Here is a 144,179-nt window from a genome sequence, read left to right as displayed (position 1 = left end):
CACAATTTTCACTCCAAGGTGTTCAGAGAATGAGATTATCACATTTTTTTTATTACTGATTAATGTTTTGAAAAGTATGAAATCTCTAGTTTTGCTTTATTTTCCATTCTCAGTTCCACTTCAGAAAATGAGTGATGTAAAATTACACTGTTTGTCTATCTAAGCTATTTTTATTTCATTCACCCTCAACTTTCATGGAATGATAGGTAACTGCCATTGTGGCTGCTGAGATCTTCAGGGTGGGCATGAGCATAGTGTGGAAGCCACCTATCCACATACAAGTTTATACAGGGAATTTCCTAAAGTAAACAGAGAAAGTAGTCCAGTGCTGAATGCCTCTAGACTAAATGTATCCCTAGAATATAGTCATAAAAAGGACAGAAAGCCAAGCAATACCTACAGCAAGTAAGTTCCTTCATTGCGTACACATTCAGCAGCTCTCATGGAAAATCTCCTAGCAGCGCATACAGAGTCAATACTCAAAATGTGTTGTTTCCTAGGATAATATTTAGTCTTTAGATTTGTGTCAGAGATGCAGTTAGAACCTGATTTCCATTAATAGAATTCAACAGATCCTTGCTAATGTATTGTTCATTTTTATTTCTAATTATTGCCCAGAATTGAACCTGTCGAGTACTTGCACGGAATTTAAAAACAGGTATTGAATGGTCAGTGTCACTTGGGTGGACAGCACCTGCACAAAGACAAAATTATTAGTAAAGCCCATTTTCATTGTCATCTGCTCAACAATGAAATGAAATATCCAATCTATGAGTATCCAAGGACACACAGCTTGTGCTGAGAAAAGTCCTTTAATTTGTTAAAAAAGCTTAACTGTAGAATTTTTGAAATGTAGTTCTCATGGGGTCTCATAGGCTGACTTTGCACTTCCCCACTGAGAAACTCTGTCCATAATCATAAACCAATGTAGGCTTTCTAATCTTAGTTTACTATTAAAAATGGTTTGTCTCCACACTGGCTATTGTGAAAGGTTTATCAGTAAATAAGAGCTGGCCATCTGGCAGCAATCTGACTGTCTGGAATTTCTCTGATTTGGTGTAATTAAGACATAATGTCAATGAGGATAGAAAGATATTACAGGATATTGTTTCCCTTCCTGATAGACAAAGAACAAAGCAAGCCTAGGCATTTAGAGAGAATAAACTCTGAACTGCAGCTGAGATGTTTATTCCACTAGCAAAGATGTTTATCCTGCATCTACAAGGTTTATTACAAAGATATCATGACTGTTTTACCAATCTGTACAACATGATTGTCGTACCATTGCTGTGAGCAATGCAAATGTAATCACTTTGCCCCATGGATATAGGGCTATCAGCATCTCATAAACCAGCAGTAAACTGCCTGTTCTAACTATCGAGTTCTCTATCAGCAAAGGTGATATTTTCAAGAGAGATGTAAAAAAACTACAAATCCCCCTATTTCTCTGGGGATAAAGTGAATGAATAGTGAATTCTATTTGTATGTATATTAAGCTGATAATTGTACATTTCTGCACAGAAGCACAAAAGATGGCAGTTGCAGTTCAGATGATGAGAGCATATTATATTGATGGATAAAATGACCACGGCTTGCTTTTGCAACAAGAATTTCTGTTACAAAAGCTTTAAAATGTAAAATTTTCATTTTGTTGTTCTTGTCCTGTGAAGACTCCAAGACCCATTGAAGTCACTGTGAAAAAAGACTGTGAAGCAATAGTTTCCAGTTGCTAGCAAATAAGCAAGTTTTTAGGGTTCTCCATTCTATCAGTACTGGATAACTGCTCTCTCACCTTCAGTAATGCAATATAGTCATCAACATCCAAAACCCTTTCACTAGAAACATCACATTTGCTGTCAGTCCTGGAAAGCTGATCTGAATGAACACAAAGAAACCCAGACAAAAATAACTACAAGGGCTTTTTAAATATAGAAATAATATAGGTTTAATATAGGTTTGCTTTTTCTGCATTTCCATCCATTTTAATTTGTTCTTTGTAAACTTGAAATATTTTCATCAGATTAAGCCTATAGTAAATGAAAGTTTCATGGGATCTCATGAAAATATATACTAAGACACTAGATTCTCTGTGTCTTTTCTAGAAATATAAAATTATAGATTCTGTACTAGAAATTTTTATTTCATGTGAATTGAGTAAGAATATGCAGTTCTGGAGACCACAATATTCACTGTTTTGGAATAAATTTGCCGTTCTCATGACAGGCAGTTTGTGGTCATCTCAAGCTCTTAGCAATATTCATTTACTATAACTATCAAAATTTTCCGGATGCTGAAATAGACTAGCCAAACACAAAGTTAATTGGGAACAATTGAATAAATCCCAAATGTGAGGGGAAGAAAGTGGCATCTTATCAAATAAACAGTTCATCATGTATTACCAAAGCCTTTATTCTAGTCCTGGTCCTGCAAAAGCAGAAACATACCTCAGGGCTCATGCAATCAGCTGGCTTCTGTGAAGCTGGTGTGGTGAAGGACTGACACTGACAAGGAAGCAGAGTGGCTAATGCTCTAGCAACAGAAAAGTCACATCACTTAATTCTATTTGCAGCTAAAACATTCCACAAATTCTTATTTTAGAGTTGTTTTTGTTGGAGCAGCACTGTTACATGCTCTGTCTTCCTTCTACATAACAAAGTATCTCCTTTTGACTTATGAAATTATGGATACTTTAAAAGACGCTAAAACTGATCATATTTCTCTACTGAATTTCCAGGGATCAGGTTTTGCATATTGTGCCAGAAACATTTCAGCAAGTCCAGCATCTTCAGCTTCTTTGCAGTACCTTAATGGTAAGTAAAAATAACTACACGTGCCAAACAGAGTGGGGGCTTTGGCTATAAACCAGATATGCATGTAGCTCAGGACAGGAATGAAGGTTAAAGAAAACTGGAAAAAGCTTTATCTAACTTTTTTTTAGTTGTAGTGTAGTGTGGAATTGCCCTTCTGCTACCTGAAGGAGTTTATGTGAAGAAGTTAGTTTCTTTGCATGGGTCTGTGAAAGTGCTGCTCCTTACCAGTGGTGCTTGAGCCAATAAAAGAAACAAAGCCTGTGCTGTGTGCTCTGTGAACAGATGACTGGAGAGTTATGGGGACAATTTGAAGGAAAATGTCTTTCATTTGTTGATATGCAACTACTCCATTGTAGCTGGATTTGTGGAAGCCCCGGCTACCTGAAGGCATCAGGGCTGGAGAAGAGCTGCACGTAAGAGTCCCAGCCCCTCTGGTGCAGGAGGTGAAAGACAGTTTAGATCAGCATATGATCTCTTACAGGTACAATCTCTAATACCTTGATGGGGAAGGCTATCTCTAACAATCTCCCTTGCTATCACAAAAGGACCAAGCCCTGTTTGATGAACAGTCAGCAAGTACTGGCAATAGAACTCAACCTTTGCTCCGAAAGCCTCCAATCTCCCTTGACCAGCCAAATGTACAGATGCTGTATAAACCTTTAAAAGGACATTCTCCTCTGCCCTATTTATTTACCTTCCACCCATCTGGACTGTGAATTTGAAACTGAAACCTGAGATAGCCCAATCTGTCTTGTTTCCTGCTGTGGCATTCTTAGTGGTCACTGAGAGGATGGCACTTGGATGTGTGACTCTGTTTTTAGTCTAAACTCGAGAGGCCAAACTTGGTATAACCACTACTTATTGGAGCATGCTTTGCTCTTGGAAAGCATGGGTATTTGAATGCAGGGTCCTCTCTCTTGCGGAGAGCCCAAAGGTTTAATTGGTATCACTGCAGGGAAGCAGTCTCTAGCTCTCCTTTTCCCTTCCCCATCTCTTGTTGCTCCTCTGGTTTGGAAAAGAGACCTTTCAAAGTGAATATTCAGCCACTTATAAAGCTTCATTTTTCTACCCCTATCCCCTTCATCAGGCTGGCACCATCCAGCCAAAAGAGACATCCCAGCTTAGGACAAGGATCCCAGTGGCTGGTGTCCACTGTGCACATGACTGGGAGCCACAACCTGCAAATGTCCCATGATGCTTTATCACACCTACCCAACCTCATCTTCCCTAATTTACAATCAGAAATCATAATCCAGATACAAAGAGTGTTTATAAAGGCAAATGGGATTAGATAAGATCTATTCTTCTCACAGTCCTGTTCCCATTTGGAACTGATTTTTTAAGGTAATCAGTAGCTAATTTAATTTAGCTGTATTTAATATAAACAATCCTGTAGTCATTCAGGGCTGATGACAAATGGTCTGTGGACATACACTGACATTTACCAATCAAAGATGAGTTTAAGGAGGATTGATGTCACTTCAAAGCTGTTTTGAGTTAAAGCTGATCTTGACATTCTGCATCTTGCCTGACAAGTTCCTTTAGTAAGTGTGATGCCCTGACAACCAGAGATGAAGAGATATGAGGCTGGAGCCAGAACAAATTATCTAGCATGAGGTTTAGATGTTCAGTACTTAGACAATGTTCCGGAAGATATTTAACCTCTTATTTATGTCAAGACTCCTTATTTTCTAATGGTTGCAACTGATTCTAGTGGAAATTTAAAGCTTAAACTGAAATTAGCAGCTTAACTGTGTTTTCCCTTGGCCAGAACTGTATCTACCTTACATAGGGTTCTACAGACAGAGATGAGTAATTATTAGTAAAGACGAAAATTTTTGCTTTGTATTGCAAAGAGGCTGAGATGAGTAAAACAATAATAGAGTCAAAGTTCCTATAACAGATTCAAAGTAGGAACCACCCTTTAGAATGCAGCTGACGTGCAGGGAAGGTAACATGACAGTTGGGTATACAATGATAGAGACATAAATGACAAATTATAATAAGGACATCAATATTCCAACTGTGTCAGGCTCTGTGGTTTCAATTCTCGAGAGCACTGATAAGGTATTTTATGTGTGTGGTTTCAGTTCATGCGAATTTTCACTGCCTGAATTTTAGTTTGAAGTTTAGATGTGAATAAACATCAAAGCTCAGAGTGAAAGTCAGCTGTAACTACTCTTAAAAGTTTCCTATGCGCAGTTTCCAGAAATGCCAGTCAGTGCCAGTGTCAGCAGAAAAGCCTGTTAGCAGTTCCAGCATTTGAGATCAACAGTGTTTGAGCTACCTTGGCAATTGTCTTATCGCAAGCATTTACAATGAGCGCAGATTTGCAGCCATTATAAGGGGCTGATTGCAGTGAGATAGAACAGCCTCTGATCCAAAGTCCACTGAAGCCAAGGAGGAGGTTTTATTGATTCCCTGGATCATGGAATCATGTCTGTGTTATACTAGTTCCTGAGCTATTTTTGTAGCAAAAAAAGCAAAAAGAGCTATTTGACAGAAATAAGGGCTTTGTTCTGATTTTTGCAAATTGCAATGAATATTTCTGTGAAATCTCTGCAAATTGAAAATTTCTCAATAAAATACAATGAATCCCTAATATTAAATTTATCTCTTTCCCCTCCTTTTCCCAAAAGGTGGTATTTTCAGAGTTGTGCTCAAAAATAGAAGTGGTGAAGAAAAAAAAATCTTGAAATATTTTTCCTTGGTAGAAAATTGACAACTTTAAAAGAAGTCTGGTAAAAATTATTACTTTATTGTTAAAATCCTGTAAAACCTCAGTACTTTGAACTTTGTCTTACATGAAAGTAACCATAATGACGATGGTGATCATTTTGCCAGGCAATTAACTACAGAAGAGGTTAAATCCTTGCATTTGCTGATGTAAGCAATGTACCCACCATGGCAGTTCTGCAGCAACTGTTCGGGATTGTTTTCTATCTTCCCTTTCCCCTTCCTTCAGAGTCCTGATACCTGATGTGCAGAAACTTGTGGATCAGAGCATGCCAAGGGAGAGGAGCAGCCACAGACAGGTCTCAGGAGGTTATGTCTACACCGATTACCATCCAATGGAAGAGGTAAAGAAGAACCTAAGTCTGCTTGTGTTCTTTGTTGTTTTCTGTTCTGTAAATGCCACAGCAGCTAACTCTGATTGCAGAAAGCTCAGCTGAAGTCAGTGGACCTCATTTTGGCTTTCTTCTTTGAAGAATCAGTCCTTACTCTTCACTAGAATCCTAGCCTGATTGAATTGAATATGCATTTACCATTGATTTTTATTAAATCCTCAATTCTCACTTACCAAAACATAAATGCTCTGTGTGAAGAAGCCATGTTGTTTTGCAGATAATATTCTGTGGTTCAGTTGATTGGTTTGCCACCTTTCTACCCTGTCATTCTTTATCTCTAGTATTTATTCATTCTTAAGCTCCAGGTGCTGAGCTAAATGCAACGTGCAATGACTATTGTGGTGTCTGCAATCCCAGTGAAGAAGAAGAGGTGAACAGTGGGAGATCTGTAGAAAAAAGCAATTTAAGGGCAGATTTTTGACACTTTAGGAGAAAATAATGTCATAGGGGTGGGCAGTGACAACTTCTTAGTGTCATGTTTCATGGACCAGTTGGCAAACGTGGACAAAACAGAGCATGGTAGTAATTCTTTCTCTTACCTGCATAATAAAAGTGAGAGAACAGAGTTAACCCCCATGTATGTTTTGGTTGAGCTACCCATTGAGGATGACTGCTGCTGACTCAGAAGTGGAAAATCAGGGCTGATAGGGAAGAGACTGCAATACTGTTTTGAAGATTTGATGGTGTGGCTTTGTGTCTGGTGGACTCAATAGGAAGACACCCAGTAGGATGGGCATGTTAAATGAGATCCAGAATGGAGTATCCGTGTTGTATTGCAGTGATGTTTTCTTTTAACACCCAGTGAGACATGACCATGCCTTTGCACAGAGGCATGTGAAACACCTTCCATGACTGTGACATCACAGACTTTAATAAACTCTGAGGAAAATGTTGCTTGTCTAAACAAAAAATGCTTCAATCTGGAAATGGAGGTGGGAAAAAGAAGGAAATTCCCACTTCGGACCAAGAATTCTTTGCAACTATTTCAGATTTATCAATGGATGACTGAGATCCAGAAGAACAACAGTGAGCTGGTGACTCAGCACATCCTGGGGAAGACATTTGAGAATCGAACAATGTATTACCTACAGGTAGGGGAGGAACTTTCCCTTAATAATAAAACATATCTTAATGAAAAAAGTAAAGTACTCGGGGGAAGACAGGGTTCAGATGTTTCCTAAGATAGCGTTCATCCCAATTCACTGAAATAACAGGAGATGGTTTTACTCCTCTGCAGTACAGTAAGATTTGCCAACTTGCATGTACACTATCATCATGAGCTTGCTATTGCTATTATGTAGTGGAAACTACAAGTTTAACTGAAGTCTTATTTAGAAATTAAAATCAAGCTGAAACTAGCTTGGCAACAGCTCTGTGTGAGGATAAAGGCTTTTGTTATTTTTAGTACTTTTTACAGCAGATAGCCCTTCTGCTAGCAGTATTCTAGGACATTTTTTTATTGAACACACTAGTAAAATCCATAGTTTTAATATTTGGGTTAGTTATTGCCTAATCTGTTCCTATCACTGAGTAGTATTAGATTCCCTGCCTTTTTGTGATTCCCCTCCAAAAAAAAAAAAAATTACAAAATCTTCAACTAGGAACAACTACTGCCATGAATGACTAATACAAATCAAAAAGGAAAAAAATTAACTGTTCTATTAACTGTTCTGTTGACACTCCTGCTCAAGAGACATTTTAAAGCTCATGCCTTGTGATACAACGGAGATGGGGCTTTTAGGAAAAAGAGCTTGTCATAAAGATATCTGTAATAATAATAACAATAATAATAATCTCAGATGGCTCAATGGTGTACCAAGGTACATCCTTTACTTTCAGTATTCCATTAAGCTATTTTATTGTAATGTAACAGTTTTTAAATTATTTACATTCTCTCAGATCAGTCAACCATCAAATAAACCCAAAAAGATAATTTGGATGGACTGTGGGATTCATGCTAGAGAATGGATCTCTCCAGCCTTCTGTCAGTGGTTTGTGAAAGAAGTAAGTCCTTACTCTTCCATTTAGATAATAAGAAAACTATAACGCTTAGGACACTTCAGTTCCCTTCCCTATTGTGAGACCAAGAATTATGCTTTTTTGTTAAAATGTGATTTGCAAAATTAGCATATAGTACAGATATCTGTGGAGACCAAAGTGCAAATCACAGTTTGAGATATGGGACAATACTAGGTCATGTGCCAGTTCCTCCACCTGAAGTGTTTCCAAAGCCTTCCAAAATTTGGTATCAACCTCTCCTTTTCCCACAGTGGCTGTTAGATCAAGCCTCTCTGAATCAAAATGTCACAGTCCTCCTGAAATAAAGAAACCCTAAGCTATGATATAGCAATGTTCCATGTGCACAGAATGTACCTGGCACATTGGGGATCAAGTAGATGTTGGACACCATGGTGATATCCAGGAGTGAGTGATCACCTGATGATAGTTCTAAACTTGCTGTTTGCAGTGATTACCACTAAATTCCCTGCTCAGTGCTCTGTAATTTTTCTTTTCAGATTCTTCAAAATTACAAATCTGACCCAAAGATAAGCAGATTTCTGCAGAATTTGGACCTTTATGTCTTGCCAGTCCTCAATATTGATGGCTACATCTATTCCTGGGAAAAAGTAAGTAGTGAAAATCCAGGAACTAGACTGAAAGTCAGATGTGCCCAGCACATTTTGCTCCTTTTAGACAGAGTCACAGCAATTAAACAGAAAACAGTGACAATACTCACATAAATCCTCTCGTGGCAGAGACATTTTGTTTCTTCTGGCAAAGCAGTGGTCCCTTGAGGTTGAAGAGCTAAATATTCTTGGAAAATGTTATGAGCCTTGGGAAGACAAAACCATAAGATCAATTGCTTTTGGGTTTCTGGGGATGGGCTTACTTCTCAAGGCCTGGTTGATGGAGTTAAGCATGTCTAGAAGAGTCATTCATTATTCACAAAAGATCTCACTTAAGTAGCCAGTGGGTCTTAGCTGCTTTCATGGGACAGGAGGAGAATTGGTCAAATATTGGGCTATTTGGTTTTGAAATAGGTGTGCCCTCCCAAATAATCTTCCTTTTCTGATATGGAGCATAATGCAAAATGTTGGTCTTCAGCCACTCTCACCATGCTTCCAGATGTCTGAGCCCAGATGAAGCCTCTTTTAAAGCAGGAAGTTGGGATGGCCCAAGAGGCTCAGCCTAGCACCACGTGGATCAAGCTGTCTCCCAGCTTGCTCCCCAGCAAGTTTGGGGCAGACCATACACTGCACTTGGATGCACAGGTAGTTCAGCTGGGAAGCTCATACAGGCAGTGCAGTGAGGTCTGCACAGAACCAAGTACAGCTGTGAGTATACCAGGGAACCAAGGAGCAGTAGCAAGATTAGCTGAGGAAAAAAGGGATTAATCTTGAATCAGAAACACTATCATCTCTTACCCCTCACAATGCCAAGTCTTCCTTAGGAGTACAACACTGCACAGAAGCAGTTGGGTACTACAGAAAAAGCATACTTTAAAAAAAAAAAAAAAGCTCAGGAGGCTTATTTCAGGGTGCATGCAGGTTTGTGGCAGATGACAGCCTGGCTGTAGTAGATGAATTGTTCTGCCCCTAAGCTTTATCCCCCTTTCATGCAGAGTTGCACTCTTACAATACCTGGATTAGTTAGAATGCAGAGGTCTAAAATAAAGGACTCTTTACACCATATAATCACTGGGCCATATGCATCATTGAGGTTTTTTGATGTAACTGAAATTACTTTTCTTTAGGAACGTTTGTGGAGAAAAAATCGTTCTCCATATAATAATGGCACCTGCTATGGCACAGATCTGAACCGAAACTTCAATTCATCCTGGGGCAGTAAGTCTGAAGTATTTCAGATCATGAACACAAATGTAAAGCAAGAGTAATAACTAGTTTCTGATGAATATAGTTCTATAAGAAAGGAATATTCACCTTGTTGTCATCAAGGCATATGTGAAAATAAAATCCTGGTTTGTCAAAACATTAACTCATTGACTTTCAACCCATATTTATTTTTGTGAGCAGAAAATTGCTCTAATGTAACTATACGTCTAATTCACTGCAGGAGCAAGCATCAGCTCTAGGTAGGAATGTTAGGAGTTAGTCACTTAACAGCCAATATTTACATTTGCCATGAATTTCAAGGAGCCTTCAAAGCTTCCCTGGCATGTGGTACACTGTGGTGGTGTCAGAGTGTTTTTGTTGCAGACATCCTGTAAACGTGCAATAAATATTCCAATCTTGTAGCAAATTTTAGTTGCTACCAACTGAGTGTAATGCTAAAGTCCCACTGAGCTGTCTAGTCCCCTGCCCACATAAACAATGCCTTAACACTCCAAGGTAAATTTCCCAGTTCCCTCTGAACTGGTGTTTCATATTTCTCCTTTGATGTAGTGTTTGTATTCCTTCCCAGGTGTTGGTATATCTTTTAACTGCAGCAGTGAAGTCTTCTGTGGATCTGGACCAGAATCAGAGCCTGAGACAAGAGCTGTGGCTCAGTTTGTCAGAAGCAAGAAGAGTGACATTGTGTGCTATTTAACAATGCATTCCTATGGGCAGCTCATCCTCACTCCATATGGTTCCACAACTGAACCTGCAAGTAACAGTGAAGAACTGGTATGGCCAAACTTTCATCTTCAACATTCACAGAGAGCAAGTACAGGCAGTAGCATGTGGTACAACTTTACTTGCCCTCTTGCCTTCCTTCAGAGGAGCTGGGCTTGTTCAGGGACTTGGCTCCTAGAGTTACTGCTTCTCTGTTCCACATCAGTAAGGTTTATTTGTCCCAGAAATCCTAATTCTTCATCTTAAATCAGGAAAATTGAACTACTACAGATAGGGTTAATGCAATGCAAGGTAAATGGAGAAGAGCACCAACTTCTGCTGCATACAAGAATGAATTTGCACTTTAGGATGCCAGCACATTATACATATATGGTTATCATGATTGTGTCCAGAAAGGGCATTCCAAACATGCTCTTGGAAAAATGGGAGCAAAGTATCACCTATTTCTTGGTTACTTCTTCCCTCAGTTTCTGCATGTTCTGATTCACTCATGTGTGTATTTATGAAGATTCCAATAGTTGAAGGACTAGTCAAGAGCATGAGGGATTTGGGTTTGGACTTCATATTAGTAATCTGAGAATTCATTTATTTAGTCTGTGGCTCAGTTTCTAAAGATGGTGGGATACAGATTCTATAGCAATAAAACGAGTAAGAGATCAATCACTGCTGTAGTCATTACCAGTGTGTTATACAGCATAGACTCTTAATGCACCAAAATACTGACTCTAGCTTTACAGTAAAGCAAATAGCATCTCTACCTAGTAGCAGAGTAATTTTTATAATTTTAATAAAAATTGCATTAAAAATCAATAACGATTTGTCCAAATGTTTCTAATGGGTTCCTCTAAAGACCTGAAGTAACATCAAAACTTAAAGCTGATCATATGTAAATGTAAAGCTGAAAGAGATGAAAATTTTGGTCCACCCAAAATACTTGCCAAAGGTACTGCCACTGTTGACAATGCTGTTCCTATTTTGAATTTCCAGATGCAAGTTGCAAAGGAAGCAGCTGCTGCATTGACAGGAAAGTATGGGACCATCTATAGAGTAGGATCAACTGCTTCAATTTTGTGTAAGTTTTTTTATGTCTCTCTTTGATTGCTCTGTTTTTCAAAGAATTCTTGTGTCACAGGCATCAGCAAGTACTGTTTTGCTGAGTTTCTACTTTGAGTAATATTTAAAGGGCTGGATTGGTGGAACATGCAAGCAGCAGTCATTTGAATACAAGATAACTCTGTAAGTTATAAAGCTGACTGTAGGAACGAATGAAGCATTGATCAGAAGTTAGTTCCTACATGCATTCCTCACAGATACATCACAGAGGACAGAAGGAGATTGGTGATAAATCATCCTGACCCTGCTGAAGTCAGCAGCAAAACTCCTATTTGTCTTCACTGGAATCACGCAAAAATTAAAATCCCAATCAGGTCTACAGTTACTCCATCAGACCTTATCACATGGCAGCTGCTTGCAATTTTGTGTGAAATATATCGGTTTCAGCCCTGTGTCTAATAGACTGTATGGCCACATCACGAACACATCACAGCTAATATGAGTTGACAGCCTTTACAAAGAGGATTGAGGGCCCTAGAGACTGCCTAGTAAACCCAATATTTTCCCAGTAAGCAATAAGTCATGCTAGTCAGTGAGAACAGTAAGTAGTTGGCTCCAGAACCCATATGTTTTGCATATTCCAGTGGCTGTCTCTGCCAGTCCCCGAGTGCCAGTCCCTGAGTCACACACTGCATGAGCAATGCAGTGTAATGTGCCTAGGACTGCATTTTGCCAGGGTTTGTACTGAATAGGTAAGAAAAATGATCCATGAGGAAGATGAACAGAGATACAGGGAAGCAGCCAGAAATTTTTCAGATTTGACCAAAATTATGCTTAAAAATAAATATAAAGAGAAATTCTAGTCAGTGTCAATGTAGGAAATTAAGTACAAGCACAGAAAAATGTCAAATCCATCTTGTACCCCACACTAATAACAGTAAAATGGGAAAAAGACAGAATCCCTGAAACTCATCTTCTGTTACTGTACAATACCCTTTTATGAATAACTGTGTCATTTAGGAAACTCCATGGAAGACTTTTACTATAGTTAAGAATTACAGCACCTAGAAACTCTGTTTTCTGTGTCACAGTGATATATGGTTACTGCTTGGTTCAGGGATTCTGGTATAAACTTGCATTGACTGTAGCAAGAAGTATTTTCAAAGAACCATGCTTAATACAGATATCTCCTCTCTATTTTGAAATTCACAGACAGTAACTCAGGCTCCTCACGGGACTGGGTCCACACAATTGGCATTCCTCTCTCCTACACGTTTGAACTGCGAGACACGGGTACTCATGGTTTTGTTCTCCCTGCTGACCAAATCCAGCCCACGTGTGAGGAGACTATGCTGGCTGTGACAACTATCATAGACTATGTTGATAAGAAGTACTTCCCAGGTGGGGCTGTGATGCTGACCTCCAGCAGCCTGGGCCTGAGCCTTTGCCTGAGTATTGTAATTACATGGATGGTTTCTTAAAAACGGCTTAGAGAACGCAGCAAGAAAGTCACATGCAAAATACAAAGTCTCCTCAAAAATAAAAAATTACATAAGCAAAGGAACTAAATGTCAAGTATTTTATTAAAGGCTCATCCCATAAAATAAAAGCACTTGTGGTTTTAATAGCTATGCTTTTGGGAAGAAGGAAAAGATGAAGAGCTGTGGCAATTTCCCAAGGTTCACTTGCTGGCTTTGCTTATACTTTAAGCGACTTTCAAACACTAATTCCTGACAAGTACTCATGGGCACAGAGCACCATTACTCCCTGGTTCTCTGGAGCCTGTTTTCATGGGCTAACCTAAGCCTATGCAGCCCTTCTGTCAGCTATAGTCCTGCTCTGTCACCATTTTCCCTACTGCCTGAACCGGCTGACTTCTGTGTGTTGCTGGCCTTAGCAGGATGCCTGTGAGACTTAAAAGTCCTCAAATCCCACTACAGAAATTTGGATAGCCTCATTGACATTCACTTGCCTTCCCTAAACTGTCACATTGGGATTTGCTAGAAAATACAGGGCCTCAAAAGCTGGTGAAAAGCCATAAATCAGGAAGCCATGACCTGCAGCCTGAAACAAGCTGAAGAGTTGAATTGGTTTAAGTGTATGGGGACAGAGAAGAGGTGTGGTCCTGTCACTTCGATGCCATCAGAATAGTGAAGATGGAAGGTGCCCAAATCCTCCAAAAATTTAAAAGGGAAAGGGAAAAGAAAGATAAGGATGGGGTGCTATTCCTACAGAGCAGACCAGAGAATGATTTCTTTGCATCTTCAACTTCCAAAACTGTGACTGGTGGTGACATTTGTCCTCCTTAAGCCAGGCTCTTAAGGGATTTCATGATAGATTGTACATAAAGAAACTCTATTTACAGAGGAGTTCCTTTCTTACCAACCATCTTAATCCTTTGGGGCTGAGTTTACAGAAGGACTGCAGCCCAGCTGTCTGCTCTCCATCACTTGGGAGAGCCTGCAACCTTCAGGGATCTTCCTGGGATGTTAATGCAAAGCTGGAAGCTCAGTGGAGTGCCAGAGGAAAGGAAACATTTCAGCTTGTGGAGCAGGAGCTCTCCAATTGAGCCACTCGACAGGGAATGCCAAGGTAAGAGCTTTTGTGATGTTACAGCCAACACCAGAGGGTGCAGGACATTCACTGAAATAAGGAAGGGTTATTTTAACCTGTACTCTGCTTTTGAATCCAGGAGTCCCACATCCCAGAAATATATTCACCAGGCTAGGCTACTACAAATAACAGATGGGGCTTTTTGTCTTTATAGAAAATGAAGAACCTATGGAATGGGGGGGCAGGGGGGGGTGGAAATGAAATGTCTGATTTTCTTTGCAAATGTCAAATTGTGCTTGAAAATTGGAAGTGTTTTAACCAGAGGTTTTTCCACGAAGTATTTCCAGCTTTGGGGAAGAGAATGCTGTCCAATTCTCTTTCAACGTTGCCAAGAGAAGGATGTGTATGATTTCATCATGGTACTGTTAAAAAAAAAAAAAAAAAGGACACAACCTTGCAGTCATTTTTCCAAAGCATATCCTGTTATCAACTGGACAAATCTCACCTTCTGTGTTCCTTGTCCACAGATTATTACCAACTGGTGTAACTAAATCTGCCTAAGTTCTGCAGGTTCCCCAGAGCACTGTCTTCCCAGACCAACCACTCATCTACAGTAAGACCCGTCTGTTGCTGGGCGCTGGAGCAGGTGTCACTAATTAGCACCTCTCCCCACAGAAGCTTTGCTCCCTAAACTTGTGTTTAGTTTAGGATGTGACTTGTAAGTCTTTTTATTTGTATTTGTATATTCTGTCTTTGGAACTGCAAGAAACAAGACAAGTCCATCTGGCCCATGACTGTGAGCTGTGTTTAAGCAAGTGGAGTTTGACCACAAGTGCTCTGTAGCCATTTGCTGGCAAACTGCAGTGAAGCTCTCCGGTGCCACCAGCAGCAGATGGCAGTGCCCTCTGGGAACCAGTGCCCACACACTGACCTTGCCAAAGCCAGCCCAAGCCTGGGCTGCCACCAAATGCTTTCCAAACCTAACCCATGACTACACTGGTAGAAAAATGCCAACAGTCAAGGCTTCTTTACTGGATTCAAAGACGTTGCACAGTTTCTATGCCTAAAGCCAAAGATGAGGGGAGTTGGTTTGGCTGTCAGTATCTTTTGATACAAAGGTTTATCTCTACAAGATACTGCCAGGTGTGTCCTAAAGTTAATTACCAAGCTTCTGTGGAATGGCTCAGTCCCTCATTAGCTCTTCTTGTTGTAATAACATCCATCATGCATGGGAAGATACCCCTGCACATGGCACTGAGGCAAGAGGATACAGGGGGATTTCACCTCCAGAATTGCCAGCATTTAAGCATCACAGAAGAGGAGAGGAAGCCTTTGCCAGAAAATAAATAAATAAATATATATATATATATATTTGGCAATAATCATTACCTAGAAGAATGTCTGCTGCTGTCAGCACACTGATTATGCCTGGGTGTACAGCTCCTTGGATCTGTTAGCAATGGCTCACCCACTTTGCACAGGGAAACCATAAATGAATGTTGTGTGGAAGCAGAACCTTGCCCCCACTGCCAGTGCAGAACAGACCTCCTGCAAGGAGTGCTTACAGTCCCTCTTAGGAACTATCATTGCACAAGCAAACCACAACCACTAAAAGGCCCAAGCTGCAGCACATTGATCTTTAGAAATTTTACATGGGTTCTATTATTTCACATACCCTCCCAGTTTGCTGACATCTGGGTGTATCTTTTGAGCTTGTAAAAGAGTAACTGACAAAAATCACTGCAGAGAGGGTGTATTTTACCAACCATGATTTGCAAAGGAAAGTTTTAAAGAAAAATGTAGTGCGGATGTCTCTGCTGAAACTCCCCTTACTTCACAAGTCTCGGCTTTCCCTCTCCTGCATTTCTTTGTTGCTTTCTCTGGCCCTTGACAGTTTTGCTTCATTATGAAGTATGGAAAGAGCTGCATTCTGGTCTCTTGCATGTTAGTGGAAGCACAGCATTATCCTACTGAAACTATAACATGACTTTCAATTCACTCATGTAAACACATGCAAAACAAAAAGTTATCATGAAAAACTAGAAGATTCTTCTATTCATTGCCATTTCTCACCAATAATTTTACCAAGAACCATGCTCCTTCCCTTTCTTTCTCACACTTAAACACCTGTATTGTGCTTGTTTTATTATATAATCAGTGCTGTGAAGGTTTAATTACTTTTGCTTATTCAGGTTACTGAAAAAACCAAGGGCATCCCAGTTCTGAGTAATAGTGTTCTATATTATCCTTGTTAACATTTTATCTGTAGTACAAAAATAAAGATTGACAAAAGGATCATCAGTGATCTCGTTCCATTCCACACAAGGAGCTCCTCTCTGTTAATTTTTCCTCCATGCTATGTTAATTTGATACAGTCCTCAGGCTCCTAACAAGTTAGCAACACTGCCCTCATTAAGGAAAGTGAACATATCACAAGGGACTGTAATATTAAATGAACGTGTGTAGCCTCATTTCTTAGAGCATCACATGATAGAAGAGCAAAAATCTACAGTTTTGAAGGGACTGTAGAAAACACCTCTGGCAGATCACCTTCTGGGGAAGCATTTGCAATTCAAGTTGTTACTGCCTGATAAGCTGCCTATGCTCCAAATATCATTCTTTTGTGCCGATTCTATTCCAAGCAAAAAACTCTCAGACTTGAATATCTTACACTGTGTATGAAAACTGGGAGGAGTCTTAACCAGGACAAACCTGCTCAGAAACACAGAAGAATGTTCTCAGTGTGTTCCAGACAATTTTCCAAATGTAGTCTAGAGGCCTACTTTAGACAGAAAGGTCAGGCTCTGAATGAAAATCAAAGTATCCTGAGCTGGTTTTGAGCTCGCTTTAGTCAACAAGCTGTAGGTCTGCATGGTCTTGATAAGCTTTATCTCATTCCCCATATCTCCTTTTAGCTTCATCTAGAGCTGGGTTTCCTTGACTAGCTAGGATGTCCAGTGGTATCATACACAAAAATCACAGCAGAACCCACTGCTTTTTTGACACATGCTGTTCTAACAATTTCCTTCCTCACAAATGGCTGGCCAAGGCTGCTTTCTTTTCATTACCACTAAGCTGACAGGGGACAAATAGTAAGACAAAATTACATGGGGTTATGATTGGCCATTAGGATTAGTAAACTTGGGTACTCTTCATGAAGATCTTGTCTAGAAAGCATTTTATATTTCTTGTATCTGTCTTCCAACAAATCTGTATGATCTTTGCTGGTATAAAATATAAAGGAATAATTTGATAACAACCTGTCATCACTTGCTCCTGTCTGCCAAATTTCACAGGGTCTGTTTATGTGCATGGCAGGCATTCATAAAACCCACTTCTTTTCTGCAAGCTGGCAAATAATATCAATGCACTTATTCAGAAGTGGCAAGCAGAAAGAGCAAATGCCATGTCATCATCACACCTTTTAACTCACCTCAGTACTCTGACCTAAAGCGCATCCCATCACAGCTACACTCTGTTGTGTGGGAGTGCCTCTAATGAAGGCAATGTAATTTAGGGAGAGGTGGTTTGGATTGCATAGTATCAACTGCAGTGGAAAATCCCTAGAGGAGGGATAGCATTTGCAAAAATGTTGGAGATTTATTGTGCTGACAAAGATGTAAGTACACTGGCTTTAGCAGTGGGAAAGAGGAAATGGATAGGTCACAGATGGACTAATCATGCCATTTTCCTAGGTTTAGCTTCTTTGGCATGAGTGTCTAGAAAAGACAGCCCTTGTTTTTAAAATACAAACTCTTTCTGTTCTCAAATATCCACACAGCTTTACCTGGGAGAGTTCTGAGGAGAAAAAGGATTACTGATGTATGTTACTTAGCTCTGATTAGTGAGGCACAGGGTGGAAAAAGGATAAAATTAATGAGGGAGATACTGAGCACAAGCAATAACCAGAAAGCAAGGAACACACAAGTAGGCAACACACTCTGTGATAATTAGGTGTAAAAGTCTATTTGCCACAGACACATAGTGGAAGTTCCCATCCTAAGATTGCAGAGCAGACCTTTATGTCATTTACCGCTTGTGCCAGGGCAGGTCAATCAACCGACTGCAGCAAGTATTCCCCATTCACTGCCATTGTCTAACACACAAAAAATATAAGTTTTGTTTTATGTCTGTGTTCCTAGTCTCAAAAACACAAAAGAAAAGAGAAACACATGAATCTTTGAAAAAGGACTCTTTGCTCCAAATTCTATCTTCTCACTTCAGTCACTGTTTCTGCAAACTTTAGATTTGCCTCTTGGGACTTTTTTCCCCCAAACTTCCCAGTTAAAAACAAATGAAGTAGATTTCTTTACTCAGGTTTTGTGGGGGCTTATGCTTTAGCTTCCACTTGAAAAATGAGTCTTTATTTTGGGTTAGCAATGTCCCTTGTGGTTGATCACTTGTCATGCTGGAATTGTTTGTGAATTCGTTGGTGTTTGCTTCACCAGTTACCTGCGACATTGGTCTGAATCAATCACAGTATGATTGTGAAAACACTTAAAAGGATCATTATTTAGATGTAGAAACCTGGGAAAGCCAGCTGGGTGTCAAACTCTTGACTAGGAAATATTATAAAAGGGTCATACACAGGGATAACAAACCATTACACACCAGGAGAACATAATTCTATTGGGGAAATGATTCCACAAGACTGCACAGCCAAAATGCATTACTTGGCATTGCTCCCATCTCAGAGGCAGGTATTAAGCTACTTGTGCATGGACAAATCTATCCTGCTGTATTTTGTCTGCTACCCAGAAAATCCCATTCATTTCAGAAACTTGAGTGCCTTAAATCCCCAAAATATTATGCAAGGATATTCTTCGCATCCAAGCAACTGGGAATCAATAACAGTCTTGGGAAAGTGCAAGATGAAGAATAAAGTTTAATAGCAATTATTCATGGAAAGCAATCTTAACCTTTTTTTAATATAATTTGGAAAGCCAAATTTAAAGGATTCTTGAATGCTAAGGCCATCTCCATCACGATAATCCTGTGTCTTAGGTGAAGATCTTTTTAAAGGATCTATGCTGATGTAAAAGTGACCAGAAAAGAACCAGTAATTTGTTTTCTGAATAGGCTAACATGGCACTTTCCCATGCTGTAAACTCTTAGGGATAGACACCATTTACTTTACCTTCCTGTACATCAAATACAACAACACCTACTGCAAAATTAATTTTAGGTTCTATTTGAACAGCAAAAATAATTTTTTATGTGACTTCAGTAGCTCCAGTGGGACAAACACAGTGAAGCCCACATGGGTGCTGAAAGTCTTACTAGAAGTGAGACTACTCAAAAAAGCACATGTGAACTGAAGGGAAAGAGGATCCACTTACATAAGGTACGTAGCAAGATGAACTACCATCACAGCAAGATCACAGAATGGGCTCTACTCACAGCCCTGTATTCAAACTGAGACACAGAGCTTTAAAATGAAAGAAGGTTTCAAAGGAAAAGAAATTGTTTCCAGGCACAGGTGTACTCTAAAAATCCATAGCATCCTTGAGCTAATCAATATTTTTTGCCTATCACATTTCTTCCACATAGTATTTTTAGTAATGTAGTGTAAATTTCTCATTCTGCTTTTCTAAAGAAAAAACATTAAAAGCATTTGATAGTATGTTTAACAGGTATTCTTATGAAACACACCCTGCCTAAAGGTCACTGGGTTTTTTTGAGAGTCCTTAGATTTCTACATGAAGTGCAGCAGGTTTTACTTAGAAGACTAAACCCAACCCAAACATTGACATGGTACCATGCTATTCTTTGCAATTAATGACTCCATCTCTTTCTCAGCTTCAAAACACACAGATACTTTAGAGAAACCCACCAGGAGCACTAATATGATGCTGTGTCAGGAGGAGGCTGCAGTGAGCGGGTAAGGAGTTTTGACCTCACAGAAAGCCAGAGTGTCTCAGAGGACTCTTTGGTAAGGAACAACAGCATTTTCCAAACCCAAGAGTGGGAATAGAAACTGCTTAAGGGGAAATCATCCTCCTTGTTGAGTAGTCATTTTTTCTAGATGAAAAGGGAGAGAATTTGTAAAATTCAATGTACGTCCAAGATGTAAATACTGTAAATAAGTATTATATGCTTAAGGAGAAAAGATAGCTGACTGTAATTTAAAAGGCAATGTTAAACTTGCTGTACCAACATTCCAAATTTAAGCTTGAAATTAGTCCAGCACACCAGCAGGGTCTCACAATCTGAATTTCTAAGGTTTCTGTCACCATGGTAGCTAAGTGGCAATGGGCTTAATCCTGCACTCATTGAGTCCATAGTCAGACTTCTCCTGGCCTTAGCAATGCTGGATCTGACCCTGTAAATCCTAACATGCTTGAGTCCACAGCTTGATTTCTAAAACCATTTTACCCACTTTCCCACGGCAAATTGGGTTGTGAATTCTGTGGAAACCATTCACTTGAAAGATGTCCGGGGGAGATTTCTTTCATTCAGCAACAAATCCCTGACTGATTAAAAGAACTATGTTGACAGCCCTACAGGAAGCCATGCCATCCACTCCTTGGGCAGCAGGCACTTTTGGCAACACGTGCCAATTTAGAAGACAGGGAAGAGTAAGGGAGGGGAATCAGGAGTCAGACAAGGTCCCTGGAAACTTCCAAGCTATTTTAAAAAGAAGGGAATTGTTGCCTTGGTTAAATGCAATTCCCAGATTCTCACAGCCAGCTAGACAAATGAACCATTATACTAAAACATTTATATTGTCCTCAGTGGATGATGATAAAATGTAATGATTAGATAATATGCTGGAGTACACATAACTCTTCAACAAAATCACCAGCTCTGTGGGATAAAGATGCCTCTAAAAGCCCAGGCCCACAGACATAAACACTTGGGCTCTAATCACCTTCTGTTTTTATCCTCTTTTCCTCAAGAAATAAGGCCTGAGAGATCATGCTATCTCTCAGCCTCTCCTTAATAACTTGTGAACCAGCTGGCTGCCTTCAGCCAAACTGGCAATGTGAAAGAGGTCAGAAAAGCAAGAAGTTCCTGCAAGCTCCGTAGGAAAAGGAGGCTGCATGGAGTACAAACCCCATGTTTGTGCCTTTAAAAGGGAAAGGGTGCACATTAAGGTCAGTAATTAGGACTTGTTTGAAAAGAGCTGGGGGGGCCTCTCCAAGAGAAGAGCAGGGGAAATTGCAGGTGCCTTTAGGCACACTTACGATGGAAATTGAAGAGAAGTGGGTTACAGACTGTGTGTGGGCGGGGACACAATTTCTGAGAAAACTTCATTAATTCTGCTGCTTGGGTGTATTATTGTTTTCTGTAAAAATGATGAGGATTATTAGACATAGCTGGTAATTGCATTACTGACATGAAAAGGCCTTAACAAAACCACAAGGGGATGACAAGAAAAGAAGCTCCATTACTGAGAAACCATGCAAAATGTGATACAGAAGGAGAGCCAAGATCAACATATAACTTACACTGCATATTGACTAAAGTAATCTTTCTAAGTCTGGTCATCATCATTTCCTCTCTTCCTCTTACATTTTTATCCTCCCTACTCATCTTTCATTTTATAGAAGGTGTAACTGCAGCCAAGAAATCTGGTCCACAATAAGAGATGCTGAAAATTCCTGGATTCTGGTCCAGTCAGCTAATGGATGACTATCACTCTGAAGAGGAACCAGAGTAAAATGCTATATAACACTGGTAGAAAATTAATGCGTGGCAGAAAATTAATCCTGCATTACAAGCACCGTCTTTTGTTATTTTCTGGCTTTTCAAAAGGACAAAATATATAATATCTTGATAATGGGTTGAAGCTCTTTAGATTTCAAATCTGTTGAAATTTCTGGTTCTTATTTTAGGATCCCAGCTACAGGTTTAAGAAATTAACGTCAAGCTCCTGTTCTTGACATGCTGAAAGTGTGGGTTTCTGGCACATGCATTAAAAAAAGGATGTGTTATAAATTGGCTTCCTAGGGCCTGAGGACTTTGGAAAAAGACTTATTAAAAGTTATGCAGCATTAGGAAGCAGAACACGTTCAAAACCTTCTGCTGTACAAAATGACTCATAAGGTTATACCACCGATTTTGCTAGTAACACCGGAGGAAAATTATGTCCTAGATCAAAAACACTCAGATGTTGCGATCTTGTTCCTGGGGAAGACATATGACACATTTTACCAGGATTATTTCCTCAGCTGAATGAAGTGACTGAGAAAGTAGATAATATCAGCATATTCAATGCAAGTGGCGGGCAATGAGCGGATAAGTTCTTATGTCTTGATCTTGCTCTTATTTGTAGATGCTGACACATCTCCCTTGGACTTTAGGAAAGTAGGACCAACACTAATATAGCTGTTCTTCATTTCCTGCTTTCTTTTCCAATGCATTCTTCCTATCTGTAGCTCCCTGTGACTGGTCTTTTTAGATTCTCTCCCAGGAAGCTTGTTCATGTCTTCTTATCTGTTTGCCTAAGCCAGTGGAAGAGAATATGTAGCTCTTTGCCTTTGTATAACATTTGCTTATGATCCAGTGGTATCTTTGGAAGAGCTAGCACTTTCAATGATCTATCTGAAGCATGCTCAAAATAAGACTGTTAATGCCCTTTCAGAATTACTGTCCTCCCACTGGCAGGGGCAAGGACATAGATGGGTTGTATGCAAACCAAAATATATGATCAAGAAAGAACAAAGAGACAAAAGCACTTTCACAAAAGAAGAAAGTAGATGAGGTTACATTCAAAATATGTGTTCCACTGTGGAGTGACAATCTGTGGTTGAAGACTCACAGGGTCATGACCAGCTCACCCTTCCTTTATTGTTAAATTGGGAGAATTTATGTATTAATTTCTATTTATGTAGCTTTTAAGACCAATACTAAGAGGGCAGGGCCATCCTGTAAAAGGTATGGTGACATTTACAACAAAGGCAGTTCCTCTTCCACATAGATAGCACATACCTTGCAACCTACACAGTATGCAGCACAAGGAGAGTGAGACATTTCAAATGGGAGATGAATGGGGGGCAAAGCAAGAGCCAAGCCAGGGACACTAGAGCAGGCTTGTTGTTCAGTCACAGGCAGAGGCAAACATCCTGATTTATGTCTGCTGCAAGCTAACTGGGTTGTGTTGGCTGAGGGTGTGAAGCAGATTTCATTTTCACTGCCATCCTGCTTTGCTACAGACAGCAAGAATAGCACAATGTGAGTTCAGGAGCCCACAGATAACTGCCTGGAACCAACAGTACAATCCCCTTGCCTCCATGAGAGGGAGGGAATTTTCCTCAAGTATGGCTGCTTTAATTCCCCCCTCATTTTAACATGAGCAAAAACAGCTGAGTCACATTTGAAAGTCAGGTTTTGAGGCTCCAGCTCCTGGACTTTGAGTTATCATCTGTCTGTTACCTCCTTCAGCTGGGAATTGCTCAGCTCAGCTGGGGACATTTCACATCCATTTTCTCTGCTGACTTCCTTTGTTAACCTGTTGTGTCTCACCTCTTTAGATAATAAGCTCTACAGTATCCTCATTGTAGTCTATATGTACAGTGCCAAGCATGACATGGCACCAGATCCCTTCTTGGAGTATCCATAATTTACTAAAATCCAAACAGAGCTACAGGAAAGGCGGAAAGAAAAACAACTCCAAGAGTTTATAGGGAGCACAAAAAGGAACAAATTTGTCAGTGTTCTATTACCTTCTGCCCTAAGGAGAGGGGCAACAGCTGTGGCAGCAGCTACCAGGAATGTCCTTAGTGAGGGCAGGGGAGATGGTGGTTCTGGTTGGTGGTAAACAACAGGCACCTGTGTATGTCACAGCAACACGCCTTTTTTATTCATTTTAGCATCTCTTTTGACAGCTTCTGGATTTTTTCCCCTTTATTTTAACCAAATAGAAACAGTTGGAAGTGGGGCCACTTCTGAATGCCCAGTGCTTTGTTTTGGCAAGCTAGGGAAATACAGTGACACTTCCATCTTGTCTGAAAGGGATAAAAGACATCTCAGACCTTACATAGGCTAATGCTTCCTTGTGGGTTTTTATTGCAGGGTTAAGCCCTGTTTTGAAAAGGTAGGAAAACTTACATGGAAAATGCCCAGGGGCTTTTGAATTGGTTTATAAAAATAGCTGCCTGAAGAAGAAAAAGAAAAGGAAACATGAGAAACAGACTCAGCACCAAATAGTTTCTAGTGTATCCATCTATTGCAACTAGTGTGATATTAATAGAAAGCACACCAGCAGGGAGTGGGAAAATAAACATATTTTCACTCACATAAAGGGACTGCCTAAATGACTCACATATGCAAAAATAAATAAATGGCTCCCCATGATAATCTGAAACTATATTTTATCCACATAAACAACTCAGATTCTTAACTGTAACCTAACATGTTAAATTCACTTGGTTTTATTTGAGGGCATGGACAGATTGAGTGATCAATCTCTATTACACTGAGCTTTTTTTTTATCCCATCCTTACAGTGCCATTTTTCTTCCCACTAGACATTTTAGTTCATTTCCCTGAGCCTTCTTCAGCTTAATAGCTGCATTTCAGACTTACAGAAAAAAAAAAAGCTATCAAACTTCCAGAGAGGAGTGAGTAAGTAAGTGAATGTTGTGCATGAGAGCAGGAAATATAGCAAATAAAAACAGAGCAAAAGGGCAATTGTTAGCATTGCATGTACTGCACTTAGAGGATAACAGTTACATATTCCAGTTTCATAATGGAGATGTTCAAGGTCAACCAGGTGCTGGCTTCAGATGCTGTAAAATCAAGAGGCAGAGGGTTTTTTGTCTTGTAGAACTGGCAAACAGGTATTCCCCTAGGGAAATGGAATGAGGACACAGCAATTAACTCTCCCGTTTCTGCATTCGGAGTGCTAATCACATCCTTAGCAACTGCATGGTCACTATGCTACCGACAACATCTTTTGCTCAAATCCTTTCTGACTCATTCTCCTGGTAACTTTGGTGATGGTCAGAGCAGAGGTGACGTACACTCGCTGACACTGTGCTGACTGGTTCCATCAATCTCCATTCTGCAATTTTGGATGCTATTGCAAACGAAAATGAGCTCCAAGGATAGAGAGGAAGCCAGTAAGTGTCTGGAGAATCTGTGCTGTTTGCTTCTCAGAAACGCTGTGCAAATGACAAACATGATGCCTCACCACAGCCTCTCTGCTCTAATAGTCTTAAATGTGAGGCTAATGAACTTTAGCTTTCAACTCTATTGAACCTCATTATACTGTAAATACCCTTTGTGTAACATCTTCTTGTGACTCAGATACCAAAAACAATAATGAAGCTATCAGAAGGACAGGAAAAAGCTACAATCTTAAAAAAAAAAAAAGCCAATTGGGTTCATCTTTCCACAGCAAATAGTTGTCCTGGGAGAGGCAGTGAAAAATTATAAAGGTTGTAATGAAAAAATGCTTGATATTGACACATTTATGGATGCTAACAGAATCAGAAAATAGCACACAGGAAACAGACTAACAATCTGTCCTTGATGGAGTTGCTTAGAGTGGTTGCTGAATCTCTCCCGTAAGAGGTACTATCCCATGCATTGCAGACACAAACAACTGGAACCAGCTGTCATTCAGTGAACATGCAGAGTTCACATCACTTATCTGTAACTGCTTCAAGAGCTCCAGTGACACACAAAAAAACTGGAAGCCTAGTCCTCCTTGTGTGGAGAGGACTGCTGACTCCCTTGCCTCCCCAGCAGTACAGTGAAGGAGTGAAGTGGTGAAGGAGAATTTACTCAAGACTCCAGCCCTTTATTTTCAAATCTCAGTGTTTTGGTACACAGGAAGGTCAATCTTACTATCAGTCAAGCAGAGAGAAGGAAACAAGTGTTTTCAGGGAAAAGATAGATGTCATGTAATCAAAGTATATGAAGTCTGTATCAGGACACCATGCAGTTAATAGGAAGATGAGGAAACATTCCCTGTCAGCATTTTTTTCAATATCTCCCTAGATGCAGGATTATGTCCTTTGATAAAGCTGGCGCTGATCAGTTTTGGAGGTAGAACAGGTGGATGCTTTGTGGACCTAGGGTGACAAACATCTGTTTTCACATGTGGGAGATAACAAAATGGAAGGTACGGGTACTGGGAGGTAGTCAACTGGAGTAGGAGTTTCAATTAGTACTGACTGAGAATCAGATAAATGCATAACTTAAGAAGGATTCACAGAGTGGACATCTTCAATGTCAGCATTTATTATATATTCATAACTGGAGGACCTCAGTTCTCCATTTTCCTAATAGATACCTGCAGCAAAGATGTCCTGAATGCTGTATACCACTCATTGATTGCAGGGCAAACATTATTGGAGTGCCAATATTTGCTTTTTTTCCAGAGTTGTCATTGTTTGAGAGGGTATAAGTCATTTTGGACAAAGCTCTACTAGTGATGTATTAACTAAGTCACAGAAGAAAAACATCTTGCATGCCTACTCTGGGCTATTTTCACTTTGTGTTTTACTTTGCAGTGAAAACAACTGCTAAACATGATAAATCCAGAACATGAGCAATAATTAGTGATAGTGGAATTGGAGATACACCCATAAATGCAAGTTTGGTCAGCTTACCCAAAGCCTTCACCACAAATTTTATTAAAAACCCTGCTCACTATTTGCATGAAGTTGCAGTACCAGAGTATGGTAATTTGACAGGTTGACTGAGCTGTAGACTGTGCAGAAATACTTCAGTTCATCCTATTGGTCCACTGGTCATTCAATATATAGGCTATATATATATTCAATATATATAGGTCATTCAATATATCATATAACCATCTCCCAAGGGAGATGGAAGATCACTATGATTTTTGGTAATAAAATGCCTGGGGAGTCTCCTGCTGCACTTGGAAAGAAGACAGAAGAAAAGTGGATTGCAAAATCTAAATACAATGGTCTTGGCTCCCTGACATAAGTCAAGAGTATGTTATTTGGAAGTTGAACACGTATTTCAAATCCAGAAATCCACAGCACGGAACTAGAAGTTTTGAAAGGACAGCTTTGTTACCCGTGGTTGTTTTGCTCACTTCAATGTTTTTCCTCCACCCTGCTCTATAATCAGCATACAGTTTGACCTTGTATATAAATATGTGCCTTTCAGTGGGCATTTAAATGAATTATTATTCTTATGCAAGCCAGTTGGAAAGGTGTTTAAATACATGATACGTCTTTTTACGCGAGCAGAAATTTGGTTTCATGAACAGGAACCTCAAGCATCTGAAGTAGACAAAAATTTATGCAAAGGATCTGACATGAAATTTTTGCCTGTTCTATGCCAGAGCTTACATTTACATGAAACATTACCAAGAGTCTGTTAAATAGGAATTTATCTTGTCATTAAACTGTTTGGTAACTGCTGGTCAGCGTAAGCCATGTTTCTCTTTGTGTGTAGTCTGAAGGGAGCAAGAGCCTCTCACAGCTCCAGTTGCATAGGATAGTTCAAATATAAAAGCCTGTGTGTTCAGCTCACTGTGCATGCTTGGGACATTTCCCAAAGGATTGGATATTTCACTAACACCACAAGTTCCTTGCTTCCTCGTTTTTCACTTCTGATGAAACTTCCTCTATCAAAGACCAGAGTTAATGATCCAGATTTAATCAACAAAAGTATTTACATTTCAAAATAATGAGACCCACTCAGCTGGTAACTTGTTAATTAGTTCCCAAGCTTTCTCCTTTTATTCTCTTGTGCTGCAGTGGTGCAGCTGACAATCCTTCCAATATTAAGGGAAGTCATTTGAGCAAGTGTTATCTCAATCCTATCTTGCTCCAGGATCAATTTACAACAATGTGTTGTTTACAGGAGAACTACTCCTGATTTACCTAGAGGTAAATTTCTTTATGTATCACACTCTCTTACCCTTCCTAACAAGTTTTTGCCTTGTATTTTTGCATGCTGAATGTCTGCAAAGCAATTTGGTACCTGAATTTAAGCCTCTCTGCCCTGTTATCTTTTAAAAATATTATTCTTTCATTCTGGAGCTCCCAATACTTGAGGTCAGATTCACATTTATAGAAAAGCTATTTGTACCACTTTATAATTCTGTGCCATTTTTTTTCCTTAATTCTACATAAAGGCCCTTCTACCCAGCCATACAAAGGTATCAGAATGTAAATAAGAATCTTTCCATAAATATTTTTCTAGCATCCCAACATTTGCAAGTGTGGATGGACGTAAAGAATGAGGATCTGTTCCCAATTTCTGTCCCAGTAGTAATATAGTCTGAAATACATGTGCTGGGTTTCATAGTCTTCTTCAGCAGCTCCCTTAGCAACTAGAAAGCTCCATCAATTAGTCCTCAGTGCAGGATATGCTTCAGCTGACCTGCTGGTAATCAGTTGCTCCAGAGCCTAGATTGATTTTGCCCTGTGATTATCAATTCTCCAGTCAGACAGAATACATAAGACCTTAAAAACAAAAAGACATTTCAAGAAATAAGATCAGGATATTTTACTCAGCACACAATTTCCTCCTATAATCCAATTTTTCAGTGTGTGCTTAACTTCAAGCACAATTAATCACCTCTTTAGGAATAGGAAATTTTTCTGGAACTGGAGACAATGTCTTCTCTTCTACAGTTCCATAGTTGTGTAGTTGTGCACCTTCTTTTTCCTTTCTTTTTTTTTTCCCCCCCACATTTCCCCTTTTCTTTTTTCCCTGTCACATATAATGCAACCGTGCAAAGTTCTTTTCTTTTCTAAAAATGGTGGGTGGGCAAGGAGACAATTAATTAAATTATAAGGTCGGGAAATGAGTTATTAAAATAGCAGCACATTCCCAACTTTTTAACAAGAATTTGTATTTCTGAAACATTTAAAATTCTCTGGAGGCCTGAGGACAAAGTACACATAAGAATGAACCTGGCTTTTTAACTGATTGTTTATCTTCTATAAATTACTTACATAACTAAGTGTCTGAAAAACACAAATTAGCACCAAGATGCTGCACAAATAGCAAGTAAAACAAAACAAAAGAAGAAATAAAACCGCAATGCAAAACTTTATCCTTCCCAAGTCTCTGGGACATCTTTTGAATACCCATCTAATTTTAAATGGTTGTGACCATGGCAAAAAATGCTCCAACATATCAAAAATGTGGAAAAATATTGCCAATATTTTAAAAATATTTGAACAGGAAAATCCCATATTTTAATCAGACATTTAGAGCCTGCATTTCTTGCCTGTAAGCCAATGCAATGATTCTGATATTCACAGAAACATGATCCAGCCCTAGCACTGGCAGAAGCTGTGATTTTTGGATCTGAGCTCCAGAGAACAAAATTCTAGAAATGTAATTCATGAACTGGAGGATTTGGGTTGGATGTATTTCACTTGCAATACTTGAAAGGAATCTAGTCACTTCCTTAAAGATAATCTCATGTTTTCATAAGGGTTACTCATGAAGGGTTACTCATCAACAAGGTTTCCAGATTGTTTGTCCATAGGAGGAATAAATCTTGAAGAATATCAAGATTTTATAGCCAAATTTGTGACAAGCAGTGAACTAAGTGCCTATACATGCAAAAACTACTCACCTGATGAAACGTCCCTGATTAAATAGATGGTTCACCAGAACAAAGAGAAGGAGTAAAAACTAGGGAAGGGGCGTAATTAATCAAGTATTTTTTCAAGCTACTACTATTCTTTTCTTCCTCCTTTTCCTGTACTTTAAAAAAACTTCATCCTCCTAGAATAGTCTATCAATAGCATAAACATTCACAACAGATTGGCCTAGAGTGGACTCTGATCCACTTTCACTATTAAGACAAACCTTCCATTGACCAGTGAGTTTGACCCTGAAATACACTCTTCTCATTGACTGGTCAGAGCTCAGCTTTGCTGCCCACTTCATGTGATGCACATCATGCACCTATTTATTTAGGATCCAGAATGAGAAGTGAGAGTTACTGAAAATCTGTTCTGAACTACTTTAGTTTAATTCAGAAATTTGTGGGATTCAGTGGAGAGCCAGCAAGACTAACCTAGTTGTGGAATCAGAATGTTAGCCATTGTCCATCAGGCCCTGGCCACATTATTTTTCAAATACAAATAATCTTTGTTGTGACTATGAATAAACAGGGTAGGGGTTCGGTTTGCCTTTTTTTTTTTTTTTTTAACTTTTACATGACATTTGGACATCTGTTGCTACAAAGAACTGTTCCAATATTTGACCTTAATCTTGTGGAGTACTTTCCTACACCTCCCAAATTTAATACCTTAATTTCAGCATGTGCAAGGTGTAAGATTAAGCAACTCAAGGATGCTTTGAGGCAATCTGGTCTATCATCTGCAGAGTGGTGTGTGAGTCTTCTGCCAATATCCACAGCAACAAGAAAAGAGCTGGATTATTGTCATAATGATTTTGTGTAAGGAAGATATAAAGAGGAATAGCAGAAAGAACAGTATCTTCAAAAATATTTCTGTGTAAAGTTAGGGTATGGCATAGGAAGGTAGAGAAGCAGTCATTAGATAATCTAGAGTTTAAAACCTACTCTATGTTATTTGTGACCACTATAAGTTACTCAGAAAAAACTTCGTTGCTCAGCCTAAGGCTTTGAATATCCTTACTCACAGTTCTGTAGCTTGTTCACTAGCTTCTTGATTTGATTTTGTACTTTTTATTAGAAAATTCTTCCTTTATGAATTTGAATATTGGCAAGCTACCCTTTGGCATGCTTCTTACCCAGGGGAGGTTGCTCAGTTATGCTGTGGTCCCTTTTATTGACTCCTAACTTACAGTTGCTTCTTGTCAGCCATTAATAGATAAATATTTTACTATCTGGTTTTTTTCATCTATTAAAATCTTACCTATACAGAAGGGTCTGGCAGCTGCAGAGTCCTCTTTGTACCCTTCACTCCATGACCTAACATGTCCTGGCTCTAGAGATTACAGTAAGTGTTACAATATCCCATTTAATGTTAACACTGCCTCATTTTTCAGGAATACCTATTATATCAAGTTCTCCTTCCATGGTCAAACACTCTGCTTTCACTTGTAATTATTTTTAAGCTCGTGGTATGCAGACATTGATATTACTTATTTTTTGCTATATACCTATTTTTAAACAATTCCTCTGCTTAGTTCCCTACTTCAGAATATACCAATGTGATTTCAGTTTAGTTATCCTCAATGTAATCCATCATCCCTCTTCCCATCATTTAGAAATGGATACAGAATTAAGATGCTGATGGGGAGAAAAGAAGATATGTGGAAATGCAGGCATTCTTTTACCCAAAGACATGACTACTTACATGCTACCCAGTGCTACCTACTACCCATGCTACCTACTTCATGCCACCCAGTGCAGGCAACTCCCTGCCTGATCCTGCAGGGAGTGATGAGGTTAGAGCTGTGTGGCCACAAACCCCTTTCCATAATTAGATCAGAGCTGCATTCTCCCTTGGAAATGCTCACTCCTTACCATCAAGACATGACATGTCAAAGCTCACTTTTCTTTATTTTTTTCTTTCTTTTTTTTTTTTTAAGCAATGGGACAGCTGATTTTTCCTAGCATTTTTTTCCCTGTCAGGAAAATGATAATGAAAAACAATTTCTACTTTGAATTTTTTTTAGGTATTCCATTACTGAGCCTTCCATTGGCTCACTGGAAACTGTGAGAGAGGGTTTGATTCTTTTCTGTGGAAAGAACATGGAAAAACCTTACTAGGCTTTTTGTAGCAAAAGAACAATTTTTCTTTTATCCAGGATTTTGCTTCAATTTTGTATAACATTTCTTTCAAAATACATGTCCCAGTTTCCTTTTAAACTTCTTTATTCTGTTCTGCTGCTGAAAAGCCTGCAAATGGAAGGGGAGAACTAGGAACTCCCCACGTCAATCAGCTCTATTCATTCAATGGCTATATTTATTAGTTTCATTAAAAACATATTGAGCAGCCCTGGTTCCTCAGTTCTGCACTCCTACACAATCCTGACTGCCTTGCCATCCCCGTGTCAGTAAGGGCTCTATCCTGAGGCCTCCCTCTGCTTGAGATTCCACATGAAGCATGAATCCAAGAGGATATCACATGCTCTTGGGCCTTGCTGGAAAGATTTCACAGAGCTTGATGAGTGTGGAGGGGGTTGGGGACAGTTAGATGAGGAAAAAATAAGTACCAAGATTAATTGATAGTTCTTTTTTTAAAAAAAGGAATGGAATGAAAAAATCTGTGTAAAGCTTGGAAAATGTCTCCATTGCTACTGCCATTCATTCACTGACATGAATGTACATGTAACATCTCACAAGCACATTGCTCACAAGCTACGGTTTTGTAGGAAATAGAACACTCTGGGCTGCCATCCGACAAAGGAGCAGTTCTTGGAGAAGGCTGTTAATTTGCTACATTTGTAATGCTGAAGCATGGACTAGTCCCCTTCAGAAAATGTTATGTTCTCTACATAACTCTTCCTGTTCTTATTAAAATCAAAACTATGTGGACAAGCAGAACCGCAGCAGGAGCCTGCTGCTTATGGGGCAAAAAGAATGGGTGCCAACAATAGTATTATAACTATATTGACTGTCTTTTAGCACTTTTGTTGGTGTCTTTAAAAAAAAAAAACTTTTTTATTGTATGGCAACATACAAAAAGCTTTGTATGAATCAAAAAATCTCCATACTCAGGACTGAGAATTAAAGTTGCAATTTAAGCACTACTTAAGTTGAACACCTTCCTAGTAGCTTTAGTGGTCTTTAGCTCAGACATCAGGCTAGAGACAACTTTTCAGAAAATGAAATTTCTTTCTGTATTCAGGCCTGAAGAGTGATCCATAAAAATCTATCTGCTCAAACACATTTGAACTAAACATCTTCCTCTCTTTGGAAATGATCTCTCTTTCTATAAACATCAGATTGAATAACTGCTACCTAAATACCCTAATTTCCTTCCCTATATATATATATCTGGACCACAAACTTTAACATCTACACCCTACAAGTCTTCAAGACAGGAAGAGACTGGAGTATGCACTGATACACTTAAGCTCTCCCAAGGATATATCACATACAATCTCTTCCATACATACCCTCTTTTGTTTTTTCTTAAGTGGGTCATAATGTATTAGCCCACAGTATCTTACATAACCATGGTATTTTTTGTCTTTTATGGCAATCGAGATTCAAGGATACAGCAAAAAAGATCTGGTTTCTACAAAACAAAAAAAAATCTTAGTATTACTTGCCCTGTCCTCAAAATGTTCTCAGACTTGAGTTGAGGTTTTCTTCGAATGTTTTGTCTTCATTGTCCTCTTGCTCCCTTTCTCTTCTGTAAAACAAAAAATCAGTAAGGCATTTAAATCTGAGTGTACGTTTCTCTATGAAATTGACACAAACATGCAAGCAATTTTCTCAGAGTTGTTGACTACTTTTCATCTGTTTAAGCAGCTTCCAAGCAAGTCCTTCCCTACACGGAAATAGGGCACTTCTGAAAAATGAAGTATAATTGGCCAAAACCCTTTTGACACAGTGATTCACTGACAGTGATTTCTGATTAATTAGGGACACATTCTCCTCTTGATATATATATAATGTAACTCCCACTAACGTCAAAGAGAAAGCTGCCCTTCTTAAGTTTGTCAGGCAGCAACTACCCAGGGGCTGGTCTGTTGTTCAGGGGCTGAACAGAATTGCTCAGCCTCTGGATGTTGTTTTCACCTGCCCACCACAGAGGGTCAACATCCTTCTGGTCCATGTGCCTCTTGCTGCCTGTAACACCAAGTACAGGCAGCGCAGGGGAAGGAGGAGGCCTGCCCAGCCTGGCGGCTGTCCTTGGCACAGCTGACATCTGGAAGCACAGTGTTGGACATCTGAGGAGCCAAGCTGAAATGGCCCAGCTGCCAGCAGCTGTTCAGAAAGCAGAACAGCTACTTCTCCTACTGCAGATCAATTAATTTTGGTCAATAGCTGGTCACAGTGACACAGTTGCTGTGATGCCGTGGTGCTCCCCTCACGGCCAGCTGCGGTCATCGGGAGAGCCCGAGAGCAGCTGCTGGAGGGAATGGCGCTGTGTGGGAGAATTGGCAGTGCTCATATTGACACAGAAAGGCACCTGGAGCCTCCAGGGGCTGCCTGCTCAGCATGGCTTGCATCACACTACTGAATTCTCTTATTTTCCCCACACAGTCTCCCAAAACACCACCCGTGTCTGTCCCTTCGGGCACCTGCTGGCCCTGGGCCCCACCCAGGCAGGGCTGCGGGGGTGTCTGATAGGGCCATACCAACAATTTAACAATTTAAGGGACAACTGGACCATCGCCCTGTGTTGAGTTTACTAATGAAAATGTGACCTGTGGATGCCTAGGTTGCTGGGTTTAATCCATAGCGTGGCTCAGGAGAGTGGGGACACAGCATGAGGAATGCTGACAGAAAAGCAGGCAATAGCAGGGTAATAGCAATGCCCACCACAAAGAACATGGCAGCAGTTTATACTTCTTTGGTTACATTTCATAATTCTTTGGTGAAAATAAAAACCCTCCTGGCTCTGCAGAAAGCCTGGACAGCTTTGCAGTGGGGGACCCCAAAGCAGTGAGGTAGGGGGTGGGGGAAGAGGGGTGACAGAATGACTGTACAGGGAGAGGGCAGCATGGCTTCCATGTACCTGGAAAGGACCCACCTGATGGGAGAACAAGTCATCCTGGGCTTCCCTTCCACCTTAATGCTGGAAGGGAAGCTGCTGAGGCCCTGAGCAGGGCTGGCTCCTGCAGTCCATGCCAAACGGTGCCTGCTGGGACAGGCCGCCTGTGCCAGGGCACCTGAGGGGAGAAAGGCACCATTCGGAGGCTCACCTGAGGGCTTTGGCCGTGAGGGGCCTGAGGAGCTCTGCTGAGGGCCTTGCTCTCCACAGGGCTAAGAACAGAAACTCACCTGGCAGCATGAAAACCTGGAAACAGAGAGAAAGGAGGAGTGGGCTGAGATCATTTGGGGAAATGCTTGCAAGATGAGCACCAGAAAACAAAGCAGAATGGAAACAGTTAAGGTTTATTAACAACCATTATTTGGGATTGCAGGGTGCTTGAGGTGATGCCTTGGTGCTCCCCACATGACTTTACCTGGAGACAAAGATCTGTAGCTGAGTCCTTCCGTTCTGTGCCACACCTCAGGAACTGTATTTAGCTTACACGCTGGCAGCTCACATTGTTTCCCAGAGCATCAGGTGTTGTTCTTTGATCATGAGGGCTGTGCCCCTCTTCCTATTCCAAATTATCTTCTTTCTAGCAGCTCTTTCTGCACCATAAGCCAGCCACACTATTTCAGGGTCACATGAAAGAGGTGGAAAGAAACATGTATTTTTAGGACCAAAATATTCACCTGAGAAGGCCAATGTTCTCTTTGCTGAATTTTAGGTACTTGAATTTATTCTGCAGCTGTCAAAAGCTGTGAGGGGAAAAAAAAAGACAGAAGAGAAAAAAAAAAGTAAGAAGCTTTTGTTGAAGGTCAGGAAAGTTCCCATTTCTTGAAGATCCTTCCTGAATATCCAAAATGCTTTTAAAATGGTATTATCACTCACCTATACTTCTCTTTGCCTGAGGGATTAGTACTGGTCCTAGGTTTCATGACATCAGCTAGACTGAATCCTGAGGGGGAAAGTGCCCCCTCAGGTCCCCTAATTTATGTCAGTAAATTAGAAATACTAGATAAGATCCTCAAACCAGAAGGCAAACATTTGCCTGGAATTGGACTCTGGTTTCCAGTTCCCACACTATGTGGCTTGGGGATCTCAAGTTGAACTGCTGTTCTACTTGTTTATGATACTTTTGTTCAGTCTGCACCCCCAAAAAGCCCAGCAGAAATTCAGCAGATAAAGGTAAATTTGACTGAGTTTGGAAGAGTATTCAAATTCCTGAAGAATTTTAACCTCAGTACTAATTAGTTATAGCATCTTCATCTTGTTCAGTTTTATTGCCTCTCCATCAGTTGACGTTAAACTGACAGAACAGAAGCAGACAATGAGTAAGAAACCATGCACAGGGGTACATGAGGAATGGTCAGTGAAAATAGGGTGTGGCTGTTATGATTTCAGACAAGAGATCTCCAGAAAACTGAAGTCAATGGACAAACTATGGACCCAGAAGGCCCCTGGAAGTAATTTTTCCAATAATCCTCTTTTGCTCTCACAGTACCACAGAGGTACACAATGAGGCACATGAACTCTCAGCCAGAAAACTGGGCTTGTGACTGGGTCCTTGGAAAGATTTCCAGCCAGGTGGTCAGAAACCGTTCATGAAAAACTGTTCATTTCATATCAAAACTGACAATTAAACCCAGAAATATTACAAATATTTGTAGAAAGCAATAAAATAACGTAATTCTGGTGGCAAACCTTTGCTTTCATTCACTTTTAATGCTACTCTCCTTATTTAATCTCATTAGAAAAAGGTGAGTAAAGCAAAAAATAAAAATCACAATTAAAAAAAAAAATTAAAAAGAGGCAGAAAAACCTGAGAGCTGGGATTGTTCAGCATGGAAAAGAGAAGGCTTTGGAGGAACCTCAATGTAGCCTTTTAGTGCCTTAAGGGGGCTCATAAAAAGCATGGTGAGAATTTTCATATGAGCAGATCATGACAGGAAAAGTGGTAATGGTTTTAAACTAAAATTGGGAAGGCTTAGATTAGGCATTAGGAAAAAAGTTCTTTACTCAGAGGGTGGTGAAGCACTGGATCAGGTTGCCCAGGGAGGTTTGGATGTCCCATCCCTGGCAGTGCTCAAGACCAGGTTGGATGGCACCCTGAGCAACCAGATCTAGCAGGTGACATCCCTTCCTGTGGCAGGGGGATTGGAACCAGATGATCTTTAAGGTCCCTTTCAACCCAACCTATTCTATGATTCTATGACTCTATGTCTGAAAAGTCATGCAAAGTCTGCACATGATGAGTTTGCATCAGATGAGCTCAACAGAAGCCTCATATATAGTTTAACCCTGGAAGTGAATGGATTTTTCTTTCCTCAGAAAACTCTGCACCCAACAGTGGGAGTTGCTCAACATGTGTGACTGTGTGGTACTGAACAATTTCAGACAAGAGGAGTTCACTCACTTTATGGCCTTTCCCTGGCCTCCAGCCCAGGGAAGTTTCTGAGAGCTATTCCTGCAGACTAATAACTACTTGCTTCTAAGAGAAAGTGTTTGATAGCAAAACATTGTATTTTCTGAAAGTTCCTGGAAAACAAACTGTTTACATGCTTACCTGTAATTGATAATCATCCCTCCAATTGGGTTTCAGGCTGTGCTGCCCCTCAAAAGATTCTTCCAGAAGCCTCTGGAAGTCCCTCTCACAGGAGAGCAAAGTACTAATTTACACTAGAAATATCTTTGTCTAGACATACAGACACGTAATACAAACTATCAGAAAGATCAAGGTAGGTGAGCTGCTAAAAGCTTCCAGAGGTTTTCAAGGAAAAGAAAAAGCGAAGGAACCTAGACCTTGTCTTTAGAAGAAAAAAAGCTATAATGTCAAAATTCTATTTGCAGAAATAATTCTGTGTCAAACATAACTCCATTCATACCAACATCATACAAATACTTTGATCCACAACAGAGACCATTTTTTTCAGCTATGACAACTCACTATCTGAATCACTCCTATTTTGTGACACCAGGATACCACTGTCACACTGAAGCAGTAAGAGCATGGTCCAGTTTTGACCATTTGGAACACAAGCCCAAAATTTGGACCTGTGCTGAGCCCTTTTTCAGTGCTCAAGAGCTGTTTGTTAACATACACCCAAACACTACAAATTATGTCCATCATTAAACATCTGGTACAATCTGAGTAATCAAAGCAGCCATGGGCATCACTTCTTCATTGTCTTCCAACTTGACCATATGGTTTTCCAGAAATGCTCACCAACATCCCAGTTCCTTTTGCCTTCAACTCATCCCTGGAGTGAGTTTCCTCTGGATATGTCTCTCTTCATTAGCTACAGAGGGAGTACAAGTGGGCAGGCTAGAGTGATCACCTGACTTCCAGATGCAGATGTCAGAGGAGGGGAATCCTACCCTCTGTCTGTCTGACATAAACAATCCTAGCAGGTTTCCCAACAGGGCAAGTGAGGCATGTTGTCCCAGAAATGAAACCCAGCCAGCTGGCACCAGATGAGCCCTACAGAATGTCCTGCTGCAATGCCCACTGAGGTTGCAGCAGTGCGTGAACACAAGGCAGCAAAAACCTAAAGGGATGTTGGCTTGACTTGAAAAAGTAATTTCATTTTATGTCATGACACTGCAAAGTAATTGTGCTCAAAATAACTGTTTTTACTGCCTAAATATGTTTTTAGTACTTGAGCATCCAGGTGGATTCAATTGTGCTTGCAATTTTGCAGACATTAACGAGGGAGACTAAATGACTGAGGCGGGGAAAGAGAACAATGCTGCACTCCTGTGAGACAGCCTGACACGCAGACTAGAGCACAGCACTAGCTCTCAGGAGCCTCAAAGTCTAGTCCTGTTTTGACCACTCACTGACAAATGTTGTAGAGCTAAGCATGGAAAATGAAATACAACTGTTCTCTGTGTCTTTTACAAAATAATACTGGCTGAAATCTTCAACAAGTGTAAGCTATCAAATAGCAGAAATCACTGACTCCAAAAGAAGCAGGATTACAAGCCAAATTCAGTCAGTTTATAAGAATAAGAGCTTCCTTCTTGAGCATCTTTTCCAAACGCAACATGTGGCACAGCATGAATATAAGCAACACTTGAACTGTCATGAAATACATTAAAAATAAAATAAATTATTTAAATCCAGAAATATCATTCTGAAAGGTTAAGCACATTTAGAAGTTGTAATTTTTATGTCAATAACTATTTACAGAACCATAGCCTTAACTGATACTCCAAGAGCCATTTCACTCTTCACCAAAGTTTTCATAAAAGAAATAATATACAAGGCACACTAAACACTGTCGGGCCAAACACATTCTACTGTTTATTACACATATTACATTCTTAAATAAAAATGCGTCACATAACATTTTTGCATAGATATCTTACAATATACCAATTTAAAAAAGAATTATGAAACAGACCAGTAACAAAAATAAATTTTTTCTTCATTAATAATTTTGTAACATTAACATACCACCATCATATAATACAAATAATATTTTTAAATCTTAAGACTTTTTGTACAGCAAAAAAACTGACAAAGTAATATATTTATATATATATATATATAAAAAGCTTAAAAAAAATAAAATGTCAAAAAAAGGCAGAACTGAGGGCTACAAGATTGGGTACTTCTGTGATATATTAGAAATACCAGAGTAGGCCTGAGAGAACGCGACCGAGGGCATCTCCGAAATGCACTTGTCAGACACATCTGGTAAAAGAAAAATTATAGTGCAAAATGAAAGTCCTTCAAGCAACGTTGTTTTTTTGTTTTTGTTTTTTTTTCTTTTTTCTTTTTTTCATAGGGAGCATTCATACTTTTCTTGTTGTTGTTTTTGCTAAAGAAAAATTCCCCAAACAAAAATCTAACGTGTGGTAGAGAGCAAGAAAAGTTTCAAAGAACAAGAGGGACACCAGGTCACTTTGCAAAGTGAAAAAAAAAAAAAAATCTCAGCCTGCATTATTATTTTTTCAACTAGATGAGCAGACATGCCAACCTAAGGCCTTGTTTCTAAGAGAAAAGCTGTTACAGTTTATATGCAGTGATTTAAAAACCAGGTACTTAAATTGGTGCAAGAACCTTCCTGTAGAGGTATCTTAATTAGTTGAAGCATTTCTTACACTTCAGCTTAACTGCATAGGATGCCAATGCAAACACAACCCAGGCAATCTGGTAACAGGTGCAGCTACAAAGTGATTTTAACTACACTGATATTTTAATGTAGGGCAGCTTCCCTAGTAGAGACATGGCCTTGGTAACAAAGTAGTGTTTAAACCAGTGTTTTGATCTACTTCCAGAATCTGACAGGTCTGGGGATTTAAACACAGAGTGATGGGTAAAATGTATGTTGCAAAACATAAAGATCAGCCCTTCAGCCATCAGGCCTTCCAGGGACTGCATGTTAGTTTTTCATTTCCCCGAGAGCCCAACAATAAAGGCTAAAATTGCCATGTTTCTGTCCATTCTAGTTCCCTTTTAGTGTGTACATGCGAAGCCCTCATTCCCCTCCCTTCCCACCTCCCCTCCCAATCCCCAAATTTGCAGCCTACTCATTCACAGTACACAGCAACATGTATTTCCCAGTGCTGTTGAAAACTTTCCTACAAAAGCTGACATGATTCCTAAAATGCAGTGGCAACAGCAAGTGCCCTCCCTAAACGAAAGCAATAGGCACGGTTGGCTACTACAAACTGTAAGTCAGTAGCTCAGTTTGCTCTTCTGTGTAGGTATATACAGTATACTGTTGTACATCCGCACCCAGACAGAGACAGGGTGGAGAACCTGTTATCTGGCAGTACATAGAAGTTAGGACCAAAGCACTTAGAAAAAAAATCATCAAAGCTTTCATTTTGAAAATCGCAGAGTTCCAACTTCAATTATTACACCAAAAATGCCATCAACAAGCATTAAGGAAAACTATAAAACCCTGTTTGAAAAATGATGCCTGCATTTGAAAGTTTTCAGGTAGGGAAACTCATTCTTGAGGTGATAAACACAGTCTACTCCCCATCTCCACATTTTTATGTATATAATTTATATATACAACTGTATCATTATATATATAATTTATATAGCACAAGTATTCTCAAGAGTTCTTCCTCTAAGGGAGAAGGAAATTCTCAGCTTTACAACACAGACCTTAGTACCTGGCAGGCCAGATCCTACAGTCCTTACAATGCTAAATCTTGCCACTGAAGCCTGTGCAGAGCTGTGGAGGAGAAAGACTGCAGTAGCCATCCCTAGACTATTAATAAAAAGAGACACAAGTGTGACAAAAGGAAGAAGAATATCCAAGTCTAATCTGGTAAAGATCATTCATGAAGGTGTAGTTTAAATGCTAATGAAAGACAGGCAAGGCTTGTCAATGAACAGTTGGAGTATCTTGGGAGAAAAGTATTTCCATTTCTTCAAGACAGAGTTAAATAGTTATTGTCAAGCATTGGGTTTTTTCTTGGTATGCAGATATCTTTACAAGTGCAATTCTATCTGAAATCAGCAAAGAGTACTTTAGGAGCTCTGGGTTAGAGCATTGCCCAGGATATAAAAGCTCAAAAACAGTCTTACTGGATGGAATGACAGAATGTGCCAAGTCCTGAATGAAATCAAGAGTAAAAGCCCTTGATCCACTGAGTGCTGGCCTAGTAACATTAAATTATTTACAAAATTTTCATCTTTTAAATTTTTTTTAAATTTAAAGATTTTGACATACATTAGGAGGCGAGGAAGGGAAACATTTAAGGAAGTTGAATTTCATCAGCTTTGTCAAAAGTACCAATTACCCTGTCTTTTGTAAACAGACAAATAAAGTGTGGTAAATAGGCAGAGCAACCTTTATTTTAGATACAAACCCCAGATTGTCTAGGGTCAGATAAAAATGAGGGACAAAGCCTGATTCTGTAGATATCAGAAAGGTCACAGCTAAGATATACGCAATCACTGCAATGATCATATTGATCAACTCCGTTTTAGCTATACACCCCAGTGATTAGTTATTTTTTTATGCCTGAAGTTAAAACAATTCCAAAAGCAAGGATTGGAGGGATCCTCTTGCATTCAGGTTCTTCTTGCCCATCTTGTTTGGTCAGTCCTTCCCATGCATTAAGTGAAAATATGCTACCCCCAAATAATAGCAATTCCAAAAAGTCTGAGGAAAATAAGAATGAATGGAAAAAAAAAAATTCACCTTTGGAGAAATATGTTAGCTTAGATCTCAGGTCTTGGAAACCACTTCTGAGACACCACATGGATCTTCCAGGCTAACAAACTTGTTTCTGGAATATCTGGCTGGTCCCTGCAGCTGTGACACATCTCAAGGTATGCTATGGCTTCAAACTGGTTTGCTAAGTGTTTGGGGTTTTTTTAAGATTTCTTCCTCTCTAGGTCTCCTCATGAAGAAACCTTATAAAATTTAACAAGGATGAAACTCTCAGAATAGGAGAAAAAAACCTATAGACCTGCCCTACAGTCTGTTCCATCAGCACAAGACTATGAAGAAATAGAACCAGTACACATTTAATCAGTGAGAGCTGTGAAATGAATCATAGAAACACAGAAAAATTAATATTGGAAGGTACTTCTGGAGTATCTTCCAATGTTAGGAGGTCACCTAATCCAACATTCAACCCTTTGTTTAAAGAAAGATTAGTTAGATCACAATGCTACTGCTCAGGGCCTTGTCCAAGACATTGAAAGAATCTAGAATTTCACTTCAGTTGCCAGTTTAGCCAGGTAATGCAATTGTCTAGACTGAGTGCTAGTTATTGAAAAAGAACAACATAGAGATAATAAAAAATGCTCTGGATTCTGCAATCTGCTTTTCTGTTAGACCAATTTTGATAAAATATATGTGATGTTTTATGTTGATCTTTATCTCCTAAGGGGAAAACCAAAGAGAACAAAGATGTACTGAAGTGTTGTTTTAGTATAAAAAGTGACTAAAATACAACATCACGTGTCTTCATATTTGATATAGTACAAATGAAAAAATAATTTTTTTAGTTTCAAGTAAACCATCAATCATTATGTTGAGAAAAACAGAATTTTGCTTGCCAGGCCTCAAGCTGGCAGTATAGAACTATATTTCTATAAGCATATTTTTATGCACAGATTCAGCAAATTTGATTAGAAAACCATTTATACTGGTGCTTTCTGAATTATTTTTTATTAGTCAGTTTTCAAAACAGAATCTTGTCTTCGAGTATAAGTTGTCTCAATTAGATAATAAGAAAATCCAGAACAAATAAATTATATCAACACTTGATATGATATGAAGCACATCTTGACCTGGAATATTCTGTCTTGGTCTCCCTATTACGAGACAATGATTGACATATTGGAGCAAGTCTAGCAGAGAGTCACCATGAAGGTTGTGGAACACATGATGGATGAAGAGAGGCTGAGGGACATGATTCAGCCTTAGGAAGAGAAGGGTGAGTGTAGATCTTATTGCTATCTCCAAACACCTAACCAAGACTGTAGAGAAGAAGCCAGACCCTTCTTGGAGGTGCACAGTGGAAGAGTCACTGGGAACAGGTTTGAACATGGAAAATTTCAACTTGACACACAGATTTTTGATTTTTTTTTTTAACCATGAAAGTGGTTAAATATTGGAACAGCTTGCACAGAGAGGTTGCAGAATTTCCATTCTTGGGGATATTTAAAACTCAGCTGGATATGGCTGTGAGCAACCAGCTCTAGTTGAAGGTTGGCTAAGATGGCCTCTGGAGGCCCCTTTCTACATACATGATTCTATGATTGACTGCTCTGCTCCAAAATATTATTTAGCTAATCACAAAAACTCACACTTGTTTTAGTTGCTTCCTCTGTATACACTATTTTGTGAGAGTTTTAGCTCAACTTGTTTTCATCCTATAGTTCCACGGCCTTGGAAACCACAATCTGACTTTCTTATAATGGCTTCTGTTTTGCAAATAGGCATAAATCTAGCATTGAAGGAAACAAGGGTAAAGCTTCTCCTTTCTACAGCTGGATAACTCAGTCCTCAACTGTCATCAAATAATCTATTTATGGGCTTGCTTTCACCAAGCCTTACACAGAGCCTTTCCTCTTTAGTCTGATTCTACTTATAATCTACAGAGAGAGGACAACTGTACAACTTTAGCAAGGAGACACAGGCCCAAAAAGGAACTAACTATAACAGACTACACAAGTTTGAAGTGTACAGCTTAAAATATCTGCAAAGAAACAAAACTTGTCATTGTAAAAAACCAGTCCTGGAATGTGTCATTAATTATGCCTTTCCAAAATGGAGACTCTTTCTATAAAATGCCAAAGTTACGGTTCAAAATTTTAGTAATGACTAAGACACTTGCATATGAGCACCCAAAAACTGAAGTCAAGAGATTGACTGAGTACACCATATATACAGCTGAAAAATATCTCCCTTTTCAAACACAAGAGGTGGTTCCAAAGCTCAAATTTTGGCTTCAGAGTTCAAGACCTGCTACAAAGCCTGAGAAATTTGAAATCAGCCTTTTACCTCCCTTCTTTCTATGCTTTTTACGCTATTTGGATCCGTGATTTAGATGTAGGCCTGCCTTTAGAACAAAGTAAACAGATATTTCAGCTTTTTTTTTTTCCACCCAGCTTTTTTCTTGTTCTGGCATATTTAAATCAGATGCCAATGAGACCATAAATGACAACTGGAACTAAAAAACAGTCTTGCCTGACTTCTTCCAATTTAAATAGAGTCTGGTGCTTAAACCATCACTTAATAATTAAGGTTGGTGGACTAGTGATAGTACATCTAAAGGCAGGTGTGTTCAGAGGACAAAGGAGGATATTTATGCAGGTTCACAGCCAATGAAGATCATAGTGGACAATTTGAGAGCATAAATTGTAGGACACTACAGTAAGGGAATTCTAGGATTCTCTTATACTTTTTCTAATCTAATGCACTCCCTGGATGCTCTACAGTTTCACACAGCTGAGGTTTCAGTTCCCATTAGACATTTTCCTGAGGGGCAGCAGAGAGGCAGCAGCAATCTCTGCTCTCTGGTGACCAGTGACAGAATCCAAGGGAATGGGATGGAGCTATGTCAGGGGAGGTTCAGGCTGGACATTAGGGAAAAGGTCTTCACCTAGAGGGTGGCTGGGCACTGGAACAGCTCCCCAGGGAAGGGGTCACAGCCACAAGCCTGCCAGAGCTCAAGGAGCGTTTGGACAATGCTCTCAGGCACATGATGGGATTCTTGGGGTGTCCTGTGCAGGGCCAGAAGCTGGACTTGATGATCCTTGTGGGTACCTTCCAACTCAGGATACTCTGTGATTCTGTGATCAGGCAGGATGCACTATATACTCCAATGCAAACTGGATTCTAGGGCCCTCAGTCCCAGTGGAACAGCTGGGTGGAATGGCCATAAAAAGTATGCAAATACAGAAGTAGAGAAATACGAGATTGTCAGCAAGCAGTGCTCTGCAATTTTTAAATGTATACATATATATATATAAAAGCATATATATATACACATATAGAGTACAGTTAGTTTTAAATCTTTGGAATAAATTCAATTTTTGTTCTCTCTCTCTTTCTTTCTGACTTTCACTCTCTCTCATGCTCTAATCACGAATATTACATCATTGTCCCTAAAAGATGGTTAGATTTTGGTCCATATTTCATGCCATATGGGCCAGACATCGTATTTCCCCCCTGTCCTCAAAGTGTTCAGTTGACAGTCACAGTGTTTTGTGAAAACTGTGAGGAAAACCAGCATCTTTTGAATAAATTCAATCTCTCACTGGAACCAAAGGTTGCAAAATGCTGAGAATTCAAGTGCCAAGGATCCTGGTGACAGCTCTTAAATATCTACTGAGTTTCTTGTTTGCTCTTTTTCCCCCTAAGAGTAAAATTTTACCTCCCAAAAAATAAATTAAGGGAAATATTTAACAGTCAGTAAGTCAAAACAGTCAAAGAAGGGCAGTTGGCTAACACATTATAAAAGAGCAGCAACCATTTGTGGACCACACGCTATTTTGTTTCATTTCTAGACACCTCTTGTAGGGATGGTCCCAGAATATACAAAATATACAACCTAATGACCACCTGCCTGCTTGCATAGGCCATTTTTATGGTCCTAAATGCAGTCTTTGGAGTCAGGGCCAGTGCCAAATATGTTCAAATACAAGTTATGGCAATACATTTTTTAGGGTTTTTTTCCTTTTGTAATGAAGACTTTAATCCACTTTGAGGCAAAGAAATCGAATTATCAATAGGACGGAAGGGTGAGCATGAGACTTCCACTTCTTGATGATTCACACCGTAGGCCAAAATGGACCTCTAGGTTAGTAATACTTTAGACCAATCATTTGGAAATGCCTCACTGCTGTATGTAAAATCCCTCCCTTCAACGCTCACATGATTACATTTTTTCATATAGGAGTGGGCTACAGCATCAACTTGATGAATGGAAAAGCAGGACTTTGATAATTTCTTTAAAGGCCTAATGCTGAATGAAGCCATTGTACTTGGAAGAGGTTCTTGATTTCCTACTCAGAGACTGGAGTAGGATTTTTGGCTTGGGGGGAGTTTTTTGTGTAAGATGCTGAACAAACATTAGATTTAAATTAAAACATCTGCAGGTGCTCTTTACACAAACAGAAGTCTAATGTTTTAAATTGGTTAATAGAAGAACTGCAAGAAAAAGCAACATAATTCACCACTAAATCACCGTGGGCTGTGGCTAACATGCTCACATGATGTGGAAGGAATCCTGTAGTCATGCCTGTGTGGCCAGTCCCAGACTGATATCCAGGTGAAGACAAGGAGTTCTGAAGATCACTTGTTTGTGGAGAAAGGAGAAAAAAGGTTTAAGCTTCCAAACAAGCTTTTAAAGTTTTTTGTTCAAAAAATAAACAAGAAGTCCTAGCTATGGCAATAAGGTGAGGCTTACAGAGATATTAGGTGCTGTATCTCAGGGGTTTATTCCTTGGCTACTTAGCCATCGTGGCAGCAGCTTCCAGAGTCCCTAGTGCATATGTTGTGCAATAGCCAAAAAAAAAAAAAATTAAAATTAAATCAACCAACAAAAATATAATCCTCCGTGAAGTCTACATAAACTCAGGCCAAAAAGAGGATATTTGTGTCACAAGTGTCACTCCACAGTCTGCTGCCATTAAGGCCACTGGTATTGACTTAAAAGGATCTCAACAGCTCAGTTCTAGGAAGAAGAACCAAAACCAAGACAGGTCAAAGTGTCTGTGAGGAGTCTGATGCACTGAACATTAAGAATTCTCAGACAAAGAACAAAAAAAGAAGAGGTTAATTTTGGCTACCAAACTGGGATTTGGTTTTCTAGGTCATTTTTCCCCCCATCTATTTAAAAAGAAAGTTAGTGCTACAAATATGCAACTTCAAGACGACATATTCTTCTACTGAGTTGCACTGAGAAGCAAGTTAGATAAGCCCCTCCTACTGCCGTCCTCCTGCAAGGAAGCCTCCTCTGTTTTCTTTGATTTCCACTGGCAAACGCAGGAAGCAAATCCAAGAGGGATGAAGTACTGTAAGCAATTGTTCTTTTTCACTGACTTCACCTCTATACCATTTCCTTGCCTGCATCTTCTCCCATCCAGCTGGGGCAAGGCATTAAAGAACTGATGTACGTATTGAAGTGTAACTGGGTGCATGACAGTGTGAGCATGTGGTCCTTGTACAGAGGATTACAAGGGATCAAGTTCTCTTCTCCTGTAAGGTAGCACGTTGTAACTTGAGTTCCACTTTCATCTCACAACACTTAGCCCAGATGACATCCACGCCAAGCTGGCTGATATTTAGATATGTCTCTTCATGTGGAGGGCAAGGTGATCCGACCTGGAAAAACACCTGCAACATAAAGCAAGCAGGAAATTGAATAAGTATAGGCTTTGGAAAACAGGGTTTCTGCTCCTTCCTTGTGATGTGAAGGATAAAATATATATCTAAGTTTAAAGACATTCCTTGGGTCATCCATGGATCACCACCAAACTCTGTGTGACTGACCTCTGTAACCACTGCCCTGGCTCTTCAGCAGCTAAAGAGACTACTTTTCTCCTTCCTCTGTTCCTCTCCCTCCTGCCTCTTTCATTGAGTCAAACATCAGGGAAGAGTGCTCATCTATGCACCTGTACTATAAAACCAAATATTTAGGATGTGTGTGTTTGCATATTAAAAAAAAATCAGTTTTATTCAAGTACTCAACAACATCATTGTTAAAAATACCAGCTTTCTCAAGTGCCCACTACTTGCAACAAGCACTGAAGAATGATGTTAGTTTTGAAAGCTGAATTCTCATTTCTAACTCCAAATTGGAAGGAAAACTGGTTCAGAGTTTGAAGAGTGACAATCCTTCAGGCTTCATATCTCTCCCTTCCTCTCTGCTGGGAATCTGGGAGCTAATATGTGGATTCTGATGAACATTATCTCCCTGAAGGATGTTGATAGAAGATACTATGCCTGTTTTGTAAGAGTGACAATTGAGACAGAGAAGGCGAGCAAGTTGTAAATCACACAGGTGTAGTAACACCAGTTGGGGTGGGGGGGGGCGGAGAAAGCCAGGACCTGAGCTTTCAACTTCTGTTCTTTATTCACAAAGATTTTTTTTTCCATCTCATTAGAAAACATAATGTTTTGTCATTCTGAACATGTAGCTGGATCCTGATGAGATAGAGTGGCAACCCTAAAGAACTAGCTGAGTTTTGGGGCTGGTCTAAACATGTAGTTAATCGGGAATAAGGTAGAGCATAAATTTGAAATGAAGCATCTATCCTTTATTAACTCCCTCGCTAAAGGCTTATGACTGCCTTCTTCTGAAATCCACTGCCTTTTTCTACTTGATCCACTCAGGAGGTAGGTTAAGATACTCAGAAAAAAACACACTTAATCCATGAGGAGAGCAACCCCACAAAGAGTTAATCAAAAATTCATATTCTAGAAGAGCTGCCTTGTAATACACAAGCTGCAGGGCACTCACAGCAGCAGAACAGTAGCCCAAATTCAGGAACTTCACAGCACCAAGATCTTGTCAGAGTGATCAAGGGAATAAGTTCTCAGAAGGACAAGTGCTTTTCTTACCTTTCAATATATGCTTTATTCTATCAAGTAAGCAAAAATACTTTTTTGACTCCACACCCATTAGACATGGGATTGAAAGTGCCAATTCATTTCTCACCCACCGTCACAGTGTCATTTAAGATACATACGGCACCGCAAAGCAAACCACAGGACAAGCAGGCAGTGGTTCTGGCTGCCTACCCCACAGCCCTAAAATGGAGCCTGTCTGTCACAGTGGCAGGACTCAGACACACTCAGAAATTAAACTTCTACTAGAAACTTCAGTTCAGCATTAAAAACCAGAAGGTTTTCAAGTTTCCTGCAAATCCTGGCTTGCCTTCTTTCCACCTTAAGCCACAAGGCGCTGGCTTATTTATTTTAAAAACATTTACTACAAATATCATACCAACCCCCACACATCTGTGGCTTCTGAGTGAACTGGTTTTGTAGGCTCCAAGAGCACCAGGAACATACAGAACTGACATGCCTGGCATGTCTTTTCATTGCTCCACAGAATCAAACTACAAAACAGCCACCAATAATGGGCTGAAGACTATCCAAATGGCTTATTGTGAGAATCAAGATAGCTCATACATGGGCACCAAGTGTATTTGTACAAAAGCAGTAGCTGAGTATTTTGTACTTTTCAGAAAGAAGCAGATGAACAAATTGAACAACCTAGAAAAAAAAACAAAAAACAACACTGATAGATAAAAAAAAGACAGTCAATCTAAAGGCAAATAGTACCCAAAAAATACCCAAAGGAAAAACACCCTAAGTAGAGAAAGTCTGAGAAAGAGAAGAACGATAAAAATAAAGCTATTTTAAATAGCTGGGGGGCCTTTTCTGTCCTGCTGGAGTATTCCACTGCACATGTAATTGATCTGCATCTCCACACAGAGATGAGTGATCAACAGGTACATTTTTAGAACAAAGACACCTTGCAACAAGGCACCTTCCGTAAGCAAAGTCATATAATAATTTTCTATGAATGAGCATAACTCTGCTCAAGTCAGCCCTTCTCTACTTGCAGGGCTTACAAGGGAGTTAATACCTTCAGAATGGCAAAAATGAAAGACTTCAAAATAGGATGGAGGCTGCATTCCTCCAAGTTCCTACATGAGGCACAGCAAGACAGACATGAATATGACAATGGACCCTGGGCTTTCAACACAGCAGGCTCTGCACAGCTAGAATTTTCTAGCCCTAGGGTGCCAAAATACACCCTTGGACCAACGTCTCTCTCATCAGTCTAAACTGAGAAAGCAGCATGCTCTGGCTACAAGGGCTGCCAAAACAAAACAACAGCTTGAGTGGCTGCCAAAAAGACATGCACCAGCTGGCACTTCAGTCTAGGACTAGTCATAAGACCACCACCCAAGCACAGCTTTTCCTCTCCAATTGTCTCTTTTATAGATGGAACCCAGGAAAGTGTATGCTGAGTCACGCCATAGCAAGATGTGTTAAACATATAGATCCAATACATTGTTTCACGTCAATAACCCCTGCATTAGCATCTATAGTATTTTAATAGCTAATAAAATGGTGCCATATTTGCTAGTTTATAGCTAATAAAATGGTACAATACTAATTCTTCATATTCTCCTGCTGACTAATTTTGTTCCTTGTATCTCTTGGTAAGGCTGGTGGATGTGGATATTTATTTTCAACAGTAAAACAGTCCATACAAAGTTTTTGCAGCTAAATCATGCAGTCAAAAAGCCTACTGATTACTGGACACACTTTTTTCTTTCTGGGACTAGAGGTAGCAGTGGAAGAGGCTCCACAGGATAAGCTGTCAAAGGAAACTACTCTCTTCAAAAATTAAGAAACAGGAGCTTGCTGGTGTCTAGTCCTGTCATGACACAAGACTTTTGCTCTGTATCTCTGGCTCTACACCTCTTTCAGTTCCAGACCAGCTCTGCACATCATACGTGGGCCCATCACAGCCTTCTTCATCATCCCTCCCCCAGTCTAGCTCTTCCTAGAAAGGACAGTTTATGCTAGAATAAGACATTCTAATTATAAAAGTCATAGTGATGTGTGATACATAAATTCCCTGCTCCCAAATATGATTCCTTCCTTTCTCTTTTTGCTGTATCTCCTTAGCAACACAATACTGCTTGGCACGGAAGCCTCTGGAGGAGAAAAAGGGAAGGTAAGTACAATGAGAGAGAATATATTGCTCAGCCATTTTTATTACCAGCTGTGGATTTTCCACAGTGGGATGTGTTCATTCCAGCTAAGTGCACTCCAAGCTTGCTATCAACAAGGAAACCATGTTCACATGTGCACACACGCAGAGAGGAATATGCACCCCAACAGTCTGGCACTAAGTGGCTGTCTCCTAAATACATATTTACGTAGAATAAGCAAGTGTCACCACCCTGTCAAACTCTTCCCCTTGAAGTGCTGAGGGTTTGCACTGTGTGCGGAACAACCCTAGCCTGTGTTTCTGAAGGACAAAATTCCTGGGGAATGCTAATAACCAGCATAACCCTGATGTCTGGAAGGCACTAAGGACTTTCCTGTGGTGCTTTCTCCACCACTTTAGCTGATTGTCCTTTCTCTCCTGTTGCCACAAAGCCACACGCCATTTGCAGTACATATGATATTACTCAAACCAGCAGTAGTTTGCCAGCTATGACTAACACTGTGATCTGTGGGCTGCGTGGTGTTGGGATAGGGCTGGGAAAGCAGAAGAGAATCTCATCCTCTTATCTCTTTTGTTATAAAATTGACTTGTACACAGAGGACATTAATACCCTTTTGATGTTGGTCAGAAGGTGAGAGACACAAGCACATCTAAAAGCAGCCTTGGAAGGGAACTAGAGCCAGACTGTGTGAACAACATTCCCTTCTCCTATCTGAATCACCCCTTCCATGCTCTGTTTGCCAAGAGACAGCCTTCAGCTCTGAGCAACATGCATAGGATTTGTGCTACACCAGTGTTGTTAAAACAGCTCCAATCAGCTCCTTAAAATCCAGCAAGCCAGCATGTCTGAGAGAATGGCCACAGCTCCTGTCAGTAATGGCTAGTGTAGCAGTATAACGGGTAGCAGTTCAAATACAGAGAAACTGTGTTCCAGCTGGAACCCTGGCTCAGGAAGGCACATCTTTAAAAGTCTGCCTAAATAACTAAAGGCAGTTTCAGGCTCATGTTTCAGTGCTTGCTCGAGGTGACCTCTGCAATAGGTGGTAGCAGAGAGGCCTGGGAATGAGAAAAGAATGAAAAACAGTAGTATGGCAGAGTGGGGCAAAAGAACAGGCACTGTCACTCTAAAAGCTTGCAACAATTAACTGGGGGAATAAGGATCAATCTGCCTCCTATCATCCCACACAGATGGTATGGGCATAGAGTTTAACAGCACACAGTCCCCAGCACTCTTAACTTTATTAATAATGTTTTCCCTTCATCTACAGATTCAGCAGAAGAGCAGAAAATGCATTAGGTGATTACAGGAATATATCTTTTGACTGCAGTGACTGAGTTTGCTGCCAAAGAGGAAAGCTAGGTAGGAAGGGATAATATGTAGAGGGAGAATAATGAACACTTAACAAAGGGCTGAAAGAGACCTAGGAGTTGAAAATACTGGCTATATTTCTTTAGATCTCTGCTAAAAATATTGTTTGTCCTGACACAGAAACCCTGGGGCTGTGTGTGTATGTGTATGTGTGTTTGTGCGGCCGCTCAGAGGAAAGAAAAGAGAAAGGCAATGCCTTACATTTAAAACAACGAACATAATTGTTCTCATTCACAGAAGTGCTTAAACAAAAGCAGAACTGCAGAGGTCCCTACTTGGCTTATCCTGTCCCTCATTCTGAGCAAACAAAAGATAATCCAGGGATAAAACAAAAGATAATCCAAGAGGAAGCCCTCCATGGAGGAAGGGGGACGGTAAGAGGGGAGACAAGGGCAGAAGAGCACTTAAGGAGATGAAGCTCTTGGAAAGGCAGGATGTGAAAATGATCAAATTTCCTTCCCATAAACGGATGGGGTCCCTTGTTTATGTCCCACACATCCTCTCTCCACGCATATTCTCTGTTGGTCTGGTGTACCCAGAGGCTTCCTAGAGCCTTTATTGTATTACAAAACGTTTCCTTATCACAGTCAAGAACCTTAGTGCTGCATTAAAAAGATGGGTAATTTTCTTAAGCCTCTTTTAAAAATATATATAAATAGGATTAGCTGGATAACATGTTCAGATGCAAGCACATTATTTGATTACTCAGTAGTGGATCCAGGTTTCACCCAGGGCACTGCCAATCTTCAGCTGGGGGGGTGAATGGGGGAGAAGTGCCCATTGTTCGATCCTGTCAGTGCTGTCAAGAGTCATTACAGGGGTAATTGCTTTTGCTCCACCCTGCTTTCTTATCAATTTGGACTGGGGATGTGGAGAAGGGTGTCCTTTGGTTTTGTTTCTAAATTCAAAGAACCCAGCTTTCAAAAACACTCCGCACCAAGCAAGGATGACCAGATTTTTTAGAGAAGCTCAGTATTTATTGGAGCAGCAGCAGCAGCAGCAAGGACTGTAAAACCAATCGCATGAGCGGCCCTAGGGGAGGCTCTCCGGGGGAGCTGCTGGGTGCTCAGCTCACACCTCATTTCTGAGTGCCCAGAGCACTGCTTCCTGACAGGCTCCTCAGGAACCTCGGCTCTGCACACCTGACAGGCTTTGAAATCTGGACACTCACGGAATTAAGGTGCAGAGTATTTCCCACTTCAAACAGATGTCAAGGGTGAGATTTAAAACTGAAGAAAAATATTCACTAATTAGCAGAAATGTGCAGAGATCACTGATCCTACACAAAACAACCCCATGAACTTGAACTGTAAGGTATGTTTAAATCACTCTTGGGCTTTTGAAAATGGTGCCCTTTGTTATCTTTTCTTTATGTTCTTCTGCTACATCCAGGGAAGTCTGGGGCCCCTAGACTCAGTGGTAAGAGAAGACAACGATCATACAGAAATAAATGCTTTTTTCCTAGAGGTTTCCTATAGATTTGGGGCACTTGCAGCGCAACAGCCACACACACTCCCCATCCCTCCTGCCATACACCCATGTTTTTCTGAGGCCCATCCTGCCAAAATGTGAGTAGCCAGCAGTGGTGCTTAGGGTAGTCCTTGAAGCAGAGCAAATAGAAGGAGTTCTACCTTTGTGAGCACAGCAGGCTTACAGGATCAGGAGACAGAAAGCTGGGGAGATGTTATTTTGAGAGGTCCATCAATGAAATGGTCTAAGGTCGTCTGGATGTACTCTCTGCTTTAAGAGTATTAACAAGAGCTGCCCTATGAACTGAATCCTGTGCCCACAACACACACCAGCAGGGTTCAGTCAGACCTACATTTGGTCCCACATTTCTCTCTGTGCTGTGGGATAGAAACAGCTTAGACTGCTTAGGAAGTATTCACCATCTGCCAGACTGCCTGGCCACCGAGGCAGAGAGGACAGGGGCAGAGCAGAGGGTCCCTCCATGGTCCAGGGATCGAGGCAGGGGTACAGAAGAGGCCTCTCTGCTGGGAGCCATGTCTCTTGTCTGTGGGAGCTGGCGGCTCCAAGCCAGTCACAAAAGTCCACATGTTTCTTGAACACCATGTTAGGAGCTGCATTACCTGTCACAATGGTTGCATTTAAAGGGCTTTGCACCCGTGTGCTTTCTGTAATGCCTCGTGAGCTCGTCACTCCGTGCAAAACGCCACTCGCACCCTTCCCACGAGCATTTGTAAGGCTTCTCACCTGCAGAGGGGAGGAGAGAACAGTCAGCGTGGCAGCAGCATTACTGAGCACTCAACTTGATAGCCCTGTGTCCTCCCACCCTGCCTCTAACCCATTCAAGTAAGTTAGCCCATCACACAATTCATGGTCAGTGTGGGATAGAAATAACTTTGGGCTTATGATGCATTGTACTGGGGATAGTTCCAGTCCAGATTTTATCACTGTTAAAATGCTCACACAACTTTACCTCCTGTTTCTACAAAACCAGCCAATTGGCCTTTGAAGAAGCCCCAAGTATGTCCTCAAATGTGTATGCAGCTGTGTGGTTGAAGCTTCATTTTCAAACAGCTTTGCAGTTCACCCTAACCTTGTCAGATGCATTACTGTGGTACCTGAGTGACCGTGCTAACACCTGAACACTGTACAGGTGTGCACAACTCCAGAGTGACCACCACTACTGCATCACATGCCTTACTCTGATTTTATTTACCCTTTGCATGGCCAGACTCATGTCTGTTCCCCTAAACCATTCACACCTGTGGCTAGCACAGGTTTTTCCCATGAGAAGTTTTCTTGTGTTTTGTAAATAAAGATAAAGTTTGGATGTTGTTGGAACAGTGTCCCAGAACTTGGGCAGTGCAGGCCTGGCCAATCAGGCCTGGGAGAAGGCTTCTGACTGACCAATCTGGGTGACTTTTGAGAACTCTATATATGTGATGAAATCAAAACAATAAAGGTCATTCCTTCTTGCCACTGAGAACTGGTGCCTTCATTACTCTGCTAGCTGCTCAACAGCGACACACACCAGCTGCCCCAAGGACTGCATCTTTTTTACTTGCTTCTGGCAACAAAATCTACTCCTTGGATCAAGAAACTATGCATCAGGGTGTCAAGTGTGAGAGAATACATTTTTACTTCTTTGAATCAGCTGGTTCTGCCCCAAAATATTAACAACACCACTGAAGGCAGTGAGTGCGCCGGGTAAAACAGGGGAGATTCTAGTCTGCTGGTAGGAGTTGGACTCAATGATCCTTGTGGGTCACTTCAAATTCAGGATATTCTATGTTTCTGTGTTCATATCTAGCTATCTTCTAATGCACATCAGTCTCTGCAGATCAAAGTCTGTCATAGTGTAACATCTGTGGAGTCATTAAAACCTTCTGATGAAGAATTCCAAGGTCTCATGACTCCCTTTTCCTTATTCAGTGCACATGCACTGGTGTGCATCCAAATTTAACATCTCCCCCCACAACAAATGCTCCAATGAATCTCCTCCTATATAAACTCTATGTCACTCTTCCCCATGCAGTCAGTTGAGATAAAATACAGACAAGAAATCACTTTCACTACCAAGCTATTAAGTGGATTATTACTTATTTATTTGTTCTTAAAATTGCTAAGAATGTAATCTTAAAAAACCCACCACAGGCCACATTGAGGTTGCAGTCTGTGTGACCCCTCTAGGCCAGTCACATGAAACAATCACTTGACCACAGCAGACAGTGCAGAGACACAGATTGCTGTATTTAGTGCATCTATTCAGCAAGTAGAAGAGCAAGATCTGATTATCGGAGACCTATGTATATCATGATGATGAACTGGAGAAGCCAGAAAGAGCAAGAAAAGGGAAAGGGAATTGCACTAAAATACATGAAAAAGATGCTGCTCTCTGGTGAGTGAGTTTCTGCAGACATCTTGTAGCACAGGCAGCTGTGCTGCACAGTGGTCATCTGCCCCAGACAGAGCAGCAGAATGGGCTGAGACCTTAACTGCAGTTGAGCCATTTTACTGGCGTCCGAGAAGTTTCTTTGGCTCAGTAGTTCAATTAAAGAATTCATTGGGATGAAGGTGTGAAGAGGGGGCAGCAGCTGGCAAGACTACACCAAAATATCCACTTATCCCACGGTTCCTGAAAGAAGAAAGGCCAGCCTGGATGTGCCTGTTGTGAGTCACAGTCCTCCATGGGAAAATGTCCAAAAGAGCAATGGACTGAGCCAACAATAACACTACCCTCTTAGACTGTGCCTGCTTGGTCGTCTCTGCAGACTTACCTCTTGGATTTTTATTCTTTGAACATGATTTCTTCAGGAAAATAAAAAGTTAGAAACTTCTTGTTAATGAGCAAGGTGCTGTTGTCTTGTTTCCGGGCTGGTTGCTCAACTGTACCTCAAACACTGTCACCAGTGCTGGCCCCAAGCACTGGAGCTGCAGTTGCAGCACTCTCCTCCTGGGCCCTTTGCACCCTATATAGCAAACTGCATCCGCTCTCCTCAGAGAAAAGGAATTTCCCAGGCCTGGTCCCATGCCCATGATGGCACACTGGTTTTGTCTGAACAGCTCATGAATTGTTTTAAAAAGTTGTCAGTAAACAAGTCTCAATGATAATGCAGTTCCTTGGTTCTCTGACGCTCTCTAGTGCCTATGTTAGAGTGGAGACAGCAAGGCAGAGAAACTGCCTTGCAGCACGTTTGCCACGCATGCTGCAAAGCAAATGCAGAAAACGACTTCTCAGCCAAATCTGGCAGGTACAGCCAGTCTCAAGGATACAGTCATCTACCGAGCAAAAGGGTGAAGGAAAAGCATCCTGGGCTTTCTGTGAAACTATATAGGCTATTAGGACTGAAGTGGAGTTTGGCTTGTTAAAATTTGTCAAGAGCTTTGAAAATATACAGTGCTATATATAGGTTATGAGAGACAGAAATGCCAAGCACTGTTACTGGTAAACCCACAGAATGCCACATATCTCTGTTACTTGCTGCAGGGGCTCCTCTCCCAAGTGTTCCAGCTCTGGCATTGCACAGCCCTGAGCTGAGTTTTGCTTTCAGATGCTTATTCCTTTGTAACCCAAGCCCTGTTCTGCAAAATGTCAGACAGTACCTCTTAGTGCTCCAGCCTGCGTGCTGGCATACCGTGTTCCCAGTGGCACAAGGTAAATGCAAAGGAGCACAATGACCTTTAAAGCCATGTCAGACGGCTCCTTGACCCAGAGAACTCAAAGAGGTTAGATTTCCTGCCCTCCTGAAGCTGCTCAAAAACACAGGAGGGAAGGAGGAGAGAGACCTGCTTGTCTCTGCATGTAAAGACTAAGAACAAACTGCTCCTTTAATGGCTGCTTTCACCTTACATGAAGATGAAATGGAAGTGTATCTTGTCAAGGTGCTGATATGTAGAAAGCATGGGAATGAAGGAGAGGGGAGGGTCCTCCTACCTCAGTGCTGGCAATAGCAGGGAGAAGAAATGGGAAGGATCCTTTCCATGTGTTAGGGTGTTCTCTTGTTCAGAGGCTTAGTGAGAATAAAAAGATAGATGATGAAATCTGCCTCTGCTGAAGGCAATGGCAAAACTCCTACTCACTTCTACAGGGCCAGGATCTCCCCTTTTTAAGAAATTAATTATGAGCTTCAAAATCCAATTAAAAATAGGAACATCACGGGGCTGTGCCACATTGAATTTTTTCCTAATTTCTCAAATTAAAAACCACTCTTAAAACTTAAGGCTCTATGCCTTAAGTCGCCTTTATTCAACACAAGGATCTGTGCAGTCCTTAAACAAATCCATAAATCCACATTTATACAAATGGAGGAGCCAGTCCTTATCCAAAAATAAGCTGATACCTAGATATGCAGCTATTAAATACTAAGTTCTTTCAGTTCAGAACTTACTCCACACCATGGAGCTGGTTCAGATTCCACACATCCATAAATGCACCTGGGAAGGGCAGGCAGCCAGCAGTGCAGACATATTCAAGCAGTGAATTATGCAATTTTCTTAGATGAGCACTAGTGTTAAAAAAATGTATCATTTGCTTATGGAAAATCTATAACCAACCCAGAACACTGGCTTTCAGCTGTTTCTACTTCACCCCCTGGGAGTCAGAGACACTATCTAGTGATTTCAAACTTACTGACTTGTAGTTTCCATGGGCAGCATGCGCATCAGAGAGCAGTGCAGCACAGAGGAGAGCTGCAGAGATGGTGGGTACCCAGGACCCAACATCCACACTGTGTGCATTTGAGAGGTCCCAGACATATTTCTCTTGTCCAAGGAGTAAGGCAGTGTTTGCTAAGACATCTCACAGAAGCTGTTTCAGCAAAGAGTGATTAGTAGAAACATTAGGTTACAGGACACAGAGGTACCTAACCAAGATCAGCTGAGGACATGATCACAATACTACAGCACACAATTGGCATATTATACTTCTTAAAGCTGCATTATTTATTGCCAATCCCAAGGGTTAGAAAGTCATGAGTCCACTCTTCCACAGAAATAATGAGATTTTAAAGAAGAAAACAATAATATTCAGACATTACTTGCTTTCTGCTTTGTAGATAACCTAGGGCCACGATTTTAAACTTCTCTTTGCAGCCCTGCAGGCTAGGAACATTTATTTTGAAATACAGAGGAAGAAATTTGCTCTCTATCCCTCGAATTTCAACAGCAGGGACTTTAAGAAGAAAACCCTCCAGATTTTGGGATGAGCACAATAAGATCACAGACTTCCAACGCTATGGGGTGAAACCCTGGGTCCATCCAAGTCATAGGAAAAATGTTTATTAGGCTCAAGTTTTACCCTGTATCTTTACAGAATTGAAAGCAAACAAAGATATTATGATATATTATGATCCATTCATATCTATTTCCTTACCCCTCCCCTGCACTCTCTTGTAGGGCACTTAGTAAAACAATCAAGTAGTTTAAGCCCCCAGTCTTGCAGTGAACTTGAGAGGAGAATCACAGTCAAAATCCTTGCTGATACTTCTCTGTGCTAAAATGTGGTAGGGACTCCTTTTGTCCCTCGACACTCCTTTTTGATTTAGCCAAAGATGTTTAAAGAAACTGAGGGGAAACCCCCAAATCCTGTATGCATATTTTGAAAGCCTTTCAAAGAAGATATTCATTGCATTATGTTTGAAGAGCTCCTTAAGAAGATATTGCATAGCTACACAAAGCTAGCATGCAAAAGTGTGTTTAAGAAAACAACAGAAAAAAATCAGCATGTGTTCTAATACACTGTGAATTATTTAAATATATATAACTTCCGAATCAAAAAAGAGTTGTCGGAACGAAACACAAATATTTCCTTCCTTTTTAAAATCTGTAATTTAAGAACCATTTAAAATGAAACAAGTTCTAAAAGTCTCAATGCCTAAGAATAGGTATTGAAAGACAGCTTCAGCTACACTTGTTTCAAGAATGATGTTCCTGGAGAACTGAACAAACTGTAAAATTACAACTGAGAAAAGGAATTAAATGCAAAATTTCTTGCTTGTATTTTTCCTAAAAGGAAGCTCTGGGGGTCTGAGCTGTGTGAAGAAATGTGTGAAGAATCAAGTAGTGCTACTGGCTTTTTAAGAGTGTTTTAATAACTTTCCTTGCTACCCTAAGAGTGTTTTCATAACTTTTCTTGCTACCCTTTCTGAGAAATCCTTTTGGGACCTACTGTTCCTGGGCTGGTGAGTGGGACCATGCCATTGCAGCAAGCAGCAGTGTCCCTGCAGGATGAACCCAGGCATCCTTCAGAGGCTGGTGCCCATGGGGATGCTGCTGCTGCAGACACAAGCCACTCAGAAGTGCCAGAAGCTGGTGTGGCTTGAGAGGAGAAACAGCCCCCAGATCACCTCGCAGAGAAATGCCAGGCAGGCATTCCTAGTGCTCTACAGTTTATTGTGAAAGTCTGCCTCAGCACAATGAGACGCCTAATATGGAGCATCACATTACCAATATTTTATATTTATGTAGCACTCTTCATCTCCAAGGGTCCCTGAGAGCTTCACAAGCTACATATGTGGCATACCAATGAAGCCAAGCCATAATTCTTTTAATTAGCTGAACATCAGCACACAGCACATGGCACAACAGAAAATGTTACTGGTCACTCCTCTCTTCCCATGTGAAGAGCTACATGAGATTTAATAGAAACTTGTCTCAGAAGGACATTTGGGTTTAAGAAGCCCTGAAAAATGAAATCTAACCAGATAGGTCTCCTTAACACCAGTGCCTGTCCTCCCTCATTACACATATACACTTTGTCAAATACGAGACACAGAAGAGGAGTTACCCCAGATCTGCTTCTTGTTAAATATCCCCACTTACACACCAGATTCAGCATGTTACCATCACATGGCTCAGGCAGCTGCTTTGCTGGTGAGGTTACAGAAAAGCTAGTGAGCAGCTGCAGTCCAGCTCACAACAATATCACCCTCTTTTTAAGATTAATAAGTTCATTTCTTTAGCAAAAAGGAAGAGCAGGCTATTTAATACACATATCCTCTGGAGATCAATGCTAATATCTAAGCGTATGTGCGTGCAACCCATCAACCAGTAAAACTAATTACAAAAATCAATTTCAGATACTTTTCTGGGCCTTTCATTCCTCAATATACTCCTAATTGATTTTTGTTGGAGAATAGAAAGCCTAATTAATACTTTTATTATTAAAAAGGAATGCAAAGGAGGGGGCAATGGTCAGTGCTTAACTGGCCCACCAATGTTTTCTACCCAAAAAAAGAGAAAAAAATTGTTAAATTGGCATTTTATTCAAAGTTTTGCCACCTGCTGGAGAAATGGAAAAGGCTTTGAAAGGGTGACAAAGCACAAGAGAAAAGCTGGCAGAAGACCGTATGGGGCAGAAGAGGAATGTGACAGGATTGTGAAATATACAATGTGAGAAGGTTGTACCTATTTTTAGAAGGGCAGGGATGATCAAGTGTAAAAGCAGTACATTTCCATGAATGATGTACAGTTCCTTTCATCCAAAAAGGTCAACAGTGCCCTTATAGAGAGGTGACTCTGATCATATCTATATTAGAGATGGGGGAAAAGAGGTTAAGAAGCAGACCCGAAGTCCAATCAGTCTTTCTATAAACTTCAAAGCTCCGAGTTAGTTCCTAAGGGCCTTGCCAAAGCTTGTCTACTGAGCCAGCAGTCTTCAGCATGTAGCCATTCAGGATACAAAAGGAAACCAATTTTTGCAGCATTATGCCTTACACACACACAAGCACCTAACACACATCCACAAAGCCCACTTGCCTAGCTGAAAAGCAGAGAAAAGCAAAGCATGTAGCAACATTCAAAGAACTGAAAATGTTCCATTTTCTACTCAAGAGGATGCATTTAACAAGGGCACGTTGCCATCCATGCCGAGCCCTGAAGGAGGGGAGGAATGCCTGGCTTTATCTCTCTGAGTCTGTGCAAGACTCCCATTGAGAGTGACAAAGCCTTTGCAATGTGCTCCCCATTCAAACCCCCCTCCACAGCTCCTCTCTGAAGGAAGCTTTGGGATGGTGAGGAGCAGCACTGGGGGACAGCTGCTGGTGCCAGCCCGAGCACACAGCCCAAGCTTCTGCCCCATTAATTGCCGGCACATCCTCCCTGGGCCAGGCCCTGGGGACAGCAGCAGAGCAGCAGGGACAGGCAAGCACCCGGCAGCAACACCAGGAGCAAAACTACCCAATTAAGCCTCCAGAATAAGTGGTGTGGAGGGGGGAGGAAAAGGAAGAAAAGAAAAAAAAAAAAGAGGAGAGAGGAGAGGGGAGAGGGAGGGAGGGAGAGGGGGCAGGGGGAGGGGGAGGGAGGGAGGGAGGGAAAAGGGAAAAAGGAAAAAGGAAGAAAAGGAAGGGAAGGGAAGGGAAGGGAAGGGAAGGGAAGGGAAGGGAAGGGAAGGGAAGGGAAGGGAAGGGAAGGGAAGGGAAGGGAAGGAAGGAAGGGAAGGGAAGGGAAGGGAAGGGAAGGGAAGGAAAGGAAAGGAAAGGAAAGGAAGGGAAGGGAAGGGAAGGGAAGGGAAGGGAAGGGAAGGGAAGGGAAGGGAAGGGAAAAAGAAAAGAAAAGAAAAGAAAAGAAAAGAAAAGAAAAGAAAAGAAAAGAAAAGAAAAGAAAAGAAAAGAAAAGAAAAGAAAAGAAAAGAAAAGAGAAAAATGGAGTTGCTTGGCAACGGGCAGGCAGAAGCAGCTGTGCAGCAGGTCGGGCTGGTACCCAGGCGGCAGGGCCGGCCCATTAGCACCCCGCATCTCATGCATTTCGTGCCGGGGTCTCCTAGTAACAGCCTGTGCACGCCAGGCTGTTGCGCTTCCCCTCCTCTCCTGTTTCTCCCGATCACGCGAGGCATCGCTGTTTGCCCTAATTACACATTCTCCACTGCTTCAAGCTGCCATTACTTCGGTCCCCAGAGGAGCAGCAAGAAATTTTTAAAAATGTCCTCTAATAAAGGCTTCTAGTTTCAGATTCTGTGGAGCTCTGTGTGCTCAAAGATGCAAGGCAAGGTAGCAGCGGCAGAAGGAACAGATGAAAAAGGAAAAAATTCAGCAGCTCACTGGGTCAGATTCTTTCAGCACCCTGAAACATGTTCTCTTCCCTTTGTTTTTTGTAAGGTATCTTAGAGGGTGGGCAGTGAGACAGCCTTTAAGGGACATGGTGCGTATTTACATAATTTGGAGCAGTGTATCAAAGACATGCTCCTTGGAAACCTATGTTTCAGGTCAAGAGTTTCTGAGAAATTCAAGACTATATATAAAGGCAAATAGGCCAGGAAAAACATGAGACACACATGTATCACGGACTGTACTCAGAAATGACAAAAGAAAATCAAGAGGAACAAGACTCCCCTTTTCCAGATGCTAACATTTTAAATGGTTTTGTTTCATATTTTTGCTAATGAATGTAGGTTTTGCTTAGTCAAACTATTGCAGTGCTGATGTTATTTAGCATTTACCATCTACTCCCTTTAGCCACCAGAAAATCAGAGAAAAGATGACCAAAATAATGATGCAGACTGACAGAGACAGCACAGGAATAAAACACAAGGGGAAAAGAATATATATACCTTTTGATTCCCCAATTTTGTCAACAACAAAAATGGAAAAATACTCAGGATCTCCATCATTCATGCATTGAATTCGATTTGGGGGTGGATGCAAAAGGGAAATCATGTGCTTGGGCTTAAAGCAAACACTGGCAAGTTCTTCCAGTAAAGGCTGCCCTGATGCCCAGGCAGAGCTACCTACACAGTGGCAGGCACGTGATGTTTGAAGGAGATCCCATCCTTCCTGGTGCTTGCTCTGTCCTTGGGCAGAGCTGGCAGGCTGCACCCAACAGCACACGAGCTCCTTGCTTCTCCACACTCAGCAGGGCTCAGTAAAAAGGTCTTGGCAATGCTGCTGGGCAACCCTTGGTGAACCAAGCAGACTAATCTCAAGAGCACAAGGCAGCAAGAAAAGGTAATTAATTTTACCAGCTAGGAAGTTTCCCCATCTGGATTTTGGAAAAGGCACAAATGACTACCTCTGCTTGGCTCTAAGGGGGGTACGTGCAACCAGTTGGAAACCACCCAGGTCATTCATGCTGCCTGGTGAGTGTAACCAAAGGAGAACGCACATGTATTATGACATTCCAATGCTGGGTGACCCTGTGTCTTCACGGAGGAAAATTAAAAAATAAAGAGGTTTTCTGCATGAAACGTGTTTCCTAACACACATTCAAAGCCAAACAAAGCCCAAGAAAAAAATCACCTTTGGGGTTCTATGGGTCTTGTAAAGATTAATGATAAAATATCACTCATATGGAAGTCCGTTTACAACGGATCATAGCTTAATCCATTCAAGCTAATTTTTACCCAGATATTCACAGATAGAAGTCTTCTATTGTTTTCAACTACACAGGCCAAGTTTTTAGCTAAACTTGTTACACTGTGCACAGTTCTTTTCTCTCTGCCTCTTTCCAACACACATGCTCCAATTTCTAAAATAACAAACAACAACCAGGCTGGAAAAAACCCCAAATGCGGAAAATTTCACTCTGAAGAAGGAAAGGCTTTGCAAACTTTACAGGTGACCAAGGTGTACAAATGGATGTTTATACTAACTAATGTATTAAGACCTCTCTGTGTGTGGTGAGAGTCCAGATGTACAGAAGGAAGGAATAAATCCCCACTAAGCCTCTGAATGTGCACTGCTGTACCGTTGAGTATACCTTTCTTTCGGAACTCAGCTGGGCATCAGCTTTTATCTTGAAACTCATGTTTGTCTTCATTAGCTTAGCTAGCATGCCTGCAAATGTTTTTTCAGCATTCAGTTTTTACAGCCACAGTTTTCAGTCCTGAGTTTTGAAGGCCAGACATCTTCAGGACAAATCTGCCGAACACATTTGTGTGTGTATCTGCAAATGGGGACTGGGATTGCAAATTGGCCTGCAGTGTTTTAAAGGCTTTGATTCTTATTGAGCCTTCTTATCACGTCTAAAGCCGAGCAGTGGAAAGATTTTAGTTTTGCAGTTGTTGTCCTGACATTCTTTCACCCAATGTGCAAGTTGATCCACACACAGAGCTGAGGTATTTAGAGCTCTGTGCAAAAAGGAGTCCTGAGTGGCAAATCCACAAAGGTAAGCACAGATGCATCACCTATTGCTCTAGTGAGAATCTGAATCACTGCATGTGTTATGAAGGGAGTAAGCCCCTTTGAAGCCCCTTTATATGGCAGACTGCATCCAATTGCCATTGTGGTGATAAAGGGTGATCAAACACATGTTGAAAGGTAATGGTATGTTGAGAACAATCTTACTAATCCTCCTACAGGTCAGTTTGTCCAATCTCCTGCTCAAGAGGGGTCAAGATATTTTGTCAAAATGTATTAATTTTTGGCTTTCCTCTTAACATGGATTGCTGCTTTGCCCTCAAGAGGATTCTGTGTGGAAACACATCATGGCTGTCCTGCACAGCACGAAATGCAGCTTGGATGGAGTCTGGGCACAGTTCAGAGTGTAGGTCCTGTGGGACACAATGCCACTCCATTGCTGGGCTTAGTGCCTGCCAGCAACCATGGGAGTAGCAGGCTTCAAAATCCACCTATCCAAGTCCTTCCCAGCTCCATTTTGGCCTTCATCACTCACTGGCTAGGCAGAAAACACCTTGTGACCTCACAGAACCCTATGCAACAGCAGCCCATGATGTCACCTTGCCAACACATGCAAGCACACAGAGACTGGGCAGCCACTCAGCCCAGGACATCACAGCCTGAACTCTGGCCAACATGGCAGGCCGAGGCAGCTCACGTGTCAAGATGGCATCCTTGCAAAAGACCAGAATGAGGCTCGTCCTGGTGGTCTTCCTGACCATGGTGCTCCACAGGCTGTCTCTGTCATTTGTTGCTGTCAAGTGTATGGCCGAAGAATGGGCCAGCAGCACTGACCCTTGCAATCCTCAGGACCGGGTCAGGTTCAGGACGGACATCAGTGCTGAGGGTGCAATGAAACTGACTGCTGTCACTGAGAGCATGACTGCTGCAAGGACCAGCACCACCTGCCTTTGCACTTCTCAGGACAGGGACTGGGACAGGGTCAGGGTCAGGACAGACATCACTCCTGAGTGACTGAAGCAATCGCCCATTATCTCAGAGAGTGCAGCCTCTAACCTGCCCTACCCTTTGTGCCAGTTTTGGAACTACCTTGCCCCTTGTACAGACCTGGTTGCTCTGTACAGCCTGGCAACCTGTGGGGCTGCTCAGTATGGCTTGTATTGCCTTCTATATCTGGAGAAATGTGACAGAACCTCAGGGACAGGGAAGGTGATGGATGTCCTCATCTTCAGTAGAGACAGACTGCTGGGAAAAGAGCACCTTCAGGTGGTCCAAATTGTTCTACACGGTGGAGGCCAAAACCAGTCTGCCATGTAGGGCCATGAGGCTTTCTACTGCATCCACATGAAAGAGCTCTCCTGAGCCAAGGAACCAAAGATAATTGACAAAACAATCAAGATAAAACCAGATTACAGGGAAAAAACAATGACAACTCATCAAACTAGGGAAAGGGTAATTTTGGAAGAGAGAGATTATGACCATCGACTCATGGCGTGCTGATTCAAGAACTCAAAGAAGAAGACGACTGAGCAAAAGGAGCAAATAATTTAATCAAAAAAAGATTAAATAATAATTAATGGACTAATAATATTAACTATGACTTATAGCCAAGGAATATTAATGCCTCTGTTTCCATCAAATGATCTGTGGGAGGAGCTAGACCAACTGGCAGCACAGTGGCAAACCCATGCGGGCTGCTGAATTGTGGCAAGACATTGCTGCCCAGGTAGAGAAGCTGGTTTTAAATGTACACCATGTAGATGCCCACATACCCAAGAGTCAGGCTACTGAAAAACATTGCAACAATGAACAGGTGGATTGGGCCGCCAAGATGAAAGTGTCTCAGGTGGATCTGGACTGGCAACATAAAGGTGAATTATTTCTGGCTCGGTGGGTCCATGATGGCTCAGGTCATCAGCGAAGAGATGCAAGATATGGATAGGCTCGTGATCAAGGGGCAGACTTTACCACAGACAATATCTTCCAGGTCATACATAACTGTGAAACATGTGCTGCAATCAAACAGGCCAAGAGTAAAGCCTATCACCACCTGATAGAGGTGACGATGGTTGAAATATAAGTATGGGGAGGCCTGGCGGATCAATTACATCACACTTCCACAAACCCACGAAGCCATGAGCTGACAACGGTAGAGACAACCACTGGATGGCTGGAGATGTACCCCGTGCCTCATGCCACTGCCTAGAACACCATCCTGGGCATTGAAAAGCAAGTCCTGTGGTGACATGGAACCTGAGTCAGACATTGGGACTAATTTCAAAAATAGCCTCACAGACACCTGGGCCAGAAAGCATGGGACTGAACGGGTGTCTCGTATTCCCTATCCCTATCAAGTCGGTCTCCCTACCTGCAGCTGGGTTGTGCTATAAGGTGGGCACCACCTATGCCATTGTCCCCATGGTTTTATTCGGGACCCCACCACTGTTGGCAAAAGCATAGACACCTCCACTTGTTTAGGTCAACTTCCATGAAGCCTTATAGTTCATCTGCTCCTGCTTTCTAGTTGCTGCTGCTGGTATGTAGGTGTGTGGGACTGTGTCCACATGGGGTGTGAAAGACAGGCTCTGGATTCGGAGAGGTCTGTCCAGGCTGCTGGCTACCTGCCCAGATATGACCCAGACTCAAACACCCACCCTGTGCTTAGAAAAAGCCTCTAATCCAGCACCTGCTTTTAAGACGAGAGGTAGCACACTTGGCTTTTCCTGCCCAGAGCACGTCAGGTCCCCCAGTTATGCCCACCTCAGCCTAAAACAGCATTTCTGAGCACACATCTCCAATTCATGCCTGGCATGACCTCAAATACTTTGGAAATGACAGTGCTTTTGGACAAATGGACTAGAAAATCATAGCTTCTCATTGTTAACTTGCCAATTCTATCCAGCGTGGGACAGCAGCAACGCAAAGGGAAAATGGCAGAAGACAAATCTGTAGGTTTTCCTTGAGTCTCTTTCTGTGACCTTGATCATTTGCACACTGGCTGTGTGCTTCACAGGGGCTCAGGAGTGGATGGATGGGTATAAAGAAAACACTAAATTAAAAACTCAAGAAGGCTCCTCTGTGCCTTACCAAGGCAGACTGCCATAACACTTGGAGGCACCTGCACTTGCCCTCCTGCAGATGCTGAACAGACAGCAAACATCAATTTCTTGGTCTACCTTGCACCAGAAATCTTCTCACATGGCAAACAAACAAACAAAAAATACCTATGTATATTTCCAACCCAAACAATAAGATTGTCCTGTGCTATTGCTCTGGCAAATGATGGAGCAGAAACACAAGACTCAGAATTCAGGTATTGACAACTAAGCAATGGATGAACACCACTGGTGCTTTAAATGGCAAGGGCTGCTTTTGGCAGGGGCCATGCTCCTGCTGCCTGGGTGGTTCTCAAAGGTCATTTCCTAAGTCTAAGCTCTTGCTTTAATAATGCAGTGAAGCTCTGACCCTTCACAATGAAATCACAACACTCCCCTCCAAACTTGCCAAATGGCTAAAAGGCTTTAAGATCAGAAAGTTTTAAGGAGCTCAAGATCAAGTTGCGCTTATTTTAATCAGCTTTGATAAAGACCTGTTACATTTTTATACAAAAAAACTTTTTAAAAGTCCAACATCACAAAAAAACCACATCTTTCCAAATGGGCTAAGCAACTGTACCTCTCCAAAAAATCCAGCCCTGAATGAAGGTCTTTCACACACCCTTCTTCTCTCAATGCCCTGGCTCTCATTTCCAGCAGCATATTCACCCCTTGCTTCAGCTGCTGGCATTGAAGCTTCAGGATCCTCCATGTCCCTCCATGTCCCCTTGGCAGGTTTCAGCCCTCCACACAGAGCTGTGGACTCACCACAAAGCTACGGGTCTCTGAACAGCAAAACATCTTAGGTTTTGGCTTTAATTTCTCCTATGCCACCAATACTGTTCTCCCAAATGCTTTTCCCTAAGTCATTATTTAAAACCTGGCATCCTGCAGAATTGGTGCTGTGCTTGGCTACTTGCTTTTTCCTTCTCTTCATTGGCTTTCTGTTCACAGATGCTACCACACTAACACAATACAGCAATGCAGCTTCCCATTCATGTGCTATCACTGACACAGAGTTCTTTATTTTCCCTATTTTTCCTTTACTTTGTATTAATCTTCTTTATCTATCATCCAGCCTACTCTCCTCAACTTTGTCTCCTCCAACAATTTCCAAATTCCAGATACTTCCACTTTTATCGCCAACACTTGGGGAATGTTCTTCTCTATTGTTTTATATACCATCTCAAAAACCTTCCTGTTAGTTAATGCTCTGTCTAATCTCTTGTGTGTCTCATCTTTTCTTGCAAATGTAGTAATTTGTTTTCCTGCAGAGTAGATTTGTTTGTTTTAGTTACTCTCACCCAGCATTTTGGATCAAAGAACTATATAATTTAAAATAAGATGTCCTGACAATGTGAAACAAACCCCACTTGAAGAAGTGCTATCTTAAGATCGCATTTAGTCTGGTAACATCTATTTACATGGGTATTTCCCACTGGTTTAGCCCTTAGAAACTTAAATACAGATGTGAGATGCCCAACTGTTGCTTCTCAGACTTGAGCTTCAGTTGTATCAAATCCTGGTTTTGTATCGCTAAAGGAAAAAAAAAAAGCAAACCTTCTGACACTCACAAAATGCAAATCCTAGCAGAAGCCTATAAGGATATTTTTTTTTATCACTGTTCCAATCTTAAGGATTTCCTGATCAGTTTTTATGTGATGCATCATCCCCGGTCAGAAAGTATCCATGCCATCTTATACCTTCCCCTGCACATTACTGCAAGGAATACTGATAGGAATGGTTTTGTCAGGAGATAGAAATCTCCAGAAGTCTTTGATCTGGGAGACACAGTCACATCCCATGACTAATCTTTCCATAGGTCACAGGCCAGCTCACCCTTAGACTTATTTGCATTCAGACACTCTCCAGCAATATCCTGTTTTCTAATTTAGGAAGTACTGATGATTATACATGGGTTTTGGCTCATTCGAATTCCTTCCCTCTGCACTCTCCATTACATTGACAATTCATCTCCATGCATGTGTAAAGACAGGATGAAAATTTTCCTCTCTCAAAAGAGAGAAAATCCCATTGTTTGCACTGATGTATGCTCCATGAATAACTGTGAGAGAATGTGCTAGGGTTGAATTACCATGCCAGTCCTGGTTGCTCCTTCTTCAGATGATTTTACCTCACCCTCACACTGGCAGTGTGGTTTTTCCAAAACTACAGCTCACATTTTCCTCCTGTTTACAGGCCCAGCTGCTATTTCTTCCCTGAGGGGCTTCTTTGCTGTGCTCTGACAGTCAGTCCCACCACTACTCTTAGCTCCTTTACACACCCTTAACTTTAGATGCCCCAGCTTGCTTTGAGTTCAGTCAAATATTTTCATTTCCCTTTCCATACAGACAATGTTTTTCCCTTTCCCTTCCAGATTAAATTCTCTCCCACACAGATGATTGTTTTTCCCTCTCCAAAGGTCATCCAGAAAGTGGTTTCATAACCAGTTCGACCACTGATAGGCCTTATAGTGCTGTCCTGATTCTCTAGCAGATGAGATGTGAGAGAGTAATGTGGAAGATGCACCAAGTGTAATGTGGGGTCTGATTGTCTCTGAGCTTCCCAGCAAAGTAAAACCCCAAGAAAGGATTGTTCCAAATCTAGCAAGCTGCTATCAGCCTGCATTGCCTGCAGCCCAGCGTGGCTCATCACGCAGCAGCAAGGAACACCAGCCAGCATCTGTCTGGTCAGCCTTACATATGAACGAAAGGAATGCAGCCTCCTTCCGCTGCCTTCCACCCCCCACCCGCTCCTGGCCCATGGTTTCTTGTTTTCATGCACTGCAGTAAATCCCTTTGATCCAGCAAGTGGACTTTGCACGTGCAAGCTGAGTGACCAGCCCACATCTGCCTCCCTGCCTGTGAACCCCACACTGGGAGCTCTTTGTTGGGGCACTCACACCCTACACAGAGCCCACACTGGCAGACTGCTCTCTCGCATGACACACTAACAAACCACCAGCCAAAGGAAAATATCTCACAATCATTTCAGACCCTCTGGCTCAGCCACTGACTAAGCCAAGTGGCTACTAGCCATTGGCACTGCTGGGTGCATTCGCAACCCACAGTACACTCAGTTCAGGCATGAAAAAACACAAAGCACCCATGGAGAAAAGGGTTCCTTGTCCCATGCCCTGAAGGCTGCATGGGAAAGGAGACAGCCCTGACATTTATAATTCAGTCCCAAATTTCCATAGCTTTTCCTCTCTGTCCCACTCTTTTACCAGAGAAAGGATGTCCCTGTGGGGAAACCCCACTGAAGAGGCCAGTGTGATCACATTTAATATCTTGATTGTACCAGCTCTCATTTAAGGCATCCAACATTCAGTGTGTTTTAAGGGAACAGAGCATGTAAGCAGTATGAAGGGGTCTGAATGACTTTGTGCTCCAGACTCAGATAAGCTGTTTAGATAAACCTATCACACCCTTTCTCTCAATTTACTCAAATTGCTCCTAAGATCTAAATGTTCACAGGTATTTAGACAACCTGCAACCACAGACAAAAATGAGAGACAGGTTCTCTGCTCCCAGGTTCTGCATCAAAGATGTGTTTTAACAACAAGGCTGCATTCAGTCCTCATCATCAAGGGAAACTATGCTTTCTACAAAGCTGTGCATAGTTAGGACATGGTCAGGGGCAGGGTGGTTTTACAGCTGCTAAGAAAGGAGAGATCATCGTCCATTTGTATTCCCTCTTGGTTTTTGCCTTCATGCTTTCCCAACAACCTATGCTATCTGCTCAGGACATGGTGAATGGAAAAAGAAATACTCCCAAAATTAGGGGCTGTTTAAACCACTGATGGTTTAACTGGCAAGATCAGAGGAGTAGCTGATCCCACCAGGTGAGGTGCTGGGAATGGGAGGTCTGGGCTCTGCACCCAGGCAGCTGCAGTCTCATCATCTGATAAAGGTCTGCACCATCTGCCAGCAGAGGCAGATGTGACTTTCTCACCATGTCAAACACTGCTGTGGATGGGGAGGCTCAGCACATCATGGCACCACTTACAGTCCAAGGCTATTCAACAGAAAGATCACAGGGCCATTGAGAAACATTGCTCATCATGGATTAATTGTAAAACATAAGATTTCACATGGTGACGTTAGAGGGGAAAGGTTTTGACCTCATAAAATTCAACCAGACCTAAAGCTTGGTACAAAAGTATGCAAACTCTTACAAGATTTTGACACTAAAGGATAAAAGTGTTGAGAGATTAGTCGTTTTCGCAAGTGCTCCTCATGACTTCTTGTCCATATCTCCATCTGGGTGACAAAACCAGGAAAACTTCACAGGTTCACCCTTTCCAGGCTATTGTGTCATATCCCTGACTGACTTCAGGAAAATCTGTGGAAGACCCATCACTTCCAGCTCAAGGAGGAACATGGGGGTCACATCTGAACAGACAAGATCACTGTGTCAACAGCTCTCACACTCTTCATTTGTGCTTTCATGGAAGCTCCATGGTCTGCTGGAAGGCCTTGGCTGGGACATCCCACTGGCCAGCCCCAGCAGGGAAAAGCCCTCACAGCAGCATTGGCACTACAAGGAACCAACATTTTGACCATGTTGATGCTGATTTTAAAATGATTGTACTGCTTTCACTGGTTTTCAAATCACCGAAACACAGGTGAGGTCACTCCTGGCAAGGTGGCTATCCCCAGTAAAAGCACTAGAAAGCCCATATTAAAGGATCAATGTCTTTTATGTCTTACTATGATTTATACTTAAGACCATGTAGCTTTTACAGTGCTGCCTAGTATGTGATGGATGCAGCTCTCTTAACAACCCACATATTTGTCTGATTTACTGCATTGGTCTAACATGTTATTTTCTACCTTGCAAGAACAACCTTGCTTCTAGGAATCTGCCTGCATGATAAGATCGTGAACTAAACGTGCAGTCATTGTAAGAGACCACACATTTTACAGTAAAATTGAGAAAACTGATTATAGCAATCCCTCTGGAAACAAGAATAATCACATGATAAGACAGTGCTAATGGGAATTTATCATCTCTCATCACGTGTGAAGCGTAGAACAAAGCAGCAACGTGTGTGAACTGCATAGCTATTAATGCCAATGACTATCAGCTGAAAAGCTACTAGGGACTATGAAGAAATGAGAGGAGGGAACCTGAACAACCAACCTAAACCGATTCAGTAACAAGCTTACACACACACACACACATACATATATATAACATTTGTAAATGTTACCCAAAATACCAGCCTCACATCTATCCATACATCCTATTCCCTCTCTACCTACACTGTTCATTCAAACTCCATGTCATTCTTTTATTTGCTCTCTCTATATTTTAGCACTGGAGAAGTCCAAGATCACGAGTATCTGAAGGGTATGTGCCTCTGTGTGCCTACACATCTGCATCTACACATGCTGCCTCATGCACAGATTATTCCTAAACCACATATCTAAGATCTGAAGCACATTTCTCTTTCTCCCATACAAAAGGCACTAAAAACCTACCCACGCTGTTTTCTATTTGAAGAAAATAACACTTGACTAAACTTAACATTTTTTAAGTTGTCTTGGGGAAGTGAGTGCCAAAAGCCCAAAGTGACATGCACATAGTTTTCATATGATACATCTACATCCCTCAGGCATCCTAAAATTACTCTGCATCAAGCCCCATAAGACATATGAAACCCCAACAGGCTACTGGTAGATGGTGAACTCCTGTGTTCTATGGAATAATGGGTACATTTGCTGGCCTACCATATTTTCCACTGCCCTGTTTCATAAACAGAAGCTCGGACTTTCAGAAGAGATTTTTTTTCTTTTCTAAATGAGAATAAAAGGAGATGGTTACAGGTAGGTGGCAGGAGGACAAGATGAGAGAAGCATCCTACATAAGTACCTGTATGAGTCCTCTGGTGAGCCTTTAAGTGGGAGCTCTTTGTATAAACTTTCCGGCACCCATTAAACTGACAGCGATGAACCCTCTTCTTGTTTTCTGGGGATGCTTCTGCCCCTGTACCTCCTTGCTCACTGTCACTTTGCCCGGTTTTTATTGTCCCCGCAGTCGCTGTTGCTACACCCACTTTCACAGAGCTGAGTGAAGTTTTCTTGGCTACCAATTTCAATGTCACTGTGCCATCCACCGCTGAGAGAGTCTGTGGGGTTTTTACGAGGTGGCGGCTGAGCTCCGGAGAGGAAGGGGGGGTTAATGAGGTCACTGCATTGAGCTGGGCCTGGTTGACGGCTGTGTAGCCTTCTGTGGAAGAGCTGGTGGACTGCGAGCTGAGGCACGTCTCAGACAGCAGTTTGTCACGGGAGAGGATAATGTCTATGTTGGCGCTTTTGTCACATGGACTCGTCTCCACTGGTAAAAGGATGGGGTCCAGCCGTCGGATACTGTCCTCTGCATCTGGGGCTGAGGAGGCGTGAAGGAAGCAGTCCAAATCTTCACCAAAGGTCTCAGAGATCTTCCGCGGCTCAGTCTGAAGGTATCGCTCCAACTCCAGGCATGTCTGCAGAAGGGAAAGGGAGAGGGGAGGGAGAGAAACCGCTTTTAGAGAGAGATTATAGCATAGCTCCCACTGAGGGCAGGAGAACAACATGGTCCAGAGGCATTCCAAGACAGCACTTATGACAGCACATCATCTTCTTGTGAGATGGCCACACACTGGGAGACATGAAGATTTGGCCCTTGTTTGAGGCTGCTCCAAGACAGTCTGGGAATACCCACATAGGGTACCAGGTATTATAGTAGAAGTGAAGATACAACAACCAGAAAACATTTATTACATTTTCATTAAAGCCTGTGCACTGTTACATGGTACCAGGGCATTCCCAACTTTAAGTATAATCTGTCCAACAGTCACTGCAAATGAAACTATCCTAATGGACCCATCATCTGGCCATGTACAAACAAAAAGTCACCTCTCCAAATAACTGCTTCCTCTTCCTTCACAAACATTAACTTTCTCTCCAAATTTAACTCAGCGTAGTTGGCTGGGGCCCAATCTGTTCCTAAAACAGCACAATTCTGAAGTGTGGCATTTTAAGATAGGAGGCAGAAAAGCTTCCAGTGAGACTACAGCTTGTTTAAAAGGACTGAGAGAAAGAAAGGTGACAGAAAAAAAAGGATCTACTGTCAGTTTTAGAGACAGTTTTGGCACATCTGGAGCTTCCTGTGGACAGGACACTAGACTTACACACAAACATACACACCCTTATTAAAAAGTAGGTAAAGTTGCAGTCAAAGAGGCTGCCACATAAAAATGTGTTTCTGCACCTCCACAGCAGTGATCATCAGCACAAGAATGGGATGAGCCTCCTACATAAATGAGCCTTCTTATGAAGTGCCCTGAGCTTGCCCCTATAAAGCCTCCAGGCACCAATGCACTGCCCAGTGTTCTCCATAGCCAACATTATAAACTTTTATTGTTTATAGAGAACCATTTGCTGTAGTTTCTGGAGCTTTTAATTGAGTTTATTAGCACTATTTTTCATTTCTCGCTGCTTGAAAAGATAGCTGGTTTAATACCACCACTGTGATTTCACAAGACTTGGAGAAAGATACATTCTTCTAACTAATGTTTTAGAAACCTCTAAAAACTACTCCTCTGAGAACACTTCTAGCAATATTAAGAAAGGGGTTTTAGGCAAAAATTTTGTGTCTATGGGAGCTGGTGACCCAGCTACATCTCAACCTGGAAAGTCCAGCATCTGATCAAGAAATAAAAGCTTCATATGACCAGAGGAGAGACAGGGACTTCTGCCTTCTGAGTACAAAGGTCTCATCCACAGGAGTGTACAGAGGCCCCACTCACAGCTCTCTAGGAACTGCAGGTAATTTGAGATTATTACTTTCAAAGCTCCCAGGAAGCAGCACTATTGGTTGCAGATACAATGTGGTGGGATGACTTTCAGAGTTCACAACAAAATTTGCCACACAGTTACCTGTTTGTTTCTTTTTTAATTAACAGCTGCTTATAGATCAGAGCTACAGAGATAGACAAAAAGCAACAGAACAGAATATATGCAAGTGAGACATGCTGTACTTCAGCATGTAGGTAATTTTCAGAGGTATAAGACTGCACACAGGCCTGGGGGTGGGACACTTAGCAATTGTACTTGCCTTAAGCAACCTTTCAGTTTTCTTTATAAGGTGCACTTCTGGGACTGAGAAAAACAGCTTTAGCTGGGAATCTGCTCTCTCCCCAGATAAATCCTAATGGGTTTTGGGAGAAGCTTTCCAACATGGCAGTAATAACCCCCACCACCAGGAGAGGCAATGCTTTTGAGTTCTCCACATCATGTAATTTGGGCTTTCTGGTCCACTTAGCCTTCATCCAGTGGGGCAGAAACAGGTTTAGGGGCCCAAAAAATGAAAGGCTTCCAAAGGAAAGAGCAAGCATAATCACAAATTAGGGGTGGAAAGGGGGAGGGCAGCAGCAGGGAAGAGAGACAAGGACTCAAGGCCATTAAATCTGATGACAGTGACATGAAATTTCAATTGCTGTGGGACCAGAGAGCTGCATGCCAGCTCTGGGCTGCCCGTGGAGGGGAGGCAAGCAGGAGGTGCTGCTCCTTTAAGGCATCACTACCCCACGACAACAATAGTGGGCCTGACAGTTTTTCCAGCTTCACCATTAATTTTCCATAAAGAGCAGTTTCTCGATGAGCCCTTTTCAGGCAAAGCCTGATGCTTCACAAACCTGTAATTATTCCTGGCTCCCCCCTCCCGCAGCCACTGCACCTGTGCCATTTCAAGACACCAGCTGGTCATGTCTTGCCTTCTGCCTCTGAAATCCAAAACCAGTGGATCAAGCCCATCTCCCCATAGAAGGGGGGAGAAAAACAACTCAAAGAAACAATATAATGCAGTCCCTCCCTCCCACCCCCCTCAGCCTCTCCACCAAGTCAATAGCAGGGAAGAGCCTAGCAACGCTGAGCCAGAAAAGCCCTGCACCTAATCTGCATGGCAGACAAAGCCTGGCGAGGGGTTATGGCCACAGCCCTTCCCTTACCTCCTGCCAGGGCCCTACCTGCTGCTGCATTTTTTTTTTTGGTGGCAGAAACAAAGCATCTTTCCCCATATGCACTTCCCAGCTTATGCCAAGTACCTTATGCGACCTTCTCTCCTTGTGGTCCAGATCTCCCAGGGAGTGGTGAGGAAGGGTTTAGAAACCGGCCTGCTTTTTTCAGTCCTTGCCCTGGCATAACAGTTTTTAGGCCAACTAAGCCCACCACCTTGTCTTGAGTTCTGACTTCAAGAAACCAGTCATGCTGAGACCACCGAGGTCCCCACTCCAGCCTGGTGGATCATCAGGAGGGGCAGGAAAGTTCTTTGGTCTCCACTCTCACAAAGCTATTTGCCACTGAGCACATCAAAAACTACCTTTTTTTGTTCTTCTACTTCCACTACCACCCTGGTAGGAAAATAGTTCAAGAATATCTCAGACAGGAGTGAGCTGCTCTTGTCAAAGTTCTGCTGGATGTCCAGCTTCTCCTTCACCACTTGTGCAAGAGAGGGAGCTTTGTGTAACAGATGGAGTACATCACATGTGACATGAAGTCTGACTACCCTTTAGTTGCTACATTGCAGACAACTTGATGGGTATTAAACTTTCTTACCCAGTGCCTGTAGGATACACAGCAATAAGGACTTTAAAAATTGCAAAATTAAGAAGATGGCTCCTCAACTGGCTGTTGGCTGTCGAGCCAGTTTCACCAGCTAGGGATAAAAAAGTGACCCACTAATTCAACCCATCTGCCCTGATTAATGAAGGTGATTCTCCCTGGACCTTGCTCCTCAATTTAATCAGTTAAAAGAAATAATCATTCATGGCTGACAAATAATAGGATGTGGCTTTGCAAGAAATATTTGAAGAAAGCCAGATAGAAAAGGACAGCAGTCTGGCATGTGGAAAATCCTGTCAAGGCCTCAGTCTGATTTTTCAGTTTTGGATACAATTGCAAAAATACTCACTTCCCCAGCAGAGGAACATTTCCATCACCTGCAAAGAACGCTGTGTTTTCCCTCCCAGTAACTCAAAACATCTCTTTGCTCCCCGTATTATACTATCATCCATGTCCTCTGGGGCACATGAAGTAGCAGAACATAGGTAAACTGCACACCATTACACTTCCATGTGCAGTACCAGATCCTTCAGACAGTACAAGACAAAGCTTGTACTTCAGAAGGTACAAGCTGCAAAGCTGTCCTATCCCTGGTAAAGACCTATTTCAGAGTTTGCAGCAGCACTGGTCCAGGAAAATTCACTGTTCAGTATGTCTGTCAATTGACAAAGGTATGACCTCTAATCTAGTTGTATTCTTACCTCTGAAGCTCATCTACTGAAAGTAAAGACTATTTACAAAACATGTTGCACAAAGAACTAGTCTTGGTTAACAGCCATGTTGTGTATCAGAATTTCACCCATACACACAGACTTTTGAAAAATAACAGGCCACTTTAGAAGCACCTGCCCATGCTGTGAAGTCTTTAAAGCACTCAGACTCCTGGGAGTTTTGCACAGTTAAAGATAGGACAATATGGCAACAGTAAAGTTCTGCCAAGAGAGAAAAAAAGCCCTTAATAAGTAAAAAAAACAGTAATAATTTAAGGACAGAACGTCAGTGAAGAGACCTTATCAACATGTTCACTGGGTTCCTCTGTTTTATTCATGCTGAAGTATTTTATAATATCTTGATTCTGAATTTTTCTAGCAGATCATCAGAAGTTCTTATCTGGAAGTGCTAGTTACTTCTAAGTGCCATTTTACTGCAAATATAATTGGACATCAAGCACTGAACTTGGAAGTTATCCAAAACCTAATTAGGAAGTTGGATACTTAGATCAGGCTGTGACAGAAAATTAAAATGTCGAATGTGGCTGACAAATAGGTCTGATCTACCAGGTCTGTTTACAATACTTGAAAGGATTCTCTTTGTAATTTACACAAGCAAAGCAGAATTACAAATGCAATAGTGAAGGTCAAATTTCTACTTCCATCATGACCCCATTGCTTTCCATTGGCATGTGAAGAAAGGGGCCTCATTTCTAAATAACTGTGAAAATCTCAAGACTCCACTGGAGGCGAAACTGTCTTCAACCTGAAGACAACCCAAAACAATAACACTAAGGTCAGTGCCATCACCATTCACTCAAGTTCAGAACAAACAGTGGCACCAGCTCCAGTGCCCATATCAGTGTTTCACTGTATAGCAGAACAGCAAAAGCTCTGAGCAGCACTGACACTTGCATTGCTGATACCACAGGCAGAAACTGAACTGGATGTTGTGGGGTGGCCCTGAAGCTAAGAGGAATAAAAGATTCAAAACTTACCTGCCTTCCCTGAAATGCCATGCTATTTTTTATCCTTAACCCTAAAACCAGATTTGAACGATGGATCTTCTTCCCACTGCCAAAAGCCTTCATTACTTCCTGAACAACAACAAAGCCCAATACTCCTGCCCATCTATTCCAAGATTGTCATCTGTTCCCACCCAGCTGCCAAAACCTCCAGCTTTTCCTCTTGGCAACTTTTACTGGGCAGTTGCTAGTCGTGAAAAAGCTGCAGCACATTAGAAGCTTAACATTTGGGACAGAATAAAATAAACAGAATTTTAGTATTAAAATAAGTAGTTTTGCAAAATACACTTGGGAAAAATGGAAAACCGCAGCCTGAAATGAATGTATATAAGAAAAAGTCTCAGGCTATAGCAAGTAATTTCTACTGCAAAGGTTTTAAGACAAAACTAGTCACGTGCCAGCATATCTTGCCTATGTGTTAACACAGTTCATTAAAAAAAATGAGCTAAAACCACCCCTCAGGTACAACAGTAAGATATTTATTGACAGCTAACTTGTGGTAAATATTTGTATGTATATTCCTAATCCCTTGAGTATATGAAACAAATCAAGTTAACTGGATGCTCAACAATCAGGCTGTTGCCACATGGAAAACACAGGCACAGGCACTGTTGGCAGAGAAAGATCATATGATATGAAAAGACTTGTTTTCCTGTGGTAACTTCACCATATGCCTGAGGCGTCAGGCCAGTGTTCCCTAACAACATCTGAGTGGGTCACACCAGCCACCAGAGTCTGCAATGGACAAGTCTATTAATTCTTGACTCCCCTACACAGGACTAAAGTCTCTGTTTGCTAATTTCTTCAACACAATAATGGCCTGTGCCCATTTTCCCTCTTGGTCTCAGCCCAAAGAATGAACCGTTGAGGAAGTGTATTTAGCCAAACCAGCTCATTCACTGTTATTCATGCACAACAGCACTCTCAATAAACTCTTCTACCATGACCCAGATGGCTTTCTCCCTCGATCTTCTCCTCTTATGCTTCTCCAGAGTGTAAGAAATGCTGAAATCAAAAGCCTCAACTGCATTCATTGAAGATAATTTTAAAGTAAAAATGTGGATGTAAAGGACAGAATCACTACCTTCATGTAAACACCATTCATTTTCCTGTTGCTCTGGGGCATGATGTAACTAGGGTTATCAAAGATTCTGATCAGACTCTAAAGCTCAAAGAATCAAAATCAAATTTACCATAAATTAGCGATTTTCAACAGCAGAAATCGGTGGTAACAAATGTCTTAAACAGAAAAAAGTCTGAACCCATAACTCTAACCAAGGAGTCAAGATCAGGCTTTGTTCCCAAACTTAGTGATAATGAAATACACCTTTATCTAACAAACATACTTTTAAATGGACAAGCCAAATTTGTTCACTAAAAATCTGTGGTATTTGGGCCTTAAGCATAGAGAATTTCAGTGCACTGGTTATGAGATACTGAACAAAGGACTGCAGCTAAGCGTGGCTGAATTTGATAGACATCTAGATTTAAAAAAAAAAAAGGATGAAAGAAATCTGCAAACACTGAACCAGGGCTTTGGAGGGCTTTTGTTATTTTTTTTGGACTGTTTAATAAAGACAGAAAAAATATCTGCAACCAGTCACAACAACAAAAAATAGCATCAATGTCAGCAAAGGATTAAGGATAGCCAAATGAAGAATTCAAAAGGGCAAGCAGTCCATTGTGCTGGTATCAAAATATGATAAAAGCCATGTGTGCTTGTACACCACCATATGCCCTGCACGCTGCCATGCAGTCCAGACAGCAAGTAGCCATACAATGACCATTTGAAAAATTATATATATGAAGTAAGAGTGTTTCACAATGTTTCTGAAGAGAGCATTTCTTTATATAACAACCTTGGATGGCTTTGAGTGAGCTGGCTAGTGGCCCTCACTGCAAACTTTTCTCCAAACTTCATCAAGCGTGTATTTAACCTGTTGTCATCCAGTTTGGAAGCAGCTTTAGTTTAGCATTATAAACAGCAAAAAGGCACAATTAGCTCCTTGAATTGCCAGTCCTAGCTCCCACTGAAATCAAAGGATCAGGTTCAAAGCATGCCCCAGAGTGTGGTAAACTTCTCACAGGAAATGGATATGCAAGAGCAAATGCTGACGGCTGTGGAATGTACAAAGCAGAGCAATATTTTAGGTCTCGATTCTCAATTAAGATTCATCCTTAGAAAGTATTGCAGTGGGGTTACACAGCAGAATTGGATTCCTTGTAATTACTCTGGTTAGGTTCATGAATGAAAAAATGTACTCTTTAGAGAAGTTTTATTAACACCCAGAGATATCTTAACAATTCCTACTCACAGCTGATACAAATGTATACAGCAGTTGCATTTGCGCACTCAGGCAACAGCATATTCATAAGCACAGTCTGTCACAATTAGCTTATTAAACCAAACCTGGAGCAGAGATGTGATCAATACACTCAATATACGGAACGTTTCATAAGAGTCCTGGGTTGTGAGTCATCTCGTCTGCTCTGACCTAAAAATATATTAAACAAGAGGATGCATAACACTGAATTCCTAACCCAAAAACATGCAATTCCTCATATTGACTTTGCATGATCAACATTTTTGTGCTGGGACTACAGTGTCTACCCTGTACATGATGCCCATTCATTATCACATCTCAGGGCTCAAAAAATCCTTTGTATGTTCCCTTTTGTATTATTTTTGGCTGTGGGGAGGAAGAGGTGGGGACCTGTCTGGGAAACAGGAAGCAGGAGGAAGGAGGGGAATGCGTTGTAGAATAAGGGCAGAACAAAAAAAAAAGAAGAAAAGAGCACTTATACCATTTCTAAACAATAATAAACATATAGGACCAAAGACTGCCTCCAGCCATGTGGGGTGCAGTGGGCTGTTTGGCTGCAGTTTAGACATTATTGGGAGCACAGCAACTGTCCAAGCACATTCACAAAAAGCCATTTGCTGCTTTTTTCTTTGATTTCTTTTTAATCATTTGGGCCATTTGTTATCTTACAAGAGCAAGAAGATGCATGTGCTACTGTGATAAATATGCCAATCTGGGCAAGGAAAAGAGAAGACAACAGACTTGAGTTCTGCTATTGCACCAAGAAAAAAACCTCAGACTAAAAACAAAGTGATGGGAAGCACAACCGGATTCTCAGTTGGGGTAAATCAGCACAGAGCAGCCCTGATTTCATGGTTCCTGTTTACATCAGCTGAGGACCTTGCCAACACTCAAAATCCATGAAATGCTGCTCTTGATTAGCACCACTTAACTCTGTGGCTTACATTAGACAGAACTCAACATGTTTTTTAATGGCTGGAGGTAGTTATTTTCTATTACAAATCTTGTCTACTTTATTAGGGACAGTATGACCTAAATGGAAAAATAGGAAGAATTTAAAAACAACAACTATCAGACATCCTGATACTTGGATTTGTTTCTTCTCTCTCTCTCTCTCTCATTTTTTTTTAATTTTTTTTTTTAATTTTGGGTAGTCTATATGGGATATTCACAAACTGGTTCCTACCACTTCTAGGCCAGAGTGTTCATCATCTGTGCACAGAAACAACAGCCTTCATGCTTGAATGTCCCATTGCAAGTAAACATGCATCTCACTTTAAAGCCAGGTGCCTTCCAAAGGATGCTACATTACAGTCAAAGGTGTTTTTCCACTGCTTTTCATTTCAACACTGTTCTGCCAAGGCTCTTGTTCCGAAACTCCTAGCCACCAGGAATTTTGATCAGCCTCAAAATCTCACAGGCAGTGCACTCAGGCTCTTACACACCCTGATAAAAGCAGCATGGTCCTCTTTAAGAGCAATTTGCAAGAGCACATTGGTAAAGAGCCTGCCAGTATTGGCTCAAACGCTCAGCAGCAGCCCAGGCAGCCACTCACAGGCATCTGAGATCTGTATCCCCAAAATATATTAGATCAAAAAAAAGAAAAGGGATCTGGCACAGCATTTGGTGGATATCATTAGCAACTCAAGGTGCGCTGTCAGAACTGGACAGGGCAGTGCTCACTCCTCGTGAAAGGATCACAGATCGGCCTCATGTCAGCTCCCAGCAGGCTGTATGGGACTGGCTGCACATGGCACTGGAAGGCAGGAGATCCTGTTAAGAGCCCTGCCATTTGTTGACTTGAGAAAGCTCAGCAGGTCAGACCCCAGCTGCTCAGAGTCAGCACACCTCTGTGAGCCAATTGACACAACCACCGCTCTCACACTGGCTCACTTTCTTCCGTCTGTTGACTGTGGACACCCACCCAGTTGTTATGATTTTAATATGCTGCAATATGAAAGTGCTACTTCAGGACAAAGTTATTAATAGCAAAGCAGCCAGAAAATAGCCTACAAGGAATGCAATGTTTTGGCATTCCTGGAAGATGGGATGACTTCCCATTATCTAAGAAACCACCAGGGTTAATTCAAGATGTTTCTGTGCACAAGCCTGTCTTTTGTCACTATATGATAAGCCATCATGACATACCTTCATAGGAATGCCCTGTATGGGTACCTGCACACTGCAGCAGTTCACAGAGACTACAACGCAGAAAGGCCCAAAGGCTGGTATTTTGTTACTCTAAGTAGGCTGGTGAAAAGCAGAGGTTGGGTGCTGTGCCAAAGCATCAGCAGAAACAGGTTAGGAGAAGCTCTACTGTTCCTGAAGGGACAGGACCTGTTTATGCCCTTCTCAAAAACCTGTCTGACTCCAGGATCTCAGAGAGGCTCTAAATTTCAGCCTCTCTTCCCCTGTCAGCACCCTCTCCTTCCCTTGTTTATTCATGCTGCATTTCCTCAGCAACATTCTTTCTTTGGGCAGGAGCCTCACAGTCAAGGCAAGTCATTGTCCCTTCTCAGGTTCTCTTTTAAACTTTCTGTGTCTCCTAGCAAAATATCCTTGGAAATGTATTAGAGAATACTGTGGAAAACACCAGACCCTGACTCATTTGTGTTGGCACCCTTCTCCCTAAAATTAATTGGGAGGGTTCCCAAATTAATTCCAGGTACATCACTGAGCACAACACTCAGCACCACCTTGTAGAGATGATACCACAGCAAGGCATCTCTCCACTGGCAAGGCTCTTGGCACCCCTTCTGCCTGCACCCACACTGCTGAGAGGCTCTTCATGAGGCTTTCAGCTTTCCAGCCCCATCCTTACGTATCCTCCTTGAGCAAATCAAATGAAACTTGACATTGCCATCTTTCCCTGAGAGGCAAAGGCCTGAATGATGATGCAAGGAATTGGAGGATGTCATGTTCACAGCACTACAGCATTACCCACTAAACCACCACAGAGAGCTCCAGCTCACTACTGAAAATGCACTGCAGAGAACTGTGGTCTTTCACCATGCTCCAAAAAAGGAAAAAAACAACAAACCCACTTAACAACAAGGAAAAGAGGAAACATATTTTAGTCACTATAAACTCAGCAGTGGACATTTTATCTGGCATATTTCCATATCTGACATTTTAAAAATGAAGTTAGTTTACCTTAAGTGTCTTATTTCCCCCAGTTTCCCTTTTCCACTGTACTTAAGTCCATATAGCATCTCCCAAGATAAGCCTGCCTTTGTGGGTTGGCTTTGTATCACTCTTTCCCTCTATTGTTTTTCTGAGACGTGATGGAATTCTCCAAAGTCACAGCTTGGAAGACTACAGACAGGTTCTCTTGGCATGGTTTGCAGGAATGGGATAGGTGGGAACTGAGGAAGAACAGCCTCTCCAGCTGCAGGAAGGGGGTTCCTCTCATGGTATAGCCAATCCTTCCTGGCATTTGGTTTATCATTGATACTGTTTAACTAAAGCTGATTTTCAGTAGCCCTTAAAGGTGGAGTCTGTAGCCAGCTCTTGTCATCCCAAACACTTCAGACCTCTGTCACCATGCTTTGCTACAATCCCTGCAATAGCAAACACAAACATTATGCTCCCCCAAGTACAAATTACAGCTTTCAGGAACTGCAATTTTATTTTGGTTATAAAAATACAAAGGTAGCCTTTATGGTGGGAGAGGAGCCACATGAGAGACCACAGGCTAAGTCTTCGCTTCACAGGGAACATTCCTGGGAGCACTCTGCTGCCTCACCTCCGGCCAGTTCTGCTTCCCAAGTGGTTAGCTTCCCAAGCAGTTGTGCTTCCCAAGTAGTTGCATGATAACAGAGCTCAAGGGAGAGCCCAAATGTCTTGTGGTGGCCAAAGCTACCAGAGAGATCTGCTTCAGATCCTGCAGTCCAGGAACTGGGACTCAGAGAGAGACAGAAACACACTCAAACTGCATTTCTTTAGTTATAGCTAGCACTACTGGCAGCCTGGGCATTCAGGATAATTTTCCAGGCATGACTTGCGACTTGGTTGTTACTCTGAGCCCCTGCAGGATACACTGCAGCACTTCTGGACACATGGGCTCTGTTCAGAGCATCTTGGAGGTGTTCCGACAGTCACCAGAGCAAGCTTCAAGGGATTTCCTCCACTTCAAGTGTCTCTAACCCTTCCCTGCTCTGCAGATGTCCCATCACTAGCCAGCACCAAGCTCCCGACACCTGTCAAAGACGCATGATATCAAATTGCTACTCCAAGCCCCTGAGTACCCCTAGGCATTTCAGTCCTCCTGTCAAGCTTGCTAATGTGTCCCTTCCCTGCCACGAGTAATGATGCATTCCTGGAAGCAAAAACTGCATTAAAAGTCTTCTTTACATGTGAGCTAAGAGCTTTCTTTGCCTCATACCATTTTTACTCATAAATATAATATCAAGGTGATCGTGTTCTTCTCAGACTACTCAAGAGTGTTCTGTAAGTAAAACCTGCAATTGGCAATTTATCAGATGGAAAAATAAAAGCCACATTTGGTTTCTCCCTACACTTAAAAATGACCACGTGCAGTCTCTGAAGCAGTCTGATCTTTTCAACAAGGTCATGAATATCAGCTGAGGGGGTGGAAGGAGAAATAAAACCATCCTGCACTTGTTTTCCCTTCCGTGCTGCTTTCTTACTAATGTTTTGCTCACTTTCTAAGCAAAGAGGAAGCGTCTCCTGGTTCCCGACACCCTGTGTTTATCCACATTCCAGCAACCAGTGGCTGCTCCTCCAGGCACTCTCCAAGGGCAAACAACTGAATCTTGCCACAATGCAATTATGAACTTGAGCCACATTCAGCTCCGAGTGGGAATGAGGTGGGAGCCCTGTGAGAAGCAGTGATAGAAGCAGTAGATGGTGGGATACCATCAAATCTTTTGAAAACGTTGCTTCTGCAGGCTTAAGACAAAAAGCACAGCACACCCTTTGCCTAGTGAAAGGCCTAGAAAATGCACTTTAGGAGGCACAGCCTTAGGAGTCAGAATAAATCCTCTCAGATGTCCCTGGTGACAAAGCAGCCCAATTTGGTCAATACAGCAGCATTATTAACACTGCGCTGCCTTACATGAGGATAGTCATATGTTCTTGCCTCTGCTGAGCATGGGGGAAGGGGTGCAAACTCCTACAGCAATTCACAGGGGAAACGTCTCTCTCAAAATCATTAACACTGCACAAAGAATCTCTTACCCATTTTCATGGAAGCTGCTTTTTTGGGAGCTGCTTTTTTTGCTTTTCTGCTTCTCTAGTATTGATCAAGCTTGGGTGGAATCCTAGAAATACTATGTGCTTTATGGTTTTCCCAAAAAGAAATTTTATTTTTTACAACTTAGGATCTCTACCTTCAGGCTTTTGTTTTTGCAGCTATGAATAGCCTTCATTTTGGGGGCTGGGCATAGATACATAATTGTAGGTGGTTAACAACAGAAGGTAGGACTTAATGATTAATAAATTTATTTAAATTATTTTGAGAATTAGAAATTAAGTGTATTTGGATTCAAGCAGAAATATTGGTAATAAAAAAGCATATCTCTGTATTATAGATACACACATATATCTCACTGCTGCTCCTGAGCCCCAGCCAGAGTCATGGCCTTTCTGTGTTTGGTTCTTGACAAACACATTTACAGACAGTCCTGGTAATTCAGGGACTGGCAAAAGAATGGAAGGCAAAGGAAAACAGTCCTAGCTAACCACCTGCTTAACCATGGCCAGCAAATCTGGGGATTATGTAAAATCTAGGTCCTGTGTGTGCCTGGTGACAAGTCTGCAGAGAGCTAGAGAGGTTACCACCCCTATATGTCAGGTGACTCAGACTGGAAGAAAACGTATCAGAGAAGCTAAAGTGGTAGTAACAACATGGTAGGAAGAATTGACTAATAAGAAAAAAAGGGCCAGTCCGGCAAATGGCCTTTAAAAACACAAGAAAGACCTTCTTACCCACAAAGAGGGGTGTCACCCACTGCTGGAAAAGAAAAACTACCACAGAAATAGTGCATCAGCCCCAGCCACCTTTCTCTAGCACTCATCTGGGACAACACATTGTCAAAACCAGAAAACAACAGACTCGCTCCTTTTCACTGGGAAGAAATCCTGCCATTCTTTCCCTCTGCCACCTCTCCACCAAAAAACACTGAGACCATCAAATCCAAACTCTATACCAAGAAGGTTAAAAATGCTGAGTTTGAGCACACCAGGCCACCTCCACACCGTGTCTGGTAAGCGTTTCTCACCAGACAAGTGTGGTGCTGCTTCAGAGCTGCTGGCACAAAGTTCTCCCAGAAAGGGGTGCTGCAGAAGTGTCTAGACAGACTAAAATTAAAAAGAACAAATTATATGACACTGCCCACTGTCTGCACAGCAGGGCCAGATTCTCAGAGGGAGGAGTAAATAGCTGGTGCCATAAACGTAGCTAGTGGAATCATCTTAATTTACACTGAGCAAGGATCTGGCCCAGAAAAATATTCCTCTAAACTCTGCAGCCAAAAATTCCTCTGCTAGACCGCATTCCACCAGTTAAACTGCCAGAGAAGACAATTGCAGAAATAATTTAATTAAAATGGAGATCAGGGAGCTGGTATCCTTTTCAAGCTCTGCTCTTGACTTCCTCTCTCCAACAACTGAGCGCTTGGATGTCCCAGTTTCCCAGTCTGTAAAATCAGCATGCTGCAGCTTCTCTGCTTTCTGAGGACAATGGCTGTGAAGCATCCTATCTGTTCAAAGCCCAACCATCAAATCAAATAGATATCTGAATGCTCAGAACCTCTGGGTCTTGCATGAAAGAACATGTATTTTTCTCTGCGGAAACAGGTCTGTCGTTGCTCCAGAAAAATTTGAGCTTCAAAAAGGCAACTTGCAAGTTTTGCTTCCAAAACTGTAGGTGTCAGGTTCTCCAGCTTATTGGGGTACTGCTAAGGATTTTTGCTGCTACAGACTGCTCAAACTTGCCAGCACAGTTCTGGTACTGAAGCAAGAGTTAGACAGAGAGTACTGCTTTCCCACAATTTTCTCATTCATATTTTATTTCTGAACTTCAACTTCTGTTCTGATTAACATCTGGAAGAACAGTGAATTTTCTGAATATTCAACTCTTTCAAGAAGTCATTAGATGAAAAAAATACACCCAGGATGTAGACCAGTGCAATCACATGAACATGTCATAAGGATGGTGCCATGTGATGTCTCATTGTAGCAGGTCCTTTGTTTTCACTCCCTAATTTCTGTTAAAACATTTGGCTTTTTACATCCTGGTCTGCAGAACCACTAGCAATGGCACATGGTTTAGGATCTGTTTCTTTACAGTCCTCATGTTCCACACGAAAGTCCCTGACAGATACTCACAGCTTAAGAGATTTTTGAATAAAGAGGAGACAGATTAGAGTTTGTGTGAGAAGTTTTCAAGCAAGGACCCACAGAGCCCCACTGCCTGCAGCCAGCTGTGTGCCTCTCTGGTATTTGATGAGGCCCCACTGTTTTGTTGTAACCCTCCCTGCACGGAGCCAGCAGTTTCCCTCCGCACAGGAAGGAAAGGGAATCACCCATCTTCTGAAATGCCAGGAAAATACTTCTTTGCCATGTAAGCAGCCCAAGCTGACTCAAAGGAGCAGAGATGGTTAAAAGCAGCACAGTGGGCTAACACAGCAGGAAGGTCCAGAGTCCAGGGTGTCCCGACAAGCAAATGGAAAGTGCCTTGCAGTCTAGAGCAGCTGTGGTTCGTGTGTCCCACTTCTACCCCTCCCCTAGCTCAGGCAGGCTCCTCTGCCTTATGCTAAGGGCTTTGGCAAATCCTCCTTTAAGGTGCAGGGCCAGGGTGCAAGAAGCCACAGTGCTCAAGGCCACCACAGTCACCCACCACAGTGGATGGTGGCAGAAGGGGGGATACTCCAGAGGGACGATGGTGGGATTCCAGTATTGACCACACAGCATTTCAGGCAGGCTGCTCGCTGCCCACATTGGAGCAGCTTCCTTCCTTAAGTGCTGTGCAGCCTCAAGAGGCTGGAGAGGTGGGCAGAGAAGAGCAATCAGAAGTTCAGCAAAGGCAAATGCAGGGTCCCACACCTGGGGAGACACAACCCCATGCACCAGCACAGACTGGGAATTGACCTGCTGAACCAGCTCTGTGGAAAAGGAGCTGGGGGTCCTGGTGGACAATAAGCCCTTCCTGAGGCAGCAGTGCTCCTGTGGCCAAGAAAGCCAATGGGATCCTGGGGTGCAGTAGGAAGGGGGAGCCGGCAGATCAAGGGAGGTGATCCTACCCCTCTGCTCAGCCCTGGTGAGGAACATCTGGGGTGCTGTGTCCAGTTCTGGACTCCTCAGCACAGGAGAGATTTATGAAGAAAGGAGGATATTATGAGGAAAGGATATTATGAGGAAATAGCACAGGAGGATATTATGAGGAAAGGCTGAGGGAGCTCAAGGCTGTGGAATCTCCCTCACTAGAGATACTCAAAAACTACCTGAACACAATCCTGTGCCATGTGCTCCAGGATGCCCCTGCTTGAGTAGGAGTTTAGACTGGACAACCCACTGTGGTCCCTTCCAACCCTACCCACTCTGTGATTCTGTGAAGAGAAGGGTAGAGGTGTGCCAGGTGGGCACCCGAATTCAAGGGGCCTTTACCCTTTAACTATGGCCCAGGTTAAACACCATTTCACATCCATCAACCAGCATACAGGTACTTTTTCCCAAACACAGGTCAACAACGCACAGCAGCCCTAACAGCTTTTCCCAATACTAATACTACCCCACGGTTATATTTGTGCTTTTAGGCTCTTTGAAATGCTGAGATCTTTCATGACTCACTGTCAAAAGCCAGCACTTAGAACCAGCTACCATCAAGTCAAGTCATCAACACCAATTTGACTTCACTCCATTTAAAGTCTGTTTCATTAAACAAACAAACAGAATTCTGGCATCATTTTTTTTTGTTTCCCTTTACTCTGATGGATCACAGCCCTTGCTATAAAAACATGCTTAATAAAAACAAATTGGAAAACTAAGGAAACTCATAAAAAGCTCTGATTGTGAAGAAAAGCAGGGAAAAGGGTTTAAGGAGGAAATGCTACATTTTTCTGTGATGCCAGCAGAAAGAGGCAGTTTATAAAGAAAACCACATAGTGGCAGGAAATAAATCCTTGAGACTGAATTTGGAAAAACACAAATTAATGCATTTATGGAGGAAACAGCAACACAACATGCACATCTAACGCAAACCAGAGATCCAGTAAGGGTGACAAGAGTCCTAGAACAGATAAGACACAGAGAAGAGCAACATAGCTTCGAGGATACATTCTCAGCATCTGATACACAGGAAAACTGGAAGGAACAGAGAGATGGAAAGTATGACAAAACTCAAAGGGATATGCACCTTTATTACTATTTATCACGTCTGTTCTGCAGTCAGAGTTGTAATCTCCAGTCAATGAGTAGCCATCTCATTTCACATTTAGATAAAAAATCCTTGAAATAGTTAATATAGGTGATGATGGGGAAAAGCATCACAGCTTTGTGCAGCTATGAACAGGGTGAATCCAAACAAAGCAACGGACTTGCTCATGGAGAAGAGAGAGAATAGGGGAGGGGGAAGACTTAGCAGCAAAAGAGAACAGTCTGTTAGATATTCCTCCCCTAAATTAGGTTTTATGACAGGCTTCCAAGGAATGCAAGGCTTCACACCAGGTGGATTTCAAAGCACACTGGAAAGCACCACTGAGGCATACATTAAGAAATGGCACCTGGGCAGAAGAATTTCATGATCTAACAGTAGCAATTTCCAAAATTTCCTTGTTTGTTTCTGGGCCAAATCTGCTTATGTGCAGTTTATTGGTGCTGGACGAAGACAGAGACCAAAAATGCTTTTCATCATGTGCACCTGGCTCTTGAATCTCATTTGCCTTCAAAATTAGCCAGTAAAACCCACCTGCTGAGCACAAGGTCTTCTCTGACCCTTCTGTAACCTTAGAGGCCAAGCTGCAGTAAGAACATACCCTTTACCCCCCACCATGACATAACATGACACAACATGACACAGACTCCCTTTGGATGCCAGCCAGAGCAGGAAGAAGCCCCCATTTCCATGAACCTGGACTCTCCTCTGAGATGTATGTCCAACCTGACACACAGTACACATGTCATGAATTCTCAAAATGAAACGTGCCTGGCCATCCATATGTGCATGCACAGGACCCTTCATGACTCACGCTTACACTACGGCTTTTCAACATCATTAAAACAGAGCAAAAAGGCCTCAAAGAAGGCTTGTGTACAGAAGTGGATTTTAATGTCAAAAAAGGCCATTCTGATAATTTAGTCTCACCTCTGGATGACACTGTTCACTGAAGAGCACAAAGAGCTCCCTTGAATACTCATTTATAACCACTTTCAGGTTGCTTTCCACTGTTAGATATGAAAGTCTGAGGGTAAATCAGAATGGGAACCTTCCTTCTATCCATGCATTGAGACTTTTAAGAGACCTCTCTCATCTGTTATAATTTCACAGATGGGTATGACTGTCCTAGGGGAAGCAGTGCCTACACCAGACATTATCCTACCTTTCAGTGTTGGGGAGGCCACATTTAGCTCTTAGAAACATCTAGTTCCCTTCCACACCCACATTTTCTTCATTTATAAAACCAGTGAAAACAAATCATGCTTCATCCTCAGTTTTATAGAGGGCAGCTCAGGACCTCTCATTCCTTCATGGAAAGAAAATTTCTTTCTGTACAGTTTCCATTATTTATTAGCTGAAGGTGGGGGGAGAAATGTTATTTATAGGATGCCTAAGGCCATGCTCACTATAAAACAGGAATAAGTCAATATAGCTAGAGCACAACTTAGTGGCCTATTGTGCAACGTTTTAAAAAATGTACTCTCTCATTACAGCACTTCAGAATATCTCCTCCCCAACACCAGTGAAAATACATATATGAGAGCTATAGAGCCGCAATATTGTTTTAATCAAATAATTAACATGGGTGTGCTGTTTTCTGCCCACATCCTGATATTTAGTCCATATCCTGACAAGACCTAGGATTTGTATAGACTGTTCTCCTGAAAGGTGTCAAGTGACTTTGTGGACACTGGGCCACTGTAAATTCACTGTAACTTTGGCAGATCTGCACTCACTGACTGACCTGAAATCCCCAATGTGATGTGGGTACTATTCTTTCAATTTACAAAGAGAAAAACCATTCAGAACTGAATGCCAAAGGTGTCCTTGACCTTTTCTACTTAAAGAAATGGAAATGAGACAGAAATTCCCATCTTACACCATAGTGCAACACCACCTGACCAGAGATGCAGCTTCCTCAAACAAAACACTCACTGAATAGTATATGGCATAGCTCTCGTTGCATGAAATAATTCTCATGAGACAATCCCAGTGAGGAGGAGCCTTCAACCTAGAGCATCCACTCAGTGTCCAGCTAGGGCACTCAGGACTTGGAGTCACATACACTAGAGGTATTTGGGAGTAAGAAACCACCAATGCCTTGCTTCCCTTGCTCTCCCTCAAATGTGCTGTTATAAGAAATGCAATTCGCATGTCGGAAACAGAAATCCCACCTACTGGCATTCTTCTCAGCACTCAGAAACAATGCTGGGAAGTCACCCAGTCAGTCACCTGTCTACCAAGTCTTTCACACCAGAAACTAACTCTGCACTGACATTCTTTTGTTCTCCCTCAAACAGCTGGGGTTTATTCATGTTTTAAACAAACTCCCAGAACTCAGAAAGCCCATGACAAGTTAGGCACACTCAGTAAAGAATATTTAAACTGGGCACCCTGAAACTTATTTGTCAGCATCCAAGAAAGATTAATAAAACAGTCACTCTCAGAAAACAGACAGCTATCTTGAGTGAACAGAAAATCAAGGCTGCCTGAAGAGAAAGCATGAGCTTTGCAGCCAACTCAGAAGTACAGCGTGGTGCAAAGGCCACCCCATATTACCCTTTAAACCCCCAAATCGCCCCAGATCCTGAGGGGGTTTCATTCAAGCACACAACTTTATCCAGAAGGCACTGGAGACAGGTATTTCAGCCTGTGTCTGGAAGGTTTCAACCTGTAATCAATGGCACAAGCACCAAAGCTCCCACTGACTTTGACTGACTTGCTTCCTCTAAAAAAACCCCTCAGGTTAAACCAGGTTCTTACATTTTTAAACATTGCCTACAAGTATCCTTCTTTGCACTGCAGAAACACAGGAAAGTTAAGAGAAGTGGCAGTAAGAGAAGTCTATACTTTTCCCTGCAGTAGAAAGTAGGAAACTACTCCTACTTACATCCACTTACCTGACATCCACTTACCCTGAAATTCTTAACCCTGCAAGAAAAGCACCTTACCAAGCTCTTTCACTGGGTCACATCACTTAAAGCAGTCTGCCCTATCTTCCAAGATACTGGAGACCTCCAAGACTCCAAAACACAAGAAGTGTTTTCTTCCTCTGGTCTGACCAGACAGAAACATGCCTTACTCTCCCTACTTGACATAAATCCCCACTGCTCTTTCACAGGCTTCTTAGATCCCCAACTCTCAGAGACTCCTGGTTACATCAGAACCACCCTTCTCAGCACCAAAGCCAGCTAAGCTCCCTTAATTGTGTAGGAAAGCCTACTAAAATTCAACACTATCCTGAAAGATCAAAACCCAAAAACAAATAGAAGAAATATGTGCCTTGGTAAGAATCTGATGTACAGCAACCTTCAGATGTTCACAACCACCCTGAGGTGCTGGCATAGCTTATGAACAACTAGGGGAGGACTGTGACACCTCCAGAATGAACTGGGACAGCAGCATCAGGGGGAGCCAGAAAAGAGCTATTTTACCCAAACTGACTGTATTCTCAAAGCAGTCCAGTGCTCTTTGCTTCTCCCTTATTACGTTAAAATGCAGATAAATTTAAAAATAAAAACAAGAGGCACTGAAATTCACCCCCATCTGATCTAGACACTAATGAGGGAGGTCTTTTCCACTGGCACCAATTTTCCATTGTGCAGCAAATGCAGTCTGTCCACTGTCCACGTGTCAGAAACAAAGCCACTTTTGGCTTGATGCTTTCCATATGAAACACTAGATCCCATCTTTCTTCTCCCTTCTGCCTTTTCCTTTCCATACTTAATTCCTCACACTGCAGCTGTAGTATGCTGCAGATGAGTGGAATGTTTTCTTCAGAGCAGCACAAATTTTCCAGGCTGATAGGGAAGGCCAAAAGAAAGAAAAGAAAAAAAAAAAAAAAAACAAAACCCCAAACAAGAGTTATTTAGTACTTTTCACCAGCTTGAAGCAGGCAGCAAGCTCTGCAGGGCTGGCACCCTTCAAATCACTGCACAGCCACAGGAAAAGAACAAAGCCCCTGTGCCACTCAGCCCACCCTGCATCCAGGGACGTGGCACACCTCAGATGCCAAATCCAGCAGGAAACCAGAGGTGCCAAGGCAGGGCAAGTGCACTAACTCCAAATCAGCACAGCACCTCACCAGCAGCAGCTGAGCAAATGGGAGAGGAGAGACCAGCAGCTGCAAGGAGACAAGGAAGACGTGTGATTGCACTGCTTTTGTGCATCCTGTGTATCAACATGCCTTGCCAGGCCCTTCCCTGAGGAAGGGAGAGCAGGCACCCTAACAAGAGACCAGAAGTATCCAGACACTGCTCACAGCATCATGTAGTGCTGTGTACGCAGCTCACAAAAGATAACAGTCACAGGATGCAGAGTCTGGATACCTTTGACTAGCCAAATTGCTAATAGCGAGGAAAAATTAATCAACTTTTAGGGGCACAAGACCTGAAATGAAAAGCTAAAATTGACAACAAAGTGGAAGATGTCATTCAAACTAAGTCTCTCACACTGAAAAGTGCCTGCCCCTCAGGAAATTCTAGGAAGTAGAACTGGTTGAAAGATTTCTCCCTAACGTTCTCAGAAAAAAAAAAATACACTTTTGCCCAATCTTTTATTGGAATATATATTCATTTTGGAGTCAACATGTTATCCACTGAAATTTCACACATCCAAAGTGTAATCCATAAGTGCAGACTTGACTCAAGAAATGCAGTGAGTCAAATCTGGGTCCCACACCTAAGTGCTGTGATGTGCATTTTGGGTGTAAAAAGCAAGCAGACAAGAGCACCTCTCACCCCCCTTCTACTCTGCCACCCACTGAACAATTTTCACTGTGGCCTTTGATCACTAGAATCTTTGTTTCCAATCCAGCCCTGGTAGAAAACAAAGGCAGGCGATTAAAGGCAGTCCCGTACTTCACCCCCACCAGCACAAAGCAATTCAGCACAATGCTGATTCCCCTCCTGGCTGGAGCAAAGGCAAGTCAGCAGAAATTGCAAATGTTCAAAACCCAAGAACTTTCCTTATGTATGGAAGTGAATTTTGCCCACTTGAGAGTCAGGATTAAAACCAAATGCTTAACACCATAGTAGCCTATTAGTAATGAAAGCATTTTTTAAATCTAATTTACTTGTCATGACACATGCCTTTTTCCTCACCCCACAATCTAAACAAACACTCATTTTCACTGTGATTTCCAGTTACTTCAGCCATACCAGAAGAATGCTGCAGTGACAGAGCCGCAAAGGCAGAAGGTGGGCAAGATGATCCTGTACAAAACCCACAAACCCTGTTTCCAGGGCTTTTTTATTTACCTAGGTGGAAATACTTCCATTGATTGCAGTTTCTGTAAGAACATGCTAGCTTACAAAGGTCCATCATGGTCAAACTTCAACCCTATATCAGCATCCCTTTAAAACTGACCTTCTGAGGCTACAGGTTTAATGGCAGGATTTTTAAATCAAGACACTAATTGGAGTATCTCCGAAGAGCCTCTCACAAGCCAGTGTCCTTCTCCTTCACATCCTTTCCCATCAATCACACTGTCTCCTCCCAAGCTTGCATGTGTCACTGTCTCCTCCCAAGCTTGCCTGTGTCACTGTCTACTTCTCTAACCCTTGCAGAATAGGAGCTGTTGACCCCACATAAGATTTAAACTCCAGCTTTGCACTCTGGTCCACAATGCTGGGAAACAACAAGAAGATTAGGATATGTGGCATGTTGCCTGTAAGTATCATGCTCAAAACCATTATTACTTTCAAGTATGGTTGGTGGGCCTTCAGCAAGCACTACTATGCAGTCTCCACATAAACAATTCAGACTGTTTGGTCTGTGTTGTGCAGCACACTACACACCTCTTAACAGTTAGCCAAAAAGTAACACAAGTAATGAATACACAGTTGCACTGAGTGGAAATGCTTTGGATTGGAAAGGATCCTTCACATGCAAGAACAAAGAGTGGATGGGTACCTGCTTTAAAAGGATCAACAGCATCAGAGCAGCTTGATACATCAGAGCTGATATATAAAACCTTTTAAAGAAAAAAAATTAAATGCTTTCAGTCCAACCTTCCTACACTCAACTCCAATACCTACTAAAATCTTGAGAAGGGTCAAATCAGTGCCATGCACAGGTTGTCACAAAGACAACCCAGACCACTGGAAAGTGGCATTTAAGCTTACTTCCCAGCATCTTCTTTTGATTTTTTCATAGAGGCAACACCACAACCTGCCAAGAGCTTCCCTGCACAGAAGCTGTCCTGGCTGCTGGTGTGGCAGAATATGGGCCTGCAGCTCCAGAGGGGTTGGCTGCCCATGTCCCCATGGCCCCATGGCCTTGCACAGCCCTCCCCTTCCCCAGCTGCTGTGCCCGAGCACCACAAACCTGGAACAGGAATCCCTGCAGCAGAGGATCACAACAGAAGAGCTGCCAACTCATCTTGTAACTGAAGAACTGAGAAGCAAAGGTTTGGTGTCCTGATTAAATCCAAGATGTCTAACATTCTTTGAGCATTAAGGCTGAAACAATTTCTTCTAAGGAGGGAAATGTAACACGAATTCACAGGCAGCTTACTCTTACAGGCAGCCTAACAACTCGAGCAGCCAAGCAGTCTTCCTCACCAGCTGCTGCCAGGGCAGGAATGGTAAATACAGCCTGGTGACCAAAGCAATACATGAGCTTTTTCTGATGTACACACCCATAAATGCCACAGTACTTTCATTTTCTTAATGCTGCTGGAATCAAGTAAGAGCTAGAAATCCCAGGTTGTTGGGGATTTTTTGATAATAAAAGACAACAAAAAAATCTTCAGTGGCTCAAATGCAAGAAAAGTATAAAGAATACCAAATTAAAAAATAAAAGGGCTGTGACTTTAAAGAAAATCTCAGTGTCTTGGGAACCAGGCAAGATTTTTTATCTCGCAGTGGCAATGTTGGGAAGAGAATCTTTTCCTGGCAGGTTCATTTTGTTTGTTTGCTACACAATCAGCTGAAGTCTGCAGTTCAAGTGAATCCAGACTAATTTTGACCAAGGCGGAAGCACCCATAGTACAGAAAGGAGACGCAGAGAGAAGAAATTCAGTAATTCAGGTGAGCGATTCCTGTAACGTCAGTCTAAAAGACACCACAAAAAATAGTACTCCCAGCTCCTGAGCACTGCTGGGAGTTTGGAAGTGGTGGGGATATTGTAAATGTAGGGAAAAGATAGGGAGCACTAGAGAATACAGGGAAGCAGAAAGAGGAGCCTGGCACTACTCTTGAAAACACCTTTATTTTAATTCTCAAAAAATTCAGGTTTAGCATCAAAAAAGAAAACTGCCACCAATTACAACACCTGTGCATAACTTTTAGTGAGGTTTTGAGCATGATGATCAAAAGCCTACAATTTTTCTTCCCCTCTGCAGAATGTGACAAACTTGATAGGAGATGAGGTGTGCTACTACCCATTGCTTAATGTACTAAACACCAGTGTTGCTCAGTTAGTGAGCAAAATCCCTTTGTTTCTTAAGGACAACTGCAATCAAGGTCGTTCTGTGCAGCTACAATCAAAGACAAGCAGCTTCCTTCTTGCTTCCCTATAATGTTTCTTAACGCAGAATGGAGAAACAACACACTGGATGTTTCTCAGTGGAGAATCATTTGATAAAGCCTCAAAAATAAACCCCAACAATATCCAGAAGATAACATTTGCGTCAACCCTGGAGAGCTTAAGTATGAAATTGCAATCCGGAACTGAAAACCTTCTGCCATTTCCACGTGGAAGCATCACACTGCAGACCAACTATATATCATGATTTTCATGTAGCCTATGAAAATCTATGCATTGCCTATTCAATAGGACATACAGAAATGTGGGAGCTTGGGGGAGGGTACATTTAAGCATCCCAAACAAGCAAGAGAAAATATTTTCTAGTTGAGTACCCACATTATGATCGTGCATTGCTTAAAGGTATTTACCCCATTTCAAAATCACTTGACACAAGTCATTCACATAATCAGCTATTTTAAGACCTGTAACATGGATTGCGAGACTCTATGCTTTCACAATGCCAAGAAATAATCACTTTGAACAACAGATTCTATAATTAAGAAATCATGTAACAATAGAGACAGCAGTTTTGAGCTTGTCTTTCCTCTCTTTGTCCATCTCTTTCTGTAAGGTGACAGGAGCATGCTTTCAGCACATGGAGCAAGCAGAGGGGCTGCAGGTATAAATGGAACGGCATTCAGAGTCTGAAATACACTGCATTACACATGTTCTTGGAAGTCAACCATTTCTGAAAGTTATTCTCAAGAGGCATGATGTACTATAAGCACTTAAGAAATGTGTTACACTGTGACTGGAACCAAGATGAAATAGCAATATTAAAAGCGATGGTTTAGTTTATGTAGTGGCCAACTATGCCATTAAACTAGAACAATGGAGACGATGGGGAGGCAGGAATGTTCTTCAGTGTGATTTATTCCTTTACAGTAGGAGTGGAAATTTTTCCTATAGGCCTGAAAATGACCCCATCTGCCAAGCAAAAGTCAGCATTAAGATGTAAGAATTCTGCTAGATTAGTCACCTTGGGATACTCTGCTCTCACATGGCACAGGGATGTCAAAGCCCTTTTCCAGAATGAGTCAAAACTCAGCCTTCTGAGCTCTGCAAAAATCATCAGACCTTAGAATTGCTGTTGTCAGTCACTTCAGAAAGAGGGAAACTGAGGTTTGAAGAATTGATTAAAAACAGGCAAAGAAGGCTATACGAAAGGGTCAACAGCAAAACAAAGGCTTCCTCGATCCTATGCTTTACAGGAAATGTGCATTTTTCTTGAAAGGATCATTGTTTACTGCAGCTGAGAGCAGCTGGGTCAGCCAAGGCAAAAGGAAATGTTATCAGGCAATGGTTATCAGCAAACAATATAATGCCATTTCCACTTCTGCCAGCCAATTAGACCTGTGCTGCCTGCTGACACATGTGAGAAAGGCTATCTCCTTCAGAATAAGCCAGGGTTTGGCACCTAAGCCCTGCTGCTTTTATACAGCTGCATCAGCTACACATGATGACTCTGTGCATCCACCTGCTCTTTGTGCTCCCATATTCTGACATTACGGGAACTGCCATGCTAGAGGCTGCCCTATGGCTCCCACAGAATATGAAGACAGCCACAAAACGTCGCCTGATCAGACCTGGTTCACAATAGGACGGTGAGTTCAGAGTCCACCAAGAGGCCTATGGAGAAGGATAATAGGGATAGTTTGAAATGTCACCCCTAGGAAGAGGCATAACTGATTACAAAAGATGCCTTCTGCACCCTGATCTTTCAATGACCCCCTAAATGACATTGTGAAGGCCCAGCAGGAAGAACTGAGAGAAGCCCCATGTCCATCTTTTCCAAATTCTCAGACCCGCTCTCCCCCTCTATGCAGCCTGGCACACAAAGTGGGACCACGTGCAGCTTCACAGGCTATGCTCCTCAGTCATCTCCCTCAAAAACAGCCTCCTACCCACTTCCTTCCTCTGCAGAGTAATGAGGCGCTCTTCAGCCTCGTGCTGTCTCTCCCAGCAGTCTGGTTCCAATCTCAAGGATGCCACATGAGACAGCCACCCCAGAGCAATGGCATTTGTGGCCAGAGGTCCTCCTGCAGCAGTGCAGCAGCCATGCAGGTGCTGACATCTCCCCCCGCCCTGGGCCTGAACTGCAGAGTCAGCTCACAGGGACAGGGAGAAGTAGGACGGTTCAATCAGAGCCAGGATGAAGCACCAGGCAGAAACACACAGATGCTGAGGTACCAGCCAGCTGACTTAGAGCAAACAACTCATTTCCCAATGCACAGAGCCCACCTCTTCCTTTAATCCCTCCTCAGTGCCACAGAGGCTCAACACTGCTGGAAAAGCTAAACAAAGTTCTCTCCCCTGATGAAATTGCACTATTAATTACTTGTTAGATTCTGATGTCCTCACTCCAAGAAAAAAATCCTCCTGACCTCAAAAGTGTTTTGTCTGAAGGAGTACACCCAAAGCTCAGAGAGGAGCTCAGCTTTTTATTGCCTAAAACCCAAGCTCTCCCTCCCCAAAAGGTGTTTTAAAGGAACATCAGACACATCACAAGCTCATTTACAGCTTCCACTTCAGGTATTTTCACTTCCACAATGCAAACTATGTCCAGGGTGAAATGAAGGGTTTTTTGTTTGTATTTTTGCCTTCTAAAAAAGAAACCTACACAAAAGGAGACAATCTGTTCCCACACAAAATCTGTTTGTTTTGTACATATTGCTGGGTTGCACTCATTCAACTCCAACACTAATTGTCAAAAGCAGAGACACCAAACTTGCTCACATTCCTCTTGCAGTGGGAAGGAAAAACGGGAGATCAGCTGACTGTGTGGAAGCATTTAGCAACCTGCCTGTGCTGTCAGTGCCCTCCTGAGTAATGGGTGTTTCACAATCGGAAATACAAGCAACTGGCCCAGCTGTATATTCCTCAGCCAGCAGCTACCAGACTGTTGTCTAGGCTCAGGAGAAAAGAAGACAGGACTGTGTCAACACTTTAACTCCAAGGCATACTCTGATTTTCAGTGGGGCAAGTGCATCTTTCATGGTATCACAGTGAGCATCGATTCTCAGAGCAGAACCTGGCATTGACTAACCTCTGCACATCACACACTAGTAGCTGCTAATCACAAAATTGGAGCTCACACGTGATGAGGAAGCTTGCTCTTAACCCACACAACTACTTTCCCCCTCAACCCCCGCCTTTTTAAGAGATTGAAGTAATCTCTTGGGGCACTGCTTTGCTGCTGGGAGAAGCACTACCGTGGAGCCTCTGTGAAGCTCACGTATGGCACCATTGGAGCAGAGGCAAGACTTGTTCAAGTGTTTTTACTCAAAATTAAAGCTGCTGTTTACCACTTCTGAGACATCCCACAGGGATCAGTCACTGTCCTCTCAGCTCACTTCCCTGGGGTCTCAACTATAGCCTTTAGCTTTAAAAGATACTTCAGAAACACACACACATTCTTTGTCTCAAGGTTGCTGCAGTTTGCCTAAAATAAGTAAATCCCCAAGACCTGATTACATTTGCAAGTGATTTAGAATTAAATTGGGGTCTCTGTGTCAGTGGGTCTGCCAAGCTTGTGTAACAGCATGGTTTCTGCACAGCCAGCTTCAGCTGCTCCCACCACTGACACATCAGTTTTGCTGCCTGTTGTTTGTAAGGAGAGTCCAGGCAGCAACAGGGGAGCAAAACATAAATACAGGATGCATTATGAAACACTGGGCACTGGTTGCAGGATTTGAGAGGAAATCAGGGGAAAACGTAGCAAATTATTTTCAGCTCTTCTTTTTAAGCATACGTGTAGAATCATTAGTGTTCAACCAGGAGCGTGACTTTAAATTCTGCAATGGTAACATTGGGATTGGGTAGGTGCATGCTACTGTATAAAACAAACTGCTCCTCTTCCACACATAAAAGAAGGCAGAAGGAGACACAGTATCACTCGCAGCACTGCCTAAAGCATGCTGGCTATGTCAACACACTATGTCGCTTTGGACTGTTTGGACTGTTACTAATATGCAAACGAATGTGCAACCGATCCAACAACGATGTTATGAATTTCTTTTTTATTAAATTATATTAACCTCTTCAGTTTAATTAGCATGTTAAAAATATAAAAGGAAAGCAGATGTGACCATCATGGATGTGTGCGCTGAATATTAATAACAAAAAGCATCCCCTCCCCCTTGGAGGATAAAGCAAAGTTGGATCGGTCATTTTGCAAAATAAACCCTGAATGTGTTCACCCTGTAGCTGACAATAAACCTCTGTTTTGTGTGCATATACATACAAAGCTGAAGCCAAAATGATTTTATTATGGTAAACCTTTAGAGATCCAGCCCCGGTCCAGCTGGCTGACAATGCTACAGCCCGAGTACTCCCCAGAAGCTCTGCCATCCACATTTCTACCCATACACGCTTCTAAGGAAAAATTAAATTAACATCCCAAACTGTCACTTACTGGAGACCTAACACAGGCTACCCTTACACTAGCCAAGACTCAGGTGAATGCTGGCAAGATGAAATCCAGTGGCTCGTTATTCTCACACTGATAGTGCCACGGGTCCGTGCGCTGCAATAGCACCACATGTCATCCCAGCCACACTCCACTATTTCTACCCACCAGCAGATGTTTTTTTTTTTTCTTTTAAAGAGACACCAGTTTCCAGAATTTCACCTGGTTTATCACCTCTGCCAGAAAATCACATCAAGAAACAGGACTATCTCACAACGTTTGGCCATAAATACGAATGCTGTCTTTCCTTTTCCTTCAATATCCCAGCTGATAACTATTTATAGTTAACAACTGGGTTCATAGTGTATTTTATACAGCTCTTCTCTGTAACCTACTCTTCCCCTTGGTCTTACCTATTCATGCTACCAGTCATCATTTTAATGTATTTGTAATACTTGATTTCCTTCTTTATCCTAATTCTGTCTGCATATTAACCCTACAGTGCCTTAAAACACGCTGGTTTACTGGAACCAGCCTAAGGCGTCATTGTTTCAAGACAGCAAGAAGTGTGTGTTTCTACCCATCTTCCAAGAAAAATGAAAAAAAAAAAAAAGAAAAATAAGTCACATTTCTAGTTACTGAACTTAGCGTTAAAGCTTTTGCTAGTGCTTCCACATACCTGCCCACCCTCCACCTCTGACTTAAGCTACAATTTTTATTGACATACACTAATTACCTGAAAATAAGAATGATCTATTCCATTTCCACCAGCTGCCAGTTGTCAGCACTGGCTAGAAGTGATCGGGCTTGTTTAAAAGAACAAAACAAAAAAATCTAAGCTCAAAAATAAAATAAAAATAGTAGTCATCATAAAAACAAAACCCTAAAGAATGCCACCGGATCTCAGGTACTGCCGGGTGTGCTCAGAAAGGACTGAAGGCAGACAGATTTGAATGGACTGCTCAGTTTGTCACAGTAAAAAACACAGAGATTTAAAGGTCTACCCACGCGGAAAAAAAAAATTACCACCAAAAAACCCCAACCCTGAATTAAAGAACAAAAATAAAATAAAGTCAGAAATGCAGCCTCAATGCATCGACTGTCTGCGCTTAAGAGATTTACAGGAGTAATTTAAATGATTCACCTGCTGCCAGTTTTCCTCCAAGGATGGCAAAGCTGAGAAGTAGCCGGTGTCGTGGACAAGCTGGAGTTCCTGGAATATACTATAACTAGCCAAGACATCCATGCTGCTGCTGAGCAAGACCCTTTCTTTCTGCTTTTGTGTGTGTTTGTTTGCTCGGGTGGGGGGTTGTTTTTGATCATAAAAAAAAAAAGGAGGAGGAAAATCAACCAATGATAGATCCAGCGTCCCTTTGGCTTTGTTTTGTTTCAGTCACACTTTAAAAAAAAGAGAGAGAAAGAGGATCAGCGCGGAGGGACGGCGAGGTTCGGGGACCGGGCCGAGGAGGACGAGCGGCGCCGGCGCGCACCGAGCACCCCGCGGCCGCCGCACCGGGGCACGTCCCCGCCGCGCTCCGCGCAGCCCCGCGCCACGGCCATGCGCGCTCGCGACCGCCCTGCCCGCCGCCCCCTCCCCTCTTTATTTTCGGGACACCACATCCCACATCCCGCCCCCCCTCACTCGCTCCCCTCCCCGCTCCTCTCTCACCCTCCCTCAGCGAGCCCGGCCCCCCCCGCGCGCGCAGCCGCGCGGCCCCTCTCAGGCAGCGCGTGGCCATGTAGGGTAAACGGCGGGGCGGGAGGGGCGGGCCCGCCGCGCGCCTGAAGACACCGGGGGCCAATAGCGACGCCGCTCGAGGCGCGGGGGGCGGGGCCGGAGCGCCAGCGCCTGCGGCGATTGGCCGGCAGCGCTGGTCCCGCCCCTTCCCCGAGGCTCGCGAGGCGGCGCGCGGCGAGCTATTTTTAGGGCGCTATATAAGAGGGCGGCGAGGCGCGCGGCGGAGGCAGAGTGCGGCGCGGTGAGGGGCGGTGCGGGCTGTGCGGGCTGTGCGCGCTTCGGCTGCGGGCGCCGGGCGAGCCGCGGCCCGGCCTGGGCTGCCCCGCGGGTGGTGCCTGACCCACCCTGTGCCCAGCCCTGTGCCCCTACCCAGCCTCTAGCGCTCGAGACCCCGCGGCTGAGGATGGCCGGGCCAGTCGCAGATGGTTCAGGGAAAGATGTGCGGCTGATGAGTTGGAAGGAGGGGAGTGGGAATACTCCCCGAGCAGGAGTCGCCGGCATGAGGAGTAGGTGCACGGTGTGGGCAGGGCACAGGAGCCCAGCTTCTGAGTGCTGCTCCAACCTGGCTGTCCCCAGAAATGCACGTGTGCTTACCAAGGCATCTATCATGGCATTTAATCAGGCTTAGATGTGAGCTGAGCCCTCTCTGAGTGCTAGTTCGGGCTGGCTAATGAGCTGTTTGACCTTAAATGGTTAGTGTGGTGCAGAGCTTCCCCAAAATCACTCTGGCACTGGGCACGGTTGCAGTTCTGCTTTTGGAAGGATTGCAGAACTGAGTGTGCTCATTTGAAGATGATGGGGGTAGGGAGGGGCTTCCAGTAATAGGAGAAATATGTTCTCTTTGTTGCTCTCAAATTCAGAGGGCCCTGTGGTCCCATTGGTTGCACTGCCAGGGCTGTGTCTGGCCACCAGACTGCTGGATGAATGTCCCCCTGGTGCCCTTTAATGGTGGGTTGTTGGTACTGTAAGTTGGACTGGGTATCAGGGCAAGCAGATGCTGCCAGGGATTGCTAAACTATCTCCTTGTAGAGCAGTTGCATCACAGTTTCCTTGCCGTGACTAAGATGTCTTTCCTTACTATTCTCTTCCTTTTGCACCTGGATGAGTGTGCCAGGGCCAGGCCTTGGCTGGTGTCAATTGGTGAGATGCCACTAGCACAGACACGTCTCTCCCCAGGTGCCCTAGTCAGACTGATGGGAAAGTATGAGGCAGCAGAATTCATCAGGGCTGATTAGTTCATAGTATATTTTCTTTCTTGGCCTTTCCAAAACTGGGTCCATGCTAACAATTTTGAAAAACATATTTAAAGAAGGCTTGTCAGAATAAACCATTAAAGAAGGCCTGGATAATGGCTGCACCAATCCCAAGTTCTTGTACATGCTGTGAAGAAGAATGAAGCAGAGTAGCACCTCTCTAGTCTGAGGAGTCAAAATGTAGAGGGAAAAGGGGAAAATGAAGCCTTTGGTGAAGAACTGCAGTAATCGGGAAAGAACTTGACATAGGCAATTTTCTGAAATAAATGGTCTCACCACAACAAAAACTCTCTTTGTGGTTGCATTGAAGAAGCAGGAGGATCGCTCATGGGAGCTGTTGGTCAGGCACTGACTTGAGGCTGCAGGTCTGGACAGTTCAGGGACAGCTCCCTAGAAGTTGGCTGTCTCCTGTGAGCTGCTTGTGAAAACGATGCCATCCCCAGCCTTCACCCGGGGAGCCATAGGTTGTCTCAAACAGGATCATTCCTGCCATCTTTAGCTTAGCAGAGAAGCTGTGTGTGAGGCTGGACATGAATAATAAACTACTCTTTCTCATAAATATACCCATAAATGTGTAAATGTATGTGTTAGTGGGAAGATGAGAGGGAAGGTTACCGCAGCAAGCACTGCTGGAGAGGTCTTGCAGACTGTCTTTACCCATTCCAAGCATGCCTCAATCTGGCAAAGCAACACCTTTCCTGGGCACCTTGGGAAGGGAAAACTTTTAAACACTGGAGAGAATTTGACAAAGATGGTCAGATGCAGTAAGAAGCAGCACTTGAGTATCTCAACACACTCCTGTACTGAGAGGGTTACAGAAGAAATACCTGTTTCAGAAAAAGCCTTTTATAAGCATTTATCCTTAACAGCTTGTCAGAACAAGGCCGAATGCATATGCAGAGGCTTTTCTGACCTAGGCAAGGAAATAAAGGACAAAAGCAGTGAAGGTTTATGCTCTCAGCTACTTAAATATCTAAATGTCTTAAACCTTTTGTCTTCAAATTTTGTAATTCCCGTAGCTGAAAAACCTGTAAGTGCTTTATTTCTGACCTTGTTTATAATAGCAGAACTACTATTTTAATATGGCAAAGATTAGTAGTCTGATGCCCAAGCCCCCTTCTAGCCTGGCCTGTGCAAGCTGTGGGTTGCTCATACTTTGGTTTATTGCAAAGCTCAGTGTACAGGCAGCCCAGGAGTCCTCTGCTTGATAGTCACCTCTGCTTGCCACTGAGTAGTTCTCATTTGAATAAATTAAAATCTTTCTAGTTGTCTGTCTTACCCTGAACTTTCTGCTGAAAGCATGTCCTGTAGGAACTGCCAGTTTTCTACCCTCATAGAGAAGGTCTTTCTCAGTTGTGGAGCTCAGCTGCTCTACACCAGTGAAGAGCCCAGACTGTGCCCAGGTTGCACTGTAACTGGTGGCCAGATCTGATGAGCAGATGCTGGTCTGCTTCTCTGGCTGGCTTCAGGAGGAATTGTGTCTGAGGGCAGGATTTTGGCTGTAAGCCTTGAGGTGAAGAGCTAGGCTACAGATCTGGCAGTTTGCCTGGGTGGTTTCCAGGCAGACATTGCATTTTTATTGTCTCAGTTATTCTGCTTTGGAGGTCAGTCGAGAAAGCAGAATGGGGTTGTCACTTGGCAGAAGTAGAAAAGCCTAGACAAAAAATGAATGTGGTGGTATGCTGGGTATAAAACTGTTAGTCCAGCACCAGAGGTGGCATCTACCTGTGCTAACCCAGAGGTAATGGAGGGCGATTTCTGCCAAGCTCTCATTTCCCAGGCTGTACTGACCTTTCTCCTGGCAGATCGCCACTTTCCCTGCCCTGGCCCAACCACGCCAGCCATCAGGGAGAGCAACGCAATCAGATGTGGAGGAGGAGCACTATCTCCCCACTGCTACACAGCTGGGCTCAAGGGCACAGAGGACTACACAAAAATGCAGGCAAACGGGGCAGGCTGGACCTGCAGGGAGTAAAGATGGACATTTCAGCCAGAGCACAGGTTTGTCCCATAACAGGTAAAGAGAAAAGCTTGCGCAGTGAGAAGACTTCATCATTCCTGTGACTTACTGAAATGTCAGGAAGATGCAGGGAAGTAGTATGGCTGGTTGTGCAATAGCACCAGGGGGCTTTGGCACCTGGGAAATGGGAAGTGGTTATATTTTTGGCATTAAAGGGCAATGAGAGTGGTTAGTCCTAGTGAAAAGAAAGAAAACGTTTCCCTGCTCCTTCTGCTCTTCAAGTGAAAGAGGAAAGGTGACTTCACTGTTTTCTCTGAGGAGCTTGAATTTATCAGAGTCTGCCATAGGACCTTTGGCAACAGCCTTTTCTACTCTTTTCAAGTAAGGAGTGCAAAATCACTCCCTGCACTTGGCTGAGTGCCTACAAGGCACTGGTGTGCACAGAAGCACAATTTTGATAGCTCTGATTGTTTTCCGTTACAACATTTCTGTCCCCACTGCCCCAGAAGCAATGGCAAGGGATGCTTAGTGGGGACCCACCAGGGAGGGCTTATTTGAAGGGGACTTTTGGATGTTGATTTTGTGTTTCTTTGCTTTGGCTTGGGCAGAGACAAGATGCCATAAAGCAGTCAGGGAGTATATCAATTCATATTTTAAACATTTCACTGAATGCACCTCCTTTGGTACCAATGATGTTTCAACAGCTACACTGAGTTCCCCTGTACACAGCTCATGATGCAGTTTTAAACCCCATGGCCTTCTGCATAGTCAACAAAAGTGCTAAAGCACTTTCTCCTGCAGGGACAGCTTGGTCCAGGTGTCCAGGCTACCAGTTTCTTCTACCATCACATTTGCATGTTCAGCTGCCAGCTGCATCTTCCTCTCCTCCATCTCAGACTGACCTGATACAGCTTTTCTGTACTTAGAGCCTGTGACAGTGTTGGTTAGAGGTGTTGATTCTTCAGGCTGTGTCCCTCTGGGAGAGGAAGAGGCTGTGCCTGCAGGTTGCTAGGGTTGAGGTTGCCACTGGTTGTAAAGCCTTGCAATGATGAAAGAGGGGGAGAAGTACTGAGAAATGCACTGGAGTGTGCTTGGATTTGTAGTTCAGCATCTCCAGAAGTGGATGCAGAAGGTTGCTACTGTGGAAGTGGAGAGTTTGTGGTTATGGCCAGGTGGCTGTCAGAGGCACAGCAGAAGAGCTCACAGGTGACCCTGCTGTCCAGGGTTGCTACTTCCTGATATTCTGGTGTGTCTCTTCATCTGTATCCATGTCCACATCTGATGAGAAACAAAATCTTAACAAGCATGAAGCAGCAAAAAGGGAGACAACTTCCTTTCCTGCAGTGAAGCATTTCTCTGTAGGCCCCAGAAATCCCCCATTCCTCCTCCAGCTGGATACCTCACTCCTTCCCAACCTCTCATCTCCTCCTCAGACCTCATTTTCCTGGAGAAAGGTCACTACTGTTGCCCCCATGTCTGCACAGCAACATTTCAGTGACCTGGAGGCCTGTTCAGTATTTCATGCTTCCTTCTGGCTGATGCAGCCCAGGACACAGGGAGCAGAGGTTTTTCCCTTCCCATCTCCATGCTGGGGAGCATCAGGGTGTAGCTTGCAGCCATCAGCGGCACTTGACTCTGGACAGGACACACTGAAGCAAGGTGGTGGCATCTCTATGCTGGGCATGAGTGAGTGGAGGTGTCTCCTGGCCTCCAGTGAGTCACAACCTGTTCCCCAGATCTTCAGCAGCAAAAGGGGACAAGAGAGTATGTTACAGCAGGTTCCTGTGCCTCCCCTCCTTCCTGAAAACAGGCACCATTTGGCTCCCCTTCTCTTTCAAATCAGTGCCCTGTGGACATTGCAATGGGTTTAATTGCAGGGCAGCTAATGAGCACTCCTCCAGGATTAGAGATGGAATGGATCTAACCCATAATCATAGCTTAGGGCACCCAAAAGTCTCAGTGGACTTTGCAAGTTGATCGCTGGCCAGACACAGAAAGTCTTTGATGGGAAAACACAACATGCCATCCTGAAACAGAAACATTATCCAGCTGAGTTCTCTGGGCTGAGACAAAAAAGCTCAAAGCCTGATGCTTCAAGGGAAAGTTAGAAATCATAGTTTAATGGGACTGATCCAGATCTGTCATGGAGGCTTTTGACCCCCTGTCCTGAAAAGGCAGCAAGCATGCTCAGCATGTAACAGGATTGAGTTTCCACTGTGGGGAAGGAGTCTGTTGTGGTTTGTTCACGTGCTCTATGGTTTTTGTATTTCTTGTAATAATTTTTACCTTATGGCTGTGGCTGTTTGCATTAGGATTGGTCTCTTTCTCCCAGTTTTCAAAGCCAGGACACAAAGCCATGCTGGAGGAGAGCACTGAGGTTGGTTGTGATGGTGGGGCAAAGTTTCCTGAGGCAGAGGCACAACCCCAGTGGAACTGGTGGAAAATGCGATTTTCTTAGGGTCCCACCAAGAGCTTGGAACCCATCTGGATCTAATCACTCCCTCTGCTGTCTTTCAAGTCCTCCCTTCTGCCCAAAGCGATCTGTATGTTTCTGAATCTCTTGGCAAGGGCAGTTATCATTGCTATTCTGTTGGTGTTCAGCATCTGACATAAACAGTCTCTGATCATATTAGTAAGCTCTCAGGTACTTCTACAGTACAAATAATAAATAATAATGAGCTGCAAGGAAGCCCTCTGAGTCTCAAGTTCAGGCTGGACTCCTGCAGCTTCCACATGAGATGTCCACTGTAGACCTTTCTGGGCTGCTGTTGCAGCAGTGCTGCAGGAAAGTGGCCTGGGCTGGGGGGTCCCAGCAGCCTTGGGAGATGCTGTGCAGCTATGAGCAAACACACTTGTGTGCTGCCTCTCTGGGTTGGTGGCCTTTTAATGAATGGGTTGGATCACACTTCGGTAATTTATAGGAAGTCTTACAATAAAATATGAGAACATTGGCATGGGTCAGTAGATGGCAACTGGGGACTGGCTTGTGTTCTTATTACACACATTACTCTGGACAAATGTTGGTTTGTCTTGGCTTTAGCCAGCAAGAGCCTTGTTAAGAAGAGCTGATATCACAGCAGAGGTAGCACACACAGCAAGAGGGACCTGCTGTGCACAGCTCTTCTGCAGTGCTTCAGAAAGCACCCACAGCATGTGGGGCCTGTGGGAAGAAGAGGATTCTCTGGAAACAAGGTTAAGAGCAGCATCACTGGGGTTTTCTCCCTAGACTTTTTGCAGAGGAAGGAGATGCAATGCATTAAGAGCAAAGCCTGTCTTTGGCTGGAAGCTGCAAGACACACTGTTCTGTTTTCACATCCTCTTGGGGTTTCCCTTTAGTCCTGTTCCTTACAAGAAGCTGCTGAAGGTGTGGCTCTCACAGCCAAGTGCAGATGTGTGAATTAATAAGGAAACATTGGCATGCAGGGAAGCAAGCCTTTGCTGCTTGCCTGCTGGCCAGCTTTCCATGTTCCCTGACAAAGGTGCATGAAGAGTAAAGTACCTGTCTTGGCACAGCAGTGGCCAGGATTCATACAAAGAGACTGCAGTCAAACTCTGCTCTGGTTTACGAGTTGGGCTTTGCTGGCTCTGCTGGCATAACACAGGAGCAACACCTGGGTATCGCAGCATTTCCCCCTCTAAAGAGCATCTCATTGAGGACTCCTGTTATGAAAAAAGATAGAAACATCTTCTCCCTTGGGCATGGGTTAAACGTGAGAGAGACAAAACTGAGCCCAAAGTAAGAAAGTCAGAACCCAGAAACCCATATCCTCTCAAGTTGCGCATTAATGCACAGTGGCTATCATACCTGCTCCCTCTGAGCTCTCTCTGGCTGGAGAAGATTCCTGGCTGCCTGACTTGATTTGGGAGTTGAGGGAGCTCTGTTGGCCTGTCCTTTTCTTCTGGGACAGTGCTCAGCAGGGGGCCAGCAGTTTGTCATTCCTGCCCTCTGTACCCATAGCAATTCCTGCCAGCAGTGTGTAAATGTTATTACTGGTACAGCCACGGGGAATGTTATAAGATTATTTTATAAGGAGTAAGGGAAAAAATTTTATAAAATGGAAGTTGCCTGCAGAAGCTAAGATGAGAAGTTGTTTTGAAGAAAGAAATTAAGAGGTTATACAGGTGATAAAGTGATAGCCAGGAAGATCTGAGTCTTGTTCTGCTTTGAGAGCTGGTTTGTGGGTGGCCGACCGTAGAGATGCTGGGTCTCATCATTCCTGCCAGAGCTTTGCCAAGCAGAAGGCAGGTGCCTTTCTTGCCAGATGGATCCCTGCTGATTTCCAAAACCAGGAGTTGAGAGACAGAGATACAGAGCTTTGGAGGAGCAAAGGATGAGAGAGACATGTCTCTCTAGAAACTCTTACAGATTCTTGGAAGCAGGCAAGCAGGCTCTGTGGCTGCCTCAGTCTCTGACATCACTTTTTCTGTGTGGTAACACACTGAGGCATCACTGAGTTTTTGACAGGGGAGTCTCAAGGGCTTTCACGGCCTGGATGGGTGACATACAATATTGCCATGCCCTTGCTGTCAGTACCACTCTGTTGGGGAATGACCCCTCTCCTGTTCAGATAAGAAGTAAAAGCACTGGCCACAAACTTCCCACCCTTTGGCTCCTCCACCCTCCAGTTCACCAGGGGCCACCCAGGGAGACCAACTGTGGGGGCTGAACCTCTGCCCTCTTGCATTTTTCGAGCATGTAGTTCTGCTGCAGAGAGCAGCCTGAGAAACCATGACAAATCCCTTTCTGGGCAGAGTCACTAAAGTATGTGTGTATGTATTTTTTAATCATTTTTATTAACCTATTCTGCACAAATTCAGGAGCAGTTTTCCTTAAGTTGTCATGATGAAGGTTAACAGAGTATTCCTGCAAAAACTTTCCCCCAGCACTTGTGGTGTTAAGTGTGATTTTATAAGCCAGCAGGATTGCTCATGCCTTGCCAAAACTGGGGATGCACAGTCCTTCTCCTTAAGAAGGGCAACTGCTGCAGGAGCTCACTCTGGGTCCCTTTGAAGTCAATGGCAAATTTCCCATTGGCTTAAGTAGGAACATGTGTTTCAAGAAATGAATAATGTGAAACTTGAAAAGCAAGAGGTGGTGTGATCAGGACATGGCCTGGTTTGACCTGGGGACTCAACTTATGTTTTACTGCTACGTCTGCCTCCATCTCTCAGCCGTTCATTAAGTGGTACAAGTTTGATTTGTGTCGAAGAGAGCTACATACTATTATTAGTAACCTATATTATGAGCATTAATGGGATTAGGACTGATAAACTATGGAGGTTTCTTTCTTTTCTACCGGTAATTTCCACTTTAAATTGGACTTGGATAGAGTGTGTGTCAGGGTTTACGGCCTCTGTATTTATCATGCATGTTTTGTTCCTGCTTTTGACAAGCTGGTGGAAAAGTCTAGGAGTACAGATTAAAGAGGTCTTTGGAAAGAAATCCCTAAAAAGAGGCTTGTTGAAGCAGCTGGTATTTTCTTCTTCAGAGCAGACTAGACAGTTAATAAAATTATGTTGATGTTGCTGTGATGAGTTGATCCTTAGGGCTGACACAGGGCTTGTCCCCAGACACAGCTCTTGCTGGCTGCAGGAAAGTGGGTGAAGATCCGCCAAGCCCACAGAGAAGTTGGCACTACAGGTGGGTTTCAGTTCAACTGTGATCCTCAGCTTAGCCCATGTGGTCACCCCGTGCATCTGTGCAGGACTCAGGCAGACCTTGGCTGCTGCAGCACCAGGAAGCAATTCTGGGAGCTCTAGCCAAGCCTAAGTTGTTTTAGTAAAAGCCACTGGTGATAATATCAGGGATTTATAAACCAGCACAGTCTGTAGTGTGGGGCTGTGGCTGTACAGGGGGCAGGGCAGCTCAGCTGTGCATTGCAGAAAGTGTTGGTGGAGAGCTCTCTGTGCAGGACTGCAGGAGGGATGTGCCCATGGCCAGCAGCTCCAGCCCAGGCTTGGAAGGGCAGTGGCCACCATGGCTCCAGCTGCATGTGGAGCCCTGCAGGGTGAGACCCCACCTGTGCCACAGGCACCAGCATGGTCCTCATGGGCCAGAGCATCCTGAGGATGCCAGCAGCTCCCATCCCCTCGGGACCTGCTGCCCAGCACCGTGTCCTCCCCACTAGAGCAGCAGGGAGGCTGGACAGGCATTGCCATGTGTCTTGCCATTCATTGCAGGACAAATGCTTATTGAAATAATTGCCTCTAACAGCTTGGGAGAGGCCATTAGGGTCTGCCCGGGCAGTGATCTACAGATAATGACTCCCTCCGAGATTTTCTCACTCCTGCAATCCTCATACCAGGTGCATTAAAGCCGACCTGCAAAGAAAAATGTTTTTCTCTTTGTCTCTCTCCTTTGTCTTTTTTTATTATTTTTTAAAATTCCTTGTAGAGTTTTATGAAATACCACTGTTATTGGTCCATTGCTCATTGCTTCTTAGTGGTAGCTTTAAAGAGTGAGCCCTGCTTTTTATGGAGTGGGAGACAAACTTGCTGATATTTTACCTTAAACAGAGAGGGACTGTTGAGGTGAGCCTTCACTGAGCAGAGGGATTTTATGGGTTGCAGGCAGGGGATGCAAATCCTTAACTGGAGGGACAAAGGTGCCAGGTGTGATGAGAGGAACCTGTTCTCCCAAGCCCTTCAGTGGGAGGGGCTGTGAAGATCTCCAGCAGAAGGGAATTTTCATTTGAAGAACATGCAGCTTTTTTTTTCTAACTGAAGCATTTTGTGAGAATGTGCCAATCTGGAAATAATTTTCAACAGGAAAGTCAAAGTGAATTATTTGGGTTTCTCTGTTTTGCTTTGATAATGGTGAAATGCCTTGTTTTGAGTCCATGATGAAAAAAATTTTTACTTTCACCTTCTCATTTTACAACATTTTCTGCTAACTATAGATACACTGTTCAAAACAGTTAGTATTTTGTAGTTATCTTTTTCTAGATGTTATTTAATACCATATTTATTTTACTATATGTGCTGTTGTGTTTTGACATCTAAGCAAAGTGTCTTTTTGTTTTAGTCAAATAAAATTAAGTTTACATGCCAAGGCAAAACAATTCAATGTTTATTGAAATTAAATCTTTTCTTAATTTTGGGGGGTTTGTATTTTTTTTTGTTTCATTGGATATGGGTGTTTATTTTTAGTTTGTTTTTTTTCTTTTTAGTTTTCCACTTTTTGATGGGAAACTATATTCTAGGTGTGAGGCTGTGGAAATCACTTGTTTTCAGTCAGTATGCTCTTGGGCACTCAAGTTAAATCAGAGCTAGCAATTAAAAAGCAAGCAAGCAGGTTAAAAAGAGTATGAGAAAAAAATAATTTCCCTTTTCAGTTAATGAGGCTTCATGTGGAAGAAGAAAGAGAGGATGAAAGGCTTTAGTGTGACCTGTTGTGTAGCAGTGGTAATGCTTAGGAAATGACTGTAGGATGTCCATGTTTGCAGTCACCTTCTGATCAGCTCCCAGGCTGGAGCTGATGAAGTTGTGCCCAGAAGAAGTGGAGAAGGTGGTGCAGATTCCTGAGGTAGAGAGCAGTACCTCTGCCTCACACAGACATCAGGCTTTGGGTGCTGGCGTTTCTGTTATCAGTGTTGCTAACTTGTTGTGTGATGCTTTCACATTTTGCTGTGATAATGGCATGTATACATCACACTTGGAAGATGCTTTTTATTGACTTAATGTGAATATTATTGTCATCGTTTATTATGGGGAAGTATCTCATAGTAATTGAAATACAATATGGTGCCATTAATCACTCTGAGTATGAAATGCTAACTTTAAACTGTTCATAGTGTATTAAATGCTCCTCTAACCATAAAACAATTTGACTTGCAGTCGGATAGTTTACAAATGGCCAATGTTTAGGATTCATGGTGATTGACATTTATGTGGCAGTGTTCGTGTGCTCTTGTTCCTGAACAATATATTTTCTTTGAGATTTCTGTGAAGGTATTGGGACTTGCAGCTTTCCAGTTCCCTGATGCAGAGATGTAAAGGGATGCAAACTGCAGGCATGACCATTGTGTTTTACAGCATGTCCACTGCAAACCTGAGAGATGTGTGACAGTCTGGATTGCCCAGTGGGCAGTATACAGTAGACATCACTGGTCTTCTTTCCTCAAGACTCCTGGTGAAGGAAAGCAGTAAAGAAAGGACAAAAACTCAAATAGTGGGGTTTTAGGTGGGGACTGCTGAAATTAAACTCTTTTGCATTCATGGGACGCTTTTCTAAATTCTCCTGTATTCATCAGAAAGGAAATAAATGCTTTTTAAAATAGTATTCAATTAAAAATTAATCCACCTACCAAAACGGAAAAAATAATGTAAACTGATATAATAGTGAAACAATAGCAGTGCCATCCACAGTGCTTTGGTCAGCTGTGATAAATCACCTCCAGGTCTGCCCAGCTTCTGGCCTCTCCTCACCCCTGGCACCCTGAGAAGTGGGAGAAGCCCTCAGGAGCAGCTCCAGCCCAGCTCCAGGAATAGCAAAGCCCTGCATGCTCAGTGCCCCAGGATTTCAGCGGGAAGCACCAAGCGCTGGAGCCAGGCTGTGTCCACCCCTGCCACCTGTGGCACAAGCCATGTGTGTGCCCAGTGGCACAGCAGCACCCTCAGGGACAGGTCAGGGGCTGTGTGCTGTGCAGATGTCTGCACCAACAGGCATGGCACAGCACGGCACGGCACAGCATGGCACAGCCTGGCACAGCCTGGCCAGGAGTGAGGCAGGCTGGACACAATACATTATCTTAGAATAGAAATCTCAGACATTTGCTGCTGCTGTGGCTGTGAGAAGCACTGCTATTAAAGCACTTACAGGAGCCTCACTTTTTACTGCCGGGTTTAAAAGAGGTACTTCAATGGCATTCACAGGAGGGGAGAAGATGTGTAAGGTCATTTCACAGGGCACATGTTTAAAGATTTTCCAAGAAGAGCAGAGCAAGGTCTTTCTTCTGGGGAGAGAGGGTTTTTTTTTTTTTAGCCAGAGCTTTTATTGTCAATATGTATTTTTAACAGAAGGGAAGCAATAGAAGCTGTAGCAGGTGACAGAGCCCACTGCTGTTCAGCTGCTGACATTTATAAAACAATGCCAACATCTCTTCAAAACAGCCGCTTGCTTTCCACTACTGTATTGATGTACACATTTATCTTATAGCCGACAGCAGCAAGATGAAAATGATAATGCATGAAGAAATCCCAGAGGCGCAGCCCAGTGGTTTTGCAAGGCAGCCTCTTTGCCTTTGGCATCATCTGGATGTAACGGTCCTAGATGAGGCAGTATGAAGCAGCACGGGCTGCTCTCTCATACTTACTTAGTGCTCGCTCTTTTTTCCTGTTTCTGGTGACACCACCTGAGTATATCTTAATCATCCTAGTGCATTTACATTTATTTCTCAATTATGTATAAACAAACCTGGGCAGTTCGATGGCAGATGTTGGCTGGAGAGCGCTGATCAACTGTGAGGTTGTGTAACATGGTGGGCACCAGAGAGGTGAAAAATGAGTGTACTACAGGCTATAAAACAGAAGTAACCTTCCAAGTAGCATATTGGAGCAGAATAAATTTAGTATGCAGCATCAGTATAGACTGGGGGACACATGAATACTGGTGCCAATCAGTGGGCTCAGCCCTTGTGTCACCTGTTCAGGCCCCAGATCTTTGCTGGGGGAGCACTGAGGTGCCATGGGACTCACACTGAAAGCCCCATGTGTAAGGCTTCCCTTATCTGGCACTGAGGTGCCTCCTGCGCTGAGGAGGAGGAGGAAGACTGGCCACACTAGGTTGGAGCCCAGCCTTGCAAATCAGCTCTTGATCAGGCATTTTTGGTCATGTAAGAATAGTCCTCATGGCAGCAGGCTGACCTTCACTCCAGAGGAAAGCTTATCACATCTCGTAGGATGCTCCTTACCACAAGGAAATCAATATGGCAATAAGCTTTTATTTCTGGATGAAAAATTAAAATAAAGAATACGCCATATCTATTGATTCTTTGAATTTACATATTTGGATATATATGTTTGATGTCTGCCTTCTGTGTGCAGCTGTTTGCCAAATGTGACAGGATTTGTTTTTTAAACCTGGGGGTGAGTTCTGCCCTGTGCATTTAAAATAAGATTTCTCTAAATTATTGAATATGTCAATAAATAAAGCAGAGGAAGCAGGCAAAGAAAACCCAGAGGTCCTTGGTGAAAGGAAGTTGTAGATGCTGGTAATAGGCTCTTACAGAAGTAAAAGAGGAATAAAAAGGGCAACTAAAAAAAATGAAAGGGACAAAGAGTGGAACTGGGTATGTCTGCTCTGATTTTCTCTGGGTTTGATGGTGTTTACTGGCTTGGCCATTGACTGCATTTTTGCATTTCTGTGAATTTAACTCTGCTTCGTAGTGGAAGGTGCAGGATAAGAGAAACATTTAAATAAATGCTGCAGCAAAGGGAGGAGAGAAGTCCGAGATGTGTGGGTGTCACAGATGTCCATGGGATGTGGGAGACAGGCCCCAGGATGAGGGAGCCCCTGAGGAGCTGCCAGTGCCTGGGCACAGGGAAGGACAGTGCTGGGGAAACCCAAGGGACTGGTGAGGAGGAAGGGGGCACAAGCATGGCCAGTGGCAGGGCTGGGGGCTGCCTGCAAGTGCCTCAGCCCTGACCCCACTGCCCCGCCAGCTCGTGGGGGAGCTGATGAATAAAACATCACATTTTACAGAACATGTGTCATCCCAGCCCCAACATTATAAAGTCCCTTACTCTCCTCTCAAGAGATCTTGCAAGAGCAACCATTTAAATGAGTGTTACATTATTTACAAGTTTCACTATTATTAAATTAATGTTACATTCATCAGGGCTTTTGTTTTGTTTTGTTTTCAAAGCAGAGCTGCAATTTGAGCAACATATTCATCAAGTCTGAAATGGTGGCTCCAATTATTTTAACATTCATTTGCCCATTCAGCTTCCTTTGCATCTGCTGGTTTCCTCCCCGTGACAGTATGTCGAAGCTGGGACACATTTGTGCTGCTCAGCTGCGATGCCACCGCGAGGGATGTGATGGAACACGTTCGATCCCAGCGCGGTCAAGGCCAGCAGCGCTCTCCTGCAGGGGCAGTGAGATGCAGGTTGCAAAGGCAGCACGTGCCCAGGTGCAGATCTCCTTTCTCCGCTGGCAGACCCCTGCTGGTGTCAGACACGTAAAGATGGAGCTGGCAACTTCCTAAGGATAACAAAAAAAAGCTCCATCGATTTGCTGGCACAGGAGCCTCAGTACGGCAGTCGTGTGCATGTGTTGTAGCAGTGCTTGTCAAGGTGAGTGTGGGCTAATTGGTCCAAATCTGAAAGGATGCTCTTGAGTGCTGGGTAAGCAACCATAAGAAAGCATCAGCCATTCAGCAAGTGCTGAAAATAAGCCAGAATAGCTTTAAAAAAAAAAAGTTTCATTATTTATTTTTATGCTGGAAGTGTAAGCTTTCCTGTCATGATCGTAAAATCTGATCATTTATTAATGCTCCTCGCTTTGAGGCTACATTGCATACCATCCCCACCTTCTGCCATTCCTGGTGTCTTCAGCCTGGTCCCACAGCTGTGCCCTGACATCTACTCATGCTGCTGCCCATCCCACAGCAGGTGCCAGGAGCCCCCTCTTCCCAGCCACAGGCTCTGGTAAGGCAGTGGCGGGGAAAGAGTAGACTTTTAGAAACAAAAATCAATAGCCATGGTCTGTTTTCCCTTTGTCTGCGTTCTCAGCCTGAGAGATTCACTTGAGCTTCTCCTGCAACCACAGGAGCTAATGACATGCTTTTGTTTTTGTATTCTATTTTTTTTTTCCCAGATGAGACAGGAGGATCTCATCTGATTATTTACCCAAAAAAGCTAGGGCCTCTAGGGTAGGCACAACCCAAACATCACGGGGCTCCCCGTAACACCGTGCAAGGAGATGGCTCTGATGTGCAAGCACCCTTTTAGGGCCACACTGATGTTCGTGGGATGAGCCCTGGCAGCTCACAGACCCTGATTTTGTGCCTCCCCAGCACACCCCCTGGGATCTCTTCACTGCTGTGGCAATGCAGGAGCTGTGGGGCCACATCTCTCAGGGACCAGCTGGAGCATCAGTAGGATGCACGGCTGGGGGGGTGTGTGGGAGACAGGATAGCAGCGTTTGGAAAAATAATGAAATGTGGCCCCTGAAAGACTCTCAGCGACAGCTCCTCGGATGTGCCTGTGCTCTGTTCATTAATCTGTGATAATTAGACTTATTTGCAGAGGTTAACAGCAGTGGCACATGGTAATTAACCACTCGTTCCCTGCCGAACAACTCATAAAGCTTCTCAGATGCCACAGGTCTGGCTGCAGGTAGTTGTGGAGCTGATGGGGCCCAGTGCTGGGAAGTCAGGGACACCTTCCCAGGGGAAGATATCCCTGAGACCCCCTGGCTGTCCCAGACCTGCTGCAGGGACAAGATGCAGGGGAGTAGGAGGAAAACAAATTGGTACCCCTCTGGTTTTTGCCCCTCTGCTTCTACTCTAGCTTGGTGGCCAGCCAGGGGCTGTAATTTCCCTAGAGCATGGGCAATACTGCCCCAGGAACTGCAGTGCTGCTGGTGGCAGGTATTTTGGCAGGGTGAGTAGAAAGGGACCAATGTACCCCCCAGTTTTGCAAGGCATTGGATATATGGTATATTGGATATATGGATATATGGCATTAGAGCCACCAAGCACCTCAGTGGGTCCCGATGGTCAGTATTAGCAGAGCCGTGCTCAGTTTGACCAGCGTAGGGGTTAGGGAAGATGGAGCAGAAGGGCGGATTTTGGACAAGCCTTCCCCTCCCCTTTCATTTCTTCTCCCCCTCTCTACCCCCAAACCCCCCCCAGCGAAACCAAGCTAATTAGTCAAATAGATGAGGATAGGCCAGGCAGGGAGAAGCCCCGTTGCGTGTCCTATATTAGTAACTCACGTGGGAGTAGCCAGATTGGAAGGAGATTGAAAGGGAAAATTGTAGGTGTACATCGGAAGATAAGTGGGCTAAGCCTTTCCCGCGGCCCCGCGTGCCTGGCTCCCGACACAAAAATGATGTCATCCCTCTCGGTGGCCAGCCAGCCACCCCACATCAGCCCCCCGCGGTGTGACGGCCAGCGGGATGCTGCTGGGGGCTTCAGCCTCTCAATAAATGATGAGCCGCGGGTGGGAGGGAGGCAGGGCAGGCGCTTTGACCGGCATTAAAGCAATTACCCAGGAGCGAAGAGGGAGAAACACTGGGTTTAGCCCAAAAAAAGTTGCACGGGCAGCTGCAGGGAGGGGGGCAGCCTGCGACAGGGGTTTCTGGAGGCACTGGCTGCATCCGTGTTTCTTGGGCTGCCTGCCCCAGCCGCTGCCATCCCCATCTCAGGCAGAAGGGTCCTGCTTGCCAAAACACAACCATTGTGTCTGCACTGAGTTGCTTTGGAGATCATAGGGTCTGAGTCTTCTCTACCTTACCTGAGGCTTGTCGCAGGTAACTTCTGTTCTCAGGAAGTTGCTGTGTACAAACACCATCCTGTGTGTCTCGGTGATTAGAAATGCTCTCTGCTGCGCTGACCCGCACAGTGCAGTCCCATCCCAGAGCACATCGTACTGGCGTCCCCAAATGTTCAGAGGACCTCTGGAGTGGGCATCACAGAAACACACGCTGTGACTGCAGCACTTCCATTAGAAAGTGTGTTAAACAAAGGAGCACGCCTTTGCAGCAGGCAGCAGCATGGTGGGTGATTTTCTGACTCACTGATGGGGCAAATTTCAGAATTAGGGGCCCCATGTGGTGATTTCTGTTCTCCTGTCAGTGACCACTGGCAGGCCCTTCCCTTGAGGCGTGACACACCAGCCTGTGGAGTACTCTCCTGCCACTCGGAGGGAAGCAATGGATATTTGCAATTAGTGCCTTCACCCTGGGCTCAGGAGTTTGCTTATCAATCAGGCAAGTGCAGCACAGAGATTTTCAGCCTTTGTTGGAGGCAGGTGCAGCAGGCTGCATCCAGTGCCATGCTTTGGGAGGGCAGGGGCTCCCTGCTCCGCCTGGCATCCCGGATGCTGCCTGTTCCGCTCTCTGGCTGGCACTGGCAGTTCTCAATTCCCACGCCAATGGCAAGTGAGGTGACAAGTCCAGTCCTTGGCTCTGTCAAACCTACTTTCCTGACCTACTTTTCTTCACTCTGCAGTGGTGGAGCAATGCCCAGTGTGTGCCTTGTGCTGGTGGCACCGTTGCGTGCAGGATAGCTCTGCTCCTGCTGGCTGAGAGGGCATCTCCGCAGCAAAAGTTTCCAGGAATGAGAAAACCACGGAAATGCAAAAAGCAAGGGGAACAAAGAGCATCTCCTGCTGACACCCTGCAGCCAGCAGTGCCCATCTCATTCTGTAAGACCCTCCAACCCTGCTGTCAAGGGCAAAACACAGCCAGCTGTGGGCCGTGGTGAGGGGTCTGAAGGATAGCAGGCTCAGGAAGTGCTGTTCTGTTGTTCCTATCACTGCATTCGTTTCCGCTTCCTTTCACCTTCAGAGTAAAAGCCAAGCAAAGATGCTGACCCATTTCCAAGGGTTTTTTCCTTCCAGGATTTTTTTCCTTCCAGGTTTTTCCTTTCTGAGTTTTTTTCCCTGCCGGGACAAAAGTCTTTAGCCTTTTAGTCTTTAGGGTAGTTCAGTGAAGTCAGTCATTTTATGTATGGCTGCCTTTCCTTGGTGATGGTAGGGAGCAGAAAAGGCAGTGCCTGGCAAGCTCTGGGCCTTGGAAAGGGAAAACAAGGGGAAGGGAAGGAGTGCAAGGGGAAGCACTTCTGCTGCCAACCTCTACCTTCACCAAAAAATTTTTCCTTGTGCCTTGTGCCTGGGAAAAATCACATGGGGAAAAATGTCAGTGCTCATGACTCCAGGGCTGGTTTTACTGGTGTGTGGTCCTGCACCTCTCCCTCTCTTCGCTCTTGAGCCTCCTTTGCCAGCTTGCTCTCACACTTCCCCACAGCCATTCCTCACACCTTTCCTGTCTGCCTGCTCTTCTTGCCCCAGGACATCTTCATAGTCACAGACAAGCACCTTTGTTGCGCCAGCTCCCACTGAATCTCGCAGGCAGTGCAGGTGTTCCTGCTGCCTTGTGTGCCTGTGTTTTCTATATTTTGCTTATTGTTTCAGCTCTTCAGTGTATCAGATGAATTCACCAACTTCTTCAGCCCAAATGACAGGACACAGGAACCTCCACAGATCTAACACACAGTTTTGCTGGTACACAAGCTTTCCAGTTCACAGGATGTGCCACTGTATCCAGAAATTAAAAGCATAAATTCTTTGTGAATTAGACAGAAACTTAAAAACTAGCCAGACTTCCCTCAACTGGAAGAATGTCATAAGTGAGTTTGGGAAGCTCTCAAATCCTGGGTCTGGGCAGACCCACCAGGAGTGCAGGGATGTCCTTGTGATTTCTTTTTTTTTGGGTCAGTGACAGTTCATTGAGCAGGAGATGGAACATTTCAGGCTGCCATTTGTCAGTGCATTTCTAACTAGCTGCAAAAATGAGTGCTTGCATCTGAAGGAAAAACATAGATAGGCACATTCATAGTAATGGGAATAAGCATTTGGTCAGCAGGACAGTTCTCTCCCAGCTTGCTGGCAATGCTTGAGGTTTCTGTGGTCTGTGATCTCCTCTTACCACCTGGCTCAGCAAAAAACCAATGCAGATCCCAGCACATGCAGCCCAAACACAAGACCAAAATGCTGTGCTAGGGTTGCCTTGCCAGAAAGGGTCACATGCTGATGTTTTATCATTGTCCCTCCAGCTTGGGGTCTCCATTGGGATGCTGGCCCACAATGGCAGGGCTCTGTCTGTGGGGTCTCAAGGGCTGTGTTAGTACTGCAGCTCTGCTGCTGCTGCTGCTGCAAAGCTCTGCCACTGCATAGCAGCTGCCACTGCTGTATTTTAATGGCCATTTTCATGGCACTATGAGACAACCTAACTCCTTAAAGCAGCATGGAGGTTTGCAGAAGGACTCTGGAAATTATGCCACATGATAAGAACACAGTTTGAGGGTTCACTGGAGACTTTCCTTTAAGCCACACTTCACCTCTTCCTGGAGCCTATCTGTGCATCCATCTGGGTGTGCTCAGCAGGCACAGAGGGAAATCTTGTTTGTGGAAATGCTACTGGTGGCCTCACTTTTCTGAAGTCTGAATACATAACAGAATATTTGCATTTTTTTTCTTCCATCTCTTGTTCCCTTTCTGGTTTTTTCCAGGGATAAGTGGGCTATGAGAGCAATAGTAACTACACTGGCACAGCAAAGGAAATGTCTAGTGGTGTGAGTACTGACAATAAAAACCCCATCTTCTGAGCCACAGTTCTAAAGAGTGAGTTTCTGTAAAAAGACAAAAATAATGCCAAACAAAACCTGCTCCTTGATGTGGCTTACAGAATGAAAATTAGCCCGGTGTTTCAATTTTTATTTCATTAAAAAGGTTTCCCCACTTTCTAACCAGCTATTGCAAAAGGATTTGCCATTAGTAACAGAAGAAGCTTCACATCTGGTCGGGGTTTCACCGTCAGACAAAGGGGAGGACTTTAGTGAGGCATTAAATGTAGATAATGGATTATCAACAGGGAGAACAGACCTTGGGAGGGTGGGTGTGGGGAGGGACGAGGGGACGATGAGGCATCAAGGGGCACAAAGGCAGCAAAGTCAGACATCTGGGAGGGCTGCAAAGAGCCCTAGGGGGGCTGCTGCTCCCTCCTTGGGCGGCTGCGGCTGATCCCCTGATGCCTCCCAGACACGGCAGTCAAGAGGGAAAATCAAATATTAACTGGTTCCTGCTCCCAACCTGCGTGAGGAAAAAGATGAGTGAAGCAGGAGGGAGACTGGTGGAGCCAGGAGAACAGTAGGAAGCCATGCAGAAGCCAAACACTAAATTATTAGTGAGCATGAGTAGCAAAGCTTTCAAAGGCAGCTTTGACAGAGACACTAACAAAATCCCCAGGGTAGACAAGAGCCTTTGTTAAAATTAGTGTAAGACCTATGTAGCAGCTTTGCTGGATTGAGAGAGCAGCCTTGGGATGGAAGAAGGTGAGCAGGAAGGAGCCGGGAGACAACAAAGTGCCTGGGAACAGCAGCAGGGAGACCTAGCGGAGCTGAACAAATCCGGGGAGGGGGAAGATTTGCAGTTGATTACGCTCCATCCTGCCCAGCAACCCCCAGCCTGGAGCAGGACCCCAGGCACATGGCAGAGCCAGAGCCAAAGCCAGCAGCCTGGGCAGCAGGTGCTGGGAAGCAGTGCCCAGAGGAGCACCACCGTTGGCAAACACCAGTTCATCCGGAGCACCTGGAGCAGCGGGCTTGGAGCAGCCGCCAGGGCTCTATCCATCCAGCCTGGCATGTGGAGCCTGAGCCTGGCTCTGTGCGCCTGTCCTGGATCAGTCCTGGCTCTGCACCCCTGCCTTCTCCTTCCTCTGTGCCTTGTAGGTCAGGACCCTCCCCGGACACGCACTGCCCCTCTGGCACCCCAGGGAAATGGCCTGGTGGCTTGGCAGCCCCAGCAGCCTCAGCATGGGGGAGAACCCAGAGAGGGCCCCATATAGATTGAAAACGGGAGAGCAGGAGCTCTGGGGCATGGGAAGGGCAAGCTAGGGAGGAGAAGCCATGGGCAATAAATTGCTTTCTGTCCGCAGACCTTCACCTTGACTCAGACTCAGACTGGGAAGGAGATTCTCAGATATCCAACAGGAAGAAAAGACCCTCTGGAACAGCCTGAACTGCTGGTTATTTGGCATTTGCAGTATTGCCTTATCTTTGGGATCACAGTGTCTTGCAATTTGTCCCTCCAGTGCTTCCCACAGTGTGAATGCCAAGCAGAGCTGGTCCTGTAGCTTCTTAGTACCCCAGCTGTCAGCAGAGTTTGGTGGCAGTAACCTTGTCCCCCTCAGGAAACCTTGCTGGAAGGGAAGACATGGAGGGATGATGGGTGATGCTTGAGGAACTGAGCAGAGGCAGCTACATCTTCCTAAGGAACAGCTGAGGCTCTCAGGGTAGGGATTGTGCCAGGCCTGCTGCCCACATCAGGAGCCCCGGGGTCTTGGGGACAAGGCAGTGGAAAGGGTCAGCCAGCTAAAGCGAGTGGATTTGGTCAAGCTCCATCCCTGGAGGATCCTGCCATGGCCACTGTGAGCCTGCACCCCGCTCCGTCCTCTCTGCTGTCGGCAGAAGCAGCACAATTTAAAAGCAGCTTTGGCTTCACCTCCTCTGAAAGACGGGCCCAGGTCCAAAACCTACTGACGTCAAGAGCAGCCTGGCCCCGGCAGAGCTTGCTCGAGATGGTTTTGGTCTGATGAGAGCTCATCAGTCATACCAGAGCTCCAGAAACGCCAAACAAAGGGCGGCTCAGCCCGAAGTGTTTGTATGGCCACGTTGCCATAGTGTCCGGGAACCTCGGGTTTTAAACAGCCATCCTCACAGCAGCCTTGGGAGGGAGGGATGCTTGTCTGGGTCCCACGCAAGGAAATGGAGGCACAGAGCCATAAATCACTTGCCTGTGGCTGAAGAAAAGGAGAGCTTGTGGGCTGTGAGCCTTGTGGGGTGCAGGCCAGTCCTTCCCAGCCTCCCCTGTGCTTGCAAGGGTTGACAAAAGGCCAATATCTCAGTCTCTGGTGTTGCTGAAGGCCTCTTAGGTGTCTGTCTGGCCCTTGCATGGATGTAGTGATGCCTGCAGCTAGGCAGTACCATGGGATGGAGCAAACAAGAGCCATCACTGTGCTGGGGGACAGGAGCATGGCAGGGGGAACAGCAGTCTGTAAATAAGCTATGGCAGCAGCTGACCCAGTCTGCAGGCTCTTTTTGGAGAAGACCCAAGCATGTTGCTTTGAACATCAGGCACGCAGCACACACCAAAGGGAAGCTGCCTGACCCGGGCAGGACGGATGGCTGGAGGACACAGGGCAGGGAGCCACGGGCTCTAACAGGAGCTACTGCAACCATCAGGCTGTCTTATTTTGCAGAGACTGGGCTTGCAATGCTAATGCTCTTGGTACCTTTCCAGCAGGGATATGCAGGAGCGTCCGGTGGGTGTGACTCAGCACAGGCAGAGCTGCAGCAGCGTCCCCAGCAGCGTCCCCAGCCCTGCACCACTGCCCTCTTCCCAGCTGGCATGCTCTGCCCAGGGCAGGCGCTGGGGGCTGCCAGCAGCCTTGGCCCAGCAGCAGGGACTGGAAAAGGTGGGATCATGGCAAGGAAAACCCTAATGCTTCAAAGAGTGGTGTCAGCCCCATGGGAACTGGATTTCTGTGAGTGATTAAATTCCCTAAGTGCTTTTGCTGTCGACTTTATAGGCATGCATCCGGGGTCAAAAGCGACCCCAGCTTTTAACAGTGGCTCTGGAAATAAGAGAAAGGTGAGAGAAGAATGGTGGGAGTGTCCGTGCAGGAGTGACAGGGATACAGCTCCCAAGGACACACACACAGATCGAGACAAAAGCCTGCGTGAAACCACAGGATTCATACAGGCAGTCCCTGATGGCAGAACAGCCACAGACCCTGCCCCAAAATGAGGTGCAGGGGGTGCCTGAGCTCTGCTCAGGGGAGGACAGCACTCTCCTTTGTCTGTGGCTCATGGAAGAGCAAAAACCCCTGCACATCCAGGGAAGCCCTGGGGGCCCTGGGACCTGAGACTAGGTTTTTCTTATTTGGGTTGCTGTCTTGTAGGTGTCTTCTCTGTGTGAAAAAAGTCCTGGAGGGTAAAAGCTGTTAAAGATGTTTCCCATTTGCTGGTTTAGCTGATGGGACTGATAGTTGATATGTTTTGCTGAAGCAGATGGAGGATGAGCCCATGGAAAATGTACCATAGAAGGAGGAAGGATGCTGAGGCTTCAACAAAGGCTTTTTATCCAAAATGTCAGCTGGTCATTGAAATTAAGTGATGTTAATAACAAAACAAACAGAAACACTGGACAACAAACAGCCTGATTCAGTCATGTCACAGCAGCTCAGCTCACACCATTATCATTTCTGTAACAATACCATAGGCAAGCCTCTTTCCCTCCCCAGGGCCTGGAGGTAAAACAAAGATCCCTATTTCTAATGTCAAAAAGTAGCTTTACAAAAATACCTACTTCCAGGTCTTTTTATTCAGCACAGGGAAGCAAACACTGGGCATGGGCCCAAATTGTACTTTCCTTTGTGGGTCACCTTTAAGAATTGAACAAATGGAGGATCTCAACATTAAAATAGAATATGACTGGAAACTTCATCAGGGTTTGAACTCCCCTTGGCATGCCTCCGACCTTCCCTGGGACACAGAAAACCTGGAGCTTCATGAACGACATTGTCCAGGAATCTACTCTGGCCACTCGGAGCAGGGCCCAGGCATCCGCTCACCGCGCCGGATGCACTGCGCTGCTGAGATACGCCTTGACCTTTGCAGTGATGGGCCTTGGAGGGCTAGGAAATCCTGGCCTGGCTGAGGGAAAATCCTCGTGCACAAATTAGCGTTGCAAAGCCCCCCTTCATTGCAAGGTTCCTGCACCAGCCAGTGCTCCCTCACTGGGCACTGTCACTGGAGAAAGCGAGGATAGGGAGAGGGCTCTGGGGAAGGGGTGTGTTGCAAGAGAGCAGCCTTCCCACACCACCTACCCCTTTTCCTGTCTGTGATGGGGAAAAGTCTGCTGGTCACTTCTGGGGCTGCTGTGTACCTGCAGGGTGCCCATGCCTGCCAGCAGCTCAGAGAGCAGGGGTCAGGCAGCTCCCTCCATGTGCTGCCCTCTCCCTGGTGACAGGAAATCTGCTGAAACAGTTCATGATGATGTTTCTCCAGGCACTGGAGGGTGAACTCAGGCTGCTTGGAGGGAAAGGGAAATCCAAACCACCCCCCTGGGGCTGGAGGAGCCACCTGAGCATTTTCTGTCTGGTGCCAGTAGATGTCACTGGGACCAGTAGACACTGGTCCCCCCCCAGTGTCACATCTTATCCCGTCATGTCAAGAATATGATAGGATATTTCCCTGCAATATTTCAAGCCACCCCATTACAAACCAGGATGGAAGGGCTGTATCTTGCAACAGGAGCTGGGGAGAGAGGTCTTTTCCCTCCCAGCTGACAGTGGTGGGAAATGGTCCATGGGCAATGGATGTTTATGAAGCTGTGGGAAGGGACTGGGTGGCCTCAGCTCCCATCTCAGTTTTTTCTACCTTCTTCATCTGTGCTGCGGTAACAACCAGAGCCCTCAGCTTAAATCCCAGCAGATAGGACTATATCATCCTGAAGTTGGAGAAAGCAGGGCAGTGAGAGGGGAGACACCTGTGTGGAGCCCCAGCTCAGTGGACATCTGTCCTGCTGCCACCCCCCTCTGCCATGCACCCCCATGTCCCCCTGCAGACTGTGCAGGGGTGGCTTTCCTTGATTTCCTCACTGCCTTCTGCCTGTACCCCCAACACCAGCCTCCTCTCCTCCTTGGCCTTCCCTCCTCCTACCACCCTCTCTGACTCTCATCCTAGGGCCGGACAAACCACACACCTCCTGCCCTCGCTTGCAGCTGCGGCTTTGGCATGCTTACATCCAGAGAGCACTGTAAATAAATCCTGGACGTATCCAGATTTATAACTTAATGGTCTGGCTATAAAAAGTTATTTCCCTTTTCAGCCCTTTTGCAATAGGCTTGCCCCTCCTCTCATCATTTATTTGTTACTATGAATATTTGATGGCTGACTGTAACAAGAAGTTTAAATACCTAAATTCATTCTCTGGTCCAGGCACACTGGCTGCCTGGCTGTTGCCAGGGAGTTGTATGGCAGCCTGGAACTTGGGAGGTCTGGGGGGGCTCTGCAGGTCTATAGGGGGGCGAGGAGAACTCACATGCCAATATGTGCTATGGGGTGAGACCTTGCAAAGGCTCAGGCAGTGACTGAGCTTTGGGAAGGCTTGGTGAGGACAGGAGATGGCACTGCTCCCACAGTCATCCCTATTGCTGCCATCACCCCGTGGTGACTCCTCCTTTCCTTCTTCAGCTCCCTTGTCCTCACGGTGTATCCCAATCCCTGTGGGGAGCACAATTCTCACCTGTCACCCTGCGGGGGCACAAGGCGCTTCATCCCTGTACAACAGCTCAGCCGACAGAAAGAAAATGCATCCTTGCTGTGTTTGCACAGAGGATATTGGTCTGTGGGAGAAAGGGGCGAGTTGCCTTATTTCTTTCTCAGGCAGGCTGCCAGCTCTGCAGATAGATGGTCAGGGCTATGGCCTTGGGTTGGGGCTGGCTGGCTCTGAAACCCACCGTGAGCCACAAGAACAAAAGATCCGCAGTCTCTGTTCCTTGCTTGCTTGGCAACTCGTGTGCTCAGGTTTGCATGGATGTTTTCTCCTGGCATGTCCAGCCCGCTCAGGTATGACCCATGTGACACATCTCTCAGCAGTTCCACCGCGTTTTCTCCCCCTCCTGGCCAGGCACATGGCGAGCCCAGGCAGCCCCTGCAGAGCAACACGAGCCCATCCTGAGCTCAGCGCCTCGCGTCGCACACGCTGCACGTGGAGGCAGGTTTCCGGGAGATCTGAGAGCATCCAGCTCACTCTGTCCAGATCCATTGTCAGCACCTCGGAAAGAAAATGCCACATCAAACTGGTGGGAATTCAGCTTGTTTTTTTCTCCTGCTCCTGGGTCCCTGCCAGGGGTGCAGAGCAAAGCCACCTGGCCTGTCCTGCCCACACAAACCTGCCCTTGCTCTTGCACCAGTCCACAAAGACTTAGCGCAGGCATTAGGAGTGTGGCAGTGCTGACAACCATCCCACATTGCTGGGGAAACAGAGCTCATGACCAAAACAACGGGAGGAAAACGCCCTTTGGAATGGCACCTCCTGCACACCTCATACCACCCCGTGTTGCTATAATTTGTTGGGGGTCAGGAGGACCTGCAGCAGCCCAGCCTGTCCCTCTACACGGGGACTGGCAGCTCATGTCTCTGCTGCCTGCCCTGAGCATGGCATGGAGGCTTCCAGGGCATAAATAATTCAAGAGCAGTGAAGAGGATTTCTTCCCCCCTTCCTCCCTTCCCTGGCTTATAACAAATGTTAATTTAATCAATCGGCAGTAAATCTGGCTGGTTGCTGACTCACGACAGATGGTGCCCCTGCGGGCTGTAGCAGCAGCTTCCCTCCCTCCTTTGGAGATGAACAATGCGGGAGCCGTTTCCTTGCTTTTCACCTTTTCCCTCTTTTCCTTGAGTTGGTACCAAATGGACACGACTGCAAAATATGTCCGAGGCTGCAGGCGGAGGTGCTGAGCTGGCAACAGGAAACCCTGGCTGCTGCAGATTGCCTTGTACACTGCCCTGGCTGGACTTAATTTGGGGCTAATGAGGCCACGAGGTGCACGGGGCTCAAAGGTGCAGCACTGGCGCTGCCACTGGTATTTGCCAGCACCAAAGGGCTGTTGCAACATTCAAAAACCCAGTAGAAGATGTTATCCAGGTGCAGGGCAGTTCACCATGCTGGTGACCTTGTGCTTCTGAGACAGTGGGAGCAGGACCCTGACATGGATCTGCCCCCCAATGCTCCCCACCCCACTCTTCAACCCTCACAGCCTGAACTGGGAAGTGGGAGCAGGGCAAGGCTTCCAAGGGCATCAAGGCTTTTAGAGGTGTGGGAAAGACAGTGTTTCAGCAAGGGGATTGATTTTAACAGAGAAATTAATTACTTTCTGGTCACCCTGTGTGGTGGTGTGCTGGTGGTGTGCTGGTGGTGTGCTGGTGGTGCTGGTGATGCTGATGTCTGCTCACCTGAGTACAGGTCATATTCCATTGTCCAGTTTAGGAGGTTATTTAGAAACGGGAGAGAAACAAATCTCCCCATGATGGGCCTGGCATCAGCACGCAGCTACCTGAGGGTGTTATTCTCTTGGGCTGACAGAAAAAGCGGAAAGCAGCTAGACAAAACTGTCTGGAAACAAACATAAAAGTACCAATTACTGCTAAAACAAGCTCACATTTTTGCACTTTTATCAATCTCTGGTAATGTTTTGACCTGTGTAACAGCAGGACAAGGAGGATGTGACGAGACCAAATTGGAAATTGTGTGTTGAAATGTTCTCCTAAATGAAAATTGGTTTACAATGAAATGGATTTTTTTCTGCTTCAACATGTCCATTTTTGCTTACAAAAAATCAATGACAGCTTAAAAAAATTAAAACATTTCTTCGAAAGTTTAATGGGGAAGAAAAAAAAGAAAAGCCTTTCCATGATGAATGTACCATTTTCATCAGATAAAACCTATTAATATGAGCTAGAAAGCTTTTACTTAGTGGGTTAAAAAAAAATTACTCCAGTGGCCTTTTTTTGCTGAGATCAAGAGCAGTATGTTTAATATCTGTTACAGCCTCTGTCAGGAGACTACCTGCTGCCTTGGCAGGGGATGCAGTCAATTATCTAATAGGTCCTTCCCGCGGCGGAGCGTCAGGTTGCCTTGGTGCTGCCAGGGCCAGGGGGACAAAAACAAGGTTCTGGTGTGGCCTCCCCATGTGTGATGAAAAGGGGGGGCTGTGTCAGGGGTCCTGCAGGGTGCTGCTCCCCCCAGCACTGTTGTTTCACTGTTGTTCCTCCTCAAGGAGGACCAAGACCTGGTTTTGAAATGAGCCCTGGGAGCCAGCTGCAGGCGGGAGCACCTGACGTTGGGGTTTCCTGAAAAACAAGCAGCGAATGCCCAGCTCCCAGCGAGGGGTTTGGCTCTGACTGGTTTTAGAGTCCTCATACAGCTTCTGGTTAGAGGAAAAGACCTTTACTCTTCATCTGTTGTTCTGTGTTTCCTCTCCTCGTCGTGCCAGACACCTGCTCACCATTTTTTGCAGACTTGTTCCTAACATGCATTTGCTGCTTCAGCCTAGGTTGGGTCTCTCACACAGATGCACAGCAGAAATCTCTCCTGGCCTTGATTTTCCCTCTGCATTGGTCCTCATCTCTCTGGGGAAGGGATGGTGTCTTTCGCATCTCAAATGCCATCCAGACCAGGACCAGCAGATAATTAATAATGGAAAACAACACCATGGCCGTTCCTTGGATGTCACTTACCCTGAAATGGGAAGCAGTTGAGGGCTGTGAATCAGCAGCACTTGCTGTGGAGAGTGCTCTTTCAATACATTGATTTCGTGTAGCACAGCTCCCTAAAGAGTGTGCGGGGTTTGCTCACAAAGCTTTGATTTGGCTAATCAGCAGGATTATCTGCTGCGCTGTGTCTTGGGGCTCTTGGAAATGAAAGGAATTATAAAAGTATATTAATATATTACAACATCTACTTGCCAGTGGCTCCTGCCCAGCACGGGCCCTGGCACCCGCCACAGGGGAAGCTGGCAGAGCTCCCAGCACCTCCAGCATCTCCCTCCTTCCCTGAAGAGTGCCTGTCCACATTCTGTCCTGGGGTGAAATTGCTGCTGCAATCCCATTTACTACCACTCTAAGTGCTACCTGGAGTGTTTCTCTTCCCAGCTATAGGAAGAATGAATGTCCCTTCCTTGAACACCCCTGTGTCAATGCCACCAAATGATAGGATAACCCAGGTAATGAGAGGGAATATCTACATCTCTGGTTCTGTTTTTGCTTTGATGTGACTTGAACTTCGACATCACCTCCTTAGGGCACATCAGAGCACCACCATCCCAGTTTGCATGACAACGACACCAATGGGTTTTCCCTGTCCCTGTCCAGCTGATAATAATTTGGTTTGTTTTAAGGAGGCTCCAATCTGGGCTACAGCGCATGGTTTAATGCATTTTAAGTTGCCTGGTGATGGCAGCTGGTGTCCCTGTCCTCCAGCACAGAGGTTTCCAGGACACGTCGCCCACTGAAGCAACATGTCTTTTCTACCCCAATGTGTGGCCCTGGTGTTGTGGAGTAACTCAGCCCTTCCCCAAGGATTCAAAAGGCTCTTGAGGCAAAACACACTATGTGGTTTCTGTATGATTTTTAAAGCCTGCTTTTAGACCTGCTTGTGGAAACCTTGAATTTCTGCTAGACCACGATGCTCTGGAGGGGAGCTGCGTGGCAATTAAAATGCTGCCGTTGTTCTGTTTCAATTAGAGGTCCTCTTAATTGCCAAGTCTTCAAGGTTTTTAAACTAGCCTCTGGTGAAAGACTGCAGCAGCGTGTGGAGATAGGCTGTATTCACATGTCATCTCACGCCAGCAGCCATCGGAACAGCTACTCCACTGCAACCACATCGGGCTATCACAGCTTGCTTCTTTATTTCTTTTGTCACTGTTGTTCATTACCAAAGAGCTCGGCTGCTGTTCAACAAAGCACTTAAGGCCTTGCTTCATTTGCAGTGAAGTCAATTCCCTTTTGCGGTGCTGCAGCGTGTCTACATTAAGGATTTGCGTGGAAAGAACACCAGATCGCCGCTTCTGTCACTCCTCCCAGTCTCGGCAAGCTGGAAGTGATGCATTACCTCCCAAAGCACTGCTTTAAAAAAAAGTGTGCATATTCCACACATATTCTCCAAAATATACCTATTTATTTGAATTTGTTCCTATTCAGAATTAGGATAAGGGTTTCCATACCAATTCTTACATTCATTTGGCTGGTTAAGGAACAGTATTGTAGTCTCTTCCCAAAACTTTTTTTAACTGTTGTCCTTCCTTTTTCAGACATTCCCACTGCCCCTCAGAGCACCAACTCTAAAGGGTTATGCATCTTCAGGGGATGCACTGTGGGATGAAAAGGAGCTGGACTGCTATGGATGACTAGAGGAAAATTATTTCCACGTGTGCAGAGGTTACTGCTTGCCTGGGAAGGCGATATGGAAAGGAATCAGTGCAGAGATCCTTAAAGCTTATGGCACGCAGAGAGAAACCGTGTGGGAGGAAGAGGAAGGAAGTCTGCAGAGACGAATTTGGGGAGGCTGATTTAAATAAATCCCACAGAAGGGTTTTCTCACAGGAAATACATTTATTGGATCAAGAAGGCAATAAACCAAGCAGATGATCCTTATCGAGGCTTCTGTGCTCGGGGGGAGCAGGGCCAAAGGCAGCCATGATGATAACACAGATAACCTCCGTGACGATTTGCCGTGAGTGACACGCTGAAGTTTTACACGCTTCTCAGAAGCCCTGTCATTCAGCCACTCTCCTTGCTATAAAAAAGGTTAATTGATGCAAACCACATTTTTTCCACCAGCATGTGCCAAAGCAGCCAGTGTATTGTACACACACAAAACAACAACCAGGCTTTCGCATGGCTTGAATTAGATGGATGACAAGAGCTACCAGGGGGAGTCAATTAAGCTGCAACCTTGGAGTCAAACTTGCAGATTTTATAACAGTGCCTAGTAAATAATGGGTACTTGCACATCTCCTTTCACTAAGAGGCACTAGCATATGTCTTTGAATATGTTCTCCTGGTAATTGCACAGGGAGCATACACATTTGGTCCTGTTGTCTACCATGAATAATGCATAGCGAAGAGGGGGGAGCCAAAAGTGCCGAGCTGCTCGTTTTTAGATGGACTTTTTTATCATTGTTATTTAGATGTCACAGCCATTCTCCTAAAGAATTGTTTGCCTCCTTTGTCACTGCAAAAGTGGGCTTATTTAGGGGGGAAACAAAAAACCTAACCATGCACTAAAGCTAATCTGAGATTATCCATGCAAATTGGCAGCTGAGATTCAGATGTGAAAATCTACCCCCGATAAAAATGACTAAGAGGATTTCTGCTGAATTTCGTTTTTTCTCCTGACTCACTAATCCATGCTGGGGAAAAATCCTCCTGTCCAGTCTTGTTTAGGTTAAGGAACATTAATAATGTTGAGCTGAGGACAGCAGGTATCGGGATCCATTTTAAGCGCGTGCTGCACTGCTGTTGCACTGCTCACAAAGCACAGGCTTTGCTTCTCCCCTCAGTATTCCCCACATTTGCCTTAAATCAAAGAGGTTAGTCAGCACAGCCGGCTCCTTTGCTTTCAACCTGCTGGGGTTTTTTTTCTTAAAACTCCCACTCAAAAGGCAGAATCAATTCAAAACCCAGGAAGCCTAAAGGCTAAGCAAGCTGCCCGGGGAAAATAGAAAGAGTATGTGTTTGCAGGCTGAGGTTTGAATATCTTGTAGGAGCCAGAGCTCCAGCTGTGTCTGGATTGTACCTTCGCAGTACTAGCACGCAACGGGAGCATCTTTTGGAGACGTCGCCATGCTGGCTCTGCCCAGCGCCAGCAGCCACGGCAGTGAGGAAGCAGCAATGCTCCCAGCCATGCAGGCAGTTTGGGTTGCCATTTCCAAGGAAAATTGGTTTAAAATCCAGCTTGCCAGTTAGGTATTTACTGTACAACAGTTTTCATCGTTCATAATGCAATCTGAGAGTTACCTCCCGCAGCGGTGGTTAAACCTGTACGAATGCATTTCCAGCAGCTGAGGTGGAGGCTGCACGTGCCCATGCTCCTGTGTGCAGCATGTGATTGCTTGTCCCTTGTAACCACCTTTAACTGCTCTGTTACAGCACGTGCCATACAAATTGCTTGCATCAGTTCGGTTAAGCTAAACTAGACTGTTACTTATTAATATAAAGAGCTATATTTTTTCCTGCAACAAGCATGCTTGAATCCCTTTGGGAATCCTGCATAGCATGTGCTGAGGTGCAGCTCCTGGTGGGGTTTCACTCAGGATAAATACACACAAGCAGCTAGAATTCCTGAAATGTTGCTTAAGCCAGCTCAGCACACAGGGGTGCTGGACCTTCCTTTGGAACAGGATTGAGGACACCATGCAGCTCTTGGTGGGGGCAGGACTGTCACATCCTTATCACAGGACTTGGTGGTAGACCATGGAGAGAGGGGGAAAATGCTCACACCAAACACCACCTGATCACCCAAGCAAGGTGGCCATGTGGTGCCATGGGTCCAGGACAGCTGCCCTGGTGTGGGGCTGGGAGCAAGGGCCAGGGCAGCCTCCCTAGATCACCACCAAACTGCCTTGGATATCCATCCCAGCCTTGTGGTGTGGGGGCTGGAGAGGAAGGAAACGGTAATTTGTGTATGGTTTCAAATATTGTTGTATTTTTCAAGGGATTTTGTGTCCGCTTGCTTTTAATTTCGTTAAAATCCCAGATATTTGGACGCGTTCCACGGCTGACTGAAAAATGAGGGGGCTGGAAAGGATTATGTGAAAAAGTTGTCAACATATTCCTCTTCCCACACTCCACGCTTCCCCAAAGTGCCCCAAAACCTCCAAAAATGTCAATCAATAATAATTAGCCCATCAGACACAAGTGAGAAAATTCAGGCCCGTGAGCCGGCATGTCCCCCCTCCCCACGAGCGCCGCGGAGCCGCTGGGTACTGTGCCAGCCTCGAAGCCTCGCCGGGGGCGTGGGAGGATTTGGACGAGGCAGCAGCCTCAGTGCCAGCTCTGGGCACCAGCAGCTCTGGCAGTGACAGCCATTTCTTCACATTCCCGTGGCGCGCAGCGATGCGGAGGCTGCAGGGTGCATAGATGCACCCCAAGGGACCCCGACTCCCCGGGGGACCCGCAGCAGTGGCCTTGTGGCCGGGCGGCTGGAGGAGGATGGCAACACCCCACCCTGCAGCCTGCTGCCCTGCCTGCCTGGGGGATCCAGGGGATGTGGCCTGGCAGCCAACATTAGCATCCAGGCAAAGCTACGGTCAGGAACTGTCTTGCTTGGATAACCTCGAAATGTCAGTGCTGCGTCTCACCTGCTCCCGTAAGCACAGCTATTGATGCAGCAGCATTTTTTAATCCCACAAGTGAGCTAGATTTCAGGAAAAGCTTAGAAAGTGCTGCCGACGCTTGTGCCAAAGACATTTGGGAAGGAAAGAGTATTTCTACACTCTCCTCCCCTCACTGACAAGCACAGACCCCACCACTTGCTATTAATCACACGTTGGTAGCACCTGGCGCCAGTACAGGGTTTTTTCCTCTAAAGAAATTCCTCCGAACTAATGAATGCCATTTAGCCAGAGTGTGTCAGAGGCCTGAATGGGCTCAGGAAATCGTCCCTGGGAAGAGGGGCTTTCTTTCAGGGTTCAAAGTCTTCTTGATGTGTTTTAACCCTTAGATGCCTGAAAAAAGTCTGTGTTTTCTGTAGGAGCACTTCCATTTTATTGTCATCACTAGATTTATGAACACATTAAAAAAGGCCCATGTTACAAGTTCAGCTCTTAGAATGGTCACCTTTTACCTGGCAGTAAACAGGTGAAATGCCTTTATTCTTCCCCTGTCATGGCTGGATTTCACTTAGCACTCTCACAGTGACTCTGGTCAGGACTAGTTGGGGGCATTACTCAGCTACAAAGGGACCCAGGGCTTCCAGTTTCTGGCAGATACGAGTAGCTAAAGCCGCCCTGTTTCCCAAACAAAAGCTGGCATGCACACACATGAGCACATCCCTGCACGCAGCCACGCTGCAAATGATGTAACCACTGCTGGAAATGCATCAGGGCCCCGGAGGGAGCGCTGGCGACTGGTGCTCCTGCAGGCTGTCAGCTCCTGCTCTCCACAGCAGCAAAAAACTGTGGTCAGATCACCACGTGTGTGGGGGACAGCACAAAATCAGGACGAGCAGTGTAGCTACTGGAGAAACTGATATATTTCACTTTGAGGACTCAGAGAAGGTTTTTATGAGATTTTAATTATCCCATATTTTAATTATTGATTGATCGGTCCCCCAGTGAAGCAAGATTGCCAAAAAGGGGGTTTCAGGACAGAGTAAAGCCCATCTGTGTCTCTCTGGGTGTTAGTTGCTCGAGGCACATTCAGTAGGGCTGTTCCCTGTGCGCTAAAATGCAGGCAGTATGGAAAGGAGCCTGGCTCTTTACTAAATACACTGCAGGCATCAGTCCATCAGGAGGGATGCCTTTAGCCTTCAGCTGATTTTCCATCTTACAGGATAGACAGATGGACAGATGGATGCTCAGGTACAGCACCCCAAAACCTCTTTGTCCTGCAGCACTAAAAGCCAGGGGAGGGCTTGTGCTCTATCAAGGGGAAAATTATCCTACAACAGCCCATTTTGGCCATCATGTGGAGAGGTGGGAGGCACTGTTTTATTTACTCCAAATCCCCTCAACTACCCCCAGCCTTCCCCGCTTTGGGGCAGCGCTGCCCAGCAGGGTCTGCACTGCCAGGTTGCACCCTGTACCCTGAAGGTGCTGGGCCACTCCCTGCCCTGCAGCTTTCCCCTGCAAACAGGGAGGCATGTGCTTCATTTTGGCGGCACGAGGAGTCCCACCGGGGCTAATTATAACTCCTAGGATTTTATCAACAATTAGCTCAGCACGGATGGTCACATATCTGCACAGCGCCAGCTGTTATTATCGGCTGGGCTGGTAATAATGCTGGCTTCTAATTTTCCCAAGTATTCCCCATCTTAAAACCTTGCTTTTGGTTACTCACAATGCTGCCGAACTTTTAACCATTTAGACAAACATTCTTCATCACAAGAATCTGCCTTCAAGGAGATTTTATTTATGTCTAGAAAGATTTCATTCAGGCTAAGACAAAGAAATGGCTTTGCTCATGGAAAGTGCTCTCTGGTTTTAGGCAGCTCTAGGCTGTCCCTACTTTGACTTTGGCGACTGGATACTTTACAAATGTGGTTTTTAGACTACATAGCCCATGTAACTCACTGCTGAGTAATCTCAGAGGAACTTTGTGACAGGGCAGGAGGTGGTCACAGCATCCTGTCACCGTGGCTTCTGGCTTGCTGCTTCTCTCTGAAGCCACCAGCCCAGGAGGTTTGCTGCCATTAACCTCTAATATCTGGCTGCTTCTTTTTTCCCAGCCCAGGCTATACTGAGAGAAACTCATCCCTGCAGTTCAGTGTTCATCCCTCAGGGGTCTAATGCAGGAGGAGATGCTGGCAAGGAAGCAATGAAGCACATGGACACCACAGGAGATGAGATGTGCTGCAAAGCCCAGCGCTGTTGGGGCAGAGAGGCTCTGACTGAGGGGTCTGCAGTGATCCCTGGGTGATGGGGCTGGACAGACCGTGAGCATGAGGGGAGCTTGGGCAGGGATGGCAGATTGAGTATCCCTAGGGGAATTGCCTCCCCTGAAAGGTGTCAGGAGTATTTGGACTGAGCAGGGATGAAGAGCAGCGCATTTCTGCATTTCTTGGCACCACATCACTGCAAGCACCTCCAGGGAGCAAAAGGGTGAAGATGCTGAGAAAACTAGGAAAGAAAGGGGAAGAACTGATCGGGGAGAGCTAGCAAGGAATGAAAGGACAGGGTGGAGACATAGGGCTGGCAGGATGATTAGCACCAGATGGCAGGTATCAATTATTTACCATTTATGTACAATAAAAAAATACAATTTAACGATGGGAAGAGCATGAAACAAGCTCAATAGCAATTCAAAAGCATATGGAAATAAAATGCAGCAAATTAAGGGGTTGTAATAAATGTGCATCGCTGGTTGTAATGCCCCTGAAAGAATTATAAATGTGAAGCCTTTGTGAATTACACTTAAAAATAAATGTAACATAAAAAAGAAATTAGGTACACAAATAACTTTACATTCAGGCATTTATAAAATAAAATCTGTTTGCAGCATCTAATTAGAAAAAGGGCTCTAATGAGCCTCACTCTTCTTTACCTTAGAGACAAGGCTGAAATGTTAAAAGTGGATATAGGTGTGGTGGGTGCCATTAAAAACTCAACTTCCCTAACTTTCCAGTCATTTCAGAGATGAGATATCTCTTTTCCAAAGAGGGAGCTGAAATTGTGGTGCCATTAAACCTCTGCTGTGTCTGGAGAGGCCATCTGTACCTCCCTGTGGATGCCCCGATGCTGGCACCGCCTTCCTTTAGTATTGCCACTATTACTCAACTGCTGGATCAATACATTAACGTTGACTAGTGGAAAAAGACAAGACTACCCTGAGCTTGAAATGTGCAACTCCCAGCAAAGATCCTGTGTTGCTGTAAGTGGTATTTTTTGGTTTACCACAGGATGGGTACTGCTGGAGTTGGCAGAATAATCTTAGCGCAGTGAGCAGTGCCAGTGCCACCCAAGCCACGTGCTCTGTATAAAACAGTATGTCAGAAACAAAACAAGGTCAAGGCAGATTACTCCTTTCCAGTGGATTAGAAATTTTCCATCAAAATGTTGTTCAACTGATCACTTCCTGCAGAGCATTTGCTTTTCGCTGACCAGTGCTTTCCAACAGCTGTACAGTGAAGGCAAATCAGCAGTGTTCTTTGCTTTGCTCCCACACCCCAACACACACACACACACAAATTATTGGCAACTACTTTGAAGTTCTTCACAAATTATGTTTCACTGGGCAGAGGCCTGGGGAAGGTTTGCTCAGCACTTAAATTGCATTTTCCACCTTTCTTTTCTAGGGAGCACTGATAGCAAAGGAAGCAATTGCCAAAAAGGGGACAGCCTCCTGTCCTGAAGCTTTTGGTGTGGTAAATCATTTGGAGAGAGGGGATGTCCCACAGAGGCTGTGGGCAGCAATGCTGATGAGCAGAGTGATGGGCAGGGTGGTTGCTCCCAGCCTGGAGAAGCCTTGCCAGGTGAGATGGCAGTGGCTGGGCTGCAGGACAGTGGTGTGGGCCACAACCCATCCATGTGGATGGAACAGAGAGACACCACTTGCCCTAAAGTTCTTGTATTTGCCTCGCACATCGGCATCAACTCCACGTTTTAAAATATTTAATCTACGCAGCCTGGTTGCCATGGGAACCCTCATGTAGAAATCTGGACTTCGGGTTAATCAGAAGGATCCTTCCCACAGCTGGGCAGGAGCTGGGCTTCCCCTCATGCAGTGCTGTCGCTGTTGAGCAGCTAGCAGAGTAATGAATGCATCGGTTCTCAGTGGCAAGAAGGAATGACCTTTATTGTTTTGATTTCATCACATATATAGAGTTCTCAAAAGTCACCCAGATTGCGTCGAAGCCTTCCCCCAGGCCTGATTGGCAGGCCTGCACTGCCCAAGTTCTGGGACACTGTTCCAAAAACATCCAAACTTTATCTTTATTTACAAAACACAAGAAAACTTCTCATGGGAAAAACTGTGCTAGCCACACAGTGCCAGCACCGTTCCTTGCCAAGGGATTTGCTCTGCCCCACTAAAGGGTATTTCAGCCTCTAATTCACTGTCACCTAAGCCTTGGGAAATCCTCTCCCTAACACTCACGTAATTCCTACTGGAAGTCCTGGGCTGCCCCAGAGTACTCGCTGTGGAGAAAGCTCTTTTCCACAAGCAGTCTAGGAAATGTCTGTGGCACCTGGTTGACACCACAGGAAGGCTCTGATTCCCACTGCACACATTGCCAAGTAAGAGAACGGAGACCATGAGCAGCCTGCTTGGAGAAAAGGGCTCTGAATTCTCATGATGGCTAAAGACAATCATTCCTTTGCTCATTTCAACACCTCTGTAAGCAGCAGGAATTCGGGCTGAGAACACAGAATAAAGCACAGAGGTTATCAGCAGAGCTCAGCCTCTTCAATTTGGCCAATATACACCAGTGTGTATAAAAGGACAAACCCACTTAGGAATTTCATAATCCTTTCACAGATCACCTTTGTCTTTCTTTATTTTCTGGTTTGTGGTGTAAAGTGCTCAGCATGCTGTAGAGCACGAGCAGCTGCACCTCCTGCACAGTGGCAATGAGATGCTTCCCTCAATTTGAGCCCCCTCCAGCAAACTCCTACTCCCACACAAATCCCATAATTCATCCTCCAGGTGACCTACTGGGGACCACTGTCTGACCAAAGTACAGACTTCTCATCCCATACAGTTGTCCCAGTTATCCCCCCAAATACTCCATCAGTCACAAGAGGTGTACAAGACTGAGAGATGCTGATGGAAACCCAGCATTGCCCATGGCCACAGTGCCTGGGCACAGGGTCTCTCAGAGCAGAAACCAGCGGTACACAGTGTTTTGCTGCTCATAATGACTGGGATGTGTTAGCCAGGCCATCCTTATGGCCTCATCCAAAGCTTTTCATCTGGTGTGGAGGATTTTTCATTACTAACCTTTAAGTGTGAGCAAATTGGTGACTCTTGCTCTGCTTTCCTGGCCACTGTCCCCTTATGTCACCCAGGGAAGATAAGGTGGGACTGGGCACCCCTGACAGTGGTGAGGAGGAAGAAAGGGTTCCCTCTGCACAGCCAGCACTGCTGTTCCTTCCCTTCCCTTCTATTTTTAGATGTCTCCTCCCACTCCTGTTTAAATATATTACCTAGATCCATAATATTTGCCAGCTGGGGGTAGTAACACTGGCTCCCAAGGTGCCTGCGGCATTTACACAAAATTAGGCAATGGAAGAAAACCGTCTCAGCAATTACGTGAGAGATGAGGGTGAGCCAAAAAGAAAAATGTATGCAAAAGGTGTGTTCTACTGCCAACAAATTAAGGTTAAATTACAGAGTCCAGGAGCCTTCAAATAACTTAAATGTTGTATTACAAATTTAGGTCCAATTAACGAATTAAGTAGGAAAATAAGCTTATTGCCTAGCAGCTGCCATAGGAGGTAAACAGCAATGACCTTCTCTCCCATCACCAAATGACACAGTTAATAAAAAACCCAAATTAAAACAATTTCCTCAGTGCCTGCACTCTGCAACCCTCCTCTGCTCTGAATCGGCCCAGGTGCTGGGGCCAGCCAGTGATGCATGGATGCCACACAAGCCTCCCCCAGCTCCAGTGATGGGTGGATGCTGCACAAGCCTCTCCCAGCTCCTCTGCAGCCCTGCCTGCACCTTGGCACAAGCAAATAGTTATTCTATAACCTCCATGCCTCCCGACCAGGGCTAAGACCCAGCCCTGCTCTGCTCTGCTCTGGCCACTTGCAAGCACAGTGGCTGCAGAGAACGGGGCCAGGGCCCAGAGCATCCCCCCAGCTTGGGTGCTGTGACCAGCAGGAGCAGGTCCGCCCCGCCACGTTCCCTACAACAGTGTTTCAGCAAACAACTCGCTGCCGACTGCCCTTTTTTATTACTTTACAGCACAGTTTTTCCTCAAATTTTATGGCATTTCATTAGAGCCGCCAGAAGGTGATACTGCCCCCTTTCCAGAAGTGAAATAAATTCAAGTTTTATCGCTTCTGGAAATGCTGGAACAGCTGTCAGGACATTTGATGGATTTACTCAATTACAGGACTTGTGGAGCATTTTATACTTACATCCGCACCCAAGTCTAATATACTGTACTAGATGTTTGTTCCCCCCGTTATCTCTTTGCATCTCCCTCCCTAATAATGGTCAACTTGTTATTTTTCCCTTAATTCCTTTCTTTACTGTAACCTTTTTTCTCCACAATAATCATCTAGCATTTTCCTTCTTTACTTCCCAATAACATTTAACCTCTCTATGCAAGCAGGCAGTGACCCCAGAGCTGGCGAGTGCC

At 43.8% G+C, this 144,179-nt stretch overlaps 2 protein-coding genes and 1 long non-coding RNA gene across 4 annotated transcripts in view; 1 reads left to right on the top strand and 2 right to left on the bottom strand.

Moving 5' to 3' along the window:
• Positions 1 to 13,174, top strand: part of CPO (carboxypeptidase O) — a 13,768-nt gene extending 594 nt beyond the window's left edge. The window contains exons 2-11 of the mRNA XM_085066207.1: positions 2,735 to 2,810; positions 3,167 to 3,291; positions 5,776 to 5,890; positions 6,928 to 7,029; positions 7,838 to 7,942; positions 8,455 to 8,565; positions 9,693 to 9,783; positions 10,361 to 10,563; positions 11,500 to 11,584; positions 12,778 to 13,174. Of these exons, the coding sequence (XP_084922333.1) occupies positions 2,735 to 2,810; positions 3,167 to 3,291; positions 5,776 to 5,890; positions 6,928 to 7,029; positions 7,838 to 7,942; positions 8,455 to 8,565; positions 9,693 to 9,783; positions 10,361 to 10,563; positions 11,500 to 11,584; positions 12,778 to 13,046 (1,282 nt within the window). The 3' untranslated portion in view covers positions 13,047 to 13,174. The remainder of the gene's footprint in view (positions 1 to 2,734; positions 2,811 to 3,166; positions 3,292 to 5,775; positions 5,891 to 6,927; positions 7,030 to 7,837; positions 7,943 to 8,454; positions 8,566 to 9,692; positions 9,784 to 10,360; positions 10,564 to 11,499; positions 11,585 to 12,777) is intronic.
• A 19,482-nt stretch (positions 13,175 to 32,656) lies between these two features.
• LOC146434553 (uncharacterized) lies at positions 32,657 to 34,834 on the bottom strand. The gene is made up of 2 exons (XR_014853439.1): positions 34,715 to 34,834; positions 32,657 to 33,367 (listed from the first exon to the last, which is right to left on the bottom strand). It is a non-coding gene; the product is annotated as an uncharacterized LOC146434553 (long non-coding RNA).
• Positions 34,835 to 38,998: 4,164 nt separating this feature from the next.
• KLF7 (KLF transcription factor 7) lies at positions 38,999 to 104,690 on the bottom strand. Of its 2 annotated transcripts, none has more exons than XR_014853438.1 (5): positions 104,052 to 104,479; positions 73,783 to 74,395; positions 54,365 to 54,488; positions 46,616 to 47,544; positions 38,999 to 46,503 (listed from the first exon to the last, which is right to left on the bottom strand). XR_014853438.1 is itself a non-coding variant. In XM_085066206.1 (5 exons), exons 2-5 carry the CDS (start codon positions 104,151 to 104,153, stop codon positions 47,493 to 47,495), a joined length of 891 nt encoding a protein of 296 aa, XP_084922332.1. In that variant the 5' UTR covers positions 104,154 to 104,305; positions 104,577 to 104,690; the 3' UTR covers positions 38,999 to 47,492. The 2 variants fall into 2 exon arrangements, 1 of the variants encoding a protein (XP_084922332.1); XM_085066206.1 differs by adding an exon at positions 104,577 to 104,690 and having other exon boundaries at positions 38,999 to 47,544; positions 104,052 to 104,305.
• Positions 104,691 to 144,179: the final 39,489 nt, after the last annotated feature.

Source organism: Lichenostomus cassidix, chromosome 7 (assembly GCF_008360975.1).
Source record: "Lichenostomus cassidix isolate B80296 chromosome 7, HeHo_3.0, whole genome shotgun sequence".
Taxonomy (NCBI): domain Eukaryota; kingdom Metazoa; phylum Chordata; class Aves; order Passeriformes; family Meliphagidae; genus Lichenostomus; species Lichenostomus cassidix.
This window is presented reverse-complemented; position numbering and strand designations above follow the sequence as displayed.

What these genes read in the sequence shown, in the direction of transcription:
- KLF7 (XM_085066206.1), bottom strand. Translation starts at nt 104,153, where the DNA reads ATGGATGTCTTGGCTAGTTATAGTATATTCCAGGAACTCCAGCTTGTC. An exon ending in TGGAGGAAAACTGGCAGCAG is followed by an intron (nt 74,396 to 104,051) that starts GTGAATCATTTA and finishes TCCCTTCTGCAG; the next exon opens with ACATGCCTGGAGTTGGAGCG. An exon ending in AAATGCAACCATTGTGACAG is followed by an intron (nt 47,545 to 54,364) that starts GTAATGCAGCTC and finishes TTTATGTTGCAG; the next exon opens with GTGTTTTTCCAGGTCGGATC.